General features: G+C 40.7%; 4 protein-coding genes and 4 long non-coding RNA genes across 16 annotated transcripts; 4 read left to right on the top strand and 4 right to left on the bottom strand.

The window, feature by feature from the left end:
• The first annotated feature begins 58257 nt into the window (after positions 1-58257).
• LOC124183742 lies at positions 58258-59550 on the top strand. The gene has a single exon (XM_046572663.1). It carries the CDS (start codon positions 58258-58260, stop codon positions 59548-59550), a length of 1293 nt encoding a protein of 430 aa, XP_046428619.1.
• Positions 59551-71931: 12381 nt separating this feature from the next.
• On the bottom strand, positions 71932-79777 carry LOC124182152. The gene is made up of 3 exons (XR_006870701.1): positions 79590-79777; positions 72023-72027; positions 71932-71942 (listed from the first exon to the last, which is right to left on the bottom strand). It is a non-coding gene; the product is annotated as an uncharacterized LOC124182152 (long non-coding RNA).
• A 9944-nt stretch (positions 79778-89721) lies between these two features.
• LOC124183740 lies at positions 89722-92884 on the top strand. The gene is made up of 3 exons (XM_046572652.1): positions 89722-89931; positions 91575-92788; positions 92830-92884. The coding sequence occupies exons 2-3, from the start codon at positions 91611-91613 to the stop codon at positions 92882-92884; spliced, it is 1233 nt and encodes a 410-aa protein (XP_046428608.1). The 5' UTR covers positions 89722-89931; positions 91575-91610.
• Positions 92885-93806: 922 nt separating this feature from the next.
• Positions 93807-102359, top strand: LOC124182770. 7 transcript variants are annotated; one of them, XM_046570422.1, is made up of 12 exons: positions 93807-94057; positions 94573-94793; positions 95935-95970; positions 96250-96516; positions 96632-96694; positions 97655-97759; positions 97929-98003; positions 98316-98420; positions 98674-98706; positions 98794-99017; positions 100000-100159; positions 100847-102359. In XM_046570422.1, the coding sequence occupies exons 2-12, from the start codon at positions 94577-94579 to the stop codon at positions 100969-100971; spliced, it is 1410 nt and encodes a 469-aa protein (XP_046426378.1). In that variant the 5' UTR covers positions 93807-94057; positions 94573-94576; the 3' UTR covers positions 100972-102359. The 7 variants fall into 7 exon arrangements, with proteins under 7 accessions (XP_046426378.1, XP_046426381.1, XP_046426379.1 ...); XM_046570425.1 differs by having other exon boundaries at positions 100828-102359; XM_046570423.1 differs by lacking the exon at positions 95935-95970.
• A 5043-nt stretch (positions 102360-107402) lies between these two features.
• On the bottom strand, positions 107403-109457 carry LOC124182831. The gene is made up of 4 exons (XM_046570580.1): positions 109301-109457; positions 108650-109115; positions 108056-108340; positions 107403-107534 (listed from the first exon to the last, which is right to left on the bottom strand). Exons 1-4 carry the CDS (start codon positions 109435-109437, stop codon positions 107523-107525), a joined length of 900 nt encoding a protein of 299 aa, XP_046426536.1. The 5' UTR covers positions 109438-109457; the 3' UTR covers positions 107403-107522.
• A 5132-nt stretch (positions 109458-114589) lies between these two features.
• LOC124182832 lies at positions 114590-116619 on the bottom strand. Of its 3 annotated transcripts, XR_006870869.1 has the most exons (5): positions 116060-116619; positions 115353-115466; positions 115116-115236; positions 114914-115052; positions 114590-114679 (listed from the first exon to the last, which is right to left on the bottom strand). It is a non-coding gene; the product is annotated as an uncharacterized LOC124182832 (long non-coding RNA). The 3 variants fall into 3 exon arrangements; XR_006870870.1 differs by having other exon boundaries at positions 114590-115031; positions 116060-116615; XR_006870868.1 differs by having other exon boundaries at positions 114590-115052; positions 116060-116613.
• Positions 116620-121361: 4742 nt separating this feature from the next.
• On the top strand, positions 121362-121687 carry LOC124182830. The gene is made up of 2 exons (XR_006870867.1): positions 121362-121463; positions 121547-121687. It is a non-coding gene; the product is annotated as an uncharacterized LOC124182830 (long non-coding RNA).
• A 1759-nt stretch (positions 121688-123446) lies between these two features.
• Positions 123447-142757, bottom strand: LOC124182143. Its single transcript, XR_006870700.1, has 4 exons — positions 142579-142757; positions 141582-141588; positions 131593-131595; positions 123447-123458 (listed from the first exon to the last, which is right to left on the bottom strand). It is a non-coding gene; the product is annotated as an uncharacterized LOC124182143 (long non-coding RNA).
• Positions 142758-144179: the final 1422 nt, after the last annotated feature.

Raw genomic sequence — 144179 nt, 5'->3', positions numbered from 1 at the left:
AAGTTTTTCGAGGATTCTGTGTGGGAGGAATACGGCTACAAAAGTCTGAATTTCAGGTGAGAAAGATAGTCTTGCATCTTCAGTCCGACGTTTGATGCGATGTTAAAGTGTACCGACATCGAGCTCGAGCTCCTCACCGACATGCATATAAAGCAGAACTAAAACAGCGAATCGATCTGTTCTTAAAAAATATTCACGACTTGAAAACCATTGTAAATCAGAAGTCAGAACTAAACAAAGTGACAAAAAAGTTCGCAAATCTAAATTCATCAAGAAACACATAACTACTGAACATTAAAAAAAAAGAATGGATTTCACAAAACTCAACAAAGTTGCAAGTATGAACGAATTTCTGTCGACGAAGAAATTGAGGGAGCTGGAAATTTTTTCAAAATCTATGTCTAAAGTCACCAACATTCGACGAGTTCAAACGAGGTTCGGGCAGCGTTTCGTCACAGACCTGAACACCGGATTCAGCGTGTTCTTACCGGCACGGATTGTGCGACTGCTGAACGAGACCCAATATCAGAAATTGATGCAGACGATGGAGGAGGAGCGGTTGTTCTTGCAGTATCTGGACTTTCGGTACGGTCAAATTGAATTCAAAGATGCGTCGACTCTCGCTTAATTTGTACACCGTACCTGGACAACGTGTGCAGCGTCTCCAATTATTCTACGTTGCATAACCTTTAAGAAAATTGTATACATTGTTTGACAAAGCTTCTTTATTTTATATCACTTCATTTTATACCATTTAATGGTACGACGTTCTGTATTGAATAAAAAAATTCATGTATTTATCACTCAGCGCTAAACCATCCTGTCTACCTTAATCTCAACAAATTGTTGGTAACAGCAATTCGGACTTTTTGTTTTATACCATTTAATAGTACGACGTTCAATATTGAATAAAAAAATATATGTATTTATCACTCAACGCAAAACCATCCTGTCCACCTTAAACTCGACAAATTGTTGGTAACAGCAATTCGAATCGACTTTTACAATCTGAGAAAGTGCTATTTTGAACACCGTTGAGCAAAGACGAAGGTTTTCTAAGCTACGTTTTGAACCTCGTAACTGTAACGTGAACAGTACGATGAGATTTCAGCGGACTCAGTCAAGGATAGAGTGCAAGGTCGACCAACATCTGATTTAGCGTACGTTTAAAGCCGCAGGTCCTACGGAGATGGGTTACTATCGCTCTTGGAATGCAAAACATGATGACGTTGGTGTACAGATTAGTCCAGAATGAGATGCAAGGTTGAGGCGCAGTTGAGATTTCGTTTGACAAGTTTTTATTAATTTTATAAAAAAAGTATTAAATATAATATATATATATATTGTGACGTGGACTTTTCTGCACCTCGGTCACTTGCAGAAAATGACCGAGAACTTACCGCGTGCATAATAATTTGGCGTCCACGATGTCCCCTGAACCTGCAATAAGACCGCGAAATTTTTTGGGCGCCTGGCGTGGTCAACACACCTCGAAATCGGTAATACGATATACCGCGACCATATGCGAGGTAGCTCAGTACCGCGGAGAGGGGAGGGGTAATCTTTGGGTAGAGAGAGATACGCCACACGTACGTTGACAAGTTATTTCACAAAGCAGCGAGAAAATTAAACAGTATATTTGAAAATAGTGATAATACAAAAAAAAATTAAAAATAATAACAATACTGCGGAAGCTTGTCCTCGCGATCCCAAACGCAAGCGCTTAGCTTACAAAAAAAAAAGAAGAACGAGCAAACAAAATAAAAAGAGAAAACAAAAATATGAAGGGATCCTGAAGACCTCTACGGCCTACGTGCGCTAGTCACTATACTCCTCGTGACCGCTAATTTACACACTAAAAGAAACCAAAAGCAAAATCGGACGCGACGCGCTGCTCGCGATCGTCCTCTACAAAACGGCGCTAATCGCCAACTTAATACTAACTGATTATGCCAAAAAAAAACTAAACTGAGGCGAGGCTCGTCGCGGCACCCACGATCCTCCTCTAGGAACGAATATTTTTATTAGCGCGCACCCGAGCTTCACTTTCTCTGCCATGGCGGGACGCAGTCGCGAATTCGAATGCTCCCCGTGAGACTCCTCGCGACCTACACGAGAACGGAGGGTGTATCGGACGAAGTAAAATGACCCCGTGTAACGGATTTCGGTTACACTCAAACTTGAGGCAATAATGTCTCGGCTCAACCCGTAACTCGACTCGATTTCCTGGATCCCCCGAAATTAACGCTACTCCCTTACGCGCAACTCAGGCTACGGTCACCAAGCAAATGTATCGGCTAAAGAATCTCGAGCACAGTTGCTAACGCCAATCCTCACTGGCTATCCGTCCTCGGCAAGCCTTTACTAATGATCTCTCGAGATTCTCTCGCAAGAAGGTTAACAGCGCTTACCGCTCCAAATCCACGAGACGAACGGGCCCACTCCCTCGTGATCTCTGGCTGCCATTCCTCGCAAATTCGTCACAATAAAGAAAAGCAACAACGCACACTCGATTATCTCACCCGCTCTCTATAGACGCCAGAACTTGAGTGCTCTCGGATGGTCGCAACGCCGATCTCGTCACGCTAATTTTTCGTGACGTCATCACCCTAAGAATGTGCAACAATCGATCGGTCATCGATTTTGGGGATTGCGCAACTTGCCGCGCACCTGTCGTCTCTACGCGGCGCAGAACTTAAGGCTGGATCGCGATGTCGTCTCCCGCGCAGCTCTACGTAGTCCTGGGGTTGGGCGGGGTGGTGCTCCCTCGTCGCTAGCTGGTCTCTCGCGGTTGCCTTGGTTGGGCGTAGGCGGGGTGAGCGGGGAGGCTGCGGCGCGCCGGCCGCCAGCGGGAATCGCGTCCGCCTTGGATTTCCGCGCTGCAGGGATCTGCGTTGCCTCCCCCTCCGCAGCCTCGGTGTCTTCCCGCGAGATCTCCGTGGTTTCGCCTTGCCTCGAAAGATGTTCGGCGTCGGAGCTGGTCGCTGGAGGGTAGCCGGTGCACTAAAAAAAAAAAAATAAAAAAAAAAAAGCCTGAAATATCTTGGTCGCAATGCGCTAGTTTGTCCCTGTCGAAGCTCGGGTGCGTGACTCCAGTTCTGGCGCTCTCTAGGATTATTTCGCGACTCGATTTTCTAAACCCTGATTCCGGGATCTCGCCCAGGGTTCAGGGAGTCTCTTGCAACGGACAGGCCTAACCGAACTGCCACGTTACAATATATATATATATATATATACATACATTCGGTTTCTCAACAAAAATATTGCGAAAGGCTTCAACGATTGGAGAAAAGATGAGAATTATCACAACGATCGGACTCTTGAAAGCGCTCGCGGAAAAATTCAAACGTCTTCAGAAAACGGATGGAGGTACGCGGTCGACGAAAATAATACTTGGAATCGTCGAGTTTCGACTTGAGGGTGAGTGGCCTGCGGACAACGGATTACGGTGCGACGTCAAATTCTGGAAGTTTCTGAAATTCGGAATTAAAAACGGTCGGTATTGATAATAAAAAAAAAAAAATTATTTTATCGGAAAAAAGTTAAGGTAGTGAGTACGAGAGAGAATCAAAATACGATGTCGTTGAAGAATCTGTTCTATGCGACGTTGAATTCTGGAAGTTTCTGAAATAAACTCTTAACTAACAGGATGAAGGTTCTGAATTAAAAACGGATCGTGAAACAATGACTATAAGATCTGGTATTTATTTATTTAATGAAATTAAAAATCTGTTTAGTAACTTAAATTTATTAAAATATTGTCGAAGACAAAAAAGGTTTGTACGTTGTGTGACTATAATGATCTGGTACTTATCTAAAGAAATTAAAAATCTGTTTCGTAACTTAAATGTATTAAAATATTATCGAAGGCAAAAAAGGTCTGTACATTGCGAACTACAGCATCAAGTCGTGAAGCAAAGACTATATGATCTGGTACTTATTTATTTAACGAAATTAAAAAATCTGTTTCGTGGAGCGAGATATCCCCTGATTCGTCGTAACTTAAATGTGTTAAAATAATAATAACTAACACAAAAAACGTCTGCACGCCGTGAACTACAGCATCAAGTCGTGAAACTATGACTAGATGCGCACAGTTTGAATTAGTATCTGACATTTTGTTCAATTTCTACCACGACGGTGAACCGAAATCCATCAAATCAATGACTTCAACTTTTTCACTCAGAATTTTCCAAAATTTAAAAAAATTTTTTTTAAAAAAACCCCGTTTATCCCACTACTGTGACATTATTCGTATATTACTGTATGATACACTACTACTACTATTAAACTGTCTGTCGTTGGTTGATCATTAAAGAGATTTGAAACAAAGAAAAGACGTATTTAATGTACTTTCTAAAAAAAATTTAAGAAACCTAGAATCGTGAAAATTTACAAATTGTATATTTACAAGCTCTCATGGACGCGAGTTACGTAAGACATCATCTGGGTAATGGACCACCACAGTCCGCCGTTGGGTTCATCTTCAGACTTGCTCTTTATCGGTATAGCCCACGCATACTTTGAAAAAATATCAATGACTGTGAGCATGTACTCGTAGCTTTTGTTTTGTCCAGCGTACGACGTCATATCAACAAGATCCACACGCCAGGTCTCGTCGATGCAGCGCACGCCGACGCGGGTAATTCCGGCGTGCAGGCTTATGCAGTTCCTCGTTCATATTCCAACGCTCTTACTCTAGTACCAAAGAAAACACATGTTTAATGATATTTCTAAAAAAATTTAAGAAACCTAGAATTATGAAAATTTACAAATTGTACGTTTACATGCTCTCATGAACGCGAGTTACGTAAGACATCGTCTGGGTAATATACCACCACTGTCTGCCGTTGGTCGAGTCTTAAGGAGATCTGAAACAAAGAAAACACACATATTTGATGTACTTTTTAATAAATTTGAGAAACTTAGAATTCTGAAAATTTACAAATTGCATATTTACATGCTCTCAAGTAGTCGAGTTGCGTAAGACATCTTCTGGGTAGTAAACCATCTTTTCCTTCTCACAGTACAATTCCAGAAGATGTCTGCAGAGGCCACATCGATGCGTTTGCAATTCTCCTTGGACGCGACGACATCGCACGCAGGATGGTAGACTCTCGATGCGAGAGAACGGTATTCTTTCATGTTTCGACAACGATGCTCTCTCATCGAGACCCTCCTCCCGCGCGCAGTTTACGCAATACACACCCTGTGGCCCCCTCGAGTACAAGACCCTACGGCAGACAGTGGTGGCATAGAACCGATTTCGGATGTCGCGTTCACGATCCGCCCAGTGGATCCGTAGCGGAACCACCGATCCAGCAATCCGGATGATGTCAAAAATTGCTGGATCGGTGTTATTAAACAAACCAGCCATGCAAGCTGAAAAAAATTATTTTCTGAGCTACGTGATCTGATATACACATATATAGTATTTTCAAAAAAATAATCAATCTTACTTCCATTCAATATTCCGCCATTACGATGATCACTCTGTGTTGTTTTTTTTGCGTTAAAATTTCTGAAAACAAAGCGCACGCATTAAAATTATTTCTATTCACTCATGTAAAATCGAAAATTGTTGTACACTCAAGGTAAAAATAATTTATGAGAGCACTGATTTCAATCACCCACCTTGACAGTTTGAAATCTCAACTGCTAGTGAATTCATGAGACGGACGGAGCACCCCACTCTTCGTACAGCTTCTTCATAGGTTTTAGGTTCACAATTGAACTAATACCAAATCATGAAGTGGTTGACACTTGTCAGTTACGTTTGCAGGATATATCTTTCTCACTCTAGCCTCCTGCACTAGTGCGTAGACCTCGAAATCCACTTGGCGGTTACCTTTGCAGGATATATCCTTCTCACTCTGTCCTCCTGCACTAGTGCGTAGGCCTCGAAATCGTGAAACCGACACCGTGGGTAAAGTAAAACATCCCCGTAACGTCCCTGGAGAACGATATCTACTAAGCCTATCACAGTTCCATGTATAACTCTAGCGATTAGTTCACTCTCACAGCTCTCTCTCTCTCGTACATGAGGCGTGCGAAACTTCTTCGCCAAGTTCCAAGAACTGCCTCGCCATCTTACACGCGCTGCAGGTTCGTTCGAGAAATATCTAGAAATTTCTATCAAAGAATATTGCATACGGTTGTCCACAAAAGGGACCGTGTCAGCGTAGAGCAGTTTATCTAAAGCAAATCTTACATCGATAGCTTTGTCAAGTATGTGCGATTGAAAGAAGAAAAACAAATAAGGATTCTGAAAATTGCGTGAAAATTAATAAAAATCATGGAGACGGCGCTCAAGATTTTATCTAAGAAATCTTCACCGACAGTAATTCAAAAATGGTTTCGATTTGGAACTCAAAATACCAGAAGTATTGTCCAAAGTGGTGAATTTCCAAGAAAAGGACTCTGGTTGACCGTTGATCGAAATAATCATTTTGATTGTGAATATTAACAAGTACATATTAGTACGAGGCGGTGTGTTCACATGCATACCATTCCCTAAGGATATTCAAGATAAGAAGGCTGTCGTCAACATCCGTAACAACGACTCTTACTGCTTTCTTTGATCGGTCACCGCAGCTCTGTGCCCAGCCGACAACAACCATCCTAACGCGATCAGCTCGTACTCGCATTTCAGCTCAGTGCTACGGTACGATGGTATGAAGTTTCCTATGTCTCTAGATCAAAACTCCCAAATATCGGGGGCGGTGAAGTGGTATATTAAACTATCCGCATCGGTATACATTAATTTTGTCTGATGTTCAAATACCGTTTGAACGTAATTATAACGGAAATTGTGAATAAAGGATTTTGAAAGATCTTAAACGGAGAAGCCTACATACATTGGTTTGTTGAGTTTGACTTTCATCTTACTCGTTTCAACGATAATTATATCTTTGTCGAAAACGGTGCAGCTGTGAAAATTGGGTTTGGCTATAGTAGCTCTAGCACCGTATCTTCCATCCCATTTCGTGATCCGCCTGACATCTCTATACTTTCTAACATTTTCCATTGTTTTTCCAAAAACTGCGTTGTTCATCAGTTTGTAAAAATTTTTCTCGAATTCGTTGTGAGATTTTTTGCGCAAATCGGTATTCAAATCTATGTATTTTTCAAGCCACGCTGTTTGTCTGAACTTGAGAACTCGATGAATTTTGACCAATTTTAAACCTAACTTTAAACATTGTTTTAAAACGCGATAATGAATAACGTAGTTTTGCTTGGTAAGTAATTTGACCGTCAATTTAGGTTCCAATGCTTTAGTCAGAAAATGCGAATCGTAACCTGACCGATTATGGAATATCGGAAAGTATGTGAGTTCTGATCTGAAAGTGAGTCAAACATCTATCATACAACCAAGTACGACCGTTACCGAAAATTTTGTTCAGAAGCCGAATATTTTGACTTCCGACTTTTATCCATTTTTGAATTTCTGCTGTTAATAATGATGATTTGTCCAACAAGCGAGACTGTACGGGTGCGTGGAGCGGTATGCACTAGAACAATTACATGAATCGAGATAACGACATTCGGTGAACATGGGGACCACCCTACGATATCACATTTTTACATTTGCAAAACATAAACACTAGGGTTCATTATATAAGACGGCAAGTCCTGGACCAGCTTATTGGCAGTCAAACTCAAGTGGTGTAAAGTGTCTTCGACTATATGTATACTTTGTCAGAAAAGAAACGATAAGTCCTTATACCAATTGTAAATTTACCTACTACCTACCTAACGTAAATTTTTTCAATTTATTACACTCATTCACTTCTTTTGTTCGAAAAAAAAATTAAATATATTTCAAACTACTTGGGAAACTTAAAGTGATTTTGAAAACATATTCAACTACTCATAAATCTCCAAACTCAGCTTAACCCTTCAGCACTATCGCTATGAGATTTTCTCTCACGCTCACAAATAGCTCGAATTTTTTTTTAAATTTCAAATGTAATGACTACTTGATTTTTTTTCTATCTGTTAGAAGATTAATATTATTTCAGTTTTCAAAATTGTTATTTCAACAGTCTGAAACGTAATTGAAAAAAAAATTTTTTTATTACCTCTGTGAGATTTTTTCTCATCGCGATACGAAAGTGGGGTGTTAGAATTTTAAAACTCGAACCTGATCGGCATAGTTCGGATGTTTCCGTAAAAACTTTATTTGTGTTGGTAGATGTATGTGTGGAGTGTACCGGACAAACAGCTGTATGGAGTTAACCTCAATCTAGTTTTTTCACGATATAAATTTTCTTAGATTATTAGTTTAATTTATTATTAAAAAATAGAAATAAAATCAGTAAAATTACTATTACGTTACTTTGATCAATATTAATTATTGAAGTGCTTAGAACGGTAAGTTATTATCATTCATTGAAAAAAAAACAGATTATAAAAAATTGACCTGATACTATAAGAGAAAATAAGTTTGTAAAGTTAATAATGAATTTACTAATTTTAATTATTGTAGAATGGAGAGACCAAGGAGGAGTTGTAGGAACAAAACTGCTCCGCCAGAATGGTTTAACGACGACCATAACGAGTATGATAAATGTGATGACAATGCATCAGATACCGACGCATCTGAACTTCCTAACATCGAATCAGAGTCCGATTCTAATTATGGCGAAGATAGTGAAAGTGTCAACAGTGATGCTAGTGATGTTAATAACAATAATGATGCGGAGAATATGAATGACGACTATCTATATGGAAAAGACAAAACTACAACATGGTTTTCTCAAGTTCCTTCTCAAAAGAAGAAAACTGCGAGACATTATATTGTCTTAAAGACTCCTGGGGTCAAGAAATGTGCTAAACAAGCAAAAATTCCTATGGATAGTTGGAAATTATTTTTTAAGGATGATATAGTAAGGAACATTGTAAAATTTACAAATGCTCAACTGGATAAAGTGAGACTATCTTATAAAAATCCATTGAATGTTCTTCCAACTGATATGGACGAAATGTACGCATTCTTTGGACTGCATTATTATCTTGGTATATTTAATGCATCACATGTCAACTTGAAAGAGATGTGGGCCACCGACGGCTCGGCACCTGATTTATTCAGAGCGACTATGTCCCTCAACAGATTTTATCTATTTTCAAGTTCATTACGATTCGATGACGGCACCAGTCGGGAGAAACGTAAAAAAAATGATAATTTGGCTCCTGTAAGAGACTTTTCGGATCAATTCATCCAACAATGTAATGAAAACTATACAGTTGGTGCGTATACAACTGTAGACGAAATTTTGGAATCATTTAGAGGCCGTTGCAAGTTCCGCCAATATATAGCTAACAAACCGGCAAAATATGGCATCAAAATTTATGCACTAGTTGATTCCAAATCATTCTATACCCTTAATTTAGAAATTTATTGCGGAAAACAGCCTTTTGGACCTTATCAAAAATCAAATGCAGTTGTAGATCTCATGAATCGTCTTTGTACGCCAATTTTAGATACGGGCCGCAATATCACTTGCGACAATTATTTTACATCCGTCCCGTTGGCTGAAGATTTTGTGAAGAATCGTCTTACTACTCTTGTAGGGACGATAAGGAAAAATAAAAAAGAATTGCCTCCACAATTTGTCAACTGTAAAGATCGCAATATTTGTAGTAGCAAGTTCCTATTTAATGATAACTGTACGCTTGTTTCATATGTCCCAAAGAAAAAAAAGAACGTTCTTTTATTGTCGACTCTCCATTCTTTTGATAAAATCGACACTGATACCCGGGCAAAGATGAAACCAGAGATTTTAACGTTTTATAATCACACAAAAGTTGGCGTTGATGTAGTAGATCAATTAAAAGGTAATTACTCGGTTGCCAGAGAAACGCATCGGTGGCCAATGGTGATTTTTTATTCTTTTATGAATATTGCTGGGATAAACTCACAAATTATTTGGAGTGAAAACACTAAAAATGAAACGAGTCGCCGATTTTATTTACGACAATTAGGTCAGCAATTGATAAAGGCGCATCTAATTACTCGTAGCAAAATACCTGGTTCATCCGTCGAACTGAAAAACAAGATCAAAAAAGTTGGGGAAATTTTATCTGAGCGTGTTGAAAAAAAAGAAACTACTGGAATTTGTGGTTGGTGTCCACGTAGGTCCAACAAATACACAAAAAAAGTTTGTTCGGCTTATTCAAATTCAATTTGCCCTACTCATTCTACGTTACTTTGTCCAGATTGCAAAAATTATATACGTATTGTTGAGCAATAACTGATTGATTGTGATAAAATTTTTGAATTATACTAGTCTGCTATATCAGTGATATTATAGCTATAATTTTAAAAACAAGTACTGATTGTTAATAATTTGAAAATTTTATGATAATAATAGCCTTTAATTCTTTTAATTTTAAGACGATAATTTAGTCAAAGACTGTCTTACTACTTGTATTAATATTCAAATTATAATTTCGCATACTCTTAAAGTATATAAGTATAAAGTATACTTAGGGAGCACGCGAAGTAGACCGCGGCTCATTTCGAAAAAGAGCGCCAGGACAATAGTCTCGCATCCGAGACTCTAAGAGGGGACCATCGCCGGTTTAGCGAATAAGACTTTTCGGGATTTTTGTCTATTTTTTTTTTGGGTGGCGAGTAAATGCGGCTTCGGACAGGGTATCGGCAGCAAATTCGAACGATGTTACTGGATGGCAATCGCGGCGGATCGCGACGAAAGGAGGGCCTCGCACGAGGCTACGGAGAGAGCGTCAACGGAGAGCTCTGCCGCGAGGGAATCCAAGGCGGACGAGATTCCCGTTGGTGGCCGGCGAGCCGTAGCCCCCCCCCCCTCCGTCGCCCAACTGACGACAGGTGCCCTCGCGAAGTCATCACCCCGCCACTGCCAAGCTACGGGGTACACGAGACTGGTCAGCCAATCAACACCCCGCGACAGCGGAATCCAACGATAGCGATACGCTAGATTGTAAGAATTGCGTAACGAGAACCCCAACGCGAGCGTGAAAATTTTGACTAGGGATGACGCCTATGTTCGGGGCATGTTCGAATTGCGGCTCCGATTTGCAGGACCCGGCACTTGAGTCCTGGCGACCGATAGCGTTAGTGGCGTGGCGAGAAAGTGTTGAAAAAGTAAAGATTATTGTGTTTGGGATGGCTGAGACAGGCGTAGGGGAGTTTCTGGTGTGGCTGAGGAGCGGTAAGCGCTTATAATTCTTTGCGGGCATATTTCGAGCGCAAGTTAAATTGGCACACCGATAAACGGTCGGCCCACGCAATTTTAGAGTTAGAGTAGCGCTCGAAATCTGTTTGCCGATCTCCTTGAGGATGACCGTAGCCTGAGTTTTCGCGATAACGCGTAGAGTCACGGTTTCGCGTGGGGAACAATTTCGGAGTGAAATTGAGTGTGGCCAAATTCCGCTGCACAGGGTCTCGTCGAGTCTGCGTACGTTAAAAGGGGTGGTGAACTTAGAGGGAATAGAGACTTCGACTTGAGCTCGGATGCGTCATAATACGCTATACACTCGCGCGATTAGAAAAGCTTTCTAGAGCGATTAATTTGGTCGCGATTAGCGCGTCGAGGCACGTCCTTTTTGATTTAGTTTATGAATTATTGTGCATCAGCAAAGTGGCGACTAGCGCCCGTAGAAATAAGATACCAGCTAGATTTAATCAGAACTGCGATTAGCGCGTCGAGTACGATCTAGATTACGTTTTTGTTCAGCAGTTTATAATTAAGTGACGATTAGCGTCGTAGTTGAGGCTGATCGCGGGCAGCGCGTCGAGTCCGATTTTGTTTTTGGTTTTTGCGAGTTAAGGTATTGTTAAGACGGCGACTAGCGCAAGAAGGCCGTAGAGGTCTCCTAGATTTATTCATTTTTTTTTAATTTTTTTTATTTGGTTTGTTTCTCCCTTTCTTATTTCTTTTGGATTAAATTTAACCCGTTGTATTTGGAATCGCGAAGGACGACTTGCGCAGTCGTATGATTATTTTTATTTTTAATTTTTTTTTGTACCATCGCTAACGAGAAATATATTATTGGAATTTTATAGTGATTTGGCCAAACCACGCATTGGCTTATTTGTGTTACATCTCTCTCTACCCAAAATTTACCCCTCCCCTCTCCGCGGTACTGAGCTATCGAGTATATGGTCGCGATATTTCGCATCACCGATTTCGAGGCGTGTTAATCATGCCAGGCGCCCAACAAATCTCGCGGTATTGTTTTAGGTCCAGGGTACATCGTGGACGCCGATTTATTGTGTACGAGGTAAGTTCTCGGTCATTTTTCTCCGAGTGATCGAGGTGCAGAAAAATCCACGTCACAACTTATACTGCAATATTATTAAAAAAATAATAAGATATTGAAAAGAAATACTTGAAATTGTTCAACTAAAAATAATAATCTTAAAGTTAGAACCGAAATAAAGTTTTTAACCAAAATTTACTGTTGTATAATTTTATATATTTATCAATTTGATATTTTTTTTTTAATATTCATAGTTATATTTATAAACAAAGTGAACTTTTGGATAAATAAATTTGTCTTGCTTTGGGCTTTTTAAATTAAAGAGGCTATACGCATGCGCGCGCATGCGCAGCGGACGTGAGACTTTTTCTCATCGCAAAAGTAATGATACTCAATCGTTTCACGATAGTGCTGAAGGGTTAATAGTTTTCGAATTTGTTTCTCACCTGAACATTTTTCAACTACTGAAACATCTTCAAATTTTCACTTCTGGACCAGCTCATTGGCAGTCAAACTCAAGTGGTGTAAAGTGTCTTGCGTCTTCGACTATATATACTTTGCCAGAAAAGAAACGGTAAGTCCTTATACCAATTGCTACCTAACGTAAATTTTTTCGATTAATTACACTCATCCACTTCTTTTGTTAGAAAACAAATTATTAACGTCAAAGTACATGAGATAAGATTCTTCGATTTCAGGATCGAATTCCTCTCCGATGTACCTGTTGTTGCGTATCTGTTCGAACACTGTGATACACCACCACGAATACCTTTTTTGATAAACATAACCATGTCTATGTCGGTGAGAAGCTCGAGTTCGATGCCTGTACATTTTAACATTGCATCAAACGACAGACCGGGCGCTGTGTAGTAATGTAACGGGTCCAGTTTGTACGTCGTCCAACAATTCTGTTGAAAATTTTGAAAAACGTCAGCTAGTAAAAACACGTCCGTCTGTAAATACAAGTCCGAATACTCTCCCAAACTTTGAACGTTAAAAGTTTGCCAAACTTTACATGCATGTGCATAGTCGTGTTCTGATATATCCTGATCATTTAATTTTGAGTAAAATTGTTATTTGGATGGTAGCCGTGTGTCCTCGATCTTCTCCCAACTGTCTATGTATTCGTACGGGAACACTCCTTTTCTGGTAAATAACTGAAATTTATCTTAGCTACGATAAAATTTTCGTGTGATTGATTTCTGATCATCACCGAGATACGTTGCTAATTTCTCAAGACTACTGGGCATGAAACGGTACGAATCTACGAATCTAAGCTTTATATCTGTCCCCTCGACATATTTTGTAAAAGAAATGTACTTTTCTTTGTTAACGGGTAGAAGCTCAATTGTACCCTCGAACGATGTAGCCTGTGCTTTGATCAGAAAATGTGAATCGTAACCCGACAGATTGTGGAATATCATGAATAAGAATTCTCGACCTCGTATGTAATATATTGTAGTATTGGTGATCGGTCAATTAAGAAAACGTAATTTTAGTTAACGTTTCGACCCGGATATGGGCCCTCCTCAGAACGATTTATTAAAAAACTGTCAAAAAAACAAACAAAAGGAAAATAGGACTTAATCAAATAAAATTGGTACTAATAGTAATCGGACACAAATATTGCAGATGTAACATTCTCAGAGACAATAACATTGTTGATAGTAAGACCTTATGAATGTAAGTTTGCGGCCTGTTTACCCAAACTTATCTCTGAAAAACAACAAACACGCTGAACGGGTTACGGAAAGGATAACCAAGAGTGACCATCGCGGAATCATCGCCTCGGGAGAGAGGGGAGTGATTGACAGGCGCTCGAGACATCCACTAGTGTTATAGTGGATACTCAGTAAAATATATTGTAAATTACATTGTAAATTTATTCTTTTCATTGTCAACTAAGCCTATAATCCCGATCGTCAAAACCGACATTGTTATTGATTTAGGTGACTATAAGTGTTATAATTATTTTATTTATTATTTATGTAATTGTTTGTAATTGGTGTTAATATAATGTTCTAGTATCGTTTCTACATCAACCCAAGTCGTTGAGACTCAGGAATTATTATTTCCGCAACCCTTTTTAAGTTATAAGAGTCACGCTTATAACTTAAAAATCAACAACAAAATAGAGAAGGTCAAGGTCAAATTCCAGTTCGCCGCAGAAGCCTGGGATGCCAAGACGACCGTCATCAGGGTTAAATCCATCCAAGTATTGGAACAGGATCAAATTTTTTCTTTTGAACAAAAAGATCAACCGATTTCGAATCATGCTGAGCTGGCCAAATTACCAGTGGTCAAAGGAATTATCAAGAGTCTGGATAAAAGAGGGAAGCAGAGAAAAGCTATCGTCTCACTGGATGCGCATCTGCAAAGGTTATACTTCGATGAAGAGGGTAACGTAGTATTCAACGATTATTACCTGGAGGAAATAGAAACCCCCCAACCCACTCCAAACTCATCCAGTTTATCAGTTCCGGCACGTGAAACCCCGATCCAATTGATTTCGAAGGGCATTTTATTAGAAAAATTTTCGAACAAAAATCAGAACGCAAAATCATGGCTCACTTTATTTGTTCTTGAATGTGAAAGATTTAAAGTGGAAGAAAATCAATTCCCCGAGGTTCTGAAACTAGTTTTAGAAGGACCAGCCGTAGACTGGTTTACATCAATTTTCAAAACTTATGGTATGACGAAACCTTGGAGCTTTTGGGAAAGTTCCTTTCTGGAAACATTCGGGGAAAAATCGTGGTCAGAGGTCGAATACGCTTACTCTTTTCGTTGGATAAGTGGACCATATTTAGATTTTGCATTAAAAAAGAGAAACCTATTAATAGATGCAGATCCAGAATTAGGCGTCAGTTCACAAATAAATTTTATCGTTATTGCCCTGCCAAAATTTGTTCAATCACACCTTCATAAACGTGAATTGAAAACAATAGAAAATTTAATGTCTAGTCTGAGTCAACTTCAACCAACATCAAACAATAACAGCTCACGTATAGAAATAAATAAGCAAAATCGAAAGTTCGATCCATGTCGTATTTGCGAGAAAGCCGGTTATAAAAATAGATTCCATCCAGAGGAAATGTGCAGAAATGCAAGATCAGCGATTATCAAATCCGCCGAATCAAAAAACTAGATAGCCTCCCACTTATAAGACTACATGTTACCGTAAATTGTAATGAAAAGGCAGTTGCTCTTTACGATTCAGGAGCCAATGTGTCCTTGATTAATTATACATTTTACAAAAAATTAAAAATGAATATTCCTATGAGTGGGGGCTCAACAATAAGAACAATGGGCGGCGTAGCAAGTACGAATGGAAGGGTATTTTTGAAATTAAAGATATTTGAAATAGAAAAAGTAGCGCCATTCCTAATAATGAAAAATGATTTATTTGAAGAAGATCTGTTGCTTGGCTTGGATTGTATAAAATCATTCCGATTGCGTCAAAACGAAAAACTTGAAATTTCTCAAAATATAAGTTCGAACCAAAGTTTTGATTGCGTTAAAATAAACTATGCTTCGAACAATAACGAAGATAGTCTGAATGGTGTGTTAAATAAATACGATTCAGTCTTCGCCAAGGAAAAGTTCGATATAGGTACAGTCAGAAACTTCGAAGCAAGAATAAAATTAACGGAAAATAAGTACATATCGAGAAAACCATATAAGTGCTCTATTCCCGATAAATTAGAAATAGAATTTCAAATAAAGAAATTATTGGAATTAGGATTGATCGAGGAGTCGTATAGTCCATATGCCTCACCAGTGACCTTAGTACACAAGAAAGATGAAGACAAAAAATCGCGACTATGTATTGATTATCGCGAACTAAATAAACTCATAGTACCAGAAGGTTACCCCTTTCCTAGAATTGATGATCTGATTGCTCGTGTTGGGAGGTGTGTTTACTTCTCGAAGTTAGATATCAACTCAGCGTTCTGGTCAATACCATTACGTGCGAAAGATAAATATAAAACGGCTTTCGTCACACACCACGGTCACTGGCAATGGGCGTGCCTTCCTTTTGGTTTACAATCGGCTCCAGCAATATTCCAACGAATACTTTCAACCATAATTAGAAACAACAATTGAGACACCTTTGCAATTAATTATATCGATGATATTCTGATATTTTCGAAAAATTACGATGAACACGTACAACATATTTAACAAACATTGGAAGTTTTACATGAGCAAGGCTTGAAATTAAAAACGAATAAATGCAGTTTTGCTAAAAAAGAAGTTACGTATCTAGGACACACAATATCAAACAATAGTGTAAAACCGATTAATGACAATTTAATAGCGATCAAAAACTTTCCGATTCCGAAAACAAAAAAACAAGTTAGACAATTCCTAGGGAAAGTAAATTTTTATCTGAAATATATTCCTAGATCCTCAATTATCTTGGATCCATTGCACAATCTCTTGCGAAAAAATGTGCAGTTCGATTGGTCAGCTAGATGTCAAAACAGTTTTGATAAGGTTAAGGGTTGTTTATGTGAAGCACCAATTCTAGCAATATTCGACCCCACTAAACCAATTTTCATATATACAGATGCTAGTTTAGAAGGCGTGGGTGCAATACTAAAACAACCTCAAGAAGATAACACACTTAAACCGGTCTTTTATTTTTCGCGAAAGTTGTCAGAATCACAAAAAATAAAAAGAGCTATATTTATTGAATGTTTGGCAATCAAAGAGGCGATTCTATATTGGCAATATCACTTAATAGGACAAAAATTTAAAATATTCACAGATCATGAACCTTTACGTAATTTCAACATAAAAAATTGCAAAGATACAGAACTTTTACACATATTAAATTACATTTCACAATTTACATTTGATATCGAATATAATCCCGGCATAAATAATTCAGAGGCTGATTGCTTATCAAGAAACCCGGTTCTATCAGAAAACAAAAATGATGAAGGTTCTAAAATACAAATCGTCAACTTCATAACTATGCAAAACATCTTACAGAACCAAAAAGAATTAAAGTGGGACAAACACTGTAGTGAAGAAAATGATATTATATACAAAACCTTGAACAGAAGGAAAAAGATCTGGTTAACAGAAGAATATGGTATTGCAGCCCTTGAAAACTTACATAGGTCACAAGGTCACATTGGAACTAAACAGATGACACTTACGATTACACCAATATTTTATTTTAAAAATATGCACAAACATATTAAAATGATCTGCAGATCATGCGAAACTTGTATCAAAAATAAAACAAGATTTGGAAACTTTAAGGCGCCATTGTCGCAGTTGGGTCCTGCGTCCAAGCCGTTAGAAATAGTTTCATTAGATACAATAGGCGGTTTCACGGGAAATAAATCTCAAAAAAAGTACATGCACTTAATGGTAGATCAATTAACTCGATATGCATTTATCTCCACTTCAAAAACACAAATAGCAAAAGATTTTATAAACCTAGTCCAAATAATAGAAAAGAGAGGTAAAATTCAAACACTTCTGACAGACCAATATCCTGGGATAAATTCCAAAGAATTCAAGAAATATTTGAAAGAAAAAAATATAACACTGATTTTCACAGCGGTAGATTGTCCGTTTTCCAATGGACAAAACGAGCGTACAAATCAAACATTAGTGAACAGAATTCGCTGTAAACTTTACGAAAACCAAAATAAATCATGGACAACAATTGCCGAACAATGCATAAGTGAATATAACAATACAGTACATAGCTCTACAGGTTTTTCACCAAACTATTTGCTCTCGGGAATGGACAGGTCAATAATTCCAAAGGAATTAAATGAAAACACAAAAGAAAATTTAGATGTCAATAGAGCAAAAGCATTAGAAAATTCCATAAAATCGCATAACAGGAATAAATTATACTACGACACTCACACAAATGCAATAGAATATAACGAAAATGACTTAGTGTATATACAAATTGGGAATAAATTAAATAGAAAAAAATTAGATCCCGTCCGAACTGGACCATTCAAAATTACAAAAAAAATATCTAAATCCATTTATGAAATTGATATCGGTACAAGAAAAAAAGATGTAAATATTTTTCACAAAAGCAAAATGGTCCCATATTCACAACCCGTCCCAGAGTCCTAACCAATCCTCTCCGGGAAGGGGGGATGTAAGTTTGCGGCCTGTTTACCCAAACTTATCTCTGAAAAACAACAAACACGCTGAACGGGTTACGGAAAGGATAACCAAGAGTGACCATCGCGGAATCATCGCCTCGGGAGAGAGGGGAGTGATTGACAGGCGCTCGAGACATCCACTAGTGTTATAGTGGATACTCAGTAAAATATATTGTAAATTATATTGTAAACTTATTCTTTTCATTGTCAACTAAGCCTATGATCCCGATCGTCAAAACCGACATTGTTGTTGATTTAGGTGACTATAAGTGTTATAATTATTTTTGTTATTATTTATGTAATTATTTGTAATTGGTGTTAATATAATGTTCTAGTATCGTTTCTACATCAACCCAAGTCGTTGAGACTCAGGAATTATTATTTCCGCAACCCTTTTTAAGTTATAAGAGTCACGCTTATAACTTGAATGAATAATTGTGATAAGGATGTTTTTTGGTGTTATTTACCTTTTAAGTTAAGTAAGTGTAATAAGATGTAGTCGATTTCACCATTACAATTGGCGGAAACAATGTTCTTTTTAGTGACGGTAGACGATGTCACTCTTCCAGTAGTTTTTTTAGTAGGAGTTAAAGGTTGGTAGTCATTTATTTAAAAAAATTAAAGAACTATGTTTTTTCACAGTCAATATGTCATAGTGTTAAAGGTTATTAAAGAAGGTCAATTAGCCATGAAATTAATTCACAGGTGTCAATTAAGTGGAGGTAAGCTCTTTATAATTAAATTCTACATGTCTAACGAAATATTGTTGGTTGAACCAATTGGGACAACCGGTGAATAACGACTGATGGGGGAAAACACAATAATCCAGAGTGAAGGTGAACATATTATAAACATTATACAGAAAAAACAATAAATATTTGGTACGAAAGGTTATGTAGAAAGAACTGTAAATGGAGACTAAATAATAATTTTTTTTAAAAAAATAAAAAAATTAGTTTAGGTTAAACAATATTTGTTGTGTGGGCAGAGATTAGAGGTTTGTAAATATTGCTTAAATGTTCAACGTCTTGTCTGAGATTTACCGTATTGGTATGACCTACAATGTTGCACATTTCTAATAGCAATCTTCTGTAATAATTTTGTTCTTCACAAAGGATGTTTGTGTTGTCAAAATTGAAAGTGTGTTGTTTATCAATCCTATGTTTCGTTAGAGCTGTGTGCCGTTCATCTGTCTCATGTATATTACGTTGGTGTTCCCTAATTCTGGTGTTGAGATGTCGACCCGTTTGACCTATGTAGACTTGATTACAGTCCTTACACGGTATTTTATACACTACATTTGAACGTTTGCCTATGGGGATCTTGTCCTTACCGGTATCAAAAACAAGTTTTAGGTCTTTTGAATTTTTACCAACAAACTTTACGTTATATTTATCGAATAAACGATTGAGTGACTCGAATAGCCCGGCTACATATGGAATGGGGATATATGTAGTAGCAGGTCTATTGTTATCTTCGACAGGAGCAGAGTCAATATTATGGTCAAGTATGTTGTTGATGTAGGAGCGTCTCTTATTAATTTGTTTTTGTAATAGTCCATGAGGGTAATCATTAGATCTTAGTACATTGTATATGAGCGCCAAGTTTTTTTCCTGGAACTCTGTACTAGCAAGTTTTATAGCTCTATCAACAAGGCTAATGATGGTGCCTATTTTGTAGGACAAAGGATGGTGAGAGTTGAAATTCAAGTATCTTTTTGACCATGTTTTTTTGTGAAACCAATCTGTCTTTATATTATTATTGCTGTGTATCAACAAAACGTCTAAGAAACTGATGGTATTGTTCTCTTCTGTTTCAATAGTGAATTGTATTCTAGGATGATACCCGTTAAAAATATTAAGAATGTCATGTATTTTTTCATTTGGAACGGCAGTGAGAATATCATCCACATATCGAAAGTAGAACGGCAAATTAAAACCTAGATCGTTTATGCAAGAGGTTTCAAGGTCTTCCATGACGAGGTCTGACAAGATTGGGGAAAGGGGAGATCCCATAGGTAAACCAAATTGTTGTGCATAGGTCTCGTTATTAAATTTAAAAATTGCGGAGTCAAAACAAATTTTTAAGGCTTTTTCTAGTTCAATCCGAGGGATTGGGATCTTATTTTCTAGAGTAGCCCAACGGTTGTTTATTGCACGTAGTGCGAGAACTGTAGGAACATTTGTAAACAAAGAAATTACATCTAAAGATATTAAAGTGTAATTGTCCGGGATAATCGATGTCTTAATTTTATCGACTAATAAAAAACTATCTTTTACTCTCGAGATGGGAGGTTTAATATTAGTGGTGAGCCATGAATTGATAGTTTTGGCTAAGGTATATGTCGGGCTATTAACAAAAGAGACAATTAATCTTAGAGGGACATCCTCTTTGTGAATTTTTGGAAGCCCATATGCGCGTGGAGGGACACTATTGTACGTGGAAATGTTTCGATGTAGATTTTTTGTTATAAGTTTAGAGGTAAACCAATTATAGCTGAGCTTATTCACCCTGTTTTGTAGGGAATTACACAGATCATATCTAGAAACTCTATACGTAGTGGTGTCAGAAAGCTGTTGTCTCATTTTTTCATTATACATGTCTTTGTACATAGCAACGGACGTATTACCTTTGTCGGCTTTTAAATATTTTTCGTACCAAATATTTATTGTTTTTTCTGTATAATGTTTATAATATGTTCACCTTCACTCTGGATTATTGTGTTTTCCCCCATCAGTCGTTATTCACCGGTTGTCCCAATTGGTTCAACCAACAATATTTCGTTAGACATGTAGAATTTAATTATAAAGAGCTTACCTCCACTTAATTGACACCTGTGAATTAATTTCATGGCTAATTGACCTTCTTTAATAACCTTTTAACACTATGACATATTGACTGTGAAAAAACATAGTTCTTTAATTTTTTTAAATAAATGACTACCAACCTTTAACTCCTACTAAAAAAACTACTGGAAGAGTGACATCGTCTACCGTCACTAAAAAGAACATTGTTTCCGCCAATTGTAATGGTGAAATCGACTACATCTTATTACACTTACTTAATTTAAAAGGTAAATAACACCAAAAAACATCCTTATCACAATTATTCATAAGGTCTTACTATCAACAATGTTATTGTCTCTGAGAATGTTACATCTGCAATATTTGTGTCCGATTACTATTAGTACCAATTTTATTTGATTAAGTCCTATTTTCCTTTTGTTTGTTTTTTTGACAGTTTTTTAATAAATCGTTCTGAGGAGGGCCCATATCCGGGTCGAAACGTTAACTAAAATTACGTTTTCTTAATTGACCGATCACCAATACTACAATATATTGTGGAATATCACTGGGATAGTGTGCGAATTTTGGTAATTCAGATTGCAACCTCGATGAGCAGCACCACGGTACTTTCCCGTGAAATGGCAGTGATCACGATGTTTCACGTCTGTGAGTGTAAACGGTTTTTCACAAATGTGACACACTGTTGTTGAGTGAAATTAGTTGATTTGATTGAAATTGAGCGGTTCAATCGGTACAACAGTTTGCCAATTCCGCTGACTCGTTCACAAACCATTGAACGCAAGTCTCTCACCGAATAATTTTGAATTTTGAAAGCGAATCGTCAAACGCACAATGTAGATAGTAAGCTATACTATACGGAAGATGCTTCTGATAAATTGTTCTTGTACCCATCTTTTTGAGCGTAGGTTCCAGTAAACATTCGAGATCCGCGTGATTGCAGAATGGAACGGTTTCTTTGTGCTTGAAATTTTTGAATTTCAGTATCTTTTCCTCCTCTGTAGGTAGAATAACTTTGGTTTTGTTTAAATTCATGCAATCTACATTGTGCTTTGTCAAACATCTTTCAGATTGAAAGTGTAATAGACACCTATCGCACAACCAAGTACGACATTTATGTTTAGAAATTTGAGATCTTGTTAATCGAGACAGATTTCGAATACAAATAAAATGAAAGATTCTATTTTTTTCACAATTTTCCATATCTACATCATCATCGTCATCGTCAGTGATTTCAGTTTCTATCACTAAAAGATGAATCACAGATTTATCAGACTCATTTTGACTCAGGTGAATCGGTACTATTTCACTTTTTTTCCGATCACCTTGGTCTATACCATAAACGTTAATTGAAAGGCCGTTAAGCTTCTCAAATTTTGAAACGGTGTTTTTGTCTAGAGACATAGGAAACTTTATACCATCATACCGTAGCACTGAGCTGAAATGCGGGTACGAGCTGATCGCGTTAGGATGGTTGTTCTCGGCTGGGAACAGAGCTGTGGTGACCGACCAATGAAAGCAGTGAGAGTCGTTGTTTCTGATGTTTACCACAGCGTTCTTATCACGGATATACTTAGGTGACGGGGTGTATATGAAGACACCGCCTCGTAGTGGCACGTACTTGTTGATATTCACAGTCAAATTGATTATTTCAGTCAGCGACCAGCCTGAATCCTTTTCCTGTAAATCTTCCACCTTTTTCAACAAACGCTCCGTCGCGATTTCGATGAACCATTCGTTGATATCCGTTGTCTGGAGGATGATTTCATTTCTCGTATTGAAAAATTTGATCTCTTCCACCGTGCAATCATCTTTTCTAACTTCAAATTTACAAGCCAGGATAACGTTGGCTTTCAAGCTCCTGTCTTTCTCCAAAGCGTTTTTCAGTCTCGTCACAGCTAGTACCTTTGCGTCTTCTAGAAATCTCTCCACATCTTCATGCTTCAAATTGACGATGGATCCAGTTCGAATTCTCCTTTCGGAAGCTGATTCCAAATCTTCCCACTGTACTCGATCGCTTCTTCGTCGGCTTCGTAATCCGTCACCCACTTTTTGAAATTGTTGAAATTTGACTGTCAACGATTTCAGAATTCCAATTGTAGTCAAAATTCTTGTCTTCTCCCCGATCGTTGAGGCGTTGTTGCGTAAGATTTTATTCAAAAGCCTGATATTTTGGGTTTCGAATCGAATCCATTTTGCAATTTCTGCCGGCAACGATTTTTCAGAAAAAATCTTGAACGACGATTCCATAATATCGATCAACCTCAAACACTTTGCGGATTCTATCTTGTGTCCCGAGCGGACGACCTCTGATAGTCGCGCTGTAGTTGAGCTAGTCTCAAACTTACATATATGCATTGTAACGTGGCAGTTCGGCTAGGCCTGCCCGTTACAAGAGACTCCCTGAACCCTGGGCGAGATCCCGGAATCAGGGTCTAGAAAATCGAGTCGCGGAATAATCTCAGAGAGCGCCAGAACTGGAGTCACGCACCCGAGCTTCGACAGGGACGAAATAGAGCATTGCGACCCAGATATTTCAGGCTTTTGTTTTTAATTTTTTTTCGAGTGCACCGGCTACCCTCCAGTGACCAACTCCAACACCGAACATCTTTCGAGGCAAGGCGAAACCACGACGATCTCGCGGGAAGGACACCGAGGCTGCAGAGGGGGAGGCAACGCAGATCCCTGCAGCGAGGGAATCCAAGGCGGACGCGATTCCCGCTGGCGGCCGGCGCGCCGCAGCCTCCCCGCTCACCCCGCTTACGCCCAACCAAGGCAACCGCGAGGTACCAGCTAGCGACGAGGGAGCACCACCCCGCCCAACCCCAGGACTACGTACAGCTGCGCGGGGGACGACATCGCGATCTAGCCTTAAGTTCTGCGCCGTGTAGAGACGACAGGTGCGCGGCAAGTTGCGCAATCCCCAAGATCGATGACCGATCGATTGTTGCGCATTCTTAGGGTGATGACGTCACGAAGAATTAGCGCGACGAGATCGGCGTTGCGACCATCCTAGATCACTCTAGTTCTGGCGAGGAGACGATACAGTCGTTTTTCTTTTGCGTTAGTAATTGGTGCCCGTTTAGAGATTTTTTTTTGTGGTCAGTTGCGAGGAAGAATGAGCCGTCACGAGGGAGTCGGCCACTTCGTCCAGTGGATGTGGAGCGGTAAGCGTTGTTAACATTCTCGCGATCGAATTTCGAGGGTAATTGAGTCAAGGCTGATCCGATAAAGGGTAGCCGTTTTCTTTTGTTAGTTTGTGTGTCGAAAAGTACTCGAAATTCGTTTGCCGATTCTTTTGCTTGCTGACCGTAGCCTGAGTTGCGCGTGAGAGAGTAACGTTAACTTCGGGGGATCCAGAAAATCGAGTCGAGCCACGGGTTGAGCCGAGACGTTATTGTCTCGAGCTTGAGTGTGACCGAAGTCCGTTACACGGGGTCATTTTACGTCATCCGGCACATTCTCGATTCTCGCATAGGTCGCGAGCAATCACGGGGAGCATTCGAATTCGCGACTGCGTCCCGCCGTCGCCGAGGAAGTGAAGCTCGGGTGCGTGCTGATAAGAGTATGCGTTTTTAGAGGAGGATCGCGGGTGTCGCGACGAGCCTCGCATCACTTTAGTTATTTAATATTCTTTTTTTTCTTTCTTTCTTCTTTTTTTTTGTTTGCATTATCAGTTAGTATTAAGTTGGCGATCAGCGCCATTTTGTAAAGGACGTTCGCGGGCAGCGCATCGAGTCCGATTTTGTTTTTGGTTTTTTTTTTTTTGGAAGTAGGGTATTGTTAAGACGGCGACTAGCGCACGTAGGCCGTAGAGGTCTCCTAGATTTATTCACCTTTTTTTTTTGTGTTATTATTTTTTTTTATTGTTATTTTATTTGGCGTATTTCTACCTTTCTTATTTAGTTTAGATAAAAGTGACATTGTAGTTGGAATCGCGAAGGACGACTTGCGTGGTCGTATTATCATTCTTTTTATTTTTTTTATTTACTTTTATTTCTTTTTTTTTGTATTATCGCTGATGAGAAATATATCATTGGGATTTTATAGTAATTTAGCCACATCACGTGTTGGCGTACCTGTGTTGCAATTCTCTCGACCCAAACTTTACCCCTCCCCTCACCGCGGTACTGAGCTACCGAGCATATAGTCGCGGTGTGTCGTATCATCGATTTCGAGGCGTGTTGATCACGCCAGGCGCCCAACAAACTTCGCGACATTGTTTCAGATCAAGGATACCTCGCCGGACGCCAAATTATTGTGCACGCGGTAAGTTCCCGGTTATTTGCTCCGAGTAACCGAGGTGCAGAATAATCCACGTCACAAATTGGCGCCCAACGTGGGGCCTTCGCGAAATTTCCGCTGTAAATTTCCGAGAAAGATAATAGCGTTGCGCGCTTCGGAAATTTTGACTTAGTAACGGATTGCGCTCGCGTAACCAAAACAACAGCGGTCGGAGAAAAGGGGAGAGAGAGGTCGCGCGACACTTCGGATAAGCGTGTTGACGTTTGCAGTACAGCGAGACAATTTTGAATACAGAGGACGAGAATAAAATTGGATACAAAGGGTGGCGAATAACACCGAAACTGGCGATTTACGACTCAGGCTACGATTTGACAAATATATCGGGTGGCGAAAAAGTACCCCGTATATATTCACACTGTATATTTCTAATACTAGGGATAAGATCGCCTGCTTTTACCGCCAATCTCTTGCTTGTGTCATTTTATTTTCTTTTGTTATCGCTTTTGGATTTCTGCTTCCCTTTTGGTTTTCTTTTGTTTTCTTATGTTTTCTGCGATTTCGAAATATTTTTTTTTGTTTTTGTTTTTTTTTTGTGTGTTTCGAAGACGGAGTTCAGCATCGCGGTTGAAAATTTTTTTTTTGGTTTTGTTGCTGGTGCGACAACATATTTTTTTTTCTTTCAGCCCGTCTTTTGTCTTTTTTTTTTGTTCTGTTTTATTTTGTTTACGGTATTTCTTTTGTTGGCGCTTTTATTCGCAATTTTGATATCGTTAAGGTAATAGAGGTGATTACACCAATACGAGGAAACATCTCTCTCACGTTCTGTTGGTGCTGGTGGAAAATAGCGAATTAATTCAACAAGTTTCGCGGAAGTATCCATACTGGGTATCATTGCTTGCGCTCAGACTCTACCTACGGCTTTTGTCTTTCGGTGCGAATAGTGGTTGTGCGTGCTTTCACTTTCATCACTTCTCATTTCTTTTGCGTGCTTTTACCTTCATTCCTGCTCTTCAATTTGGCGGGTAAAGTCAACATGGCGGAAGTACCCATTGGCGCGTGGTTGTATGACATGACGAGCGATGAGCTCGAGTTGGCGTTAGTGACCGCGAGGGTAAATTCCACCGGTAGCCTACTGGTGCGTCGTGACCGGTACGTACGACACCTCTTGCGTGAGCGCGGGGATTTGACGGTCACCTGGGAACCAGAGGACGAGGATGTCTTCGCGGGGTTGGCCGAATTAGCGACCGTTACGGAACCGGTGAGGGAACACCCCCGAAGGGCTAGCGATTCGCGGCTATTAGAGCCCGTGAATATTACCATCGCGACCCGGCTAACCACGGTAGCGACGACGAGTACGGTGGTGAGCGTAGCCGTCGCCTCGGCGGCTATCACCACCTCGGCGGTGTATGGTAGCACCTCGCGACCGACCGCGTACCAGGTTCCGACGCGAATACCCTTCCACTCGATTCCGTTTTCAATGGCTAGCGGAGCCCAGGGCCACTGGGGAGAGGCCTCCCCGATCCAGGGGCACCGACACGGGCTCGAAGAACCCATCGTGGATTCTACCCGGCTAGTCGCGGGGCCACCAGCTTCGCGGGTCGAATTCCGGTCGTTACCGGTCGATCCCGCAACAATTCCTCGCGGTGTGGCGACCGCTGCCCGGCCGACCTGTACCCGGGATTCAAATATCGAATCGCGTACCCGGGAAACAATACGTGACATCCCGAGGGCCCTGCGAGGGTGGAACCTCAAGTTCTCTGGGATTGGCGAGCCGAGTGTCGAGGATTTCTTGACGCGATTGGAAGAGTGGCGTAGTTTGTCGGAATTGAGCGAGAACAAAGTGTTGAGTTCGCTCACGATGATCTTCTCGGGCGTAGCCTTGGAATGGTTGCGTTGCGAACGGGACAGCTGGGTCACGTACGATGAGTTTCGCGCGGCATTACGTTTGTGGTTCGGGGACGGGACAGTCGGAAGTCGCGTGGAGGACCAGGGTAGGTCACGAACTCAGGGACCAGTAGAGTCAGTTACAGAATATCTTTTCTGTGTTCGAGGGTTGTTGAGACGGATGCCGCGTCCGTACACGATGGAACAGCAACTAGACCTGGCTTTTAAGAACATGCGTCCCGAAATTCGCGAAGTCCTCCGTCGAAGGGAAATTCGTACGTGGAGCGAATTGATCTATCACGCCACGGAGCGGGAACGGAACCTCGCGTTATCTCGCGAATACCGCCCCCCGCCCACGCCGAAAGAGTCCTTTATTAGCGAGTTAGCGTGTCGGACCAAAACCGCGGCGGCTCGAGGCGAACCTGGATTAGCCGCGATTACCGAAGCAGGGGTCGAGTCAACCGTAGCGCAGACGATCGAGAAGCTGCTCGCGGCCCAGGTGAAAGGGCTCGAGGAGAAATTGTTGAAGGCGATGGCGGTGGCGACCCAGAGGGGTAAATCTAACGGCGCACAGCCAAGTGGCGGAAGTCCGGCTCCAACGAGGCCGACCTCGCCGAAGCGACCCGCGCGAGGACCAAGGAGGGGAGCGGCCCCCTCGGTTAACCAGCCGGCCCCTGGCGGGTCCCGGGCCGACCAATTTCGTGGCGACAAGGTGTGGGACGAAAAATTATGTATGAATTGTCATCGTCCCGGTCACCGATTCAGCCGCTGCCCGGACCCCTTGCGAACCTTTTGCTACCATTGCGGGTACGACGGCGTCTATTCGACGAATTGTCCGCGGTGTTCGGGAAACCAGGGAGGGCAGCCTCGCTAAGTGTCGGCGCGGCGCCCCGAGTGGAAGACACCACGGCATTGCGTGGCGTCGAGGGGGATATCGCGACGTGTTTTCCGATGCAAACCATGGAGTTCGGTCAACGCTGGTTTTTGCGGGTGTGCATCGGGGGCACATGGGTCAGGGCGTTGTTAGACACCGGCTCATCGCGAACATTTCTCGGTACGATCGGACACCGAATTGCGTTAGAGTACGGTCGACCGGTAAAATCACCCAGCTGTTCGAGTGTCGTATTGGCGAATGGATCGGTGGAGTCAATCACCGGAGAAGTAGAGCTGCCGATAACGTTGCTGGGTGTCGCGCATAAGTTTTCGTTGCGGATTATCCGCACCTTAGTTGGAGATTGCGTTCTGGGCATGGATTTCGTGCGAAAATTTGGCTTTTCGATTGACGGCGCGCGCGAATCATGGAGAATCGCGAATATTCCGGGATACGAGGGAAAATTTGAGGAGGGTCGCCCGATCCCCGTTACCGAGGTGTCAAGTTGTAGCGGTATCGTAGAGCTAGGGGATACCGAGAATCGCGAATTACAGGAATTCTTAGCGAAGGAATTACCGAAAGTCTCGGGAGACTTGGGTCTCACTCATCTCGCGGAGCACAAAATAGACGTGCAGGGAAGCGCCCCGATCAAGCAGCGGTACTATCTCGTATCCCCGAAAGTGCAGGAAGCTATTAACGAGGAGGTAGACCGTATGCTCGCGGATGGAGTGATCGAACCCTCCCAAAGTTCGTGGTCGACGCCAATCGTGATGGTCAAGAAGCCAAACGGGAAATATCGGTTCTGTTTGTATTTTAGAAAAGTAAATAGCGTTTCGAAAAAGGATGCGTACCCGATCCCGTTTATGAACGGGATATTGGATAAATTGCGGTCAGCCAAGTACATCTCGACTATAGACTTGAGTCAAGCTTACCACCAGATTCCCTTGACACGCGAGAGTCGCGAAATAACGGCGTTTACGGTCCCAGGTCGCGGATTATTTCAGTTTGTGCGGATGCCATACGGGCTTACCGGAGCCCCGGCCACCTTTCAGCGGTTAATAGACAAATTAATTACTTCTGAGATGGAGCCGCATGCCTTCGCGTATCTCGACGACATTATTGTAGTGACCACCGATTTTCGTTCGCACTTAAAATGGCTATCCCGCGTTATCGAACGGATAGTGTTGGCCGGGCTTACCATCAACCCGGAAAAGTGTGAGTTTTGTCGTAGCGAAGTCCGGTACCTCGGGTTCAAAGTGAACCAGGACGGCCTACAGGTCGATGCCGACAAGGTGGAACCGATTCTCGAATATCCCGCGCCGAAAAACCTGCGGCAATTGAGGCGATTATTGGGTATGGCGTCGTGGTATCGAAAATTCATCCTCGGGTTCGCGAGCGTGGCGGAACCCCTTACCCGGCTATTGCGTAAGGATAAGAGATGGGACTGGGGTAGCGAACAGGAAGCGGCGTTCAAACGCATAAAAGCCGCGTTAACGTCGGCTCCGGTTTTAACGTGTCCCGATTTTGAGCACGAGTTCGTAGTACAGACCGATGCGAGTAGCTTTGGCATTGGCGCAGTCTTGACACAGACTATTGGCGGTATTGAGCGTGTGATCGCGTACGCGAGCCGGACAATGTCGGATGCGGAACGGAAGTATTCCACAACCGAACAGGAGTGTCTCGCGGTGATTTGGGCCGTTAAAAAGTTTCGAGCATACCTAGAAGGATACCACTTCACGGTGATAACCGACCACGCGAGTTTAAAGTGGTTGCGGGAATTGCGGAATCCGACGGGTCGGTTAGCTAGGTGGGCGCTCAACTTACTCGAGTATGATTGCGAAATTAGACACCGAAAAGGGGCGATGCACCATGTGCCCGATGCCCTATCGCGGATGTACGAGGGCGAAAACGAGGGGACGGAGCAGCTAGCCGCCCTCGACGTGGCGGGGGACGGCAGACCAGGTACGGAGCGTAAAGCCGTCTGGGATGTCGTCGTCGACCCCTGGTACCAGCATCGCGTAAAGGACGTCCTGGATTACCCACACAAGTTCCGAACTTGGTCGGTGGTCGAGGGGCGTCTATACTATCTCCGTGCGGACCCCTTAGTCGAGCCAATACTAGCGGACTTGGCGCCGTGGAAATTGGTGCTCCCGAGGGAGCAGCGATCGCGGATTTTTGCGGAAGTCCACGAGGACCCCCAGGCAGGGCATCTTGGCGTCGAAAAGACCTACGCGCGAGCGAGGGCCGACTACTACTGGCCCGGAATGTATCGCGATATAGTTTTGATGGTCCGAGCGTGCGAGCGTTGCCAGGAGTGTAAGGTACAGCAGGTGCCACCAGCGGGCCTTATGGGTCGACGGGTCGTCGACACGCCATGGACTGTGGTCGCGGCGGACGTCATGGGTCCATTTCCCCGAAGTCGCGCCGGGTTCGAGTATTTGTTGGTTTTTGAAGATCTGTTTACCCGGTGGGTGGAGGTAGCGCCGTTGCGAAAATCAAACGCGAAAAACATTCTTGCCGCGCTGGAAGATCTCGTGCTGTCCCGATGGGGTACCCCAGAGGTGCTCCTGACGGATAACGGCACGGAATTTGCGAATAAGGCCGTCGACGAACTGTGCGCTGCGTACCATATTACCCACGCGAAAGTACCGCCGTACCACGCGCAAGCTAACCCCGTGGAGAGGGTGAATCGCGTATTAAAAACCATGATCGTGGCCTACATCGAGGCAGATCACCGGGATTGGGATGTGCACCTTCACGAATTTCGATTTGCGTATAATACCGCTGTGCATAGCTCACTGAGAGTCAGTCCCGCGTTTTTAAACTTGGGTCGCGATCCCAAACCACGGATGCAGTTGCGACGACTCGCGGAAAGTCCCGCGGAAATCCCCGTTCCCCGTCCCGAAGTATGGGGGGACCGAATGGCGAAATTAGGTGAGCTGCGTGACTTAGTGACGAAACATCTCGAGGAAGCCCACGAGCGACAGGCACGCTATTATAACCAAGGGCACCGGGATATCCGTTTCGAAGTAGGGGAGTGGGTATGGAAGCGAAACCGAGTTTTGTCCTCGGCTACCCAACAGGTCGCTGCGAAGCTAGCTCCCAAGTTTGCCGGTCCATTTCGCGTTGCGCAGGTAATCTCACCCGTCGTCTACGAATTAGAGGATAGCGAAGGAGGGGGTCGCGGTAGACACCACATAAAGGATTTGAAGCGGTACGTGGAGTCTGAGGCAAGTGCGCATAGAAACGGGGAGGAACCGTGAGGGGGAATTAGGCTTCTCGGGGAGAGGAAAGGGGTAACAGACGATAACTATGATCCTGACTGACTCTTCCCCTTAGTTGACGGAAGGATCGCGAGGACGGAGGACGACGTCCGGGCAATAAGGGACCTTCTAGTCCTGGCGAAGGTCCCTCTCCCCCCGGCGACCATCAGCTGGGGGAGAGCCGCCCCAGCAGGCCCCGAGTGGCGACAGTGGCTGCCAGCGGGCGGCTGCTGGAATTGCTGGCGGGGTTACCATCCCTACCATGACTGCCCTTGGGTACTCGGGCTATTCTGCAGACGGTGCGGATGGTCCGGGTACCCGAAGACGAGGTGTCCCGCCTGCCACAACCAGGCAAGCCGCCCCAGTAGGGGGGGCGTTCGCGAGGGGACCGGGCCAGCAGCCAGCCTTCCCTCCTTAATGGCGAGGGAGATTTCCCCCCTCCCCGGGGTACTCCTCCAGGGCAGCCCCAACGTCCCCGATAGCGAGGGAAGCCACCCCCCATACCCCCGTTGCGAGGGGAGTAGAGGACACTAGCGAGGAGGTCGAGATGCTCCGTCGGCGGATCGTGGCATCCGCAACCGGTCGGGGCCGGGATAGAGGCCGGCCGGGGCGGCGTGGCTAGGCCAACCACCACAAAATTTTTTTTTTCTCCTTCTTTCTTTTTCTCCTTGTAGTCGTTCTTTCTTTTTTTTGTTTTTTTATTTTTCGACCTACAACGGCATCAGGCAAGAAGTCGACACCGAATTCGAGGAAAGTGCGAAGTGGCGGACTAGCGACAATTGCGAAGGAAGGATGTCGAGGCTGCGGAGGGGGAGCCGACGCAGATCCCTGCATCGCGGGAATCCAAGGTGAACGCGATTCCCGCTGGCGGCCGGCGCGCCGCAGCCTCTTCCCCTTCGCCCCGCCAACAATTGACCTGCGAACTTACGACGGACCGACTAGCGACGAGGGAGCACCACGCTCACCGCCAAGACGTCATGGAGCTGCGCGGAGGACGAGATTGCGAGCTAGCTTTAAATTGCGCAGCGATGCTATCAAAGGTGCGCGTCGAGTTGCGCGATCGACGAAATCGATGACGGATCGATTATTGCGTATTCTTGGGGGTATGACGTCACGTGTGGGATGGCGTATCGAGATCCGTGTTGCGGCAGGTGGTAGGTTTTTGAAACCACTCTAGTTCTGGCGGTCGTGATTAGTAGTCACGTTTTGGGGGGAGTTCCGCGAAGCAAAGGAGTCGCCCAAAAATCGCGATGGGAATGGAGAGGGGGTGGCAAGGATGTAGAAGGTAAGCGTTGCTTCTATCCCCGCGATTGAATTTCGAGCATAATTGCGAAAAGGCTTGCCGAGTAACGAATAGCCGTTTTGGATTTGCGTTGTAGAAAAGTACTCGAAATTCTTTTGCCGATTCTCCTGCTTGATGACCGTAGCCTGAGTACGCGAGTTAGAGTAAAATAAATTCTGAGTTTCTGAAAAAGTTGAGTAGAGTCACGGGTTTCAGTTGAATCTTTCTCGTTAGTGAAATCAAGTATAGCCGAATTTCGCCGTACCGGGTCGAGCCACGTTATCGTTTTTTTTTAGTGTCACCTCTCGAGTAGGTCGGGAAGTGCCGAATTGGAGTGCTCGGATTAGCGGGTAACGTTTTGGGGGATTTTGAACAGAATTAAGTTCGGATGCGTTGCGATTGCGTATAGTTTAGGTTACGTTCAGTTGCGCCTGCATTGAGTCCGTACCCGTTATTTGCGATAATGTAGTTCGAGTTGCGTTACTTTGAGCTTGTGTTTAGTTGACGTTAAATGTAGTGGTGCTTGCGCTTAGTTAAGTTTACGTTTAGTTAAGGTAGTGTTTAGTCGAGGTTAGGTGATGTATAGTCGAAATTGCCGTTGCGTTGCGCAGCAGTTGAGACGAGAAGTTTGAGCATTGTGTTTTAGTTGCGTTTAAAATATAGTAGTGTTTACGCATTCGTTTAGATTTAGGACAGCTCGCGGTAACGTCGAAGCTCCGAGTCGGGTGAGATCTCGAGTGAGATTGAGGACGCCGTCTGTTCGGTAGCCCGACGGCGCACCGTCGAATAATTAGTTTTAGTTTCGTTTCGAACAATAATCGCCATGGAGAACAAATGGCGAATTTGCAAATTGAGAATTGCGTATGAGGATTTTGTGATCGTCAAGGGACGTTTTAGTTAGGGAGCCGCGAGCTCATTAGAGTAAGAAATAGAGTAGGTTACGTGTGATTTTCTGTTTAGTTTTAGACTCGCGATGAGCGATTTTTGAATTATATTTTTTTTTTGTTTTGTATCACCGCTATTGTGAAATATAAGATTTTATTTTACTTTTGTTAAATAGCGTGTGTATTTCGAGTGTCTCTCTCTCTCTCCAAAAATTACCCCTCCCCTCTCCGCGGTACTGAGCTATCGAGCATATGCTCGAGGAATAGCGTAATAATGATTTCGAGGCGTGTTAATCACGCCAGGCGCCCAACAAAAACTATGCGATATTGTCCTAGATCCAGGGTACATCGTGGACGCCAAATTTTTGTGCACGCGGTAAGTTCTCGGTCATTTTCTCCGAGTGACCGAGGTGCGGAAAAATCCACGTCACAATATATGTATATATATATATATATGTATTATGTATGTATATGTATTGTGATATATATATATGTATTGTGACGTGGACTTTTTCCGCTCCTCGGTCACTCGGAGAAAATGACCGAAAACTTACCGCGTGCACAATAATTTGGCGTCCACGACGTACCCTGGATCTAAAACAATATGGCAAAGTTCTTTCGGGCGCCTGGCGTGATTAACACGCCTCGAAATCATTAATACGCTATTCCTCGGGCACATGCCCGATAGCTCAGTACCGCGGAGAGGGAAGGGGTAATTTTTGGAGAGAGAAAGAGACACTCGAAATACACACGCTATTTAACAAAAGTAAAATAAAATCTTATATTTTACAATAGCGGTGATACAAACAAAAAAAAATATAATCCAAAAATCGCTCATCGCGAGTCTAAAACTAAACAGAAAATTACACGTAACCTACTCTATTTCTCACTCTAATGAGTTCGCGGCTCCCTAACTAAAACGTCACTCACCGATCACTCGAGATCTCACCCGACTCGGAGCTTCGACGTTACCGCGAGCTGCCCTAAATCTAAACGAATCCGCAAACGTTACTATATTTTAAACGCAACTAAAACTGTATGCTCAACCTTCTCGTCTCAACTGCTGCTCAACGCAACGGCAATTTTGACTATGCATCACCTCAACTCGACTAAACACTATCTGAACTAAACGTAAACTTAACTAAGCGCAAGCATCACTACATTTCACTTCAACTAAACACAAGCTCAAGGTAACGCAACTCAATCTACATTATCTTGAATAAAGGGTACGGAACTCAATGCAGGCGCAACTAAACGTAACCTAAACTATACGCAATCGCAACGCATCCGAACTTAAATCTTTTCAAAATCCTCCAAAACGTTACCCGATAATCCGAGAACTCCAATTCGGCACTTTCCGACCTACTCGAGAAGTGACACTTAAAAAAAAAACCGATAACGCGGCTCGACCCGTACAGCAAAATTCGGTTATACTTAATTTCACTAACGAGAAAGACTCAACTAAAACCCGTGACTCTACTCAACTTCCTCAGGAACTCAAAATTTACTCTACTCTAACACGCGTACTCAAGCTACGGTCATCAAGCAAAAGAATCGGCAAAAGAATTTCGAGTACTTCTCTACAACGCAAATCCAAAACGGCTATCCGGTACTCGGCAAGCCTTTTCGCAATTATGCTGGAAATTCAATCGCGGGGATAGAAGCAGCGCTTACCTTCTACATCCTTGTAACCCCCTTTCCATTCCCCTCGCGATTTTTTCGCGACTCCATCACTTCGCGAAACTCCCCCAAAACGTGACTACTTATCACGACCGCCAGAAGTAGAGTGGTTTCAAAAACCTACTACCTGCCGTAACACGGAGCTCGATACACCATCCCACACGTGACGTCATACCCACAAGAATACGCAATAATCGATCCGTCATCGATTTCGTCGATCGCGCAACTCGACGCGCACCTTCAATAGTATCGCTGCGCAGAACTTAAAGCTAGATCGCAATCTCGTCCTCCGCGCAGCTCCATGACGTCTTGGCGGTGAGCGTGGTGCTCCCTCGTCGCTAGTCGGTCCGTCGCAAGTTCGCTGGTCAATTGGAGGCGGGGTGAAGGGGGGAGGCTGCGGCGCGCCGGCCGCCAGCGGGAATTGCGTCCACCTTGGATTCCCGCGAAGCGGGGATATGCATCGACTCGCCCTCCGCAGCCTCGACATCCTTCCTTCGCAATTGTCGCTAGTCCGCCACTTCGCAATTTCCTCGATTTCGGTGTCGACTTCTTGCCTTATGCCGTTGTAGCTCTAAAAATAAAAAAAACCTGAAAAAAAAACCTGAAATATCTTACGCTTGTAACAGTTGAATTTAGCCGCCAGAGAGACTACGGAACTCAGTGATAGGTAGGTCCGTAGGGAGGGGGGCTTTCACCTAAGCGGTGATCGAGAAGTGTCAGCGAGAGACGACAGGGGAATCGATCGAGAAGTGGAAGAGAGAGGACGGTTTCGAATCGATCGAGCGGGAAGTGGGAGCTGACGGATGAGGGGATCGTCAGCAGAGTGCGCTCGCAATAAAGAGTCATCACGAAAGAAGAAAGACAACCGACGAAACAAAAAACGCATTCGGATTCCCGATCGAGGAAATCCCACCAAGAATGACGGACGAGGGAATTCGAATTGGCCGGACACGGAATTAAGGATCTGAAGAATATCCCCAATAACGCTAATGATAAGTTTTATCTACGTTCTGACCTGTCCTATTTTATTTGTAATTTTATGAGTATGACTTTTATGAAATTGTAGTCGTCCTAGATGTCCGCCGTCCCCATTTTATTTATACATTTATTTATTCTTTTCGTTGATATTTATTCGCTTCTCGTATTCGATTCTAATTTTATCCATACATGTCATTGAGTCATACCAACGTCCGAAATTTCGTTTGAAATAAAAACAATAAAACACCATAAAAGAAAATTGTTACGGAAGATTTTCGTTAATTGCGAGGGGCTCCGCAATTGGAGTGAATCCTAGTCTACAAAAACCGCGAGAACGAAAAGACCGTTACACGCTATTCGCTAAGGTGCCCCCTCTCGTAGTTTTGGATGCCTGACTCTAGTCGTGCCGCTCTTTTGCAAAAACTTCGCGACTCAATTTCGGAAATTCCTAAATTTTGGTTCCGCCAAGGGTTCAAGGAGCCCCTTGTAACGGGCATCAAAAATGCCACGTTACAGTATGTATGTATTGTAACGTGACATTTTTACTGCGCGTTCCACACGGCTCCCCGAACTCTAGACGGACCACAGACTTAGGGAGCACGCGGAGCAGACCGCGGCTCATTTCAAAAAAGAGCGCCAGGACAACAGTCACACATCCGAGACTCTAAGAGGGGACCATCGCCGGTTTAGCGAATAAGACTTTTCAGGATTTTTGTTTATTTTTTTTTTGGGTGGCGAGTAAATGCGGCTTCAGACAGGGGATCGGCAGCAAATCCGAACGACGTTACTGGATGGCAATCGCAGCGGATTGCGACGAAAGGAGGGCCTCGCACGAGGCTACGGAGAGAGCGTCAACGGAGAGCTCTGCCGCGAGGGAATCCAAGGCGGACGAGATTCCCGTTGGTGGCCGGCGAGCCGTAGCCCCCCCCTCCGTCGCCCAACTGACGACAGGTACCCTTGCGAAGTCATCACCACGCCACTGCCAAGCTACGGGGTACCCGAGACTGGCCAGCGAATCAACACCCCGCGACAGCGGAATTCAACGATAGCGATACGCTAGATTGTAAGACTTGCGTAACGAGAACCCCAATGCGATAGGGAAAATTTTGACTATGGATGGCGCCTATGTTCGGGGCATGTTCGAATTGCGGCTCCGATTTGCAGGACTCGTCACTTGAGTCCTGGCGACAGTTCGCGACAGTTGAGTAGAGTATTAATTCAAAAAAAAAAAACCTGTCTCAAGTGTGTGTGCCATGGCCGAAACAGGAGTTGGCGCGTTCTTGGTGTGGTTGCAAAGCGGTAAGCGCTATTCATTCTTTGCGAACGCATTTCGAGTGCAAGTAGATCGGCGCACCGACACCCGGTTGGCCTAGCCCTTGTTGAGTTAGAGTAGTACTCGAAATTCGTTTACCGATCTCCTTGATGTTGGCCGTAGCCTGAGTTTCGCGATAACGCGTAGAGTCAAGTGGATCCCTGTAAAGTCTCGCGTAAAGTCACGGTTTCGAGTGGGGAACAATTTCGGAGTGAAATTGAGTGCGGCCAAATTCCGCTGCACAGGGTCTCGTCGAGTCTGCGTACGTAAAAAGGGTGGTGAACTTTGGGGAAATAGGGACTACGACTGGGGCTCGGATGCGTCATAATACGCTATACACTCGCACGATCAAAAAAGCTTCCTAGAGTGATTAATTTGGTCGCGATTAGCGCGTCGAGTCACGTATTTTGATTTAGTTTACGAATGCTTGTGCAGATAATAATAAGATATTAGCTAGATTCAATCACGATTGCGATTAGCGCGTCGAGTATGATCTAGATCACGTTTTTGTTTAGCGGTGTATAATTAAGTGACGAGTAGCGTCGTAGTCGAGGCCGATCGCGGGCAGCGCATCGAGTCCGATTTTGTTTTTGGTTTTTGCGAGTTAGGGTATTATTAAGACGGCGACTAGCGTACGTAGGCCGTAGAGGTCTCCTAGATTCATTCATTTTTTTTTCTTATTATTTGGTCTGTTTCTCCCTTTCTTATTTCTTTTGGATTAAATTTAAACCTGTGTATTTGGAATCACGAAGGACGACTTGCGCAGTCGTATGATTATTTTTATTTTTATTTTTTTTTTTTGTAATATCGCTGACGAGAAATATATTATTGGAATTTTATAGTGATTTGGCCACACCACGCGTTGGCTTACTTGTGTTACATCTCTCTCTACCCAAAAATTACCCCTTCCCTCTCCGCGGTACTGAGCTATCGAGTATATGGTCGCGGTATTTCGCATTACCGATTTCGAGGCGTGTTAATCACGCCAGGCGCCCAACAAATTTCGCGATATTGTTTTAGGTCCAGGGTACGTCGTGGACGCCGATTTATTGTGTACGAGGTAAGTTCTCGGTCATTTTCTCCGAGTGACCGAAGAGCGGTAAAAATCCACGTCACAAATTGGCGCCCAACGTGGGGCCTTCGCGACATTTCCGCTGTAAATTTCCGAGAAAGATAGTAGCATTGCGCGTTTCGGAATTTTCGACTTAGCAACGGCTAGCGCGCGCGGAACCAAACAACAGCGTTCGGAGAATTGGGGGGAGAGAGGTCGCAAGAGGGTCTATTTTTTGAGTAACATAATTTTTATCCAAAACTAATAATCTTCCTCAAAATATTTTGTGAACTGAACAAATAAAGTTACTTTCGCAAATTCTTATATTTGTGGGATTTGTGGAAAATTTCTTAACGATGGCAATTTCTTGTGGCTAGTCTATCAGGTCATATATTATACTTTTTTTCTCGTATCTATACATATACCGTAAACCATGTACTATTATTCATTATTGATTGAAATATATGTACGAATCTTATTATGCACTAATCACGTCCGCACAAAGTACAGAATTTGACAAAAATATTACGTGAACGAGATTCCACAAGCTTTAGAAAAAATACTTTTGTTTGGTTTGAAATTATCCGTACTTTTTACTTGGATTGTATAATTTTCTCAGTTAAATATACATGCGGTCAAGCTTGCGTGAAATTCACACACGTATTGTATGAAATCTACTTTCTACAAAGAGATGCCGCCTTTGTCGGCACTGGCATGGGCAAAATTCAAAACTATAAACAGAGGCATCGTAGGCGCTGCTATCTCGCGGCTTTGTAACGTTTTACTGAGCAGTACCATTTGGTGACCTGTGGCAGTAGGTATTATAAGTGATCGGCTGAGAGCTTGACTAAATATTATCTCGACCTGTTACATTATTTATTGAATCAAATTATCATGACTCCAACGCGAGGTCCCGGTAAGCCTCGTAGTGTTTGTAAAGAAAATGTAAAAAATGCAGTATTGAAACATAAAAATGACATTCTGCTCGAAAATGCAAAGATCGCCTCGGCAAAAGCAAATGTGTGGGTAAACCTATCGATTGAATTAGGTATAAAGCCTACCAGCCTATACTCATACGTCGTTAATGATCGATACGATTTAAAAAAAGTTTTATTGGGTGAAATACTCAACGACTCCTTGCAAAATTCGACAATAAATACAACTGCATCTACTGTCGACACAAATTCAATAGCGAACACAAGTTTAGATTGTCTCGATTGTTTTACCTTTGCGATACCTAAGACACAAATTCAGGATCTGATCACTGAAGTAGTACACAAAACTACTACAAAGAAGGGGAAAAAAATCAAACGCATTCGAACAGTACTGCGACCTAAAGTATGGGCGGAAAAGATATCGGCGCATTTATGGAATTCGTTACAACTGAAGCATGGATTTCAGTTTGCGAACCATCATTTGACCAGATCAGCTAAGTCAGGAAATGTGGAAGGTAAAATATTATAAGTTTTAAATTATTGATTCAAATAATTTCATGATAATTTTCTTTTTATATTTTCAATTGAAAAGGTTGTGTGACGAAAGCTCAAGTTTTCATTTTTTAATAATGTCAACATTTTCACAGTGCTTTGAAGAAGTTTTCTGGAAGTTTTCAGCTTCTTAGCTCTCATTGTTCAAGAGCCTAATTTTTCTTCGAGCGCGTGTCACGCTCGCGTTCTGGTGCGCGCTGCTAAATGCTCAAACGGCTGAAACGTAAGAAAGAAACATGTAGGATGTTTCCAATAGTTATGTCATTTACAAAATGATTGTAAATGATATTACTGTTTTAATGATATCTTAATAATAGCGTTTATCACGGTTGAATAAATTATATAAATATTTAAATTATCGACTCCTGTTCACAACAACGTAAACACAACTCGTTGGTCGCGCGCCTTCCAGTTCACGCGAGGCAACCAGCCTCGCGTGCTTTCTAATCACGCGACCCAAAAGAAAGTGTGACGTCACGCACGCCGCTCACGCCACCCACGCAGCTGAGCGCGTTGCGTAAGCGCCAAACGCGGTCTCCCGCTATCAAGGATCCACCAAGGCTGGAATAAGAGACGGCCGATCAGACCGATCGGCAGGACACTTCGAGTTCTACACCTTGACGCTTCCAACCGACTCCGAACGACACTGCTACATCTCATCATCACGACAACGACTGACTGACCAAGCTGACTGACTTTACAACAGACTTGACGACGCAACGTTATATCACTGACGCCTCCTTCCCATTGCATTGTAACTAAAACTGCACCATGCATCACTTGGCAGCCATGTAAATAATTGGATATATTGTAAATAAAATAAATAAATAGCATTATACAAATTAAACACCACAACTCACCACACCTTCCAAGCGGCTCGGTCGAAATACAAGCTCCCAAAGAGCGAACAACTCCAAATGTTTATTTACAAAAAATTGGAATATTTTAGAGCTTGCAATAAGTATCATTTACAAAATTTTAACGAGTAACAATATATTGTTTATTGATCAAAATGCAGCCATCCTTCTCTATGCATCAAAACGTTTCTGTTTTTTGCTACTCGAAAAAAAATCGATAAATTCAGAAAAGGTTCATTTATACACTGAGAAAAAAAAGTTGCTGGATTTAATAAAATTTGCTTAAACTAATATCAAAACCTGTCTTATGAAACAAATTCTTGTTTCAACATATTACACATTTCTTTGATCATGGATATCATTGATTATGTCGGAGACTCATCACATTGAGCCAAATTTGCTTTTCGGCAATAACGTTAACATTTCAGCAAGCGTAGGATTATTATTTCCAATGTCTCGATGCTTTTTCTTCCACGAATTAAATGAGGTTTGTTGATTTAGGCGAAATTTTTCTTTCGAAATTTCCAGTTTAATCCTACGAAATAAATATGTACGTATTTGAAATACATTAAACTCGCAAGCATGTAGAATTCAAATCAATGCATCAATACTTTTGTTTCAACTAAAAAGTGGTTGTTCTGAGTGAGGAATTGTTCGAACCAAATAAACTCAAAAAAAATAGTTGTTTGGTTCGATAACTTTTTTTTCTCATTGTATGAGAAGGCCTTATATTCGCATTTCAATACTTGAAAGCTGACACTTATGTTAGAACGTTACAAAAATGCCAGTAAAGTACATTACACACTGATAAAATTAATCCGAATTAACGGTCTTCATAAGATTAGCCAATTATGATGTATATTGAGTTGAAAAAATAATCATTCGATTAAACTCGAAATTTATACTATCAGTTGAAAGTCGAAAATATCATTGTATCAAAAATTAACAAAATACTTGTATACTCATTTTTATAATACAATAACACATGAAAAGCGTAAACAAAACAATGTGACCGATTGAAAATTTTTACTTGAGTCAAAATGCCCGATAATTACATTAGCAGAATAATTTTAAAAAAAAACCTGAACACGTAAAAATAGTGCAATAGAAAAAAAGCGATTTTTGACTAATAATATGAGCCATTCCAGAAAAGCGTCAGTGTCGAATTTAATCTTGAAATTCGTCATGTTACTTTGCTATTCCAAGGCTGTGGTGTTACTATTGTACAAGCCGAAAGAACAAATCGATGGCTCGTAGGTAGGAAATCGTTTCTGCCAGCTTTACTCTATAAAGTCTTATCTTGTAAAATCAAAATATCAAGTGGTAAAATTGCAGAACATAAAGTCATTGTACTTTCAAAAATTTAATTGTAAAACCGTATTTCTATTGAAAATCGAAATCAGTAAAATGAATTTTGTCTATGTCAGACGATTTAGAGCCAGGGTGTCTAACCCGTGCTCATCGCAAGTATACTTGTGTTCCTGAGCCTATTACCCGTCTAGTGATAAAAGATTAAATTTTGGCTACCTGGGACTGCGGAGTGGATCGGGATTGCATAGAACAGTAGTTTCTTCTCCTACCCACCCAATTATGTGCTACTCCTACGGGATCTTGTGCTCGAAAAATATCGAACTTGGCCGCCCCTGCTTTAGATGTAATTTATCAATAAAGCTATACTCTTTCTCATAAGTTTGTAGGAAATCCAATTTTCCAATCCAAACGTATCCGTCATGAAAAAATTTAACAAAATAGGATACGATTTTTTATCTACGAGCTATCGAATTGTGCTATATCTTTGTCATGTTGTATATTACTTCTTTTGGTTAAAAATATTTTAAGTATAAAATTATTGTATTTTTTCAACTGTTATTCTTTTTCTTCAAGGTTTTTCCAAGTGTGGTGCTGTAATAAAATGTACGATTGATAATGAGTCGGACGATCTGAATACAAAATTTGAGTGTCGTATAATCAAAGCAGGAGAGGGCAAAGACTGTGGCAAGCGTCAGCTTCGTGGTATAAAAAGGCGAAAAATAGCTGCTGAGCTTTGTCATAAGTCGGTCGATGTATTTAGATCAGAGCAAAGAAGAAAATTACAACGACATGGAGAGCCAGATCCACCGCTTTTATATTCATATTCAGTGCTTAGAACAGCCAAACACCAGTATACTGCATCCCAGTATTTACACAAATACCCCAGAGACGCCCTGAAAATAATGAAGAGAACAGTAGTTGGAAAAAATGTAATTCAGAGTATAGGAAACGATCCGTTTTTTATTCATATTTTTTCCAACCATCAATTACGATTGTGGAATCAATATTCGGAAAAAGTGCCTCTTATAATTGATGCGACCTCAGGAATAGCATCCAAGATTCTACACACTCCTGAAGAAAAGTCGCATTCACTTTTTTTACATCTAGCTGTAATAAACTGCGGGTTGGAGCAGTTTTCCATATTTGAAGCTATCACAGAGCGGCAAGACTCGGTTACGATTGAACATTGGCTAAAAAGAATTATTCAGTCAGGGGCCAATTATCCGAAACAAGTGGTGCGTAAATGCATTTCAGCCATGTTTTTAAATACCTCAAGTAATGTACCATACGTAACATATATATTACTATAGTCACGAGTGATCTACATTGTTTCAAAAATCTGAGCGTGTAAATAAATAAATAATTTAGTTTTGGATAACGTACTACATTAACGCAGAACTGTTATCATATCGGCACCGGAGCAAAATATCATCCTGTTTCAAATCGCGAATAAAAACTATCCTATCTCAAAATGCCTTTGGAATCTATCTTATCTCGAATTTTGATTGCAAGGTATTTTATAACAAAATACGTTTGCAAATGATTTGTTTGCTCCGAAATCAAGTTGGCAGCACTACGACGCTCTTTGCATGTAGATTAAAAAATTTGTATATGCACTGAAACTTCGATGATACGAACCTGCAATGAATAATTTTTTTCTTCTTTTGCGATTCTTTCCCTGAAATACAATTACGTCTCCTAATGTCGAAAGTATTCGATGATTCTAATGCATGGTAATTCTAAGCCTTTTTTCATCTCCTCAGATTTCGAATTATCGAATTCTTGTTGAGCTGTCATACGCTAAAAACCATCAAGGAAATCGGGAGGTTCTTCAAAAAAAAAAAAAAAATATTGGAGTATCTTGATTATAGAGTTGTATATACAGGGAGGTTAATTTTTCACTATTAAAATTGATACAAATTTTGTATCCAAATTAATATGAGTATATAAATATAGAGACCGCCGCGCCGTAGTGGTATCAACTTTCAATTTCGGAGAAAACAAATGTATTGTGGATATAGGATCTTTTTCAAACACGTAATAATATAGTTCTCACTTACAATTTGAGACAGGATGATACTGTGCTCAGGCATCGCTATGTTGCACAAATTTATTATATCAGTTTATTGAAAAAATATAGGTTCAACTATTGGAGCATTCAAAAATTTGATGCAAATAATAGATAGATGTTGCAATATGACAAAGTCATAACGTACATTAGTAGTATAGCAAGGAGAGTTCTGCGTAGAAACACCTTCTTTACCGACCAAGCCGACCAGTCCGCCTATACATTCTCCCCAGACTCAAACCCTTTTCCGCTCCGCGCAACCCAGACGCAAACCCTTGAAAGTTACTCCCACTCTCGCAAGATAAAATGTGCTCTGCCGACCGTTCGTCGGTAAGAAAATCTCCCAAATGACCATGATTGTCGGTGAAAAATCCTCCAAATGACCATGATTGTCGGTAAAAAATCCTCCAAATGACCATGATCGTCGGTAAAAAATGCCTGAAATTGCGGTGGTGTTACCCCTTGTGGGATAAGTTGTGTTCTTTGTCAGTAAAGAAAACCATGCTCATCGAGCGGGATCGATAACTGCATTACCGAGCGCACTCCGTGAATCCTCAGGCGTTCGAGCGGTCCCCGTGGATCCTCGAACGTACGACCGGGAATCCTGGCGTGTGTCAGGTTTTGAGAGCTTCCAGAAGGTTCGAGAAGATTCTCACGGCCTTTAACGAATTTTAGACAAACAATGCGTTCGGCAAGTTTCGACTCGACGGCGAGCGGCATGCGGTCAAAGGATTTCGGTGCGACGTTGAATTTTGGACAAACAATTCTCGGAATCGTCCGACAAAAACAATACTCGGAATCGTCCGACGAGTTTTGACTTGACGGCGAGCGGCCTGCAGACAACGGATTGCAGTGCGACGTTGAGTTCGTGAGCCCTGTGAAGAAGCCGCCTCGGTGTGTGTGAGTCACGTCGGTGTTTACCCATAAAAGGGAATATGTCAGCGTAGAGCGATCATTCTAGAGCAAGCTTTGCAACTATATCTTTGTCAAGTGTGTGATCGGAAGAAGAAGAAGAAATATGGATTCCGAAAAATGTTTAAAATTAATACAAATTATGGAAACGGCGTTTAAGATTTTATCTGAAAAATCGTTGCCGGCAGAGATTGCAAAATGGATTCGACTCGGAACCTAAAATATCAGGCTTTTGAATGAAATCTTACGCATCAACGCCTCAACGATCGGAGAGAAGACAAAAATTTTGACCACAATTGGAATTCTGAAATCGTTGACAGTCAAATTTCAACAATTTCAAAAAGTGGGTGACGGATTACGAAGCCGACGAAGAAGCGATCGAGTACGGTGGGAAGATTTGGAGACAGCTTTCGAGAGTCGAATTCGAACGGGAGCCATTATCAATCTGCGGCTTAAAGATTTGAACAGGTTTTTGGAAGATGCGAAACACCTCGTCGTTGCAAGACTGAAGAAAATGCTACGAAAAGTGGAAAGTTTAAAAGCAAACTGTGTCTTGTGTTGTAAATTCAATATAACGAAAAACGCTGAACTTGTTGAGAAAATGAAATATTTTAACACCAGAATCCAGATCATCCTCCAGCCAGCTGACATACACGGGTGGTAAATATCAACAAGTACGTGCCACTGCGAGGCGGTGTGTTCACATACACACCACTACCCAAAGATATTCAAGATAAGAAGGCTGTCGTCAACATCCGCAACAGAGACGCGTATTGCTTCCTCTGGTCGGTCACCGCAGCCCACTTTCCAGCCAACAACAAAAATCCCAATGAAATTACTTCGTACCCACATTTCAGCTCAGTGCTACGATACGACGGTTTGCATTTTCCAATGTCTTTAGACCAGATTCCAAAATTTGAGAAACTTAACAAACTTTCAGTTAACGTTTATGGTATAGATAGTGCCGAAAAACAAAAGCGCAGTGAAATTGTACCCATTTATTTAAGCCGGAACAAATAACCTACAATCCATCTTTCAGTAATAGAGTCTAAAAACGACGATGACGATGATAGTATGGAAAATATTGAAAAGAATGTAACACATCATTTTGCATGGATTCGAAATTTATCGCGGTTGACAAGTTCCCAAATTTCTAAACTTGATGGTCGTACTTGGTTGTGCGATAAGTGTCTATCACACTTCCAATCTGAAAGGTGTTTGTTCAAGCACAATGTAGATTGCATGAAATTGAACAAAACCAAAGTTATTCTACCTACAGATGAGAAAAAAATACTGAAATTCAAAAATTTCAAGCACAAAGAAACCGTTCCATTCTGCATTTACGCGGATCTCGAATGTTTACTGGAACCTACGCTCAAAAAGATGGGTACAAGAACAATTTATCAAAAGCATCTTCCGTATAGTATAGCTTACTATCTACATTGTGCGTTTGACGATTCGCTTTCAAAATTCAAAATTATTCGTGGAGAGACTTGTATTCAATGGTTTGTGAATAAGTTAGCGGAATTGGCACATTCGTTAGAAGTTTATTTCAAAACTGTTGTACCGATGGAACCGCTCAATTTCAATCAAATCAACGAATTTCACTCAACAACAGTGTGTCACATTTGTGAAAAACCGTTTACACTCACAGACGTAAAACATCGTGATCACTGCCATTTCACGGGAAAGTACCGTGGTGCTGCTCGCCGAGGTTGCAATCTAAATTACCAAAATTCATACACTATCCCAGTGATATTCCACAATCTGTCGGGTTACTATTCACATTTTCTGATCAAAGTACTGGCTACATCGTTCGAGGGCAGAATTGAGCTTCTACCCGTCAACAAAGAAATGTACATTTCTTTTACAAAATATGTCGAGGGGACAGATATAAAGTTTAGATTCGTAGATTCGTACCGTTTCATGCCCAGTAGTCTTAAGAAAATAGCAACGTATCTCGGTGATGATCAAAAATCAATCACACGTGAATTTTATCGTAGCTCAAATAAATTTCAGTTATTGACCAGAAAAGGAGTGTTCCAGTACGAATACATAGACAGTTGAGAGAAGCTCGAGGACACACGGCTACCATCCAAACAACAATTTTACTCAAAATTAAATGATCGGGATATATCAGACGTCGACTATGCACATGCATGTGAAGTTTGCCAAATTTTCAACATTCAAACTTTGGGAGAGTATTCGGACTTGTATTTACAGACGGACGTGTTTTTACTAGCCGACGTTTTTCAAAACTTTCGACAGAGCTGTTGGGCAACAGACAACCTGGACCCGTTAAATTATTACACCGCGCCCGATCTGTCGTTTGATGCGATGTTAAAGTGTACAGGCATCGAGCTCGAGCTTCTCACCGACACAGACATGGTTATGTTTATCGAAAAGGGTATTCGAGGTGGTGTGTCACAGGGTTCGAACAGATACGCAAAGGCTAACAACAAGTACATGGGAGAGGAATTCGATCCTGAGATCGAAGAATCTTATCTCATGTAATGTTGACGTTAATAATTCGTACGGTGCTGCTATGAGCTTTGCTCTGCCATACAGTTCCTTCAAATGGTTATCATACTTAGGACAATGCGACGTTCTTACCATCTTGGACGATGCGGAGTTTGGTTACATACTGGAGGTGGATTTGGAATATCCTGATGAACTGCATGAAATTCATAAGGATTTATCACTGTGTCCGGAGCACCATAACCTCCGATCTCGAATAGTAAGCAACCGAAATTGATGCCCACGCTACTTTCCAAGAAAAACTACTTTGTTCACTATAGGGTTTTGAAAGAATGGTTACAATTAGGCTTAAAATTACTCAAAATTCACAGAGTTCTCAAATTCAGACAATCCCGTGTCTTAAAAAATACATAGATTTGAATACCGATTTGCGCAAAAAATCTCACAACGAATTCAAGAAAAATTTTTACAAACTGATGAACAATGCAGTTTTTGGTAAAACAATGGAAAATGTTAGGAAGTATAGAGATGTCAGGCGGATCACGAAATGGGATGGAAGATACGGTGCTAGAGCTACTATAGCCAAACCCCATTTTCACAGCTGCACCGTTTCCGACAAAGATATAATTATCGTCGAAATGAGTAAGACGAAAGTCAAGTTGAATAAACCATTGTATGCAGGTTTCTCCATCATGGATCTGGCTAAAACATATGTCTACGATTTTCATTATAATTATATTAAGCAGAAATTCAGCAACCGAGCAAAATTAATGTATACGGATACCGACAGTTTGATTTACAATTTTACCGTCCCCGACATATACGACCATATGAAGGAGGACTTGCATAAATTCGATACGTCTGATTATCCGCTTGACAACGTTTATGAAATGCCTCTAGCGAACAAAAAAGTTCTCGGCTTGATGAAAGATGAGAATAACGGGAAAATAATGCTGGAATTTGTAGGATTGAGAGCTAAACTGTACGCATTCCGAGTCTTGGGAGATGAGAAAGACAATAAACGTGCCAAAGGTGTCAAAGCATCAGTGTTGAGAAAAATAACTTTCAACGATTATTTGAAATGTGTTTTGAACCGTGAAAATTGGTCTACAAATCAGCATTTGATATTGAGTCGAAAGCACGAGGTATACACCGTAGAACAGCAGAAAGTGGCACTGAGCTGGAATGATGACAAGCGGATCGTGTTTCAAAATACAACCGACACGCTTCCGTGGGGCTACAAGCCTACACTTTAGCTTTGTAATTTGTTACTGTAACATGATGTATAAAATATTATTATCATGTAGGATAGTGAATAAGAACGCTCCGAAATATAAGAAATTGTGCAACGATGCATATGTCTTTTGATTGTCTGAAAAATGAAGACGCATACTTGTTGTGTGTCGGATATAAAATAAAGAGACACATACGTTTTTACAAAAAAAAACTCATTTATTTAAAAGTTACATGTCCGATTCGTTTATCCAACTGTTGTGTGTATTGTCAAAACCTAACCATTTAACGTATGTTTTTCTTCCACGCTTCTTGAGCACCTTCTCCGCATGTTGAACCTTGACGAGCTCTTGTTCGTAGATACCACCAGCGGTGGTCCAGTCCAGTCTCGGTAGTCTTTGAGCTTGCACGCCACAGGATGAGTATTTTCCACTCGACTCATTGTGAATATTTCACTCGTCCAATTGGGAGTGTAACCTTTCTCGAAGACATTTTTGAATTTGCTGATTCGAACTTTGTCGCCGGATTTGAACTTTGCCGATATGGTAGATATCGCTCGAAGCCCTTCGTACGCTGGACGTAATAACAGCCTCTCGTTTGCAACGGTGACATCCGACGGTTTCATTCTTATGGTTCGGTGTTTGACGTTGTTGTAAGCCGAAACCAAATTAGATAAGATATCGAGCCACTTGTAGCTTCCTTGCATGCTGAACCGTTTCCACATTTCACCCATCAGCGTCCGATTGAAACGTTCACAGATCGAAGCCTTCATATTACTGTACGTGGAGTAAAGTTTGATTCCGTAACGTGTCACAAGCGATTCAAATTTCGAGTTGTAAAATTCCGTTCCTCTGTCGACGTGTAAATTTTTCGGCACCCGTCCTTGAACAAGCACATATTCCATTACCTTCGTAACATCATATCCAGACTTGCTCTTCATCGGTACAGCCCACGCATACTTTGAAAAAATATCAATGACTGTTAGCATGTACTTGTAACCTTCGTTTTCTCCAGCGTATGACGTCATATCAACAAGATCCGCCCGCCAGGTCTCGTCGATTCCGCGCACGTCTACACGTCGACGCGGGTAATTCCGGCGTGCAGGCTCATGCAGTTCCGTCACCTGTGCTTGCTTTTCCTCGTTCATATTCCATCGCTCTTAGTCGGGTGTCCAATTGAGAAATGTTATCAGCGTTACGAATCGACAGGTCTCTGCCTGTTTTAGAGTCTGTATAAAAGGTATCCAAGGCTTTCTTCGTGGTGAGCTCTAAAGCTTTGATCATTTGATCGAGATGCTCCATTTGTTTTTGCAGCACGTTGAATTTTCGTCTCAAGATTTTTGAAGTTACAGCATTGTTCGACTCTGCGGGATCTGCGACATCGCACAGTCTCTTGTTCCGTATATTACGCTTCGACTGCCATGACTTTGACGTTGATATAAGTTGAACTTTGTACAAGTTTTTTGACTTGCACGTATCGTGTAAGACTGGCGAGTCTGCATCGGATGCGTTGAGCTCATATATATACTCGTATATTGTTACAAAGGGTGAAATCACCCGTTTTGCCCCCTCTTTAATGATCTAGTAGTCAGCATAGATAAAAGACGTTTATAAACCTCTTATGTCTTTAAAAAGAATAAGGTTGCTGCGCCAACCGACATTATTGTAAAAACAGTCTTGTTTCAGACTTTAAATGAGAAACACGTATCTGGCATTAAAAGCATTTATCACGATATTTTTATTCACGCTCTTGATTTCTTTTGATTTGATAATAAGTAAACTCGCGGATCCATATTTTATTAACGTAACGCCTAAAACGTTACATTGATGTCAGAAGTGGGATCTTGAGTTCTTATTAATCGAGTTGATTCAGTGCATGAAATACGTGATATAAACTATGAGTAGCGGTCATTTAACACGCTCTCGTCGTCGGGAAAGTGGCGGTGAAGAACATTCTATCACCGAAAATCCGCGGCTTCCCGAATCTATTTGTGCACCTTCAGTGGACTCTTTACCTGTCCCTACGATGGTCTCAGTTTCACAAATCGACCTACTAAAAATTATGAGCCAACAACAAGAAGCCGCCGAACGTTATCAACGGCAGCTTCTGGATACGGCTAGTCAACAACAACAACAACTTGTCCAGTTGCTTCAAGAGCAACGAGAACAGCGGAGGCTAGACAGAGAAGCTCAAGAGCGTTCCGAGACTAGTCTTCACGAACTACTCCGGACAACTGTGGCGGCTCTTCAGTCCGTTCATCAAATGAGTGGCACTGGAGGACCAGTTGTTACACCGCAGGGTTCCAGAGTTGTTACTCCGCTTCCCTCTCCTGTTCCCTCTCCTGTACCCGTTCCTACTGTTCAGGAGATCCGACATCCAGGACGAATCCAGGATGTTCGAGATTCAAGGTCTGTGCCTTTTACTAGGGGAGTAGTTGAATCCCCAGTTTGTAGAAATAGAGTAAACAATGAGGTTGATTTTTCCGAGCCTCTGTCTCAGGTTCGGCCTCAATACTCTCATTTGAGTCAATTAAATAATTCGAGACTTCCTGAGGTTGCTCCTCAGACTAACGAGAAACCTCTTTATCTTTTAAAACCGCCAATTTTTGACGGAAAGATTCCATGGGCAGAGTATGAACGTCAATTTAATACTATTGCTAAACATAATCAGTGGGACTCCGCCATGAGGGCCCACAGTCTTGCCTCTTGTCTTCGAACGCCGGCTTTGAATGTTTTAACGGCATTGTCTGAGGAAGAAATTTCCGATTATGAGAAACTCAGTTCTGCACTCAAATTGAGATATGGAAATGACCACTTGACAAAACTGTATACGGCACAATTACAGACAAGAAGACAGGGACGAGACGAAGACCTCGCGTCTCTAAGTCAAGATATTGAACGGCTTTCTCGTATAGCTTTGCCAGATCACGAGCCGTCTCGTAATTTATTAGCAACACAAGCTTTCTTGAATGCGATCAATGATCCAGAGATTAAAATGGCCGTTGGAACGTCGGGCCTCACTTCTCTGCGGGAGGCAACGGCCAAAGCCCTCGAGGTGGAGGCAATGAGAAAACAATATTTTGGCTTGAACCGGTTTCGTCGGATTGAGGTGTCCAAAAGCACCTCAGAAAGACAAGGTTTTGAACACTCGGAGGAGTCAAAGCCTCAATATTACAGAAATAAAAATAATAACAAGTATTATAATCGTGTAAATCGTGGTTCTCTTCAGAATCAGAGTAACAAACACGAAATTAGAGGCGCAGTTAAGACAGATCAAAATGTAGTAACGTGTTCATTTTGTCATAAAATAGGACATGATGCTAATCATTGCTTTTTACTTAAAAAGAACAGTAGGGAAATGATACAAAACTCGCATCTAGATTCCTATAATTGGCTAAGAAGAGATAAAGAGGTTGGGGAAGAAAATCCTCAATCCTCAAACTAACTCTTCTTCTGAGGCTGGTTTGAGGAACTAGTTTCAGATGTTTTTATATAAAATTATCATTGGAGTTGACCTCTTTCTTTGAATTATTTTGGTTATGCGTGACAGGCATCCCAAGCTATTTTATTGCCTGTCAGGGAAATGAAGCTCGTCGAGGGTTAGGTAATTTTCGCGACTTCAAATCTCATTTATTGATGAAAAATTTTGATCTTCTTATTCGCTCGTCTGAGCTCAGAGTAGATTTGATTGTTTATTTGCGAGTTTTCCCAGAAACTTCTTTTGCTCGAGTTAGTTCCCGTTCTCGTGAGGAGGAATCGAGTATTTCTTTAGAGCTACTCAGAACTATTCATGAGGTTCATGAGGATTGGCTAGTAAATCAAACCTTTTCTTCTTCATCGGCTGCCGTTTTGGTTATAATTGTAGAAACTACAGCCGACCAAGTTTTTCTGAAACCTTTTTCTTCAGAATCGAGTTTTGTGTCGGATAGGCTTAGGTTTATTAATGTGAAAAGAGCCACGATTATTTTTCGAGGTCGATGAGCGATTGCTTGATTTTCACATTTTATTAACCTTAAGTGTCAGTTTTTGTGAGCACTTTTTCAGGTTATTTGACACAGCCTTTTCCTTTCAATCTTCCCCGATTCCTGAGGATGACTGGTGGTCTTATTTTGAAGAAGGACGCAGAAATAATTCAGATAAGATCGTTTCTTTTCTTTTCAATACATATTCGATTTATTTTATTCAAGTATTCTCCCAAACTCACTTAGTGAATTTGAATTGTTATACCATCACTCACATTTGTCCTTACAAAACTCTAGGGTGAACTATTTCTAAAGAAGTCACCCCACGATTTCCTCATTTCCTATGAAGAGAAGTTTGTTTTCATCTTATTTGGTCCTGGAATTGTCGGTTCCCGCTTCGATGTTTTCATCCGAACCTGTTTCGGAGGGATCCTTCATGAAGAAGATTGAATTTCTTCCCGACGTCAATCTGGGCCGTTGCGGATAACTTTGAATTCATGAAGCCACATAACACTCAATAACACTAACCTTTATAAAACATGGCACATAAATTTTTGAGATTATTTAACGCTCAACTATCTGCTCAAGGTTTTCTGTGGTTTACCTTGAGACTGTGGGCAAATGCCAGATAGTAAAAAAGGGAGGGAGTTCTTAAATTTTTAGAACCACAGCTCCAACTCACCTTTGAGCACTGACTACTAGACTATTCTTATAATTGTTCTATCTTTCCCGAGTCGGGACGACTCTTTTCCTCGGGGGGGAGTAGTGTTACAAAGGGTGAAATCACCCGTTTTGCCCCCTCTTTAATGATCTAGTAGTCAGCATAGATAAAAGACGTTTATAAACCTCTTATGTCTTTAAAAAGAATAAGGTTGCTGCGCCAACCGACATTATTGTAAAAACAGTCTTGTTTCAGACTTCAATTGAGAAACACGTATCTTGCATTAAAAGCATTTATCACGATATTTTTATTCACGCTCTTGATTTCTTTTGATTTGATAATAAGTAAACTCGCGGATCCATATTTTATTAACGTAACGCCTAAAACGTTACAATATATATATATATATATATATATAGTGTTTAGGATTCTTCTTAGCGTTCGGAGTTCATTCGAGATGGTGGCACATACTGGCCGTCGCCTCGCTCGGACTTCGAACCCGACGAACAACCACCCCCCCCCCCCCCCTGTTTTTGACTTTTCGACTTGAGGCTCCGCCGCCATCTTCTTCGACCGGCATTCTTCGAAAAGCCCCGATACGTTCAACTCGTGCTCTTCAGTTTTCCAACACTTTATTTTACTAAAACATCCCTGGCTCACTTCGTTAAATTAAATCAACGAACTCTCGCGATTTACGCCCGCGATTCGTTTCGCGATATTGTTTCGTTTTTCGGTCTCTTCAGTTTATAAATATTCGTTGAGCTCTTCCAGACAAAAAAAAACGCGGGTGCGCGAAAGGCTTCGTCATCGTTCGCGGGACCTCAGTTACCCAATTTTATGTATTTAAAATTAATCCAAAACCAAGGGAGAATAAATCTCAATTATATTTCTTTGTCAATTTCTGTGTGCGGACTCTTCGATTTATTTCCGGCCTCTTCATCTTTTCCATCCTCAATTTTCCTCACGATCACTCTTCACCAGAATTCGCGGTCTCTTCCAAACATTACTGGTCCTTCGAGCCGGATCCGAGTGAACAGTGAGCGATTTTTGAGTGTTTGCTGAAGAAAGGGAAGGAAATTTCGTGTGTATTTCGGGTTTATTTCATACAGTGTGCGAGAGAACCGGCGTTTCTTCGTCGCGAACACGCGTTCGTCACGCCGGCTTGAGCTATCGGTCTTCTCTTTGTGCGGCCATTCGTAAACAAGTCGCTCTTCGCTCGTTCAGCTATGTGTGTGGATAGGACACTTCGAACAATAGTTCGTGCTCTCTCGCTCTCGTTGCTGAGATCGATCTTCCTCGCGACTCTCGCGCTATATACACACGCGCTTGTGCTCTTCAGTATAGTGCTTCGACAAATATAACGGTTTTTCGCCTTACGCATTATAGGCTCAGCTGTGTGTGTGGATAGGACACTTCGGACAATAGTGCGTGCTCTCTCGCTCTCGTTGCTGAGATCGACCTCCCTCGCGACTCTCGCGTTATACACACACGCGCTCGTGCTCTTCGGTACACTGCTGCATCATACGCCTCGTATTCAGTAGAGGCTTAGTGCAGGTGAACTTGAACACTTCGAACGGTGACACGCGCTCTCTCGCACTCGCGAATGAGATCAAGCGCTCACGTGACTCGCGTTCGCGACAACCGCGTCCTTCGGGCGCTTCGGTTTTTTTTTTCTTCGACCGTGCGGTTGTTCGATACTTCGGGTGATATTTTCGGGACAAATCGCGAGTGTATTACGTGACCTTGTGACATTTCGGGTTTTTCGGGCTACGGTTCGTTCGCGATTTTTTTTGGACGATTTTGCCTCGATTCGCGTTCTGATTCGCCGGTCCCTTCGACTTGAGTACTTTGAGTGACCTTCCGTGAATTTTCAAACACAGTATCTGCTCGAGTCTGTGCGTGGTTCGCGTCTGACAATTTCGTGCCGCAACTCGTTCGAGCTCCTCGGTCACTTCGCGTTCCTTCAAGATCCGGATACTTCCGTGATGACGAGCAACATCGCCAAGATGGAGCGTCGCATCGCCGGGCTCATCAGCACCTTTCAGTGCATCAAGGCCCTCGCGAACAAGACGATTGCGTCAACCCCGCAGAATACCAATAAAACGTTGGCAACAACACGCCTATCGTTGTTGGAAACCAACTGGGAAAGGTTTCAACGGGAGCACGCCATTCTTCTCGATATGAACTGCGAGAACTTGGCGGAGACGGAATACTTCAAGGATTGCCTCGAAGCCCAATGCCAGTAGTCGTACGAGGATGCCAAGGTGGCTTTGCTTACCATCAAGGAGCACTACGAGCAGGTCGAGCCCACGGGGACTAACCTCGCTGATCTTTCGGCCGTTCCGGGATCTTCGCACATGCGAAGTGCACTTCCAAAGATCAAGATTCCAGATTTCGATGGAGAATTTCATTCGTGGAGGTCGTTTCATGATCTCTTCGTCTCCCTTGTCGGCCAGAACCCGGATATCACTTCGGTCGAGAAGATGCATTATCTTCGGCTCTCCCTGAAAGGCAATGCCGCCCAGCTCATCGCCAATCTACCGGTCTCTTCAGAATCGCTTATTACTGCTTCGGATCTCCTGGACGCTCGGTACGAAAACAAGCGCCTCTTGGTCACTTCCCAATTGGACTGCTTCTTCGGAATCCCAACCATCACACCAAAATCGTACAAGTCCCTCAACGCGCTCATCAACACTACGAGTGCGGTTCTAAACGCGTTGAGGTCTCTGGAAATGCCGGTGGACGAATGGGGCACAATACTGGTTCACTTCATCGTCTCTCGCCTTGACCATCACCTACGAGAACAGTGGGAGTTGAGATTGGGCTCTTCAACGGAACCGGCGACACTTCCGCAGCTACGAGAGTTTCTGACAACCCGAGTTCGAGCCCTCGAGAGTATCGACATCGGAAAAGCCTCCTCGCCACGGCCAACTTCCTTGGGCACTTCAAATACACCACAGAAACGGTCGTCTTCTTCGGTCAAGGCGTTTACGTCGCAAACGACCAATCCGCAGGCCAACCAAGTGGACGGCAGAAGCCGGAATATCGACACAGCGGCAGCGGTCGCAGCGACAGCCCCTCTGAATCCAGCCGGCAACGCGACAGTGTTGTCACTTCTGTCTCGGGTCTCACTTCATAACAAAGTGCGGCCTCTTCAAACAAAAGAGCCCTCAGGAGCGCCGCCTCGTCGCTGAACAACGGCGGCTCTGCTTCAACTGCCTCGGACCGCATTCGGCCGCGAATTGCCGCGTCACAAGGAGATGCTTCGAATGCAACGGGAAACATCATACGATGATCTACCTCCCGTCTTCTACCCAACCGGCCGCTTTAACCTTATGGCAGTCAACTTCAAAGGACACTTCGAGCAACCGACCACCGACGTCGGAGCCAGTGGCCACTTCGTCACCGAATGAGCCTAAGGCTTGACTCAGCGACAGTCACTCATGCGACGCGATTACTGGCTCGCTCGACACCCCGACACGACTTCTGACTTCGGTCGCTTCTGACTCTTTCGACCCTTCCGCAACTTCAAGGGACCTTTCAACGACACGGGTTTTTCGGCCATCAGTCTTACTAGCAACGAGCCAAGCAGTTCTGACGTCACCTTCCGGCAACTCGCATCGAGTCCGATTACTGATTGATCCCGGTGCTGAACTTTCGTTTATTTCAGAACGCACGGTACCACTTCTCCGATTAAAACGGATGGCCGCTTCGATTAATATTCTTGGAATCGGGAGTTCGTCTGCGGGCCGTACGCGGGGAGCTGCCACCGTCACCCTATCTTCAATCTATGATTCAACTTCAAACTTCAAAGTGACTGCGTTTGTTCTCAACATTCTCACTCCAACGCTCCCCTCGTTCACGACTTCAATCCAATGGGAACATCTTCGAGGACTTCTTCTAGCCGATCCAGACTTCTCAAGACCAGGACCAATCGACGTCATCATCGGAGCTGTGTCGTATGGTCTCTTGGTCGAGCCGGAAATTATCAGGGGTCGAGCCACTGAACCTGTCGCCCAACGAACACTTCTTGGATGGATCGTACTCGGTCCGGTCAACGATTCTTCTTCAAGTTCGGTTCGCGTTCAGCACACTTCAATCGACGACAAGATCGATTTGTTGCTCACGAAGTTCCGGGAACAAGAGGAACTTCCTTCGGATTCGGCCCCTACACCCGAACCGGAAGAGGCGTCTTGCACTTCACGGACACGTATACGAGAGACAACAACGGTCGTTACGTGGTTCGGCTTCCCTTTAAGGCACCTCCGTCTTCTCTCGGAGATTCGTTTGCTGGCGCAAAACGTTGCCTTCATCAACTTCTTCGGCGGCTCTCGACGAACGATTCGTATCGCGAGCTCTACAACGAATTCCTTAAACAATACGAAACGCTATCGCACATGGCTCGCGCGACCAACACGGACTCTTCAAGATCATGATTCTACCTTCCGCATCACGGCGTCTTTCGCGCCCACAGCACCACAACGAAATTTAGCGTCGTCTTCAATGGATCCTTCAAAACGACAAGCGGCGTGTCGATCAACGATATTCTTCACACCGGGGCCAAACTTCAACAAGACACCGCCGACGTTCTTCTATGGATTAGACGCCATCGCTTAATCTTCACGACGGACGTAACAAAGATGTTTCGACAAATCGCAGTCCACCCGGACGTCTGGGCTCTTCAACAAATCCTATGGGTCGACCCCAATAATCAAGTCGTTCCATATTATTTGACAACGGTGACTTACGAACTGAGCTGCGCTCCCTTCCTCGCCATCCGGGTCATGCTTCAACTCGTCGAAGACGAGGGTCACGACTTCCCGTTGGCTATCTCGCCCTTGACCAAGGGAAGATATGTCGATGATATCTTCGGGGGCGCTGAGACCCTTCAAGAGCTTCAAGAGACTGCAAGGCAACTTCAAGAAATCTGTCAGCGCGGCTGCTTTCCACTTCAAAAGTGGTCAGCCAACGTAAAGGACGCCCTTCGATACGTCACTTCAGAGTCCCGAACGGACACGGTCTCGATCAATTCGGAAGATCCCAACCTCAAATTTCTCGGCCTCGAGTGGAATTCGACCGAGGACAACTTCAAGTTTACACTTCAGACATCTTTCCATCAAGACGTTACAAAAAGGACCGTTCTTTCGGAGACGGCGTCGTTATTCGACCCGTTGGGCTTCATTTCACCGATCACAGTCAAAGCGAAGGCTTTTCTGCAAGAACTGTGGTTGGCAAAGCTTCATTGGGATGACAAACTGCCGGTGCAACTTCAGGAAAAATGGCTTCGATTTCAAGCGAGTTTGAGTGACCTCTCACTCATCTCTCTTCCCCGGTGGCTTCATCTTTCATCAACATCCAAGGTGGAACTTCACGGATTCTCAGATGCTTCGATGCTCGCTATAGCAGCAGCGGTTTATCTTCGATCGACGTCGGCCGATGGGACAACAACCGTCACCCTCGTCTGTTCGAAGACCAAGGTCACACCTCTCAAGCGACTCACGATACCGAAACTTGAGTTGTCGGCAGCCCTTCTACTGGCAAAATTGATGTCAGGCGTCCAGAGAACGCTGGAATTGTCGGAGGTTCCGGTTTCCCTCTGGACGGACGCTGAAGTCGCCCTGACATGGATGACTTCGCATCCTTCACGATGGAAAGACTTCGTCCGCAATCGGGTTGCCACGATTCAAGAGCTCACTTCGAAGGCAACCTGGCGATACGTCGCAAGAAAACAAAACCCAGCGGACTGCGCGACGCGCGGGATGACTCCTCGGCAACTTTCAAAGCATCGACTATGGTGGGACGGGCCTGAGTGGCTCTTCCTTCCACGAAGAACGTGGCCCAACGCTCCGCTGGACCCTTCCTCGGATGCGGACCTCGAAGTAAGACCGGGGCTCGGTTTGATCGCTACTTCCGACCCTGACCGACAGATTTAGGACCTTCTCGGACGTTATTCTTCACTGAGAAAACTCCTTTGAATCACGGCAGTGTGTAAACGAGCTGTCGCGCGCTTCAGACGCCTTCTTCGCACCTCAATGAGCTACCCGCTCACACCTGGGGACGTGGATGAGGTAAGACACTTCTGGATAGGTCTCGTGCAACAAACATACTTCGCGGCTGAGTTGAAAATACTTTCGAAAGGATCTCATCATAAGAGTAACCCTCTCGCCAACCTTACCCCCGGTGGGTGGCCGACTCAAGCATTCACTTCTGCAGCCCTAAGCAAAACACCCCCTGATCTTACCAAGAACGTCGCGAGTAACGGCGTTGGTCATTTCTGACGCTCATTCCCGGACCCTTCACGGTGGCACGCAATCGACCTTAAGCTATCTTCGACAGTCGTACTGGATTTTGGGCGGCCAAGCTCCGGTTCGCGCCCACATTCTTCGATGCGTCACCTGTGCAAGACTTCGCGGACTTTAAGCTCAGCAGCTTATGGGACAACTTCCGCCCGCCCGAGTCACGCCTTCACAAGCCTTTCTTTACTCCGGTCTCGATTACGCAGGTCCCTTCACCATAAAGACTTGGCGCGGACGAGCAGCAAAAACCTACAAGGGCAACCTCGCCGTCTTCGTTTGATTCGCTACTTCTGCAGTCTACTTCGAACTCGTCACCGACTACACTTCAGAAGCCTTCATTGCCGCATATCGGCGGTTTTCAGGACGGCGAGGCGTCTGCCACACATTGTACAGCGACTGTGGCACTAACTTCATCGGAGCTGACGCGGAACTCGAGCTCTCTTCAAAGCTGGCTCAGCAGAAATGAACTCTACAATCATTTCTCTGACCAACCTCGGAACAACGTGGTCCTTCAATCCTCCGGCCGCACCTCACATGGGTGGAAAGTGGGAGGCCGCGGTAAAATCTGCAAAATTTCATCTTTGTCGGGTTATCGGGGACGTTTCGCTCACGTATGAAGAATTTACGACTCTTCTTACGCAAGTCGAGGCGATTCTCAATTCAAGGCCACTTTGTCCATTGTCGGAAGACCCTAAGGACACTTCGCCTCTTACACCAGGCCACTTCACGACCGGAGAGGCGCTGACAACTGTGCCAGAACCATCGCTGATTACAATTCCGAAATCTCGACTTTCGAGATGGCAATTTCTTCAAGCCACACTTCAACATTTCTGGCAGCGATGGTCAACGGAGCCTTTCAATTTCGAAATGGCGTCATCCTTCGCACGAAATCCAACTCGGCTCACTCGTGCTAATTACGGATGAACGACTTCCGCCTTCAAGATGGCCGCTTGCTCGAGTGATCGAGCTTCAATCCGGATCCGATGGCCTCACCCGAATAGTGACACTTCGTACGGCTACTTCAACCTTCAAGAGACCAACTTCGAAACTGGCAGTGCTTCCAGTGGACTCTTCGACGACAACGGTCGCCGAAGGCGGGGAGAATGTTCAGGATTCTTCTTGGCGTTCGGAGTTCACTCGAGATGGCGGCACCTATTGGCCGTCGCCTCGCTCGGATTTCGAACCCGACGACCAACCCCCCCCCCCCCCCCCCCCCCCGCCCTTTGACTTCTCGACATGAGGCTCCGCCGCCATCTTCTTTTGACCGGTATTCTTCGAAAAGCCACGATACGTTCAACTCGTGCTCTTCAGTTTTCCAACAGTTTTTTTACCAAAACATCCCTGGCTCACTTCGTCAAATTAAATCAACAAACTCTCGCGATTTACGCCCGCGATTCGTTTCGCGATATTGTTTCGTTTTTCGGTCTCTTCAGTTTATGAATATTCGTTGAGCTCTTCCAGCCAAAGAACGCGTGTTCGCGAAAGGCTTCGCCATCGTTCGCGCGACCTCAGTTACCCATTTTGTATATTTAAAATTAATACAAACCCAAGGGAGAATAAATCTCAATTATATTTCTTTGTTAATTTTCTCTGTGCGGACTGTTCAATTTATTTCTGGCCTCTTCATCATTTCCATCCTCAATTTTCCTCACGATCACTCTTCACCAGAATTCGCGGTCTCTTCCAAACACGCACTGGTAAACGGTCGGCCCACTTGCTTATTGAGTTAGAGTAGCGCGCGAAATTTGTTTGCCGATCTCGTTGATGATGACCGTAGCCTGAGTTTTCGCGATAACGCATAGAGTCAATTTGATCCCTGTAAAGTCTCGCGTAGAGTCACGGTTTCGAGTGGGGAATAATTTCGGTTCGAAATTGAGTGTGACCAAATTCCGTTGCACAGGGTCTCGTCGAGTCTGCGTATGTAAAAAGTGTCACCTCTCGTGTGGGTCGCGTATCACTGTGCGTAGACGCTTGGTTTAGCGGGACGGGTTGCGAACTTTTTAAAAATAGCGACTACGACTAGAGCTCGGACGCGTCATAATACGCTACACACAAGCAAGAAAAGAGAAGCTTCCTAGATTTATGAATTTGGTCGCGATTAGCGCGTCAAGTGATGTCCTTTTGGTTTAGTTTATGAATTATTGTGTATCAGTAAGATGGTGACTAGCGCACGTAGGGATAAGACATCACCTAGATTTAATAACGATCGCGGTTAGCGCGTCGATTATGATCTCGTTTACGTTTTTGTCTAGCGGTTTATGGTTAAGTGACGATTAGCGTCGTAGTTAGTAGAGGACGATCGCGGGCAGCGCATCGAGTCAAAATTTTGTTTTTGGTTTTTGTGAGTTAGGGTATTATTAAGACAGCGACTAGCGCACGTAGGCAACAGAAGTCTTCTAGATCTATTACCTTTTTTTTGTTCGTTCTCTTTTTTTTTCCTAACCCTCAGTTTTTAATTTTGGTTCACGCCTAGCGACTTACGAGTTATCATGTCGCTGTATTTATATTGGACTCGCGAAGAACGACTTTCGCGGTATTATTATTTTTATTTCTGTATTATCGCTGGCTAGAAATATATTATTGGAATTGTATATTAACTAGGCCAAACCACGTGTTGGCGTACGTGTGCTGTATCTCTCCACCCAAAAATTACCGCTCCCCTCTCCACGGAACCGAGCTATCGAGTATATGATCGCGGTATATCGCATTACCGATTTCGAGGCGTGTTGATCCCGCCAGGTACCCAACCAATTTCGCGATATTGTTTCAGGTCCAGGGTAGATCGTGGACGCCGATTCATTGTGCGCGCGGTAAGTTCTCGGTCCTTTTCTCCGAGTGACCGAGGAGCGGGAAACATCCACGTCACAAATTATATTCAGCAGAAATTTGGCAACCGAGCAAAATTAATGTATACGGATACCGACAGTTTGATTTACAATTTTACCGTCCCCGACATATACGACCATATGAAGGAGGACTTGCATAAATTCGAAACGTCTGATTATCCGGTTGATAACGTTTATGGAATGCCTCGAGCAAAAAAAAAAGTTCTCGGCTTGATGAAAGACGAAAATAACGGAAAAATGATGTTGGAATTTGTAGGATTAAGAGCTAAATTGTACGCATTCCGAGTCTTGGGAGATGAGAAACACAATAAACGTGCTGAAGGTGTCAAAGGATCAGCGTTGAAAAAAATAACTTCCGACGATTGTCTGGAATGTGCGTTGAAACCTGAAGATTTGTCCGCAAATCAGCATTTGATATCAAGTCGAAAGCACGAGGTATACACCGTAGAACAGCAGAAAGTGGCACTGAGCTGGAATGACGACAAGCGGATCATGTTTCAAAACACAACCGACACGCTTCCATGGGGCTACAAGCCTGCACACTTTAGCTTTGTGATTTATAACTGTACAATGATGTATAAAATATTGTAACGTTTTAGGCGTTACGTTAATAAAATATGGATCCGCGAGTTTACTTATTATCGAATCAAAGGCGTGAACAAAAATATCGTGATAAATGCTTTTATTGCAATATACGTGTTTCTTGTTTAAAGTCTGAAACAAGACTGTTTTTACAATAATGTTGGTTGACGCAGCAACCTTATTCTTTTTAAAGACATAAGAGGTTTATAAACGTCTTTTATCTATGCCGACTACTAGATCATTAAAGAGGGGCAAAGGGGTGATTTCACCCTTTGTAACACTACTCCCCCCCGAGGAAAAGAGTCGTCCCGACTCGGGAAAGTTAAAACAATTATAAGGGTGATCCAGTAGTCAGTGCTCAAAGGTGAGTTGGAGCTGTGGCTCTAAAAATTTAAGAACTCCCTTTTTTTACTATCTGGCATTTGCCCACAGTCTCAAGGTAAACCACAGAAAACCTTGAGCAGATAGTTGAGCGTTAAATAATCTCAAAAATTTATGTGCCATGTTTTATAAAGGTTAGTGTTATTAAGTGTTATGTGGCTTCATGAATACAAAGTTTTCCGCAACGGCCCAGATTGACGTCGGGAAGAAATTCGATTTTCTTCATGAAGGATCCCTCCGAAACAGGTTCGGATGAAAACACCGAAACGGGAACCGACAATTCCAGGTCCAAATAAGACGAAAACAGACTTCTCTTCATATAAAATAAGGAAATCGTGGGGTGACTTCTTTAGAAATAGTTCACCCTAGAGTTTTGGAAGGACAAATGTGAGTGATGGTATAACAATTCAAATTCACTAAGTGAATTTGGGAGAATACTTGAATAAAATAAATTGAATATGTATTCAAAAGAAAAGAAACGATCTTATCTGAATTATTTCTGCGTCCTTCTTCAAAATAAAACCACCAGTCATCCTCAGGAATCGGGGAAGATTGGAAGGAAAGGGCTGTGTCAAATAACCTGAAAAAGTGCTTACAAAAACTGACACTTAAGGTTAATAAAATGTGAAAATCAAGCAATCGCTCATCGACCTCGAAAAATAATCGTGGCTCATTTCACATTATTCCTTAAACCAAAGCCTATCCGACACAAAACTCGATTCCAGAGAAGAAGTTTCTAGAAAGAAACAATTGAAGAAAACAAATTTCAAATTGATTAGCAACGCAGAAATAACAAATCATTATAAGAAAAGTAGTCGTTAAAGACAGACAAGACATGGATGCAAAAGAACATACTTCGACGAATGCAGCTATGCCGCTAAAAGTATTCTCTTTCGAAAATTCGGACGATCTTAGTGAAATGGAAAGGTCTAACTGTTTTAACTCTCTTTGGAGGGAGATGTCTTGCGGCCAGCTGAATGCCGTTTCCGTAAAAGGAAGAAGCGGCTTGCTTTGCCTAAGCTGCTTTGAGTCACAGTGAGTACATCATATCGAATAACATAAATAAATTATAAGAAAATAATTTCTTTTTTTTTTTTTTGTTTCAATCATTTCTTTTTAGTTCTAGACCCGAATTTCTCCTTCAAGAGGTCTCTCTCCATGTGACCTTTTTGAAAGAAAAAGTGCTTTGTCGCTCTTGTAAACAGAGTCTATTCGATATAGTAAAGAAAACGGAAGGGTGCGAGGGATGCGAAAATGTCAAAGGAGAAATTAAGAAGATTTTAAACATTTCTCGCCTTTTCCCCTTAATATAGTTTAATGTAGTTTTTTTTTTTTTTTTTTTTTAACCAAATTTTTTAAGAATAAAATTCTTTCAATATTAAATTCAAAGGTTTAACTTTGTCCGTGTATCATTGCAAGACAAAAATTAGAATAAACTTGGTCGGCTGTGGATTCTGCATTGATAACCAAAACAGGAGCCGATAAAGAAGAAAAGGTTTGTTTTACTAACCAATCTTCATGAACCTCATGGATAGTTCTGAGTAGCTCTAAAGAAATACTCGATTCTTCCTCACGAGAACGGGAACTGACTCGAGCGAAAGAAGTTTCTGGGGAAACTCGCAAATAAACAATCAAATCTACTCTGAGCTCAGACGAGCGAATGAGAAGATCAAAATTTTTTGTCAATAAATGAGATTCGAAGTCGCGAAAATTACCTAACCTTCGACGAGCTTCTACAAAACAATTGCTACTGAATATCGATCTTTCCATCACCTTTACAGGCAATGAAGTCGTCTGCAGATGTCTATCTAACATAACCATTTGAGCGAAATGTTGAAAATAATAGCAATAACGATCTGGGTTCTGATACATCAAATCTAAAAGATTAATTCCGACTACATTTCGATATTCTTCAAGAGGTTCTAAAAGTGTACAGACCTGACGATCTGCTAAAAACCTCTTGGTGAAAGTTGTTTTTTCGCATCCGATATTTCCTTCTATAATAATCGTAAGCGGTCGAGTTTTACTCAAATGAATTCCGAAAGGTAAATTCTTCTCCCAATCGATGACCGACTGTAAAGAAGGTCAAGTCGATCATAGTCGTCAAGGGTGTTCGTTTGGAGATCTAACCTTGAAGGATGTCCCTGGTCTTGGAGAGACTGTTCCAGGTTGATCCTCTTCAAAAGGAGCAAGACGATCCAAGTGAACCACTTTCTGACGCGAATGAGGAGATCTTCGGATTCTATAAACAACATCATTTATCCGGTTAACCACTAAGTAAGGGCCTTCCCAATTTCTTTGTAGCTTTGGACATTGTCCTTTCTGTCTTCGAGGTTGAAAAAGCCAAACAGAATCTCCAGGATCAAATTTTAAATCTCTGGCTCGAATATCATAACGAGTTTTTAATTTATCTGAAGCCATAGAAATTCTATTCCTAGCAAAGTGATGAATTTCTTCTAAACGTTGTTGTAATAAAAAGGCATAATCTGTTTGATGCTGTCTTTGCACAGGAACAGGGCCTTTCTCTAAATCTGACGGAAGTCGAAGATTTCTTCCAGTAAGCATGAGGGCTGGCGTCTGTTTCGTCGTCTCGTGAATCGCAGATCTGTAAGATAAGAGGAAGAAAGGGATCCAGGAGTCCCAGTCTCTCTGATTCTGCTCTACGAAGGACGACAAATATTGTAGTAAAGTCCGATTCAGACGCTCTATCATGCCGTCAGATTGCGGATGCAAAGGAGTTGTACGAGTTTTTCTAACCCCTAAAATTTGAGTAACCTCTTTCATTAAGGTTGACTCAAAATTTCGGCCTTGATCAGTATGAAGTTCTAGAGGAACTCCGTGTCTACAAATAAATTCTTTAACGAATGCCTGCGCTACAGTAGAGGCTTCTTGATCAGCGAGAGGAACCACTTCAGGCCACTTAGTAAAATAATCAGCAATAACCAAAGCATATTTATTTCCAGAATGGGTTATCGGAAGAGGTCCGAGAATATCCATTGCTATCCTTTCAAATGGAGCTCCCACGTTGTAAATCTGAAGAGAGCTTTGTCCCTTCGCTCGAGGTCCTTTCTTTGCCGTGCAGATTCGACATCGTCGACACCAATCTTCAACGTCCATCCGGCAACGGGGCCAAAAGTAGAAGTTGCGAATTCTGCCCAGAGTTTTATTCGAAGCGAAGTGTCCGCCTGCAGGAGAATCATGATAAAGAGCAAGAATCTCTGGAACTCGTGACCTGGGAACCAAAAGTTGCCACCTGATTTCTTTCAAGTCTGCAGATTCCCATTTTCGGTATAAAATTCCATCAATTAAAAGAATAGAGTCCCATTGAGCCCAATAAATTTTCAAATCTGGCTCGGCTAAAGATATATCCTGCCAGTCCGGGCGAGTTTCTGCTTCTTTCCAGGACTTCACTTGATTCAAAGTGTCGTCCTCTTGTTGCGATTTTCTCCATTCCTCCTGGTTATTTTCGAAAGAAATCTTCCGTATTATAAGAGAGGGGTCACGATTTTTCTCTAATCGTGCACACTGTTTACACTCTGGCATTTCCTCGCAGGGTCTTCGAGAGAGAGCATCGGCGTTTCCATGATGAATTCCTGCTCGATGACGAATATCAAAATCGTACTGACCGAGCCTTTCTAACCATCTAGCTACCTGACCTTCGGGAGATTTAAACGAAAGTAACCACCTGAGAGAAGCATGATCTGTACGTATCAAAAATCTCCTGCCGTACAAATAATGATGAAAATGTATTACGGTTTTAACAACAGCTAAAAGCTCTCTACGAGTGACACAATAATTCCTCTCGGTTTTACTCAAAACTCTGCTGAATTAGCTTATCACTCTCTCCTGACCTCCCTGAATTTGTGACAGAACCCCGCCTATTCCTGAAAGAGATGCATCCGTATCTAAAATAAAAGGAATTTCGACCTCTGGATAAGCTAAAATTGGCGAAGAAATAAGATTTTCTTTTAATTTCTTGAAAGCCTCTTCGCATTCCGGGGTCCAGTCAAAAGGAATCTTGTTTCCGGTCAAATGATGGAGAGGTTTAGCTATACTAGCGAAACCTTTTACAAATCTTCTGTAATACGTACAAAGGCCTAAAAAGCTTTGAACTTGTTCTTTATTCTTAGGTGTCGGCCAAGAAGAAACCTTCTCTATTTTGGATGGGTCGGTCTTCACACCTTGTGCTGAAACGATATGTCCGAGGAAGCCTACTTCTTTCTGGAACAGATGGCATTTCTTCGGGCTCATTTTCAGACCTGCTTGCTTCAACCTAGCGAAAACTTGTCTGAGATTTTCAACTTCTTCTTCAAAGTTCTTGCCAAAAACGATTATATCGTCTAAATAAACGAGGCATATTTTGCCCGTGAGCCCATGGAGAACAGCCTCCATCATTCGTTCAAAGGTAGCCGGGGCATTACTCAAACCAAACGGCATAACCTTGAACTGCCATAATCCTCCTAAACCCGTAACAAAAGCTGTTTTTTCTTTATCTAGAGGATCCATTTCGACCTGCCAGTATCCGCTCTGAAGATCTATGGTGCTGAACCAAGTTGCACCAGCTATCAGGTCGAGTGTCTCGTCGATTCTGGGTAGAGGGTAAGAATCTTTCTTCGTTATATCGTTCAGCTTTCTGTAATCGATACAAAATCGTTTGGATCCGTCCTTTTTGTTAACAAGGACGATTGGTGAGGCCCAGGGACTAGACGATGGTTCAATAACATCGTTCTTTAACATGTCTTCCACCAGCTTCTTCACCTCTTCTCGGGCGTTGAGAGCAAGTCTTCGAGGAGCTTGTTTAATTGGCGAACTCTCTTCGACATCGATCTTGTGCTTGACAGAAGTACATCGGCCCTTATCACTACTATCTTTCGCAAAAGAATCTTTAAATTCTAGTAAAAGAGATTTAAACGATTCTTCCTGAGCTAAATTTAACGAAATCGAAGATTTCTCAACGAGGCTCCGTAAATGAAGAGGAAAATGTTGTTGCAAATCATCTTCCGACAGTTCTATTTCTCGAATTCTAGGAGGAGTCCAATAAATTCCATTCCTATTTGTACAAAGAGTTATTTCGCGATTGTTTGAAGCTAGTGAATTTCTCTTAGTCGAGATAACACAGTTATGAGCTGTAAGAAAGTCTATTCCCAAAATACCTTCATCCTCTATATCTGCTATAAAAACCTTATGTGGAGAGTCAATACACCCAAAAAGGTTAATTTGGACAGTAGCCTGTCTCAAAACCGGGGTCGTCTCTCCAGTGGCTGTTCGCAGAGAAAAAGAGGGAACAATCTGGTCATCGGATTTAAAGAGATCCGATCGAACTACGGTTACTTCCGCGCCCGTGTCTATTACCCATAGACAATCGACGCCATTTACAGTACCGCGCGCGTAAAGACCAGACTGTCGTAGACTTCTAATTAAAAACTGTTCTCTAAGAGGGCTTTCACAACTAACAATCTGCGATGATTTTCGCCCCGACAAATCATCTAGAATTAGTTTTTTGGGTGAGTTCCTGTTGAAGAACTCGATTGAGGATCTGCTTCCCCCATTTCTATATTTTTCTTACGCCAATTATAAGAATTTGGATTCGAACCTTGCATCGGTTTTCCACTAATTTTTTTAATTAGAAAACAATGATTGGCGTCGTGACCTGTTTTTTTACAAAATATACAAGTCAGGCTAGTTTGACTTGTCACGACCACATTTTTATTTATACGCTCGTTTCGTTGGTTTTGAAAAGAACCTCGATTTCTTGATTTAAAATTGTTACTGTTATTTCTATTTTTATAATTTTGAGGTTTTGACTCCTCCGAGTATTCAAAACTTCGCCTTTTTGAGGCGTTTTCAGACACCTCAATCCGACGAAGTTTGCTTAACCCAAAATATTGCTTTCTCATTGCCTCCACCTCGAGGGCTTTGGCGGTTGCCTCCCGCAGAGAAGTGAGGCCCGACGTTCCAACGGCCATTTTAATTTCCGGATCATTAATCGCATTCAAAAAAGCTTGCGTTGCTAATAAGTTACGAGACGGCTCGTGATCCGGCAAAGCTATACGAGAAAGCCGTTCAATGTCCTGACTAAGAGACGCAAGGTCTTCGTCTCGTCCTTGTCTTCTCGTCTGTAATTGTGCTGTGTACAGTTTTGTTAAGTGGTCATTTCCGTACCTCAACTTTAATGCAGAACTAAGTTATCCATAATCAGAAATTTCTTCCTCAGACAACGCCGTTAAAACATTCAAAGCCGGCGTTCGAAGACAGGAGGCAAGACTGTGGGCCCTCATGGCGGAGTCCCACTGATTATGTTTAGCAATTGTATTAAACTGGCGTTCATAGTCTGCCCATGGAATTTTTCCGTCAAAAATTGGCGGTTTTAAAGGATAAAGAGGTTTCTCATTAATCTGAGAAGCAACCTCAGGAAATCTCGAATTATTTAATTGATTAAAATGAGAACATTGAGGCCGAACTTGAGTCAAAGACTCGGAAAAACCAGCCTCATTATTTACTCTCATTCTACTAATTGGAGATTCATCTACTCTCCTAATAAAAGGCACAGACCTTGATTCAGGAACATCCTGGAATCGACCTGGATGTTGAATCTCTTGAACAACGGGAACAGGAACAGGCGAGGGAACAGGAGAAGGAACAGGAGTAGCGACTCTAGAACCCTGTGGTGTTACAGCCGGTTCTCCAGTGCCACTCATTTGATGAACGGACTGAAGAGCTGCCACAGTCGTCCGAAGAAGGTCTTGAAGATTATTTTCTGAACGCTCTCGAGCCTCTCCAGTCGTCCGAAGAAGGTCCTGAAGATTAGCTTCTGAACGCTCTCGAGCCTCCGCTTCTCGCCTCCGATGTTCTTGTTGTTCTTGAAGCAGCTGGATTAGTTGTTGTTGATGTTGAGTAGCAGCTTCTTGTTGTTGTCTTGCCGCTTCTTGTTGTTGTGTTAAGATCTTTAACAGATCAATTTGAGAGATTGTCGAAGGACTTGAAAGAGGGTCCACTGAAGGTGATGGAATCGTTTCAGGGACCCGCGGATTCTCCATAACGAAAGGTTCTTCTCCGCTACTTTCTCTTCGACGTGAGCGCGTCAAACGACTGCTACTCATAATTAAAGTTCCCGCACTGAATTGACTCAATTAATAAGAACTCAAGATCCCGCTTCTGACACCAATGTAACGTTTTAGGCGTTACGTTAATAAAATATGGATCCGCGAGTTTACTTATTATCGAATCAAAGGCGTGAACAAAAATATCGTGATAAATGCTTTTAATGCAATATACGGGTTTCTTGTTTAAAGTCTGAAACAAGACTGTTTTTACAATAATGTTGGTTGACGCAGCAACCTTATTCTTTTTAAAGACATAAGAGGTTTATAAACGTCTTTTATCTATGCCGACTACTAGATCATTAAAGAGGGGCAAAGGGGTGATTTCACCCTTTGTAACAATATTATTATGTAGTGAATAAGAACGCTCTGAATTATAAAAAATTGTACATGGATGCATATGTCTTTCGATTGTCTAAAAAATAAAGACGCATACTTGTTGTGTGTCGTATATAAAATAAAGAGGTACAATCGTTTTTACAAAAAATTCATTTATTCAAATGTTACATGTCCGATTTGTTTATCCGACTGTTGTGTGTATTGTCAAAACCTAACCATTTAACGCATATTTTTTTTCCACGCTTCTTGAGCACCTTCTCCACCAGATAGATATCCGGATGTTTAACCTTGAGGAGCTCTTGTTCGTAGAAACGACCAGCAGTTGATCCCGGTAGTTTTTGAGCTTGTACGTCACAGGATGAGTATTTTCCACTCGACTCATCGTGAATATTTCAGTCGTCCAATTGGGAGTGTAACCTTTCTCAAAGACATTTGCTGATTCGAACTTTGTCGCCGGATTTGAATTTTGCCGATGAAGTAGGTACCGCGCGAAGCCCCTCGTACGCCTGACGTAATAACAGCCTCTCGTTTGCAACGGTGACATCCGACGGTCTCATTCTTATGGTTCGGTGTTTGACGTTGTTGTAAGCCGAAACCAAATCAGATGAGATATCGAGCCACTTGTAGCTTCCTTGCATGCTAAACCGTTTCCACATTTTACTTTTCAGCTTGCGATTGAAACTTTCACAGATCGAAGCCTTCAAATTACTGTACGTGGAGTAAAGTTTGAATCCGTAACATGTGATAAGCGATTCAAATTTTGAGTTGTGAAATTCCGTTCCTCTGTTGACGTGTGAATTTTTCGGCACCCGTGCTTGAACAAGCACAGATTCCATTGCCTTTGTAACATCATCTTCAGACTTGCTCTCTCTCGGTACAGCCCACGCATACTTTGAAAAAATATTGTAACGTACTTTGACGTTACGGAAAATAAATATGGATCCGCGAGTTTAATTATTAAGTCAAAAGAAATCAAGAGCGTGAATAAAATGTTGCAAAAATGCTTTAATGCAAGATATGTGTTTCTCGTTTAAAGTCTGAAACAAGACTGTTTTTGCAATAATGTTGGTTGACGCAGCAGCCTTATTCTTTTGAAAGACATAAGAGGTTTATAAACGTCTTTTATCTCTGCTGACTACTAGATCATTAAAGAGGGGGCAAAACGGGTGATTTCACCCTTTGTAACAATATCAATGACTGTGAGTATGTACTTGTAGCCTTTGTTTTGTCCAGCGTATGACGTTATATCAAAAAGATCCACCTGTCAGGTCTCGTCGATGCCGCGCACGTCTACACGTCGACGAGGGTAATTCCGGCGTGCAGGCTCATGCAGTTCCGTCACCAGTGCTTGCTTTTCCTCGTTCATAATCCAACGATCGTAGTCGGGTGTTCAATTGAGAAACGTTATCAGCGTTCCGAATCGACAGGTCTCTGCCCGTTTTGAAGTCTGTGTAAAAGGTATCCAAGGCTTTCTCCGTGGTAAGCTCTGAAGCTATGATCATTTGATAGAGGTTGTCGATTTGTTTTTGCAACACGTTGAATTTGCGTCTCAAGATTTTTAAAGTTACAGCATTGTCCAGCTCTGCGGGATCTGCGACACTGCACAGTCTCTTGTTCCGTATGTCATAATGCCCGTCCGCTGTTATTTGAAATCCGACACCCGGAGGACCGCGACCGCTCGCGGCCGTGTTTTCATACAGATGCCGTCCAATCACGTCGACGCTCATCTCGGTAATGAATGCAAAAACAATGGGATCTGCTTGATAAATGATTCCTGCTGTGCGTAGCTCTTCGATAATGGAGATTATTTCGTTATTGTGACTCGAATTTCCCGCTACCTGAGATGCCTGGAGTAAACGAAGACACTCCACTAACTCTTTTGGACCATCCCAAAAAACGTATTCCGTTTCAACACCTTGTCGAGTGATCATAGCTTGCGGAAGTAGACCTTTACCCTTTCAGCGAGATGATGGGGATAATCCATGAATTCGGCAATGACATTTTTGAATTTGTAACTGTTGTCGTTTCGAACAGCCCCATCGGATGAGTAATACTTGTTATGCGCGTTCGTTGGGAGGATTATGTTTTTAAAATTTTCCCGATATCCGGCGCTCACAGAAGAACCGTCAGGCTTCTTTTTGAACACAAGTTCCAGCAAACCCTTCGTTTTCGGGTAACGCGTATCGCCGATACGAATGTAGTCACTCTTAAAAGATATCAACGAATCACCAATCATTAGTTTGTTTCAGAGGTTGCTTACACCGTGAACGTTGTACAATTCACCTTTTGTCTTCGCATCTCTCATCAGTGTAAAATACTCATCCTCGATTTTCTCGACCGGTGTTTCTACGATTGTTTCATCTCCTGCCGAAGCAAAGAAATTGTCCATTTCCGAGACAGTTTCATTTTTTGTTTAATTTTTTTTCTGCGTTATTTCTTCTTTAATTTCTTCCACCTCTTGTTTTACAGGTTCAGTATCTTTTGTAACATTCACCAGTTCTTGCAACCGAGTCACTACTGGTTTAAAAGCGTCACTCAATTTCTGAGTCGTAGATTCCTTGCCTGACTTGAGCAATCTGTGTTTTCGACGGATCGCAGCACTTGCTTGAGCGATCTGATGTAAGACATCTTTTTGCTTGGAAATTTCAGAGTTCTGCATGTTGACGCAACTGAGTCTACAACGCAACTGAGTCTACACGGAAAAAAAAATTCTGTTCGGCGAGCTGTATTCTACAGCTCCAGTAACTATACGCACTCTACGGTCTATCTTGTAGTTACAGCAACTATATATTAGTCAGCTCTGATAGCTGCAAGTTGTTCAGCTCTCACAGCTGAATGGTTTTGCTCTAAGAGCTGTAAGTTGCGCTGTGCTCTGGTGCGTTGACATATTTCATAACCTTCAAATTTCATGAGTATGATTTAAATACAGTTGATAGATAATTGTTTAAATAGTCCATTCAAATATGTAAATGACACTGAATAAATAATGATAATAATGATGAAAAATAATACTAATAGCAATATAATTGTACTATTTAATAATAAGCGCTGTGAGCGGAGCCGAAAAATTCTGGTCTAGCTCTTCGAACGAAGCTGTTTAGCTGAGAGAGCTGAACAACGTACAGCTATGACAGCTGACTAACAGTCAGTTATACGAACCATGCAGTGCTCTTCCAATAACAGAACGTTTAGTTCGACGAACTGTTTACAAGTAACTATCTAATATTTAGTTCCACGAGCTGAATTTTTTTTTCCGTGTACAACGCTACTTCGTCTCTCGCTCAAAAACGTTAGATTTTATTTCTTTTCCAGGCTAACAAAAGAATGGAATCCCCTCCTGTATCATCCTTCGTTGAGCTCACTGTCTTTGTTGATCACCAGAAACCCGTACTTCTCACTATTCCAGCATGAAGAGCACACACTTTTAAACTCTGTGTAAGACATATCGGTGTTTACATGGTCGTTGTATACGTGTCTCAGATTCATATCGTCTTGTTTGAATAACACGAGTAAGTTTACGTTGTCGCGCACGACATGTTTGGGAATACGCGCGTACGTCTGACAGAGGTAGAAACAGTCAACGTCGTGATGTCTACCCATGCACAAGTAGGCTCCAACATTGTCCTGCTTCTCGCACGCTACATCGTCAAATATGATTATTGAGTTGGGCCGTGCTTCTTCCGGTGTAATCACTTGCTCACGCTCGGTAAACGCAAAATACTCCGTATTCTCAACATGGTCCAACAATTGCTTCAACAATTGGTATTCAGGTTGGTTGAGAGATTTCGAGTAGATGTAGATATTTTCGAATCTGAGTCCGTTGGGATGGGTTATAAGTGTGAGCAACGCATTAGTTTTACCACATGTGGCGGACGCCCGCCACTGGCGAAAGAAGCCGTTAAAATATTTCCATTTCCAACTAGCCTTCGAGTGTCCAGGCCTCGCCTCGCTAGCCAAGGGCTAAGGGTTTGACCGCACCGGAAATTTCCATACATGTGGCATTTTTGACGCGACGCGACCCTTGGCCTCGACTCGGGGGCGAGCCTGCACTTTTTCTTTACCCCAGTCTTCGCCGCGCTCTTGGCACATAAAGTACTAACCTACCGACAGCCCCACAATTTGTCTTTTACAGCTCCATGTTATATCCACTCTTTGTATTAATTGTTTCACCCCTCTGAAGTGATTGTAAGGTACATTGTATTAAATAAAAACACTACAAATTGGTGACCCTGATGTGATCTGGCGCGATCCCTACTCTTTCTCGTGTCAGGCTGTGTTAAATTTTTATTGTGAGTGCTAGTGTTAGTGAACTCATATTTTAGCTGTGAAATTTGAGTGGTATTGGTGACCGTATATAGACCCCAGATCGTGTAAGATGCCGGCAGACGCTGTAACCGACGTACGAGCTGCGCTTGACCGAGTCGCTGTGCGTATTCCGCCGTTTTGGCCCGCAGACCCGGAGATGTGGTTCACACAAGTCGAGAGTCAGTTCACGTTAGCGGGGGTGGTCGGAGACGAAACAAAATTTATCTACGTCGCAGGCAATTTAGACGCGAAATACGCCGCGGAAGTGCGGGACATTCTTATGCGGCCGCCCGCGAGCGGAAAGTATAAAAAATTAAAAACGGAACTAATCCGTCGTCTCAGCGCGTCGCAGGAACAGAAGACGCGGCGATTACTCGAGCACGAGGAGATGGGTGACCGCAAGCCCTCGCAATTTCTGCGGCATCTTCAGGCGCTAGCAGGCGTCGTTGTACCGGAGAGCCTCGTGCGCTCGCTGTGGCTCGGCAGGCTACCCTCGTCGATGCAGGCTATCCTTGCTACGCAAACGACCGCGAACCTCGATACGGTTGCCGAGCTAGCCGATGCCATCGCCGACGCAACTCCGCGCCACCAGGTCGCCGAGTACGCGAGGAGTACGGGTAGGCTCGAAGCCTTGGTCGAGAAACTAACGGCAAGCCTGGCTACCGTCGTGGCCATGCAGAAACAGCACCAGCAGGACATCACGGCAATCCAGCGGAAGGTGGACGACCAGCCGAGCCGATCACGCACACGTTCCCGGCAGCGTTCGCAGACCAGGGATCGTCAGCGAGACCGAAGCCGCAACGGTGAGTGTTGGTACCACGCGCGATTCGGAGCCAACGCTACAAACGGCACAATACCGTGCACCTACCGGTCGGGAAACGCGACGGGGGGGCGTTAGAAGCGGTAAACGACCCCTGCCCAAAATCGCGCCGCTTATACGTATTGGATCGGGCAACGAAGACGCGATTTCTTGTAGATACCGGGGCCGATTTGTGCGTGTTTCCGCGAACTCAGGTACGCGGCCCGCGCGCCAAAACGTCCTACGAACTTTACGCGGCAAACGATACAACGATCGCAACATACGGATTCGTTACGCTCAACCTGAACTTCGGACTCCGTCGGGAGCTCACTTGGCGTTTCGTCGTCGCTGACGTCACGAAGCCGATTATCGGCGCGGATGTTCTCAGCCATTTCGGGCTACTCGTCGACATCCGCAATCAACGGCTCGTAGACGGGGTCACTTCTTTTAAGACACCCGGCAAGATCGCGGAGGACGGCCCTAGTATTAAAGTCATTTCCGGGGAACCGCAATACCATGCACTCCTCGCTACGTTTCCGGAGATTACGTGGCCAGCGGAGGCACACGTTGAGCCTAAGCACTCAACCTGCCACCACATCCGCACGACGCCCGGACCTCCAGTGACCAGTAGACCACGCCGTTTGGCACCCGAAAAACTACAGCTCGCGAAGAGAGAATTTAGAAATCTCCTGCAACTGGGAGTCGCTTGCCCTTCGGAGAGCAGTTGGGCATCACCGCTGCACATGGTACCCAAGAAAGGAGACGAGTGGCGACCTTGCGGAGATTACCGTGCTCTCAACGATCGGACCGTTCCGGATCGCTATCCGGTTCCGCACATCGAGGATTTCTCCCAGAGCCTCCAGGGAAACAACATATTCTCCACAATAGAGCTGGTGTGAGCGTATAACCAAATCCCCGTAGCACAAGAAGACGTTCCGAAAACAGCTATCACGACTCCATTTGGCCTGTACGAATTCCCATTCATGTCTTTCGGCCTACGCAACGCAGCACAGACGTTTCAACGTTTCATGGACAAGGTACTCCGCGGCTTGGAATTTTGCTACGTGTACATCGACGATATCCTCGTAGCCTCACGGACAGAAGAGGAGCATCTGCAACATCTGGGGGAACTCTTCAGGCGGTTGAAAAGCTACGGAGTGCTGGTAAATCCAGCAAAATTCATTTTCGGGGCAGTAGAAGTAAGATTCCTGGGCTATAGCGTGTCCGGCGAGGGCACTCGGCCGCTGGCGGAAAAGGTTCAAACCATCCGCACCTACCCAAAGCCCGTAACTAGAAAACAGCTACGACAATCACACATCGATCTGGTAGGTCCTCTGCCGGCGTCGCAAGGGTTCAGGTACTGTCTCACCTGCGTGGACCGTTTTACGCGCTGGCCTGAGGTATTTCCGGTCGAAGACATCGATGCTGCCACCGTCGCTCGTACCCTTTTCGCGGGTTGGATCGCACGGTTTGGCACCCCGCTGAGGGTGACGACTGATCAAGGACGGCAATTCGAGTCGCAGCTGTTCAAACAACTAGCAGTTTTGGCAGGCGCGACCCACCTGAGGACAACCGCGTATCATCCAGCAGCCAATGGACTCGTGGAACGTTTCCACCGCCAGCTGAAAGCAGCAATTCTATGCCACACGACAGAGCGATGGACGGAGATCTTGCCTACGATCTTGTTAGGAATCAGGTCTGCATGGCGCGAGGACCTTGGGGCAACAGCAGCGGAATTAGTGTACGGTGAACCATTGCGTTTACCCGGCGAATTCCTCGTATCACGGCGTTCTTCAAGCTGCGAGGACGCTGCCGAGTACATCAAGGAGCTCAGGCAACACTTCGCGGAGCTGCGCCCCATACCGGGAACACGGCATGGCGAAATGCGAACCTTCGTTTCGAAGGACCTAGCGACGGCCAGCCATGTGTTCGTACGAGTGGACACGCAAAAAAGTTCCCTGCAGCAACCGTACGAGGGGCCTTTCCGAAGGGTCAGCAGGGGCGCCGGACACAAGACCTGCGTGGTCGAAGTCCGGGGGAAGCACGTCACGGCTTCAATCGACCGGGAAAAACCGGCATACGTAATCTCCCCGGAGGAGAGGCCAACAGAGGGAGCAGCCGAGGACGATGACATCAACCTGGCTCGGGACGAGCCAGCCAGAGACAACCCCAACCCACGGAACACCACGCGATCGGGCAGACGCGTCCGATTTTCCGATCGCCTGCAAGGCGGCTTTGCGTGACTCCATCACTAGCAGGGGGGTGATGTGGCGGACACCCGCCACTGGCGAAAAAAACCGTTAAAATATTTCCATTTCCAACTAGCCTTCGAGTATCCAGGCCTCGCCTCGCTAGCCGAGGGATAAGGGTTTGACCGCACCGGAAATTTCCATACATGTGGCATTTTTGGCGCGACGCGACCCTTGGCCTCGACTCGGGGGCGAGCCTGCACTTTTTCTTTACCCCAGTCTTCGCCGCGCTCTTGGCACATAAAGTACTAACCTACCGACAGCCCCACAATTTGTCTTTTACAGCTCCATGTTATATCCACTCTTTGTATTAATTGTTTCACCCCTCTGAAGTGATTGTAAGGTACATTGTATTAAATAAAAACACTACACCACAATTCGACGGTCCACAGAATATTACACGTACACTATTCGGGAGTAATTCACGGTGCCGTTTGTGCCTTTTGACGTTTTGCTCCGAAAGTTTGTCAAAATTCATCACGGGAAGCTTAGTTGGTTGTTTCTCGAACCGCATCTCGGACATGACTGATCGGATTTGCTATAAATAATCCGTTTGAAGGCACTTTTCTTCAGTCAACGCACGAACATGATCGCGTACAGAGGTAAACCAAGAAGCAGGCGGCAACATCGTGGCAAGGATCTGGTGAATAAAATCATCAACAGCCTTCTAGTCGAATTGCATGTACCTGATTATGAGTACTGTGGGCCCGGTACAAAATTAACAAAGCGACTTGCACGGGGTGATCCGGGAATCAATCTTCTCGACGCAGCTTGCAAGGACCACGACATTGCTTACTCGCAGAATCGTGAAAATCTTGAAGTTAGAAACGAGGCTGATAGGGTGTTGGCTGAAAAAGCTTGGAAACGGGTTCTCGCAAAGGACGCAAATTTGGGTGAGAAGGCAGCCGCTTGGGCAATAGCTAATACGATAAAAGTAAAATCAAAACTCGGAATGGGAATTCGAAAGTCAAGAAATGTGACCTTGAGAAAAATTATAAATGCTGCAAAACGTTCTATGGTTCCAAGCAACGATGCGAAAGTAGCTATCGAATCCGCGCTGAAGGGAGCTGAGAACGCCGTTAAGGTAGTTCTGGAGGTACACGTATCAGCGAAAAGTTTCGACCGCAGCGTACAGTAAAACCCAAGTCTTATATGATGCCGTCGGTTAAGAACTTTTGACAGAGCTAGTACACTCTGTGTGTCCTACACAATCACACCTCATGCATGGATAGGTCCCCTACACACATAGAGCGCGGCGCTGTAATCGTGGCAACAGCGCAATGCTCTTATATATTTGTAGCTTCCACCGTGTATCAGTGTTTTACGAAATATTTTTAACAAAAGAGTGTGAAAATGTTATTACGAGTGAGATTCAAGGGTCGGTTTTCGACGAAAAAACGTCGTGATAAAGAATTGCGAGCTGTGGCGGCTATGAGTCGAGCAAATGCTGCTAAACACGATCAAAAAGTCCATAACCTAAATCAGCAACAAAATTTTCCTGTCGAAGGACGAAGGATCGTCGATTTACAATATCTTTACGAGAATCTACAGTGCACTAGGTGTAAAAAAGATATTTTATTAAGGAACGCAATGGAAGAAACACGAATGGGATTAAACTCCATCTTACATATTTCGTGTAAAGAGTGCTCTACTATAACCCAAGTACGCACAGGCAAAACCCACATCACAGCCAAGAATAGTAGACATTCTGATGTTAATACCAAAGCTGTATTCGGTAAGTTATTTTGACATTACGGAATATACATAAATGAATTTGAAAAACGTTGAGTGTAGCATGAGCATGATATCAAAATGAATTTTTCAGGTGCGGTTCATTCTGGCTTTGGAGAAACTGCTCTCAACAAATTGTTGAGCTGTTTAAATATTCCGACTCTTGACTCTCATATTTATAAAAAATATGAGCGGGAAGTTGGTCCAGCATTGGAAGCTGTGGCAAAAGATTCATGCCGGAGAGCTGCTGAAGAAGAAAGGACATTAGTTATAGAGAATATGGAAAAGTTATGTGAGGAATTGTAAGTTTCAAAATTGAGAAAAATCATCGGTACATCTAATTACATCTACCATTACTTTTCTGAATAGCCAACTTTACCGTGTCAGTCACAGTAAAAATTGTTATCATGTTCCTTTACACAGTAGCAAATTTCTTAATGATTTTTGCTATTATGTTAGGCGACATAATAAATATCCACTGTTATCGTAGTGACATGATACATTTTCACTGCTATGAATTTGTCATGTCCCTGCGATCAACTTCTCATTGTGGTTAAAATGTATCATCTCACTGTGATAAGCTTTTCATCGCAGAGAAAATTCTTCGTAGCGACAAAAATTGATCATGACGCTACAATGAATTGTTCATCGCAGTGAAAATTTATTATAGCGACAAAAAATTATCATGTCACTGCGATGACAGATGTGCTGATTTTTATTGTAATGGTATATTTCTGGGAAATCGCACCCATTTTGTAAATTGATAGATTGAAAAAAAAAATGGCGATAATTGTAAATGTTGTTAAGAATTTATATTTTTACACTTCCGTTATGAAGTGGAAAATTGTACATAATTTTTAACTGAGAAAACTATGTTTCATAGGTGACACAATAGTTTCAACGATTTAGTACCAACTTATAATTTTTTTATCTAATTTGAACCGAAATTTTTTAAAATGAATATGTACAATTTCTCAATCATGATCAATAAAAAATATATTGGAATCACATTGAACTTCATCAGTTATTAACACTATGTTTGCCGTTCCTTCCATTATTAGGCCACAAGACATAGTCGAAGAGATTTATCCTTTCATGCGGACCCTTCATCCTTCCACTAATATTAATCTTCACGATGGTGCTGTAGAAGACGATGTAAATAGGAGAGAGACATTTGATACAGCAATAGGAAACATCATTAACATTATCGTTTCGTATGATATGGGGTGGAGCAAGAGGGGCAACGGAAGAAGTTATAATAGTTTGAATGGCTATGGTACGATTGTCGGATTTTTGAGTGGAAAAGTGCTCGATTTTGCAGCTCGAAATCGGAGATGCAAGCTTTGCATGAATGGTCACTGTAAATCCGATCACGATTGCAGACAGAACTTCTCCGGCAGTGCAAAGGCAATGGAGCCTGATGTAGGTGCTGCATTAGTCAACGAAAGTACTATTTTGAAAGAAGTTGGGCTCAGCGTTAGAGTTTTGATAGGTGACGAAGATAGCTCGACGATTGCAGCGGTACGTCAGGGAAATCTCGAAACGATTCATAAGTTAGCAGACAGCAATGATTTGAAGAAAAATTTTGCGAACGCTTTATATGATCTGCGAAAAGATTACAAAGAAATGCGGGACAAGGAAGTTATTCCTCACTTGAAAAAATGTTTTTCCTACGCATTGGTGCAAAATAAAGGACTTACCGTTAATCTGGCTAACAGTATTCGCAATATTCCTGATCACGTCTTTGGTAAACATGAAAATTGTGGAGCTTGGTGTAAAGACAGTCATAAGATCACACTAAAAAATCAACAACTATATGATAAGTCATCAGCGATATTTGGAAAATATGCTGATAATGCGCCTAAATTTTCTATTGTTGCCTCGAGTCAAGTGAATGAAAGCATTAATAATATAATGGCTCACAAAGCGCCCAAGAACTGCTGCTACAGTCTCAGTGAATCTGCAGATAACAGATTAGCCAGTACTGTTTGCGCTAAAAACGAAGGGGAAAAACATGTTTTGGACGTAAATACACAAATGAATGTTTCACCGGGGAAGCACACTGCATCGTTTGCTGAGCAAGTTGATATGAAGAGGAAAAAACGAGCGGCCAAATCAAAATTGCCATCCAGTAAAGCTCGTAGAAATTTACTAGCGCGAAATAAGGAAGCCTCCAGGAAATATATGGAGCAATCTGAAGGGATCCAATATCAAACCAACTGTGGTATCGACTCAAGTGTAGATAACACCACAGTTGTTGATTTTCAAAATCTTTCAGACAAAATACCAGACGTTTTGCTATCTGTGGAAACCTGCAATGTAATTTTTTTCGATTTGGAAACTTCTGGGTTTTCGAAAGACTCAGAAATTTTACAAATAGCAGCGAAATTTGAAAAATATAAATTCAGTATTTATCTCCATCCTTCTAAGCCGATTAATGCTGATGCCTCCAGGGTTACAGGGTTAAAATATGTTGGAGGAAAACTATTTTTCCATGGCAAAGAAGTACTGTCGATTCCTCCTCGTGCGGCTCTACTTTTTTTCCAAGAGTTTCTCCAAATTTCATCGAAGCCATGCATTCTTGTCGCTCATAATGCATCATTCGATTCCTCTCACTTACTACAATATTCAATTGACAGTTTTCAAAATATCGCAGGATTTTCAGATAGCTTGATTGTACTCAAAAAAGTCTTACTGGAACGAAAAAAAGAGAAAAAAAGTTTCAGCTTACAAACTTTAGCCCGGGACTTATTGAACTTGGAATCGTCCAGTCAATTCCATGAAGCTCTATTTGATGTTGAGACTTTAGAGAAGTTGTGCGATGCTTTTACCAAAAAAGAAGATTTTGTTGAAGTTTGTAAGCCTTATAAACAATTATGAATGGTAAAGACTTTACTACCAACTTTAAAAGATTTGAAAGGCGTGATTTCCAACGAGATGATTAAAAAAATAGCAGGAGCCGGAATCCACTATGAAATTCTAAAAGAGACATATTTAAAAAAACGGCGAAGTGGGAATAAAAAAATTATTATCCGAGAAAACGATCTCAAACAAACCAAAGGTTACACAAACCACAAAAATTATCGACAAGGTTGTTGAGCACCTGAAAAATAAGCTTTGATTTTAATATAACTTGTTTATTTATTTTTAAAAAATATATTGTTGTTGTTTTAAATATTTTTCATCACTTGTTAGACACTCTATACATATTTGATTTATTGATGCATTTTATTTTATAAAGACACACAAATGTCGACCAAACATGGTTGTCAAATGTCGTGTATATATATATACGTATGAATGAATGAAATAAATTTCATTTGTTGAGAGAAAACATTTATTTCAACTCCTTTCCGCAATTATTGAAACTCAGAAAAAAACACATTTCAAATTCCCGGAATATACCGCGCGCCCACCAGATCGCCGCAGCGAACACTGTTGCCATTTCATCACAGCTGATTGTGTTTTCGTGGCGTGAATTCCGTGACGAATAAAATTAATACTTTTCGAGTGTCAATATCTCCGAAACTGAGTAGTGGAAAATTACCATTTTTTTTTGTAAAGAATCGCACAATAGTACTGCATACACGTGCATTTTTATTCGAAAACGGTAAGTGGCGTTTAGCGCCTATAATAAAAAATCTGAGCAAAGTCTATCCGTTCACGTGTTAGGTATAGGCATCGCGTACAAAATAACCGATTTTTAATTGCAATTATCTCACAAACTACGTAGTGGATTGATTTAAAAATTTAGGAATCGCTTCATTAAGGTTGTTTCTACACCATATTGAAATTTCATGCAATCCGTAAGTCGATGAAAGAACTCCAGAACTACCTTAAAAAAGCGGGTGGTAAATGTAAAGTGCGAACAACTCGCGTCCTACCAGTACCTTCAGAAGTCGGTGGTTTTCTACCATTTCTGATTTCTATTTTTGCTGGACTTAGTGCTACAGGCGCGTAAGCCGGTCGTGCGGCAGGTATAGCAAAAGCTGTGAACGATGCAAGTGCTGCTAGACGAGAACTGGGAGAGAGCAAACGACACAACAAAACTATGGAAGCTATCGTGTTGGGCAAAGGGCTTCATATGAAACCGTACATGACAGGTCTTGGTCTCCATTTTTCAAAAGACTAGATGCGATGCTACCACGTCGAGCGTTGACTGATTGGGACTTGTTGAAATATGCAAAAATCTTTAAGGTTCCGCAATTCCGCGGTGTTTTCATGTGAAACGAAATGCCCGAAAACGGTCCACGAAAAAACGAGTCAGCTATAATTAACTTTGACGACAAAGACAGTCCGGGAACACACTGGGTTGCATACAAGAAACGCGACAATAATATCGATTTCTTTGACAGTTTCGGCAACCTTCAACCACCCTCAGACCTCATGAAGTACCTCGGCGTTGGTAGCGTTGAATACAATCATAAAAGGTACCAGGATTATGATACATTTGAATGCGGACACTTGTGTCTGAAATTTCTGAGTGGTGAGCTATATAAACATAGTGCATGATTTATCAAAGTCAGTCTACCACTCGCAGTCATGGATGATTCCTTAACGTTCACGATATCGGGAACCTCTTTCACTCTCGATGCACAATATTTCCCACCGATCGAACTTGCTTGTGATAAGAGTTATACTCTTGGCTTGGTAGAATTGTTAACCTTTAATTTGATTCCCAACGTTGATGTTGTCTACAACAAAAATTGACGTAGCTGATAAAGTGATCACCATACCTACCGGCAGCTACGAGATCGAGGACATAGAGAAGTATCTCCAAAACGCGTCAAGAAATACAGATATCAGGCTCGCCATCAAACCCAACAATAATACATTACGCAGCGAAATCACATGCAACCATACGATTAACTTTGAACCGAATGATTCCATTGCTCAACTTTTGGGATTCACACCACATGTATTGGAGGTTGATAAAACTCACGAGTCAGACGTGCCTGTAACTATACTCAAGGTCAACGCGTTGCGAGTTAAGTGTAGTATTACAACGGGCGCCTTCGTCGATGGACACAAAGTACACACTATTTACGAGTTTTTCCCGACTGTCCCACCAGGATATAAGATCGTGGAAGAACCGTCGCACGTCATTTACCTTCCGATCACCGTCAAGACCATAGATCACGTTCAGCTCCAGTGAGTGGATCAAGACGGAGACCTGGTTAATTTTCGTGGAGAAGTTATTACTGCGAGACTACATATCGAATCGCAATGAACGATGGGAATTGTATATAACAGACTCTCAAAGAGTAAGTATATCAGTAAGTCGGCATGCCCCAATCAAGTCAGTCATCGATCGATTCTCGAACCGTTAACACCTCGAAACGTGGAGTTCCTGATAGCTCTGGGTCTGAAACTGACCTCTTTTGGAAGAGGAATTTCCGACAACTAAAAATCCGATTTTGCTGTTTTATCATCTGCTACATACTATGGAGGAAGAAATCTTAAACATTCAAACGCCAGTCGTTTCTGACGAATTCGTTGCGCGTTACGAGATTCACGCTCACAAACCTTACGCCCTGTCAAATTTGAACAACAGCAATGAAATTCGAATCACCGTCCAGCATCAGGATTTATGCATATTACCCAGCAAAAGTTCGCTACATATTCATGGACGACTCCTCAAACCTGAAGGTACAGCTTCTGTGAACACTCAGCTCGTAAACAACGCGATCTGTCATTTGTTTGAAGAAATTCGCTACAAAATTAATGCAGTTGAGATTGATAGAAGCAAGAACGTTGGCTTGACAAGTCTCATTAAGGGTTACGCTTCCCTGCATCCTGGTCAGACTTGGCTGATGGAGAACGCTGGATGGCTCGATGTAGAAGAGAAGAAAAAATTAACCGATGCCAAGGGTAATTATGACGTACTGATACCGCTCAGCACGATATTGGGTTTCGCCGAAGACTACCGCAAGATCGTTGTCAACGCTAAACATGAGTTGATTTTGACGAGATCAAAAACCGACGTCAAAGCAATTATGCCGACTTAAGAGGAGAAATTTAAAATCACGATCAATGCAGTGGAATGGCTAATACCGTATTTGAAACTCGCGGATCATAAAAAAGATGACCTACTCAATTTCATTCAGAAAGATCCGCCTATTTCGATGATCTTCTGCAGTAGGGAATTGTACGAATATCCCTTGCTTCCCACAACATCCAAACACGTTTGGACGGTGAAAACTTCGACTCAGCTTGAAAAACATGGGTACGTCATTTTGGGTTTCCAAACAAGTCGAAAGAACAAGACCGGCAAGAATGCAAGTCATTTCGATCATTGCAATATGACGGACGTCAAGATATTTTTTTTTAACTCCCATCTCGAAATTTTGTGGTAGGAAATACCTGAAAAAAAATTCCCTCAAAATTTGAGCCCTTAATATTAATATTAATTATTAATTTTTTTCTGTAAAATATCTACAGTTCAAAGGCATTTTATCGTATAGTCTAGGACACCAGTAGGTCTTCTTCACAATGAAATGCTCTACAAAAGTGCTCATTGCGGTGAAGTCGTAACTCACACCGGGGGGGCGTACGGGCCACCCAAACCCAATTTTTTCATGAAATTCTTGTTTTTTTGCCTGTATCTCGTAAATGACAAGAGCTACAAAAAAAAATGTGGAACAAATTTGTAGGAAATTTAATTTCCTACAAAAAAGTTTCAGAGAACCAAATTGCTAACATCGATATTTATTGAGATATTGGGCTTTTAAGGTGAGGAAGTATGGAATTTTCATGAATTATTGAGTTAAATTGTCGAATTATTGATTTTTTGGTTTTTAATGTCACACAAATTATCAATAATTTATTTGCTAAGTTGCGAATGATTAAAAAGTTGAATAACTAAAAATTTTGAGACTGAAATTCGAAAAACCATTCGAAAAGGGACCCAGGCAGCACACTTGCTTCATTCACGTAGCTGCCTGATCACAATGAAAAAGTCAATGATACATCTGGTTTTTTACATAACTGATATGTCATATGTGCCCTACAAGGTACGTTGACCTCACTGTAACGTAACTGCTACGTGAAAATTTGATGTAAAATCCACAGAACAGATGTTACGTAACATTTAGGTCTCTAAGCATTCGTCTTTGTGTGGTCCAAAGAATTGATATATCTGTTACGTAATGACGTGTACATAAATAAAATATATCGCCGTTAACATTACCGATATGTATCAACGGATCTATTCTAGTGTGTTTCAAAGTATTTGTATCCTCGTTACATAATTCGTTTTATGTAACGATTATAGACCATTGCGAACGTATTTCATATGTTCCAGCGGATCTTTTTTTGTGTGTTTCATAGAATTGATATCCTTATTACATAATTATGTTTACGTGAGCAAAATCTGCAACGTAATTATATATATGTATATATGCGCATGGTAGTAGTCTGAATGAAATTTCATACAGTCGGTAAACACTGACTACATAGGTATAACGCCTTTTAAGGTAGCTAAAAGGGAATCGCCTGTGGACACCGAGAACTATAACAGCATTCAGCATTCGAAAATTTTTGATTCCTGCTTGAATTTCGAGAGTTTCTGTCATACTGCGGCGTGCCTATCGAATCGCAATCTAAGGATGAAGAATGCAAAACAGTGACTGCAGTATTCGAAACCGTATACATATCGACGGGCCCTAATGAAAAAGAGCCAACTCGCTAGGCCGGTTAGAAAAGAGCCAACTCGCCGGGCTGGTTAGAAAACCTCGCCAGGCTGGTTAGAAAAGAGCCAACATTTCGGCGAGATAGCTATTTTCCAACCGCCCGACGAGTTGGCTCTTTTCTAACCAGCCCGGCGAGTTGGCTCTTTTTCATTAGGACCCGTCACCGGCGATACGTACGAGTATACCGGTGGTCCTAAAATGGTGTATAGTATAGTAAGTCCATAGCGGTGCGCTGTACATAAAAAATTGGACTGGAAAAGTACAAGTGAAATTGTCAGACGCATGGGAACGAAGTTGTAATGTAATATGAGGCCCCACCTTTATTTTTTACTTTACGTTATTTTTCATTGCTTTATTTTTATCACATTAGATTACAACTGCGTTATATGACTTCGTCCCTATATGTGTCTGAGAACAATTCCACTTGTTGCTTTCTATCCCAGCTTTTCGTGTGGAACACCGCTACGGGTTTACTATACTGTAATCGTATTTTTTACCACTCTAACCTCAAAATCGCGACTTCGTCTCGATCTCTATAATAGGCTTTCGTGATAAAACATACGAGTCGAAAGTCGTATGGATAAAGTTTTTTGACTCGTGCGTTACAGCACTCGCCTTCGGTTCGTGCCGAAAACCTCACGTCTCGTCAAACCCTACTGAAAATCGAATCTCGGCATGGGATCTAATGTGCGATTTTATATGAGATATCATACGAACCTAAATAAGATCTCATATTGTCTCACATAAGATCTCAATAACGAATTTGAACACAGGAACTGAGTGAGATCTCATATGAAATGTCGTGTGAATTTTATATCAGATATTCTCATATCACATCTCACCGTACGAAAAAAACCTATGTAATGTAAACCTGTGTATAATTGTCAAAGAAATTAATAAAAAAGGGGGTTATTGTATGGAGAATGTCAACTTTCTTGGCTTTCATGCTATTCTTGAAATGTAAAATTGGATCTGCTATGAAAGTTAGTCGTTCATTTACACAACCACACCGATTTAATTTATTTTTAATCCTCAGCAGCAATCATCCAGTATGTACGTAAAATAACACATATCATACAAGCAGTGCCATAGCTGAGTGGCTAGGTAACAGATTGTGGAACTAGACGGCCCTGGGTTCAATTCCCGTGCGTGTGTAAATTTTTTTTTTTCAGCAAAATTGGGTGCAATCATGCATTACGTAGCACATAGTGAGGTCATTTTCTCCATATTTGACAATTATACGTAGGTTTATATTACACAGGTTTTTTCCGTACCGTGAGATGTGATATGAGATCTGATACAAAACTCACACGACGTTTCATCAGATTTCATTCGGTTCCTGTGTTCAAATTCGTTATTGAGATCTTATAAGAGCTGATATGAGATCTCATTTAAGCCAATATGAGGTCTTATGTGAGCTCGTATGATATCTCATATAAAATCGCACATTAGATCCCATGCCGAGATTTTCAGTAGGGAAAAGACTTATGCATACTCGTTATGTACTAATACGATAATATAATATTTGATATTGCGCGCCAAGCGGATATCGGAACCGAACGTAAGGATGAGAATGCAAAACAGTGACTGTATTAATATATGTAATCGTAATATATATCCGAGTATTTTTATTCTAGCAAAATTCTCGATGTAATATTTGGTCGCACATTTTCATACAGTGTTTCACCTATCAAACGAAACACAGGCATAGTATAATTAATAATACTAAAGCCATTATTGTATATAGTCGTAGTCAATAAGTGTGACTTCCGCTTCCGACAGCCATATTGTCATCATCAACTCGGCTTGCAGCATGGCTTGCAGGCATCATGGGAGACGTCTTCCCCGCGCCCGCCTTAGACGGTGTGATCCGCGGCCATCTGATGTCGTATCAAAATATAATTAACTAAATATGTATTATTCCACCCAGTGTCATACAAGTAACAACATACAAGTGAAGTAGTGTTATGTGTACAAGACTTGAGCCAGTATCAGGTAAGTGCACATTTTACCCAAATTCATTCAAACTTCTGCTGCGCGTCTTTGGCATGACTTGTTGCGTCACTGCCGTGCGAACTTCTTTACGAAACTGGTAGCCCGTGCATTGAACTTCTCCTGAGTAAGATAAAAAATGCAATTCTTTCCACAAAATTTGCTCTCGATTATTTTCTTTCGCCACCTCATGATTATCAGTGTAGCACGTTTCATTGCCAACTCCCGCTGCCCACTGCTACATTCGGTTTCATCATCCTAGCATCCAGCTATTCGATAAGGAGTTTTATGACCAGCCACGCAAATAGCTACCAACCAAAATAGAACAGTAACGGTAAAACAGTAAACATTTAAAAAAAATAGAGGTGACTAATATACTCATTTAGTTATTTTCGAATTTCTGGAAACAAGCACCCTCATTGAAACTCTAACACTTTGCCCTTGTCTTCACTTATCTGAATGACATGGCCAGCAAGTTTACATGAAGCTGAAGTTAGCGGCCACTTCTTTTGAAGAGAATAATACGGTACAGTTAAATATGTTTACGGTACTAGAAAAGTGTTAAATTTTCTTGAGATTTGCCTGGAAACCCCCTTGCGTAGGGGATTGGCGAATGGCGTGCACTACTTTCCACGCGGTAGTGGAATGACTGCGAGTTAGTGCATAGATATAATCTGCATGGCGTAGCGTCAACAGTTTTGAATCTAGTTGCAAATCGTCCTGTGAGTCAATGGCGTTGCAAGGCAACTGTCTTGAAGTAAGATAAAAACTGACGATGAGAATTATAGTGGAAATACACCAGCTTCCAGAGAGGGTTTAGTAATCAACATTAGTGCACTTGGTGGACTAACTTGGGCTACTAGCTTCAGCTTCATCAAGTTTACAAAGGTGCAAATTAAAAAAGGCTTTGCTTCTTTGGTTTATTGAGATCTGATTTATATTTAATGAAATATTTGTGCTTTCTCGATCCGAATATTTTGTACAAATAAGATAACAATTTTTGTTGCCACATTGCTGTGAATGCAAGGTATATTTGTGAACCATGGACTATGTCTGATCCACTAACTGCCTCTTATTTCCTTGATACGTAAATAAAAAGGATAAGGATTGCGAACTCAGGGTGTCTAGTGCTCAGGGAGTCTAGTGCTCAGGGAACATCTTTAAACAAGAAATTGATAGGCAATTTCATGTTCATGGAGGTTTCAGGAAATTCCCAGAAATTCGAGTTATTTCTGGAATTTCGGATTTTTTTCTCTATCTAATATGATTTTTTACCCTGGTTTTGTCAACACCATATAATGCAAACATTTAATTTTGATAGTATTTTATTTAGCCACTGTGGCAAATCTGCTCTTCTTAACTGATGGCATTATTGAATACAGTGCTATATTTGTGCGCCATGTGAGTTCGATTTACTCATCTACATTACACAATCTAGTCATTTAAGTAGTAGAAGTGGTGTTTTTATTCAGAAAAAACCCTTATAAATCAGTGAAAAATTTGGAATTTTCAGAGAATTTTATATTTCTCAGTCACTGGACACCCTGTACACTGGACCAGAGTCCTTAGTTCACAAGTATAACCTTAATAAATTGACCGATAGTAATGCCTGAATGTCACAAAGAACCCTTATCTTTTATTTACAGATTATATGTGTGTGTATATTGTATATACTCATTGAGATGCCTAAGGTATTGAAAGATTCTCGGTATGTGACGAGAAGGCAACGAAGACGTCAAATTAAAGAAGAGTATCGGAAACTCTGTAATACCAATGACAATTCATCGATTCCTCGCCATATCCCAGCAACAGTTTGTACTTGTACAGATACAAAGTCTAATACAGCTGAGTTCAACAATGGTGGCATTACTGCAGACGTACAGCTTGATCCAATAGATTCCAACAATATTGCCTTAAGTGAACCTATTCACGAAAACCTCAATGATAATGTCAACTTTAGTGACAGTAGTGGTGGTAGCTTGCCTCAAAAATGCAAGCCGGACCCTAACATTGATAAATCAGACTTACGGAATGATCTTCGAAACTGGGTTGTTAATTGTTGCATCAATCATAGCAATGTTAATGCTTTATTGAAAATTTTAGTTAAACATGGACACGACGTACCTCTAGATGCAAGAACTTTACTTCAAACTCCTCGAAAGCTGGAAATTATTGATATGAGTCCTGGGCATTATTATCATTTTGGTCTAGCGCAAGGTTTAGTAAGAAGTGTTGCCAAGTATTATTCAACTGAAAATTGTCCGAAAGAATTACAAATCAACATTAATGTCGATGGACTTCCCTTGACAAAAAGTTCAGGCAGCCAATTTTGGCCTATACTAGCATCTATCGAAACAGATTTTTACACCGAACCCTTCATCGTCGGTCTATATCATGGTAATGAGAAGCCTCATGATAGTAATGAATTTATGAAGTACTTCACCGAAGAGTGTGATAGGATCATTGATGCAGGTTTGAGTATAGGTAATAAAACAGTTCCCATTAAAATTAATGCATTTGTTTCCGATACACCTGCGAAATGTTTCATTACTGGAACCAAAGGGCATAACGCTTATTTTGGCTGTGGGAAATGTGTGCAGGAAGGAGAATTCATTGATAATCGAGTGACATACCCTGAGACAACAGCAAGATTACGAACTAACGAATCATTTAGACTGAAAACCAATGAAGAGCATCACAAAAAAACATCTATCCTTGAAAACTTATTTATCGACATGATATCAGATTTTCCAATAGATTATATGCACTTGGTCTGTTTAGGTGTAATGAAAAAACTGTTACAGTTTTGGATCAAAGGAAACAAAGATGTTAGAATGACAAATTTTCACCGTAAACGAGCGTCAGATCTATTACTATCATTAAATAAATCCATATCAAAAGAATTTTCGAGAAAGGCAAGACCTTTGGAGGAAGTAGATCGGTTCAAGGCTACTGAACTACGACAGTTGTTATTATATACTGGACCAATAGTATTTCTCGATAATTTGCCGAGTGACAAATACAATCATTTCCTATGCTTGAGCGTTGCGATTCGAATTTTAGCGAGCCCTGAATACCACATAAAATTGAACGATTATGCCAGACAACTGCTACAGTATTTTGTTGAATCTTTTCCATTACTCTATGGTCACCAGCATGTGTCATACAACGTGCATAATTTGATACACCTTTGTAATGATGTAAAGTTGAAAGGGCCTCTAGATAAATTTAGTGCGTTTAAATTTGAAAATTATATGCAAAAAATTAAAAAGTTATTAATAACATCCAGCAAGCCTTTAGCACAACTTATAAAACGTCATCAAGAAGAATGTAAAATCAACGTCCAATCTGAAAAATTTGAATATCCAATCATAAAATATGCAAACATTGAAGAGACCAGTAATGGCAAAAAAAACATTCAATCTATTCGGTATCGTGATTTTTTTATAAGTACAAAAATTCCTGACAATTGCTGTTGCTTAAAAGATGGTGCAATTATCGAAGTATCGAGAATTCATCTCGAAAATAAAATAATATATCTAACAGGTCAGAAATTTTTAAACCCGAAATCATTCTTCAAAATACCATGTGAATCTTCAAAAATTGGAATACAACTTGTTGATAGACAGCATCAACTTGTGAAAGTTTGCATTTCCAACATTAAATTGAAATGTCTAAAATTCAAATTAACCGATAGTGAAAATGTGGTCACTCCATTGTTGCATCATTCATAACACGTAAAGTAATTATAAATATCATAGTAAAAACACAACGTCATTCTTAAATTCACGATTTGTCTATTTTAAATTTCCCGCTTAGTCCCGCGTGTCACAAATGTTCGCGCTCTCGCTTTTTCTACAGTTTTCCGGGCTGGCTGGTGGCCATATTGTTTTATTACGCATTTCGGTCGTAGCTCCCACGTGTCCAAGTATTGAAGTTTCGCATTAAATAATTTAATTACTTGAAATACATAGATCGATTGATCTCGATTAGTGTTATTGCGTCCAGTGCAGTCAGTGCAGTTAGTGTTGTACGCAGTCATTACGTCATTCTCACGATATATTCGGACTTCAATAATCAACCGACTGATCAGAATTGGTTCTGCCGGTTACATCTACACAATCTATAGGTAATTTTATTTGAATATTTTCCTATATAAATCGAATATCTTTTTTCATCGATGCGTCTATTTACACGGTTCCGTGATCCTATTTAAGTCACGTAAACGGGCACGTAACCTAAGTAGAGTTACGCTAAATCTAACCTAAAAATTCACAAGTTATGCTTTGCGGGTGACAGACACCGGCATCGTGGCTTCTATCGCGCGCGCGTGTATTTTCGACATCAAAGATTTCGAACTCATTTTAACCTCTTCTGCATGATATTTTACTCAGATGTAAAACTTACACGTGAATTGCGCGACTGATTGTGAGTGTCCCTCAACCATGTGGATAGCCGCCTCGTTTTGGGATGCTCGAAATTTACGTATACAAATTTTTGCAATTCTGTACATAACCGTCCAACATGCGATAGCCAGACACAAGCCGCAAAATATACGTAGTTGGTGATCGCTTTATCGCTGTTAATTATGATTAGACGAACACGCTATGATAATTCATCAACTGTCCTCTTTTTCCATTCAAGAAACATGCCGTTGCCCTACGCTGTTGTATCTTTTTTAAATGATGATTCTGACGATGAACAAGTGACATCTGAGGTCCCGAGTTGTTGGTTAACTCCCAACAATACAAAATGCTGGTGGCCTAAGACAAAAAACATAAGTGCATTCATGGTTAAAAAAGTATTGCCCGATACTGAAGATCCTAAGTGGGAATTGTACGACGTCATATTCGAAAACTATTTTGGTAAAGTTTCTATTTATTTATTGTCTTGAGCAATGATCAAGATAGGCAAAAATCTGTCGATTAATTATATCACAGTCGATGTTTTAAATTATATCATCGTAAACTTGCTCGATTTAACAGTATTGTTGCGAATACAAGTCAAGGTTTTTTCATGGTGGATGTGCTCGAAAAACTTCTACTTTACTTATATGCTGGTTTTCTTTAGAAGGTATATACAGAAAATAGTTGCTTAAATGAAGCCTTGTATTCACAAAAATACAGATGATTATCAGGTCATGCGTAGTTGGGTAATAGTTAGAAAAATTTCCTGAATACCATACCAATAAACATTAATATTAATTTTAATGTATTATGTGTTTAGTATTTGCATTATTAGTACATATTTCCGATACCGTAGTTGTTTTACTACCTGAAGTTCTGAATCTTCATTTGAACGAAAATTTAAAGAATTTACCATGTTATTTTGTCAGCCAAAATTCGGGAAAAATTGAAACCTGATTTCAACAGTAGAGTTTAATTTTTTGACACTTCAAGTTTCAATTTATGGAAAATTTTAGTAAAAACCAGCCTAGTATATAAACCTGTTGCAATTTTCGTTTTAATAAAGGTTTGGAATTTCAGGCATGTAGCTTTTATTCCATGAGAGTATTAATATTGTATATTATTAGTCCAATGAATCTGAAGATATTGCCTTCAGGTCACACATTTGATTGGGTGAAGAGCTACAGCTTGTTAATTATAAACAGCAGGTGTCTATAAGACCTGGAAATCTGGAAAAGCTGGAAATGTCAGGGAATTTGTACTGTCTGGAAAACTCAGGGAATCTTGTCTCATTTCACTAAGTCGGGAATTTTTTTCGAGTCTTCCAACCTTTTAAATCTCAAATTCAACGCCTCAAACATCAAAATTTGTTATCACGCTTCCCAATGCATGTCTTCACAGTCATGGGAAATTGATAATATTATTATAAAAGTACAGCACTATTTTCAGATAGGTCTCTAACTGAAGTAGCACTGTCATGATCTACTAATACTTTCGATTGCCTGTGACTAAACAAATGTTACATGCAAAACAATGGTCAGGGAAAAAAATTAATTTGGTACTGAAACACCTAGAAAAGTCAGGCAATTTCTGATTTCAGATTTGATGGCAACCCTGATTAACAGCAGAGATAGTGGTATTTACATGATCAGATAAAGTAAACAAACATATAATTATTTGGACATTTACCAATAGCTTGAGAGTCCCAATAACCATATGTTTTTTATCAACTGGATTGGTCAAAAACGTCAAGTTACTAGGACTGTCCAGCATTAGGTTCATGTCTAATGATTGGTTCATTTACCTTATTTGCCGTGATTTTCAGACTCGTTTCTTTAAAGAGAATTAATGACCAATATATTTTCAATTTTCGTTTTGTTCTCAATTTATGAATATATTTTTTGTTTACATGCAGAGAGTTTGGAAAAAGCCAGAAAAAAAGCTGAGAGTATTTCATCAAGTGATGAACAAAATATACCAGATAGAAAACGGATTCAAAGAAAAAAGAAATCTATGTCACAAAAAAAAATTATTGGAAATTCAGACAGCGAACAAGAAATGTCATGCAGAAACATGCTTAAAAAAATTCCTGATCTACCACATAATTACGTCACTAACAACAGCATGCAGTTCGATATTGAAAATATTCCTGTTATTTATGAAGAGACCGATGAACCAAAAGGTATATAAATCCAAAGTCATGCAGACAAATATTCATCTTCGTACATACAATGAACACATGATCAGGACTAGTGTAATTTGTCCCATTCTACATTTGTTTTTCTAATCCATTTCAGGTTATCCATTAACACAAACTAACATGACTTTTGACTGTCAGGCACCCACATCAAAGAAATCAGGTACACATTTTTGTATACAACAATTATTCAACACGACTGTGGTCTATGAATGACGTGACAAACACGTAGAAAATGATCAAAATTTGGAGTGTTCTAAATAAAATCGCCACTTGTAATTTATAATGATCATTATATTGGTAGAAATTATTCTCATGTGCTTTTGAGCCTTTGATGATGTTCATGGGTACTCTACATTGAAATAGGCGAACCCATAATTTTGTCATTGAAAGATTTTGTTGCGTAAATCAGTTTTGAAGCTAAAAAGTTATATGAAAATTTATGTGCTGTTATATTAAAAGTCACAAACTGAAAGTCACGAGTTTTTTGTATTTTGATAATTATATACGTAGTTTATTATAACATCTTGTATTAATTTGCTCACAATGTTCAAAAAATTAATTCATAAGAAAAAAAGAATCTACATTTTTTTTTCTCATCATCTTTTCTGTGTCCTTCAATCTTTGTATAACAAAAATTTGAATAATTTATTGAAATTTGAAACTTTCCGGAATTGATTATTGCCCGCGAGAATATATGTTTATATGAGATATGTTTTCCAATAAAAATTTCCTGAATCAGAAGATACATAGCTAAAGTATCCAGCATCTTGGAAGCTCGAGAGCCCATGACTTTGATGCCTGAAATAGATTAGTCTCCTGGTATTTATATTTCGAAAATTACTAGTAAATGAGTATTCCAGAAATGGCTTTCTTAAATGAGCTAAGACCTGGTACACTATTGCATTTGAAAAGTGAACATACTGTTTAAACAGCAATTAATTAAAATCAAGATTGTACAAGTTTCTGGTAATAGTATAGCCCCCCCAGTGCACTTCCAATTTTTGGCATTATCATCTATCATATTACTGCAGTTTTACTATAATTAATGTAACTTGATGAGTAATCAAAATACTTCTGAGATACGTGTAGTGATTAAGTTGACTGATGACTTTCATTCTAGACTCCATTTCAATTAGAACACTGAATTGCAGTCCAGTAAAGACGTTTTGTGCGTTTACAATGACATCATCAACCGATAAGCCTCACGAAACATTAACACAAAATGGTAATTTCTTTCATTCTACTTACAATTATAGTGTTCGTTATCGATTTTGTAGAAGCAATAAGTTACGTATCAAGCTCAGTTGTGAGCAAATAATCGTGCATACACAATGCACTTTATACGTCTCTCACACTTGCGTATTCTCATGTTCATATATACTCTTTATTGTCAGATTCACTTAAAACCACACGCAACGTCCCAAAAGTGTTATCGCAGCAAGTACTTACCAAAGCTCCAATTGAAACAGGTGATGTCAACTACATAATATCATGGCATGATATTTCTTGGTCTAAAACACCTTTAAAAAAATCCCTGTAGTCTGTATTAGTTTGTCAATTCGAAAAAGTTTTTGGGGGTTCGAGGCATTTTGCGTTTATATAGTTAGATTGTACCTGTTGGGTACTTTTCAGGTCCTTTTCCTTCTCTTTACTTGGAACACGCCTAGAAGCCGTAGGCCTTGAATCACACAAAAACTTTTTCTTGCCCTTTTACGAAAATACTGCCTTTGTAGCATGTATTTCATAAAACTGCATAAAAATATCGATATTTTTATCTACAGAGCAGAGATTACTTGTAGCACCAAGTTCATCACTACCAGTATATGATGCAATAACTACCTCTTTGCCATTGTACACATCTAACAGATCAGATGCGTATACACAAGGTACCTACATTTGTGACCATCTCATTGTCAGTATAGCACCGAGACTGTAACTACAAAAGAAGAATTAATGTAGTTGTAAACTGTATGTGTATACGACTGTCAGTGCCACCAAACTTGTGATTCAGAACTAGTTTTGGAAAATTGGCATATCTGTTAACAATAACATGAGGTTGATTTCCCTGTAGTTAAATCTCGGTGCCATCATTCTGACATTTCTAAATTTGTTCTAATATTTCATTATGGTATTTTATAGATAGGTCCGAGTCTTTGGTACGAATTATTGAAGGTTTGTATTATCCTCTACGTAATGAATTAGTGGTCAGATATGACAGTCTTATTGAGTAGCAGAATAATCAATCGTATTTTCCTACAGATAATTTTAATAAATTATTCAAAAAAGTTGCTGAAATAGCAGTAGAGGTAAAATCTTTGACAGCAAGTTTGAATAAATTACAAACAAGATTTCATGATGACACCGACACCCCTGCAAGTGCTGAACTGCTCATGATCACAGATTCGTTACCATTTCCTACAATTGATAAACTGAAGGACTTTGAATACCAATTGGAAATAAATGCTACCCTAAAATCTAGTGTGGTGAGTACTTGAATAGTGTTACTCTTGTTAGCTCGAAAATTTGATATTGGAATGACAGTAGAACCCTTGAGTTTATGGTAGCTCAAATCGAGAACGATTCTTTAGGAAGGTCTTAGATTAGAAGACTCAATGTTTGAGAGAAACAATGTCAAGAAGCTAACCGTTTCTATTATGTATTAAATTTGTACAAACGTTATCAATGTGGTAGCAGTTATAAATCCCACTGGATTTAAGAACTCGCAGCCCATTACCCAAGAAACACAGAATAATATCAACTCATAAAGTGAAAGTCAGTACACAGCTTCAGCTGAACGAAAACGTTGTGAAGCCACAGACCGGACGTGAAATATCTGTCTGAAGTTTTGATGGATCGAACTTGATCCGCAATTCAAATTTTCGTTGACTTAAAATACCAAAAACAAACAGCTAATTCAGATTAATTGTTAATCCCAAGTCCACGGTTTCATTCCTGCAAACAATTGTCTAAATTAAGTTCTTTGCTTTTCGACATTTTGCATTAGCGAGAATTTGAGAATAATAAGTTTGATCGACCAAAATTTCGGAAACATGGTGAAATCATTTTTGCCTCCTAATTAGGTAATTGAAACAGCTCTTATTTGATTAAATCAATTGGCTTCTTGAAATTTTCTTACTGTATATTTTGATTTTCAATTTTCAGAAGAAAGCAACTATTATGACAAAGTACGGCCATTTTGGATCATGCTATGTATAAAATTACGTGTTATATGTATTCGTTGCACTTTTTGCTATTGATTTTCTCCCTACATTGAAGCGTAAAACAATTTGAGAAATTTCATGATAATTTCTTACGTCTGTTTAGAGGTTTTTTTTCTCAGAATATATGCGAAAATGAAATCCCAAAATTATATAAGTATGAAGAATGTACGAACTAATTTATTCTTCAATTTTCTTGAATTTTATGTCATAGAATTGATTTGTTGACCATTTTGAATAACCGTAGGGATCATATTTCAAACGAATTGGAGGTAGCGGAGCAAAAGATACTACATTGCGTATTCTTCGAAGAGTTTTCTCAAATGCAGTGGCTCAGAATTGTTCCTGGTTGGGCCTACGTGATAATTTTTCAGTCCAAAATTTGGCTATAATAAAGATCACCAAAGGTATTAATTATCAACAATCAAGTAATAATCAATTCATATGATAAGAATCTTAAGATTGAACCTCAGGCAATTTTTTTTGCCACTCATGTACACACATACAATTGAATTTTACGGACAGCATTCTTAGTTATTAGAACTTACATCAAAGTGAAGTACTCATAATCTTGTTGTAATGTTGCTGTGCATGAAGTAGCACTGGATAGCTAGTGAGTGCCGAAAATTATCACAGAGATGAAACGATATTACAAGTGTGTCAATAGCGGCCAATTGCACATTGCACTAGTTTTCAGATTTTTATGTCTCTATAAACAAATTTTTCTTTACATTCAGCAAGGTTAGAGATTGTGTTACGTTATTTCATTTCAATGCGATCTGGGAAGTAATTTCTGCACAAAAAATTCGGTAGAGAATTTAGTTCGCTAAATTACGTATATTGGGATAGTGGCAAGGGGCGAGAAAAAAATCGCATGATGTTGAGTCTTAATTATGTATGTAAGTACAATATATGCTAGCAATAGTTATTGCTATTGCAATTAATCTTTGCGATACCACTAAAGTCTTCTTCACTTTGTAATGCCATTGCAGAAAAATTTCACCGCGAAGTGGATTTATCCAATGTAATTCATCTGATTCAGACTCGGAATGTTCCTTTCCCTTATAAAAATTAGATCTATTTTTATTTCCTAGATGCAGTAATGGTGAATTATAACATGACGGACAAAGAATTTGAAGAAACTTGCAGTGAGTGGTTCCGTCAAGGAAAACAAAGATTTATCAGAGAAGAGAAGGCGAAGGCCAAAGCACGAGCATAGAGGAAGCACGAGCAATCGCACAAGTTCATACTGTAAATTAACCACAGTTCAACGAATTGGAGTCAATCTTATATTTAATTTCAATTTATTCTTGTTTTACAACTTACATCTGTACTGGCTCAAGTTAATTCATGATACTCACCTACAAACTGCAATTCATATAGATTTTTAAGTTCATTTGATAGCTTTCATACCTTCATATATCTTAATCTTAAATAGTTTGAAGCTAATTTCATACCTCGAATGTTTACGGTGCAGTAGTTTCACATCAAAACCACAATTGTATCATGTTTACCATGTACTTTGTGGTTTTGTAGTAAAACTCCATACTAACAGTATAAATATTGTCCCACTTTCCGGTGATGTGAGCAACATATTCGACATGGAGTTGGATAGAAAAATTATAAACAAACTACACGGAAAAATGATATAACGGTAGTTACCTTGCGAAGCCACTATATATAGCCTATACGTTCATTTTGAATTTACGTATTTTTGAAAGGATTCCAATTCTTGTTTTATCGCGAAATATAATACCATATAATACAGCCACAAGTTACATTACAGGTACATCAGTGTTGACTTGATTCCACATAGGTTATCTATGTACCTAAGTAATTTTTTGTTTAGTTCCGTATACGTTTCATAACGTAAAAGTCAGATACTGGTTGTAGTATTACTCTTTTTAAATGTTCATTATCATATGATATGTAAAGTACAAAATACCCTGGTGGGAATTTCTACGAATTTCTAGGGAAATTGGAACAGTTTTCATTGAAAATTATTGTTTTTTTTTTTTTGTAGTTTATCAACAAATTGTAGATCCCGTTGTTCATTTGAAAAATTGTAGATTTTTGTAGTGATTCAGAAAACCTCGTTTTTGTCAATCAAATTGGAAAGAACTATAATTTTTTTTATAAAAACCTAAACTTTAATTTTCCTTGAAATTCGGACTGATTAAATTTTCAGTTACGTTCTTATGGCAATTTTTTTATTTACTTTTTCCTATGGGCCGTTCGAGTCCTCAGCGCTTATTATAGATTGTGATTGATATCTACTATAGTACCTAAATATTGTTACTTATGTGATACTACGGGTGAAATTGTGAGATTCTTATGATCTCCAAGAACCATGTTAAGTAGTGTGTACTTATTTCTCGCTGTAACACGTTGAATTTTGATATTCTATTACCTGTATTATATTAAGCAAAATACGTATAACGGTATTGTATACCCGTTTCCCTATTGTCACTTGTATGACACTACATCTTGATTTTCTAGATTCTAGTACCTTTGTTATTTTGTTATATTACTCATTTCTAGCTGGTTACTTTTATGACACATGGTATTTCGATATTCTGGGTGGTAATAAATAATCTTTTCCATATATATCCTCGTATTTATGTGCTTTTTTTAAGCAGCGTGCACGTGCGCATAAAATGAATCGCCGGATGTTACACGGAGTAACAGATACGTATTAAGTACGTTTATTCAATGGCTCTGATTTGGATGTATTACGCAGCAGTTATGAATCTGAACTGTCACTACTATATACAACTGCGCTGGATGCAAAAAATAAGAACATAAATGATACATAACGGACTTGCAAGGGCATGAATCTCATCCATATCTGTGATATCTTTGATACGTATCTCTGTTCTGTACCTGTTACGTAGCTGCCATAATGGTTTGTGGCGGACATAATAGAGTACATGTACGGTACATGTAGAGCACATGTGATGTAGCTGTGATTTCGGAAGGAACAAGATTCAAGTATTTGTTACGTTACTGGTATATGAATGTGCTGCCTGGGGATGTTTTTAAAAAATTTTTTTTATTTCTTTATGAATTTTTAATTTAATTTTCCTCCTAATAATTTTGATTTATTTATTAATAACTCAATACCTTTAAAACTCTAGTTAAAGATAAGATGTACATGAACAAGACAAAGAATATATGAAGTATATATTTTTACTACTTTGTATTATGATAGAAATCACTGATTAGTAATCCGTTTTTGTTTACGTAAACTACTACGGAACTGTACGCTTTGACTTGACCTTGAATGAGTTCGACTAATTTCCCGCTTAATTGCAGCGCTTTCTTTGTTTTCGCGTACTAGAGAACAAGAAGAACGATAATGGTTAGTTTTAAAATTACAATATTTTTTTTACAATTATAAATTCTAGAATTTAATCATCAACAATTTTTCTGTAATTAAGAGCATTTTAGTGTGATTCAGATAGATTTTTGTTTTGTTTATTTGTCAAATTTTCTTTGCACGAAAATTGTTCTTAACCTCATACTCACAAAATTAAGTTCAACAATATTTCTTATTAATTATTTGAATGTCTGTTTCAGATTGATAATACTTTTAATTACTTTCTTATCATTAATTTATCATTTTGAGTGAATTTGATATTAGCTAAATCCGTGTATAAATTTAGAGATTGAAAAATGATCTAATCGTAACAATAATTTTAACTTATAAGTAGAGAGCTTGCTTAATATTTTTTGGAGTCAGATATTTTTGCGAATAATAAAATGTCCGTGCGATCAAAAAATTACTTCCTACCATATTTTCATTGAATTACATATGCTGGAAACGAAATCAAAATCATACCTGAATTTGTTATATCCATTAATTTAACTCTAAAATTACTTTATTTCAGGCTTAAAACTATCTCAACACTCGGTGTCATCAAGTTTTTGCAGTCTAACATCACATTCCAGTGGGTTGAAACAAACTTGTTCGGATTTTGAGAGTGAACTCCCTGTACCTCCTAAAATGAAGAAAATCAACATTTTAACTCCAGAACTAGTATCAGCCCTAGATCGCACTCAAACTAGTGATAGGAATGCGATGTTCATTATTTCAGCAGTTCTCTTGAGTTTAGGGCTAGATATTGATAGATATAACGTAAGTTATTCTTCCATTCGTAATGCCCGCATTTCCAAGAGAGAAGAAATTGTTGATTCAATTAAAAAGGAAGAAATTATAGAATCTTGTATTGTTCACTGGGATGGGAAAATGCTCCCTACAGGACAAGGAGTATCAAAAGCCGAACGGCTTTCAATACTCGTTTCAGTGACAAATACTGAAAAATTATTGCAAGCTCCACTTCTTTCTGACGGCATGGGTATGAGTCAAGCTTCAGCAGTTTTTGAAACTTTGACGGAATGGAACCTTTGCGATAAAGTTAAAGCAATGTGTTTTGATACAACGACTACAAATACTGGTAAATTATTATATTGTTAAAATGAATTTTTGATTTTATGTTATTATTATCTATTTATTTTGATTAAAACATGAAATTTTTTAAGGTGAGAATAGCGGTGATTGTACTTTACTAGAAAAAAAACTTGGTCGTGATTTATTATATCTTGCTCGTCGTCATCATACGTCAGAGTTAATGCTACGGAATGTCGCAGAAGTCGCTTGGCCAGTCACAAGTGGCCCAAATGTACCTATTTTTAAACGGTTTAGAGATGATTGGAATAAAATAGATACTTCCGTTTACGAAATCGGTACAAACGATGTAAAAATTGCCGATATTTTGAACGACCAGAAAAAAGATATTCTTGATTTTATTGAGAATCAATTGAAGGTATGAATAATTTCGATTTTATATGAACAATTGAACACTTACCTTCAAACAGTTATAAGCTAGTGGTTAACACCGTTTTGCGTAGATTAAGAACATATACGAAATAATAACTTTCTAATTTTCTAACCCATTCAATTTACATATTATAGATCTATTTTTTCTCTGATATTTTGTAAATTTTATTTCGTTTTTAAAATTATTGAAAAATTTATTAACTAATGAGAGTATTCTGCATACATCTCTATTACTGCGCAAATAACATTGACTGCCGAAAATAATTATGTACCATTTTCTCACTTTCTTATTTCTTTTTCTGTTTTTCAATTAAAATCATCATCCAAGGGACGACTATAAAGAATTTTTAACGCTAAGCAGTATCTTTTTGGGTGGTAGTAACAGTCGATATGTAAAATTTAAAGCTCCTGTTGCTTGTCACCATGCAAGATGGCTCTCAAAAGCTCTTTATTGTTTGAAAATATATTTATTTCGCAAGCAGTTCAAAGTATCAGCAACGGTACTGGATATTCTGCGTAAAATATGTGTTTTTATTGTGTTATTTTACGTAAAAATTTGGTTCTGTGCTCCAAACGCGATAAAAGCACCAAATTCGGATATACAATTAATAAAAGATCTCATCGAGTATCGAAAAATCCATCCAGACATTGCCAATGCAGCACTTGAGAAACTATCTGGACATCTATGGTATTTGCACGAACAGCTAGCTTGCTTGGCTCTCTTCGATGACACGGTGTTACCGGAAGAAAAATTAAAAATTGTTGAAAAAATGAACAGCAACGAAATTTTCAAGAATCCAAATAAGCGTTATTCAGTGCCTTATAATCTAATTTCTTCTCTTGCCGATAAAAATATCAGTGGTTTTGTGACTCCAAATTCATCGTTCATTTTCCAACAGTTTAATCTTCCTTATGAATTTTTAAATACTGAACTACACACATGGGAAACGAATCCTGATTACCAAAAATGTCTTGGCACATTTAAAAAGTTAAAAGTTGTGAATGATATTGCTGAACGAGGGGTCGCTCTTACTCAAAAATTAATGAAGCTTTAACTTATAATGAAGATCGAAGGCAGAACATTTTTCAAACAGTACAACATCATCGTTCGCAGTATCCATTGTGTACAAAATCAACTTACTCGGAGAAAAAAATCTCCTAAACTGCTTTATTTGTATTTTTAGAAAATACATTTACTGTAATTCAATCTTTTGTTATTCATTACATCTTTATAATTTATTAAAACCACCATTAAATAAATTGTTCTTTTTTTAAGATGAAAATTGTACTCAGGCATACATATTTTTTTAACAGCCATTCATTTTCACGCAAAAAAGTTCAAAATTCAAAATATAAAATCAATAATTGGACAATTCAATTCAATAATTCATGAAAATTCCATACTTCCTCACCTTAAAAGCCCAATATCTCAATAAATATCGATGTTAGCAATTTTAGTCTAAGAGCCAGCTTAAATCTGACAACACATTCTTTACGGTATCTGAAATTTCGTCCAGTGAGACTTCTATACCCAGTAAACAAGCAATGGGTACTAGCTAAGCCCGGCCGCGGTAGGTTTGGGGTGCCTCAGGTGAGTCAGGTATGAAAATTAAGTAAATTTTTAAAGTATTTTACGGCGTCTGCCGTTTTAATATGTCATAATATACCTCTAGAAAAATTGAAAAATAAATATGGCTGCTGATTTTGAAGGTTGCAACATCCTGGCAGCCACTTTTCAAAATTCGGAAAAAAAAAAAATTTTTAAGTATTTTACGGCGTCAGCCATTTTAATATATTATTTATTGAACTATTTTAAGCCAATATTAAAAATGGCTGACATTTTTTCCGGTTGTAACTATCCGGTTTACAGCGAAACATTACCTGCAGTCTATGCTTAGAAAACATGTACAGTAAGAGTAGTAGTTTATGCTCTCTCTCTCTATCTCTTTAGTCAAACATTTTCTCCTTTTATGTTAGGGCTGAGTGGTGGGGATTTAGTTCCTTTTACGAACACAAAGGCACACCAGGCCCAACGGTTTACGGACAAATATATTTTAGTCACACTGTAAAAAATTTTGAGGGTAAATTTACCCGTGTGGGTGGTGCAACGCCTTGTTACCTAGTCTAGGTAGAGAAATATGCCTACCCATGGGTATGTAGTTTTATTTTTTTTTTGGGTCGATAAATTTACGTAGTATGTGGGGACATAAATCAAGATTATCCTCGTTGAAGGGTAAAAATAACTCCGAGGTGAACAGAGTGGATTTTACAACCCGTGTAGGTAAATTCAATCTGCGTGATAGGTGATTTGAACTACCCGCATCAACAAATTTATGGCATTAGAAATGAATTAGTGATAGCAAATGATACATTTATTTCAAACTTATGATATTTTTCTTCGGTAGTGTTTAGGTACAGATTTACATGCTTAACCTAGGACGTAAACTATATGAATGCTATATTTATTTGGTAGTTGTTGAGTATATACATTTATATGCTCAAAATACCCTATAATCTAAATACCCCACAAGCTCCGATAATTATCAAAATCCCGCATTAACGTTTTGAATTGTGGAGAAATCATTGGTGGATTTTTGAACAACACTCCTTTTGCTGACTTTCTTCTTTCCACCCTGCTACTACTCTTTGTAGTTTCATCTCCCTTGATGTCGTAGATAGCCCTATTCATAGAGGATATACAATTTTGAATCTGACAATCTTCTTGATGGGAATTTTCCTGTCGAATGACCGAATAAAAATGAAAATCTCTGACCTTTGGAAGAATTCAAGCAGGCCACCAACTTCTTGTGGGTAGGTGATTTTGAATACAAAGTAAGCCATGAAAGTCAGCATGAGAGCTTTGAATGGGGAGATCTTTTCAGGGCTGATACATCTCTTTTCGACGACGACATAGCACTTCGGGTTGTTCATCAGATCAGATCCTTGAAAAGAGAAAGTTTTCAATACTTCCAAGGAATATTTCCGATATCCCTTGCTATGAAATGTACTGTAGATATTATTTGAAGAGAAACAGCTGAAAGTACATAATTGTAGAAGGTGAAGCATAGTCGAAGTAAAATTACCAAGGACGGCTACTATAGGCTTTCCGCTATCAGGCAATTTCGATGAAGCCTGGATTTCATCAAAGCTAGTAGTTTCCTGTCCAACAAAGTACCATTGTGAAAATCAAAGTACCAATACCAATCTTTTTGAGAATTAACCCTACATTTTCATGTGCGCAGTATTTTATCAGAGAAAGTAAACAAAGACTTATGTCAATGAACATCATATTTTCTTGGCAGAAGATGCTCTAAAAGCGTAACAAAGTACTGTATATCGAAGATACAAGATACTCTTGCAGCAAAGCTCACAACTGCACACAAAATTTGCATAGGTATTACAGAAAAGAGTTGTTTTTATTACATACTTTATCAAAAACTGTTGGGAGCAGTTCTGTACGTACCTCGAAGAAAATAAAAATCTTGGTCATGTCTTGCTGCATCCTTTCACCAAGACACATAGTCATAGCAATTCGTTGCAAATTTGTAGTAGGCTGCTGCTTATCAAAGCGCTTCAGAATTTCGAGTATATTGTTTGTAGCAATACCCAATTTGCCCTTCCTTGTTTTGCTACTGTCTGCCCTCAAAAATTGCAACATTTTTGAAACGATTTCGTTCAAGTTATCTCCAACCTTCACCTGTTCAATCTCTGGGATAAGAGTAAAGAAATGTTGTTTCAAAACGGCGAACTGTAATCAAAGGACAAAAAAAATACTACTCTGAAATTTACAAACAAAAATTGGGTAAGAACCGTGAAAAGTGTAATAGTATTTCAAATTCTACATGATATGTACATAGTTTCAGTAATAAATAACATGCAAAGCAGATTCTTATTCTAGAACCCAATCAAAAGTTTGCCACACGTGACAGAATGCGTTTTTCCACCATACTCGGTTGGTCTAAAACACTTTCTCTGTTATGTTTGCTGATATTTATCTACAGAACATTAGCATTGATCATGTAAGCTACAACTTCAGTAGTATCTTGAAAAAACTTACATAGCCAATAAACGGCCAGAGTTTGATGATATCCTCCATGTTGAGACCTTGGGCGATGGAAGCACGTTGCGAGGGATATGTCTTAATCATGAATTGTATCACGAGTCGCATATCAATTTCCCCAGTTTCAGCCATTTGTTGCATCCGTTTTTGTTTTTCTTTCTGGCTATCCACAGTTTCATCCTCCGGCAGTTCATTGGGCAGGTCCATATCTTTATTGATACCGAAATTTTCTCGAACTGAAAATCTCTTTCGGCTTGCCTTCTTTTCTGCAGGATCATCTGGATCATCCTCCACAAGGCTTTTTCTTTTATTATCAAGCTTTTTCATGTACGATGCGTGTGCATGAATTTGCGTGGCCAAGGAGTCAACCCCTACTTCATCATGCTTCAAAAAATCTAAAGCTCCTTCATAGTTTTTAATCAAGCCCGCTGCGATCCTTATGCACGTGTGTTTTGTTACAGGCCTATAAAATAAGCCAATAATTAGCAATCAACGATTCGGAGGTTGAAAAGTTGAATCATAGGAGATACCTGGAGACGGTAAGAAAATGAGAATGCACGGTTTACATAATTTATAAAAATTTGAGCATACATATGGCAATTTACGGGTGGATTGACTGCAAGCATTAAAAAAGGGTCAAAGTCTTACCGCATATTATCATATACTTCGTCCCCCACTCTCCTAACAAATTTTAGTCGATCAGAATTGCTTAATCTCTGTGATCCTGTTAATTTTTCCATAAACTGTTTTGAGAAAAGCTTGTTTGCATCAATAACTCGGCACATAGATACATTCTGAGTGCCAGATTCACTCGAATCTGCATCCTCTAAAGACGAAATACTATAATATAAACCTTACCGTAAACATTGCGAGCAAGTGGAATCTCGCAATTTGTAAGACTTGTGATAAATTGGACCAAAAACTAACACAGGGCTCAGAATATTTCAATCATAGTCAACATATGTACCTTTTAACAGTTCAGCTTTCAGACGGCGACATTGAATGGGTTTTATTACCCCAGAAAAATCTTTCTCCATATTTGTGACGAATTTTAGGTCTGACAGAGTTTTAATACCTAAGGTGAAGAGTCTTTCTAAAAGCACTGTTTTGTCTTCTGCAGTTTGCAGGTATGGAGTGAGCTTCTCAAGTATCATCTTCATGCTTGCATCTACTTGCATGGTATTATCATTATTTCCACTGTGGTTACGATCATTAATCTCGGTCCTACTGGTTGATGCACTATTTGACTTCTCAGTCGTTGCGTGGCCTAGGTCATTACTAAATTTCTCAACTCCATTTTGCTCATTTATTGGTCGATCATCATTTGTGCTGTACTCATCGACATCGCTATCCAGATCACTGGTGGTATTGTCAATGTTATCGACGGCACTCATCTAAACATAAAGAGACGATGAAAATTTGTCGAAAATGATAACATGCTGCTCTCTTAGCGAATGGTTAAGCTCAATATTCTACAGTACTACATGAAGCGTAAAGTGAAATAATCTACTGCGACTACGTGAACCATGAATACAAATATTTGCGTATACCACGTATGTAAAAGTGCAAAAAGAGTACTGTATATATATAGAATACATTATAGGTATATCGTTGTTTAGGTAGCCCTTCCAGATGATGCAGTCTCAGATTTGCCGAGAAAAAATAAGTGTTTCAACACAATCACACGATTCGTTCCTCTTCGGTAGATTGAATAGGGGACGTAATCTGCGATCTCAGACAGAGATACAAGAATATAAGTACCAGTGTATTTCAGCTGATATAATTGAAGGTCTGGGTCTAGTAAGCCCTCATATTTCTTGCCTGCAAAAAAATATAGGTATACGTATGAAATCATATAAGACCATGCACACATAGATTCAAAGCACAAGGTATATACTCACCGACAGCGTATACAGCTTTCCCCCGTGTAAGAAATAGTATGATTTTACACAAATCAAGAACAGGGTGATCTTTAGTGTTGGCAACTAGAATCTTGCCCTTTTCGTATGCCGTGCCATGATAGGATAGCTTTTCACTGGCCGACATGGAGTTAGCGAACTCTTGGCCAAATGCATTCAAAACACACTGTAAAGCTCCATCCTCAAGAACGCATTGCCGAAAGGGCAAATCATCTTTTAACACTGGGTAATTATTGAACAGATTATTGATTGAGAGAGAACTTTGCAGCAGTTGATGTGACAAGGTAAGGGATTTTGTGATATTCTTGAAATTTTTCTGACTTCGTACAGCAGGTTTGAAAAATGTATGTTTTGATTCAAATCTGAGAGTAGAGAGTCTCATAAGTGGTCCGAAAATTGAGATGAGTTTGGGATAATGCTCCAAAAAATGATGTTTTGGTCGCAGTTTCATGCTTGGAAAATTGATCTTCCTCAGATGTAGATATTGTTGAATTTGATTATGAAGATCGGGCAGTATATTTGACGATATCTTAGGTGAAGTAATCATTTGCAAGATTTCTATGAGCAAAAGAACCATCCTCCACACAGGATCTTTCTTATTTGTAACTGCGTTACCGATCAGCATGGGCAAAAACCTGATAAGCACCCAGTTTTGCACTGCTTGTCCTCCTAATGTTTTACTTCTTTCACCAATCTTTGAAGGTCTATCACGACTCTCGTCTCCAACGAATGAAAAAGACGCAATTTTACGATTGAGTGATTCAATGGTGAATTTGTATTTTTTGGATAGATAGGTCACGGCTAATTTTGCGTCATGTGCACCCAAACCCTCCAATATATCATGTGGAAGACAAGGTGGTGTCGCTCCGACAACATGATAATGTATGAGTTTGTTGAATTGAGAGTCAGCAACGATACCTTTTACACCCTCTGGTCGATTCACAAGCCCTGCGACGCACATATTATAAGCTTCTTTTGTACGCATAGGTGCTACAAATGGCAGCTCCCGATCTTCTTCTTCGACATCATTTTCAATATTTCTTATACTTCTTTCTTCCACTTCTTCTTCTTCGCTCAAATCACAATCGACAGGGCGAGGCACTCTTTGAGTTTCATCATTTTCAGAACCTTCTTCCTCTGTAGAACTGGTATAACAACTGATTTCACTTTCACTACTGCTGGCCTCACTTTCAACATCAGATTGCGGATTATTAGAATTACCTGCACTCACTCGATTCATTCTTGAGAACCACTCATCACGACTTTCTTCACAATATCTGCAAAAATATTTTGCGGTACTAAAGTTTTCAACGAAGCCACTGACTGTGTGAGTGCCAAGATTATCACCCAACAGTACAAGGATATTGACTTTCAAATTTTGCCCTCGTATTTCAAGACCATGGTCTTCAAGTTTTTTCAATTCATCAATTAGAGGTTTCAGTACACGTGGCAAACCAAAGTAGGCCACATCAGTTTCTCTGCAGAGCAAAATCAGCTGCAGCGGGTCAACGGACGACCGACTCCAGGGATGCAGATTGGCCAATGTATAATAATAAGCGGTGAGTTTGTAAACACCTTTTCCAGATCCTAGTGGGTTCACTATTTCCATGTCATCTTGGTATATAATTAATTGAATACTGCTTGGATCGGAGGAAAACACTGGATGAGTCTGAAAAAGGGAGCCATCCTCGATATCCGTTAGCACATGTGATCGTGTCACTTCCTTATTCTTCCTTTCAGTGTACTGTTCATAAACTGATGTATCATCGAAGAAAGCTTTCAAGGTTTTTTCAATCGATACATAATGATATTTTCTCTGTACATTATTTTGATTCAGACCTAGATTATACGATATGGGATTCACAAACTCAAATAATTTCGTATACTGCTGACGCCTCATATATCGAGAGCGCATTGGACCATCAGCACTATGTAATCGAATCAAAGTATCTTCGGAAAAAATACTTTCTATCAGAGGCTTCAGTGGATCACAGTCAATTCCAAACGATGTAAGTTTTGAAAGTAACTTTGTACTTAATAATCCCAATGAATGTTTTAGCAGCAAATGGTAATCGTTGATGATATAATCAAGAGTTGAATCAGGAATATGGAACTTGGATGTCAAAGTAAGATAAATGTGCACAAATTTATTGAAAAGTATTTCTTCTGAGTTGAAATCAGCTTCAATACCGCCGCCATCATTTGGAACTTGAGTGTCCTGGGCTTCAATTCCCTGAGAGTAAAAACTAAGTGCACCACTGCAGGGTTCTTGATGCGTGTATTGAGATAGATCATTATCAGTAGTTGCAGTAGGATTTGCAGAAGTTTCAGGAAGAGTGGCTGATTTATGATATCTGAACCGATGTGATCGTAGAGTACTTTTGGAAGTGCATTTATAAGAACATGATGGATGGGGGCACTGAATGAGCAATTCGGAATCTGAAGGATCTTGAGAGGACAGTTGCTGATGCTCCGTTGCAGCTACAGGGTTGTTCGTTCGCTCTACGTTGAGTTGAGTTATAGGTCTAGTGTGGTTTATATTGATGTGTTGAATATAACGCTCCAAAGAGTGGAATTGTGCGTAACAGTCCATGGCACCACACATCATTAACGAATGAGCTGATACTTTATGGCACAGGTTGAAATGTGCTCCAAAATTCTGTGCCATTGACGTTTTGAAGGAGCATAGTTTACACGTTAAGTCCATCGTTGCACCATTCAGGTAACTGCGAAAGAAAAACTTCGCGTTAAATTATTATTCTCTGCTTCAGTATTCTCACAACCAGACCTAACCTTACTAAACACTATCATCAAATAAAGTCTTTTCACATGGCAGTGATTGAAACAATAAAAAATGGTGAAAATGGTAACGCTAGAACTGTATGACTGCATCTCCTGTTTGGGGTATAGTAAACTAAATAAGCTCCCTGTGTAAAAATGGTTTACATATGATTAAATGCAAAACATATACAGTTATATACACCTACATATAATATATAACTTTATATAGGTCTATACAATCGCATCATGTAATTGTATAGATCTATATAAAGTCATATATTATATGTAGTTGTGTACAATAATTATACATGATCCACATATAGTTATATATAGTTAAATAAAGTTGTATATAGTTGTATATGATGGTAGATGTTTTTATATATATACCAGGAGTAACACTGGATGCGGGCCGATCCGTTTACCAAAGATGGCGGCGGCGTGGCCGTAGACTGCCAGTGATTCCCAGTTTTCTGACCCGCACAGAGAGGATTTTCAACCATGTTTCATTCAAGCTACAGAAGAAACAGAGAAAGATGGCATTCTTCGTCGAAGAGTCGACGGAGAGTTCTTAGCCTCAAGTCTACGGAGACTAGATTCTTCGCCTCAAGTCTACAGAGAGGAAATTCTCTGACGACGCCTCAATTCTTTGTGAAAGAGTTGCCGGAGAATTTCCTCTTGGTAAACTTGAGGCGAAGAATCTAGTCTCCGTAGACTTGAGGCGTAGACAGAGAATTTCCTCTCCGTAGACTTGAGGCGTCGACAGAGAATTTCCTCTCCATAGACTTGACGTGGAGAATCTCATCTCTGTAGACTTGAGGCTAAGAACTCTCCGTCGACTCTTCCACAAAGAATTCCATCTTTCTCTGTTTCTTCTGTAGCTTGAATGAGGCATGGTTGAAACCCCTCTCTGTGCGGGTCTGAAAACTGGGAACTACTGGCAGTTTACGGCCACGCAGCCGCCATCTTTGGTGAACGGATCGGCCCTGATCCAGTGTTACTCACGGTAAAGTCATATATAAAGCATTTTTACCTGAATCCGTAAGTTTAAAAATATCTGGTCAACATAGAGATTATTTCTAAGCCGAAGGCATGGGCTGCTGAGGGCTATTTCAATATGGCGAAAGGTTTTTCCAAGTTCACTGGAGGCTAAAGAGCTCGTCAAACAATTTTTACCTGATACTATGAGCATGATTGAGTATTAAGATTCTATTTGGGATTTCATTAAGTGCTCTGATTTGCTATTTTACCATTCTCTTGCACTTTCATTATTTTGACTATCGCATAGCCTTCGATAATGTATTTTGGTTATCATACAGGTATTCTATACCTGTGAAATGTAATTTTTTAGCATGCTCACTCTTATTTCAATTATGTGATACCATAATAGCAGAATATAATGACAGACTCAATCCCAAAAAGGAGTATAAAGTATTGTCGCCCCTGCCAAATGTTCATTCATCTGCCGCTTCATAATACTATAACTTGAGGCTCGCTGGGAGTACCAAGGCCCATTATAATGTATATGGTATAACTGACTGCAAGTTGTAGCCTGGGAGATTACCTCATAAAAGTCCTGTTCAAATTGATGAGCCGGAGAGATGGTACGTGCTTGTGAGTCATTCAAGCAGAAGATGAGTTGTGGCTTAGCATAGTTAGCTTAAGTCTGATCGAAACAGAAGCTTTCAGAAAATCATGGATATCTAAATAGACCATTGGGATGAATGTCATATTATTAATTTTTTAGTTTGGAGCTTAGTACTTACTTGGCTTAAACGAAGGCGTGGTTTGAAAGATAAGAGTCAATGGTCAGCGCAGTAAGCTGGAACGGTTCAAAGGAAGTGCAACGTGCAAGATTACGAATCATTGTCGGCATAGCATGGCAACCTAGGGAATATTTAGAAACTCAGAGTCAAGCGTTTTAATGCAAACTATGAAAATCTGCCGAAACCTTTGGTTAGGGAGACAGACGAATAACGCATCTGCCTGGTCTATGTACTTACTAAGGTCCTTCAATAAATCATAGTAAAATGATTTCACTCAATCAGAGGGTGCGGTCCGATGAGACAATCGCAAAACTCATTTCGCCAGATGGATCCGTATTCTTGCCCACGAACCTTTGTCCATGAAATTATTTGGATTTGCAAAATTTAAAATACGTATAAATTTATACTACATATTATTATTTGTCTCTATCACTTCTTAGTTCATTTGAATCTACAATATAAATTATGGAGAAAATCATGTTGAAAAAAAAACAAGTAATTATTTGAAGAGATTAGTCCAGTTCTGATCTGAAGGTTATAAGATAATCGCAGTAATTTAATAAATCAATTGATGGGTTGGGTGAAATTATATACTGAAAAGTGACAACGAACAAGCGTAAAAGTTGATAAATATATTTACAAAAAAATGGCAACAAAACAATTTGACAATCAATAACAAAACACAGTCATCAATCAATGAGTAAATATTATACTTGATAGCTGTAACTTGGAAACAATACTCTGATCAGTATAAAAGAAAAAAAATTTGAAAAAAGAGAAGAACTCGACGATCAGGCTGAAGCAAGTACCTTCGAACCTAACCTTAAAAAGTTAGTTTGAGAACTACATACGTGAAATAGAAGCAAACTCCACCATCTACACCAAAACATGCGTTGCTACTCGTACCCCAAACCCCAAACGCAATGTCAATTGATATCACATACCTTTATTCTCTGATGAAAAATGCAAAAAATTCCACTTGATCCACTCCACCTACTTAACCGCACACACAACGCGGAAGCGTGTCTAAACGCTTCTTGCGTATCTCCCGTCTGCGATGGAAGCGCCATCTCAGACTACGCAAAACTCAGCATAACTTGGGTGGTCACAGAAAATTTTTCACATTCTCACTTGAAACTAAACTTGAATCTGAATTATTATGTTGCCAGAATACAACTGCTGTAAATTTCGTAACGAAAATCACATCCATTTAATTTATCTACCGAAAAGATCGTTCGCGAACGCCTAAGTTTTGCCGAATTTCAGTCGGTATGCGCGTCGCACACATTATTTTATCGGTGATGCAGATAGATAATTTTACCACTTTGGGTACGTTTAGCCAAAACGCATACCCAAATGCTGAATTTACAGTTCGGCACCAAAATTTATCTGTCTGTATGCGAAAATTACGTATAACTTGGGTAGTAAAAAATGTCTGTATGGGTAGACGATCGATTGTAAAAGACCAGTGGGGAGGTAAAACTGATTTACAGTTGAATGATGAAAAATTACCTACCCATGTGACGGTTAAATTAACCCTTATTTTTTACAGTGCAGTTGCATGTTGAAAGTATAGAGACATAATACTGTGAATAGTTTTTATTGCATTTATTGATTGTTAATTTATTTTCCACTACTTTTTCAATATGGCTGATAATTTAAAGTGTGTGATTTGTGCCTCGGAAAAAGACGAAAAAGTGCTTTTATTTTCTGAAGAAACTTTAAAAAGGTGTCAGCGTATTCTAGACTTACGAAAACATCATAACCTAAAATACAAAGATGTAATTTTACCTTCAGATCTTTATGACTGTGGATATCATCGCAGTTGTTATCGGATTTTCACAGCTTTAAAGACGAAGTTTTATGAAAAGAAAGATACAAAAATAAAAGATGTTGCGCCTTCAACATCTCAATCTAATACGTTATCAACGGAATCACTATCTGCTCAGCAGCCGTCAACGTCAACAGACAATTCTATGATTGCCGAAACTGTGACTCAAAATGTTGATTCATCTATAGATTCCTCTGTACTAGACGAAGTTGTAATAGAGGGTAATGATTCTCAACTGGATACATCGTTGGAAGCAGGCTTCGTTAAAGATTCTGATTTATTAAATTCACCAACGGATATTTTAACGGCAGAAAATGAAAGTCCAATCGTAAAAGGTTATATTTGTTTTTTTTGTGAGAAAAAAAATAAAAAATTTCATGGTAAAATAGAAAATTTGCGCAGTTGTAATAAACACCAGTTTGAAGAAAGTATTATGAAGAATCTTAAAATTAATTCAGACTATTACAATGAAATGTTGGATAAGCTGCAGAATATTACGAGTAATAAAATATATTACCATGAAAAGTGCCGAACAGACACCAGAAACAAAAAAAAATTATAAAAAAGTCCTGTTAAAACATCGTGGCATATTTCCCGTGAATATCACCAAACTGTTTTTCAGGAAATATGCACTTTGATCGAAGAAAATGTAATTAAAAAAGGACGTTGTTATTTTCTTTCATTTCTGCATAGGCAATATATCGATTATTTCAGCGAGTTAAGTAATGATATGGGACATACCTTAAGTTCAGTAATTTCATCACAATATTTAGAAGAACAAATTCGTGTTCAATTTGCTGGGAATATTCAAATACTACAATCAGGTCATAAAAAAGTAATTGCACCGAAAGACATCACTTCTATAGATGAATCTTTATTTGCTCATTTAAAAGAAAGAGACATTTTACAAGCAGCAGCCTCGATTTTACATAAAGAAATAATGAACATTGAAAAATCGAAACTCCCAGATAATTTAAATAGTCAAAAATTGATCCAAGGTGAATGTTCAGTCCCATCAAACTTATCAGATTTTGTGGCTTCAGTTATTGGAAGTTATTTTCGCAAACGACAACAAAGTGAGAGTTTCAAACGTCATGTCAATTCTGTGAGCCAAGACTTAATTTACATGACTCACAATGGAAATCTTAAAACTCCCAAACATATATGTTTAAGTATGACTTTGAAAAGTCTCACTAGCAGCCGTAAGGTAGTTGATATCATCAACCGCTACGGACATTGCATTAGCTACAATGCAATTGAAGAACTTGAGACTGAAGCAACATATACATCGACTTCTCGAGCTGGACTGTGTCCAGAAATCATCAATAGAACTGATAATTTGTCGGTGGATATTGTATATGATAATTTTGATAGATTTGTTGATACGAAAACCGGCAAAGATACTCTTCATGATACAGTAGGGATAATATATCAAAACATCGATCCTACCCTTGAAAATGTTGAAGAAATCGAAGATGTAGATGATTTGCGAGTAATCCATTCTAAAAGACGTCGAAGACGATCTTTTGAAGCAATTGATCCGGAATTACCGTTCTTTCCTAAAAAAAGTAAAATGAGCAGTGGTTTTCAACCTGAAGTTTCTGAAAGAGAAGAAAAAAATATTGTCATCCATGAAGATCTGTACAATCGTATCGATACTGTTTGGATGCTTAGCCATGCTGTACATTTACCAGATATCCCAATGTGGGCAGGTTTTAACAGTGCTGTAACAAAAGATGACAGTCCTCAGCAATTAATTTCTTATCTGACTCCAATTAATGCATCTCCAACAGCTCACCCAGTAGTTTTAGAAACAATGGAGCAATGTATGAAAATTTTAGAAGAAATCAACCAACCTTACATGCAAGTAACATACGACTTGGCTATAGCAAAAATTGCTTTTCAAATTGAAGCCACTCAGACAAGTCCAAAATTTTCCAAGTTATTTATACATTTGGGTTCTTTTCACATCATGCAATCTTATTTTAAAGTTATTGGGAAATTCATTGATGGTTGTGGACTGTCAACAATTATGGTTGAGAGTGAGTTGCTTGCGAGTGGGTCTGTAGCAAGTTTTTTAGATGGCAAACATTTTAACCGGTGTAAGAGGTTACATCCTATGATGGCCTTAGGATTGCAAATTCTTCATTTCCGATCTTTCTTGGAACAGGAAAAAATTGAAATAACTGATGATATATTTCAAGAATTGCAAAGATTAAAATCTTGCCAAACACCAATATTTTTTATTCACGACGAAAAACTCAAAGAATTGTGTGCAAATTATGCTAAATTTGAGGAACAAACTCTCCATGGTGATTTTGGTAAAACTGCTCAGTTTTATATGGTGTACGTAAAGCTTGTACATTATTATTCAACTCTTAGCAGAAGTATTCGTTTGGGAGATTTTGAGTTATTCAAAAATATTTTACCTAAAATTACAAACTTATTTTTTTTATTTAATCACCAAAATTATGCAAGATGGACGGTTACGTATCATTACAACCTTATGAAAGTTGCTTCAACTCATCCAGGGCTATAAGAAGATTTTAAAAAAGGGTTGTTTGGAATTAAATGTACGGGAAAACCATTTTCGAGGCAGCCGATTGACTTAACTCTAGAGCAAACGATCAATGCGGATGCTGCTAGGCGACTAACTGGAATCACTCATTTGACAGATTCCATCGCAGCTCGTCAACGTTGGGCTCGTAGTCATGATATTCGATCAACTATTATCATCCACGTTTTGGAAGAGATAGGCATTAATAAAAAACAAGATATTTCAGCAGAGTTACAGCCATCGAACATCAAAAAAAATTGCGAGCAACTGGAAAAGTTTGTAAAATCTTTTGATCAATACATCAATCCATTTAGTGCCCAGTTACCTCCGAATCAATTGTTTAACATATCATCTGGTAAAGCTGCTTCAACTCAAGTAGAAGACTTTCTTCTGAACGTTGAAAAGATTGGTGATGATCTTCGCAAAGCATTCATTTCTGAATGTTCATCAGATATTAACCGGTTTGATAAAGCAATCAAGAAAATACCAATTCACAATTTTTCAAGTCAGATAGAAAAAAAAACCGTGAAAGTTGGAGGAAAAAATCAAGAAATCAAAATACAGCGGGATTTATTTGGACGCATGTTAGGGCTATCAATGGACTATAAGATCGATGTCCTCAGAATTTTATCATATCTGATAACTCCTGTGCCTCTTTCTCTATGCCATTTGGACGGAGGAATTCACAAAACAGATAAGTCAGCGCTTGCTAAATCTCTTGAGGCAAAAATCGACCATGATCCACCAAGTCACGCTGATGTATATTTGATTGACGGTTTCTTTATTCTACATGCTATGAAAGAAGTACCCAGGACTTTTGGTAATATTTCAAAGAAATTTTTGCAAATGATTACTAAATTTTCAGCATCCAGAATAGATGTTATCTTTGATCAATATTGGTACCCTTCCATCAAAGACAACGAACGGAGTCTTCGACATGAAGCACCACTAATTGATTACTCGATTTATGGACCAGACCAAATCAGATCAAGTGACTTTACGAAAGAAATGCGAAATACCAAATTCAAGGAAGCTCTTATTGAATTTTTCACTATACATTGGGCAACGGATGATGTTGCGCCGTTTATTGGAAATAAATTGATCCATTTGAATTTCAAAAATTGTTATTCATATAGATCCAATGACGGCAAAGTCGAGTCAAGTATCGTTGAAGATTTGTGTTGTAAATCTCATGAAGAAGCAGACAGTAAAATTATTTTCCATGCTTGTAGCATTATTGATCAGTCTAATATTGTTATTAGAGGTTCAGATACTGATATTTTAATAATCATGCTGGGCAACATGGTTAACTTGAAAAATCCTTCTTCTCACATTTGGATGCTAACCGGGACAGGAAACAACGAAAGGTTTATTGATGTCAGCATAATATACACAGAACTTGGTCCACTTTTAGCTAAAAGCTTAATTGGCTTCCACGCTTTCACTGGTTGTGATTTCAATCCAGCTTTTTATAATCGGGGCAAAAAAAAACCTTTCACGTTACTAAAAAATAACGTTGAATTTCAAAAAGCATTCGCTGCTTTCGGTGACATTGGCCTGACTGAGGATACCATACGTGAACTGTTTAATGTTATCCAGAAGTACACTTGCAGTATGTACAATGCTAAAAAATCCATCGATGTTGATGATGGGAGATTTCAGCTGTTCGTTAATTCCTACAAGGCTGTAGATATGAACGAAAATTTTAATAAAAAAGTCCGGAGCTTTGATGCAAGTTTGATCCCTCCGTGTAAATCTGAACTGTACCAACAAGTTTTGAGGACGCATTATATTTCCAGCATTTGGAAAAATGCTCATGCGAATGAGCCCACATCACTGAATCCCCAAGATTGGGGAATTGAATACGGCTGGATGGAGATGGAAAACCGTTACGTATTTAAGTGGTTCGAAGGAGACCAACTTCCTTGCTTTGTCAGCGACTTCATTCTAAATCCTGAAGGTAATGACAGCATTGTAACATTTATTGTAACAGCATTTTAATTATCATAAGCTTATTTAAAAATTTGTATTTTATTTTTACAGAATCTGACTTGGAGGATGAAGATGACTTGTCACTTTCTGAAGACGATTCCGATGATGAAAATTAATTATAAAATATTTCATGATTATTTCATTGTTATAAATTATTTCCAAAAATAAATATATTCTGATATGAATAATGAATATATCTAATTAATGTTTGATTTTTTTTTTCCATCTTTATAATAATTTTATATTTGTTAAAGCCTTATAATGAACCTTTTTTTCTTTATTATACACATTTAAAGTAGTAGATCGTTCGTTTCATTGTGTATTTATAAATTTTTTTACATTGACTAATATAATTTTAATGTTATATAAACTTGACGAATGTGAAAATTACAACTGTGAACATACATATGCACGGACTACAGGTAATGTTTCGCTGTAAGCCGGATAGTTACAACCGGAAAAAATGTCAGCCATTTTTAATATTGGCTTAAAATAGTTCAATAAATAATATATTAAAATGGCTGACGCCGTAAAATACTTAAAAATTTTTTTTTTTCCGAATTTTGAAAAGTGGCTGCCAGGATGTTGCAACCTTCAAAATCAGCAGCCATATTTATTTTTCAATTTTTCTAGAGGTATATTATGACATATTAAAACGGCAGACGCCGTAAAATACTTTAAAAATTTACTTAATTTTCATACCTGACTCACCTGAGGCACCCCAAACCTACCGCGGCCGGGCTTAGCTAGTACCCATTGCTTGTTTACTGGGTATAGAAGTCTCACTGGACGAAATTTCAGATACCGTAAAGAATGTGTTGTCAGATTTAAGCTGGCTCTTAGACTATTTGGTTCTCTGGAACTTTTTTGTAGGAAATTAAATTTCCTACAAATTTGTTCGACATTTTTTTTTTGTAGCTCTTGTCATTTACGAGATAGAGGCAAAAAAACAAGAATTTCATGAAAAAATTGGGTTTGGGTGGCCCGTACGACCCCGCCGGTGTGAGTTACGACTTCACCGCAATGAGCACTTTTGTAGAGCATTTCATTGTGAAGAAGACCTACTGATGTCCTAGACTATACGATAAAATGCCTTTGAACTGTAGATGTTTTACAGGAAAAAATTGAAGTTTACGTGTATTTTAAGCGGGAAATTTTTACATGCCTCGGGGGAGCACTTAATATTAATATTAAGGGCTGAAATTTTGAGGGAATTTTTTTTCAGGTATTTTCCACAAAATTTCGCGATGGGAGTGAAAAAAAAATAGTCGAAAAAAAAGCACCCTACTGTACGCGCTCCTGTACGAGATGTACGCAAATTTCCAAGCTACCTACCACGACGAGAACCCCGAGCCGTTGTTGACAAAGAGCGAATTCCTTCGAGACGTCCCCTTATTCGTTGTCGACTGTTCAAATCAAAACGAATCTTTGAAGTACGGACCTGTCGACATCCGTCTTGAATTTGAAGCTAAAGCCAACTTTTCCGCTGAAACATCGGCGTACTGCTTGATTGTTCACGATCGTATTGTCGAATACCCCGCTCAGTGGTGGGGTGAAAAAGTTGGTATAAAAGCTGATCCGTTCCCACTATCTCGCAAAGTTCAAAGATGGAGCGTATCGTTGACATACAATGCTTCCGTAGACGTTTCAACAATACCTTCACATTGAAAGAATTGGCTATAATTTCAATCTACTCGGACGCATCTCCATAAATGTTTTTCTTCAAGCCACCTTACGAATGGGATTGTCTGGACGTCAAATACAAAAGCCAAAATTCTTGGTTAGAACGCGAATTTCACAGTTTACCTTGGAGCTGTGAAACCATACCGTTTGAGGAACTTGAGTGGACCATTGAAGGCAGGCTGTGCAAAGCTGAAATCGTGTACGTGAAATGAGAACTAAAACGAGAGTGGTTGCTCAAAATTGTCCCCAAAGTTCAAATCATCGATATGCTGGACTTGGACTGTCCGTCGCTTCAAACCTTGCTAGAAACTTTAGCTGTGTCTCTAAGATGTGACGTGCATACAATACCCAATGCAATCTGTGCAGCACAAAACGTTTTGACACTTCAAAATTGGCTACAAAATCATCATACTGTTCGAATGGCGAGGGTGTACGATTTGTGTTCCTGCGCAGAAGCGTCTACAAGAACGTTCCCGCATTTCTGGCAAATATATCATCCTGGTTATAATACTGTTGAATAAAATTATTGTACTATCGTTGTGAAGTAACTGTCAACTGTACCCTAAAAATTGTACTTAATATAACTGTTTTTTGAGGATTATTCGTGAATTAGTTTCACACCTTTGCCTTAGCTCTTGAGAGAGAATTTGTATCAATAAAAAGCCTATGTGACATTCAACCTTGCTCTCCATCCTTGACCGAGCTGTACTCAAACCGAGTTATGTTTTGCATTCCTAGAGCGATAGTAACCCAACACCGCCGATCCTTGGCTATGAATGTATACTACCGCACCTATCGGTCGACCTTGCACTCTAGTCTTGACTGAAACCGTTCAAAATTCATCGTAGAGTTCACATTACAGTTACAAGACGCAAACGCAGCTCGAAACCCTCCATCGTTGCTTGGTGGTGTTCGAAGTAGCATTTTCTTAGATTCTAAGACTTAATTCTGGATATAATTACAAGGTACAAAACGTACGTAGGATTAAAGGTATACAAGATGGTTAGACGATAAACGAAAAAATATTCATACTTTCAATCTTTTTTTTTCTGTTCATTGAACGTGAGACTTCCACAGGACAGTGAATATTTGAATGTGATACTCAGATTATACGTATACGAATTCAAGATGACCGTACGGTCCGCCAAGATAGCGTAGATGCAACCATCTCTCGTTACTGGTTGTCGTCACCTTCTGGAACAAATCTTCATCTTCTTGGAGGGCCTTGGTCAGTCGGTTCGGTAGAAAAATCGTAAAAGAGTCCTCCAAGTTCAGAACGATTTTATCACCAAATTTTGTTTTAACCCGACGAACGCCACTGACTCGGTATTCGAAGTATACTTCGAGGTCCTAAAGCTATTTCAAGGGCAGAAGTGTTTCCAGGCGAGCGCCTTCGTTCAATTTTGAAAAGTCGATGATCGGTACTGTCGGGTTGTATGTGCTCAAAATCTTTTGTGAGTTGATTGAGGTCAGATCTGATTTTCAGCAGATGTTTTACTTCTCTGCTATTCTTGATGAGCAGTTCCAGTCGTTTCTTCAATTCACGTTGTTGTTCTAAAGCACTTCTCATTCGCAAGAAGAAGAACAGCTTCAGACTGACGATGAAGTTTTCACTTTTGACTTGTATAATGTCCCCCCACCATATAATTTGAAATTTGGTGGAGGGTAAGGAATGTCACGTGGTTGATGTCAAATACGTATGTTTGTGTATTCGCGCGCACCTTTTAGCATTCTTAGAGCGATAGTAACCCAACACCGCAGATCCATAGCTCTGAATGTACCGCGACTATCGGTCGACCTTGGATATCAAACCGACATCCGAGTAAGTGAAAAACAATTCTCGTAACCATTAATTTTGGAATGTCACGTGGTTGATAACGTGGAAAAGGAATGTGAGATGGTTGATGTTACACATCAGCGACATCCGAGTGGATAAAAAACAATTCTCGGAACTATTAATTTTGGAATGTCACGTGGTTAATAACGTGCGAAAAGAATGTGGGGGTGGTTGATGTTACACATCAGCAGTCCTACCGTGGGAAAGGAATTCGGAGTGGTTAATGTTGCACATCAGCAGTCCTATCGTGGAAAAAGAATGCGGGACGGTGAAAAAGTTCTCGCCCCCGCTGCGCCCTCTACCTTTGGCAGGCGAGCACTACAGACTTTGACCTTCGGTAGGTAAGATTGTCGGTAAAACAGCATCACTTCGACCTTCTACCGATAAGAATTGCCGGCAAAGCAGTGCGATTTTTACCGTCGACTGATACAACTGTCGGTAAGGTTGCACGTTTTTGACCTCAAGTCAGTACAGCAGAGCACGTTTTATCTGACGAGAGTGGGGGTAACCTTCAAGGATTTGCGTCGGGGATGTGCGGAGCGGTTCGGTCGGTGAAGAAGGTGTTTGTACTCAGAACTCTCCTTGCTATACTACTTATGTGCCTTGGTTTGTAAAGGTAAGTGTTGTCTAGTGTTATGTATCTTTATGAATTCAAAGGTATCGAAATCATCCGGATCTTGTCGAAAAGGAAATTCATTCCTCTTCAAGGAAAACAGTCCAGTGCATTGAACACAGATTAGTACAACGAGGCGGGAAACCATAACCGAAAAAACTCTGGGTCCTAGGCAAGTTAAAGGCTGACTTTCTCTGAGAACCGGCACAGGAAACAGAAAAAAGGAATGGGTGACTGAATACACGACTTCTTCAGAAAAAAGCACACCCTAGAGTTTGGAGGACAAATGTGAGTGATGGTATAACAATCCAAATTCATCAAGTGAATTTGGGGAAATGCACAAATAAGATGAATTGAATATTTATTGAAAAGAAAAGGAACGTTTTTATTTGATTTATTTCGTGTCATTCTTCAAATCGAAGGCCACCAGTCATTCTTAGGATTCGGGAAAGGTCGGAAGAAAAAGGCTGTATCGAATAACCTGAAAAGTGCTTACAAAAACTGACACTTGAGGTTGATAACATGTGAAGATCAAGCAATCGCTCATCGACCTCGAAAAATAATCGTGGCTCTATTCATATTACAAAAGAAACCAAAGCCTATCCGACACAAAACTCGATTCCAGAGAAGAAGTTTCTAGAAAGATATAACCGAAAAAAACGAATTTCAAGTTAATTAGCAACTTAGAAATAACGAATCATTACAAGAAAGCCTTCTATCAAAGACAGTCCTTGTCCAACTCTTGGACTACCAAAATGAATTCACAGGAACATACTTCATTAAACGCAGCGGCATTAACGAAAAAATTCCTCACATACAACCTTGAAAAACTCTCTGCAAAAGAAACCTCTAATTTTTTAAACTCCAAGTGGAAAGAAATGTCATGTGGACAATTGAATGGGATTTTAGAAAGAGGCAAAACGGGCTACCTTTGTCAAAGTTGCTTCGATTTCCAGTAAGTATACCACAGTGAGAAACACAAATAATTTAGAAGAAAATAAGAATACATCATATTTTTTTTAGCTCAAAACCCGAATTATTTAAACACAAAGTCTCCTTCCACATCACTTTCCATAAAGAGGAAGCAACATGCTACCTCTGTGGACAAAGTCTGTGCGTTACAATAAGAAAGGCGAATGGATGTGACGAATGTGAACTGATCAAAGAAGAAATGAGGAAAATTCTGAATATTACCCGTTATTTCTCTCTTTGATGATGAAAACAAAAATCGAATTAAATTAATAGAGTTTCTTATTAAATAAACTTTTTTTTAGAACAAAATATACCTTAACCTTGTCCGAGTGACATAGCGAGACAGAAACTAGAATAAACTTGGTCGGCTGTGGATTCTGCATTGATAACTCAGACAAGAGCCGATAAATAAGAAAAGGTTTGTTTGACTAGCCAATCTTCATGAAGCTCATGAATAGTTCTGAGTAGCTCTAAAGAAATGCTCAATTCCTCCTCACGAGAACAGAAACTAACTCGAGCAAGAGAAGTTTCTGGGAAAACTCGCAAATGAACAATCAAATCTACTCTGAGCTCAAACGAGCGAATGAGAAGATCGAAATTTTTCCTTAATAAATGAGATTCAAAGCTGCGAAAATTTCCTAACCTTCAATAAGCTTCCACGAAACAATTGCTACTGAATATCGATCTTTCCATCACCTTTACGGGTAATGAAGTCGTCTGAAGACGCCGTGCTAACATAACCATCTGAGCAGAATGCTGAAAAGGATAACAATATCGATCTGGGTCTTGATATATTAAATCTAAAAGATTAATTCCAGCGACGTCTCGATATTCTTCAAGAGGTTCTAAAAGCGTAGAGACCTGGCGATATGGTAAAAACCTCTTGGTGAAAGTTGTTTTTCCGCATCCGATATTCCATTCAATAATGATCGTGAGCGGTCGAGTTTTACTTAAATGAATTCCAAAAGGCAGATTCTTCTCCCAATCGTTATCCGACTGTGAAGAAGGTCAAGTCGATCACAGTTGTCAAGAGTGTACGTCTGAAGATCTAACCTCGAAGGATTGTCCAGGTCTCGGAGAGACTGTTGCAGGTTGATCTTCCTGAAATGGAGAAAGACGGTCCAGGTATACCACTTTTTGACGTGAATGAGGAGATTTTTGGATTCTATAAACATCATTTATCCAGTTAACCACTAAGTAAGAGCCTTCCCAATTTCTTTGTAGTTCTCGACATCGTCTTTTTTGTCTTCGGGGTTGAAAGAGCCAGACCGAATCTCTGGGATTGAATTTTGAAACCCTGATTCGAATATCGTAACGATTTTTTTATTTGTCCGAAGCCATAGAAATTCTACTTCTAGCAAAGCTATGAATTTCTTCTAATCGTTGTTGCAAAAGAGAAGCATAATCTGTTTGATGCTGTCTTTGCACAGGAACAGGGCCTTTCTCTAAATCTGACGGAAGTCGAAGATTTCTTCCAGTAAGCATGAGGGCTGGAGTCTGTTTCGTCGTCTCATGAATCGCAGATCTGTAAGATAGGAGGAAGAAAGGGATCCAGGAGTCCCGGTCTCTCTGATTCTGTTCTACAAAGGACGACAAATATTGTAGTAACGTTCGATTCAGACGCTCTATCATACCGTCAGACTGTGGATGCAAAGGAGTCGTATGAGTCGTTCTAACCCCTAAAATCTGAGTAACCTCTTTCATTGAGGTTGACTCAAAATATTAGCCTTGATCAGTATGAAGTTCCAGAGAAACTCCGTGTCTGCAGATAAACTCTTTAACGAACGCTCGAGCTAAAGTAGAAGCTTCTTGATTAGCCAGAGGGACCACTTCAGGCCACTTGGTAAAATAATCGGCAATAACCAGAGCATATTTATTTCCAGAATAGGTTGTAGGGAGAGGTCCGAGAATGTCCATCGCTATTCTCTCAAAAGGAGCTCCCACGTTGTAAACTTGAAGAGAGCTTTGTCCTTTGCCTCAAGGTCCTTTCTTTGCCGTGCAGATTCGATGTCTTCGGCACCAATCTTCAACGTCCGACCGGCAACGAAGCCAAAAATAGAAGTTGCTTGTTCAGCCGAGAGTTTTATTTAAAGCAGTGTCCACTATGATGAAAAGCAAGAATCTCTAGAACTCGAGTCCTAGGAACCAAAAGTTGCCACCTGATTTCCTTCAAGTCTGCATATTCCCATTGACGGTATAAAATTCCGTCAATTGAAAGGATAGAGTCCCATTGAGCCCAATAAATTTTCAAATCTGGCCCGACTGGAGATATATCCTGCCAGTCCGGGCGAGTCTCCGCTTCTTTCCAAGACTTCACTTGAGTCAAAGTGTCATCCTCTTGTTGCGATTTTCTCCATTCCTCCTGGTTATTTTCAAGAGAAATCTTCGTATTATAAGAGAGGGGTCACGGTTTTCCTCTAATCGTGCACACTGTTTACACACTGGCATTTCCTCGCAGGGTCTTCGAGAGAGAGCATCAGCATTTCCATGATGAATTCCCGCTTGAAGACGAATGTCAAAATCGTACTGTCCAAGCCTTTCTAACCATCTAGCTACCTGACCTTCGGGGGATATGAACGAACGTAACCACCTAAGAGAAGCATGATCTGTTCGTAACAAAAATCTCCTGCCGTATGGATAATGATGAAAATGAACCACGGTCTTAACAACAGCTAAAAGTTCTCTACGAGTGACACAATAATTCCTGTCGGTTTTACTCAGAACTCTACTGAAACAACTTATCACTCTCTCCTGACCTCCCTTAGTTTGTACCAGAACCCCACCTATTCCTGAAAGAGAGGCATTCGTATCCAAAATAAAAGGAAGTTCGACCTCTGGATAAACTGAAATCGGCGAAGGAATAAGATTTTCTTTGAATTTCTTGAAAGCTTTTTCGCATTCCTCGGTCCAGTCAAAAGGAATCTTGATTCCGGTTAAGTGATGGAGAGGTTTAGCTATACTAGCGAAACCATTCACAAATCTTCAGTAATAAGTACAATGGCCTAGAAAGCTTTGAATTTGTTCTTTATTCTTAGGTGTCAGCCAAGAAGAAACCTTCTCGATTTTGGATGGGTCGGTCTTCACACCTTGAGCTGAGACGATGTGTCCGAGGAAGCCTACTTCTCTCTGGAATAAACAGCATTTTTTCGGGCTCATTTTTAGGCCTGCCTGCTTCAGCCTGGCTAAAACTTGTTTGAGATTTTGAACTTCTTCAAAGTTCTTGCCAAAGACGATTATGTCATTTAAATAAACAAGGCATATTTTGCCAGTGGACCTATCGAGAACGGCCTCCATCATTCGTTTAAAGGTAGCCGGGGCATTGCTTAAGCCGAAAGGCGTGACCTTGAACTGCCATAATCCTCTTGAACCCGGAACAAACGCTGTTTTTTCTTTGGCTAGAGGATCCATTTCGATCTGCCAGTATCCACTCTGAAGATCTATGGTGCTGAACCAAGTTGCATCAGCTATCAGGTCAAGTGTCTCGTCGATTCTGGGTAGAGGGTAAGAATCTTTCTTCGTTATATCGTTCAGCTTCCTGTAATCGATACAAAATCGTCTGGACCCGTCCTTTTTGTTGACAAGGACGATTGGTGAGACCCAGGGGCTGGACGATGGTTCGATCACGTCGTTCGTTAGCATGTCTTCCACGAGCTTCTTCACCCGTTTTCGGGTGTTGAGAGCGAGTCTTCGAGGAGCTTGTTTTATTGGTGAACTCTCTCCGACATCGATCTTGTGCTTGACGGAAGTACATCGCCCCTTATCACTACTATTCTTGGCAAAAGAATCTAGAAACTCTAATAAAAGAGGTCTAAATGATTCAACTGAGCTGGTTTTAACGAAATCGAAGATTTCTCTACAAGGCTCTGTAAATGTGAAGGAAAGTGATGTCGAAAATCGTCTTCAAAAAGTTCTATTTCTTGAATTCTAGGAGGAGTCCAATAAATTCCATTCCTGTTTGTACAAAGAGCTACTTCGCGATTGATTGAAGCTAGTGAATTTCTCTCAGTCGAGATAACACAGTTATGTGCTGCAAGAAAGTCTATTCCCAAAATACCTTCATCCTTTATATCTCCTATAAAAACCTTATGTGGAGAGTCGATACACCCAAAAAAGTTAATTTGGATATTTACCTGTCTTAAAACCGGAGTCGTCTCTCCAGTGGCTGTTCGCAGGGATAAAGAGGGAACAATCTGATCATCGGATTCAAAGAGATCCGATCCAACTACGGTCACTTCCGCGCCGGTGTCTATTACCCAAAGACAATCGACGCCATTTACAGTACCGCGCGCGTAAAGAGCAGCCTGTCGTACACTTTCAATTAAATACTGTTTTCAAGAGGGCTTTCACTTTCAACAATCCGCGATGATTTTCGCCCTGACAAATCATGCGAAATTAGTTTTTTACACCAGTTTCTGCTGAAGATTCTAACGATTATTATTTGAAGATAATAATGTAGCTGGTTATTATTAATAGCACTTGATATTACCTGTTTCAGGTTGAATCAGGGCCGAACTTGATTTAATTAAAGAAAACGGAATGGCATAAAAATGTCTATTCGCGAAATAATGAGATTTAGTGAAGCACAGTTAAGATGGAAACGTGGAAGATCGTGAGTCTTTTGCAACTAACAGAATAACTGAATGCTCGAATTTGACGAATTAGCGCGAGACTTTCGGGCAGTCACAATAAAAAATTTCCAACGCTACTCTTGCTCGAGAGGGCTGATCCGGATAGACGCCTACGCACTTCGCGACTTGACAGACGAAAGACGTGGCTGCTTGGGCCTGAGGGTCCAAGAAGCTGCAGTTGCAATAATTTCCAACGGTAATTAGCCAATGAGGTGCGAGGGCGACCTCCCGGTGCCCAAATCCACACGGTCAGCGTTACTTCATGCTCTTCGACGGTGTTCCGACGATTCTCAATCTCGTCAGTGACATATTAAAAGTATGAACAAGAGATATTTACATACAATGTTCACACATTCATCCATACATCCTAATAGGTAATCTATTTTAAATGAGTTCACAGTGGATGAATAGTTTATGCTAAATATTATTGATAATTTTGCCTTAAAAAGAGAGGTATTATTAGGCTGAGCCCCGCTGTTACTAGCTCAGCAGTCTCTTATCTCAGTTTTTGGTACCAGTTATAAGAAACAAATTTGAACCTTATACTAGGGATCATTGTTAGTCTCTACGTGACTTTTGCCAGAAGGGGTGAAACTCACCGTTATCAGAATATGAGGTTTTGATGAAATAATATCTTTGCATTGAAGAAATCAAAGAAATGAAATGAAATTTGAATAACTCGACCCTCGTCGACTCGTCATGTATGCCACACACTAATTGGTCGCGCAGAGCTACCTTCAAGTCCGAAAAATTACAATTCAGTCACAATTTTCGTAGTCGCGCTGCAAATTGGGCGAATGATTTGTTCGTCCCTTGTTTGGTACTGTAAAACGTGCATCTCTGCATTACCTCCGATGGCTTAGCGTTGAGGTGTTCTGTTATTATTTTAACTATGTCGACGAATTTCTCCGTACCTGACTTTTCTAGCGCACACAAACTTCCAATGAGTATGTACGCCTTTTCATCAAAATGCGTCAATAACGTAGCCACTTGCATTTATCCTCGTCAAGTTTTTTTACGACAAAATAAAGCTCCATTCTCTCTATAAATGCTTCCCAGTCATCTGTCTTCAAATGCAAAAATAATTTCGTACTTTCCGTCATGATATTTTCGTCGTTCGTGTTCACCTTGTTGTTATTATCCACTACGTGACTGATACTTGCCTTGTTTACATTGGACTGCTCTGACCGTGTCGAAAGTCGCTCTGTTATTGTTCCTTCCTCATTCTCTGCACGTACTAGATCGACCAGTTGCTTTCGCAGTATATCCCGGCTCGTATTCTCATCTACTTCAAGACCTCTTTTCTTTAGCTCAGAAATAATATCACGTTTCAATAACTGACGTGCTTGCTAAGCGTTAATGGCTCCTTAGAATCAACGTATTCATTTTCGGAGTCCGACTCGGATATTGGCGTACCTCACACTTTCGCAACTTATCGCACTGGGCTTATCACCACGTTCTCAAATCACTTTATATGAAACCACGCACGAATTATTTCCTACGCACGTAGACTGTATGTATATATATAGGCGTTTGTAATGACTCTCGCGTTCACGCACTATTTCGAATTACTAAATCACGCACGAATTACTTCTTACGCCCGTACAAAATGTATGTAAGCGTTAGTCATGTGCCCGAATCCTCGCCGCCAATTGCTATGTACGCTAGGGCCGTGGGTATAGGGTATAATAATAACACAGTGATACACATTATCCAATTTTCCATAATAAAAGTATTTTCAGAATGGTTTTCTGCAAGATATGATTTTGATCGCCATCCATTTCGCACCCCGGCGACGAGAGTGACACACTCAAAAATAGTCATTTTTCAGGCGAAGCAAATAACTGAATAAAAGCATGGTATATTACTTATGGAAGTTACCTGTTGTTCTGTGCTCGATGACGACTAATTATTCGACCACAAAAATGTCACTTAAAGACAAGTTTATAGATTTAAATTTGGCAAATCCAAATATGGTCTTGACTGACAAATGCCAATTGTTGAGTTATGTCACTCTCGTCTTCAAGGTACGATTTTCATCTTCCATAACGATCGGACCGAAACCGGGGATTTATTTTAATAGAATCTATACACCTAAGGGTCCGTAAAACTCAGTAAAGAAGTTTTGAATGTGATGTTGAAATACCTATTACATTTTAATCATAAAACCGCAGGTTTAATTTTACTTGCAATAAGTGATGTATCGCAATGAACTATAAACATTGTGACGTGGTATTTCGTACCCCGTCACTTTGTTTAATTATCGCATTCCCCTAGGTGCAGATATCGCTAAAAATAACGAAAGCACGTCTGAGGCCAATACTCCAAAAATGAACGACTAATTATCTTTAAGTTGAATTCTCTTTACTAAGCTAATTGTATGCTATTTTCTGATTCTGTAATGCTCTTCGAGAACCATCTGCGAGACCTTCGCGTCAAGATACCAGGACACTGCCTGACAGGGGTCACGTACCAGCTCAACATCAACACCACCGACTACAGACGAACGAATATCGCTGAAACCACTCCCGATGGATGCCTATCTAGTTGTCGAAAAGGGTCGTGCGTGATGCACAAACAGCACCTCCAACTATTTGAGACTTATCGGCCAGGAGCCGAACCACGGACGAATGCTTCTACCGCTCGGATGTATCGTCAGGCGGCGTACAGGGCTGTGCGTTAAAAACACAACAAAGCCTCCCGTCGACGATACTTATCAGCCTGGAGCTGAACCGACCCTAACATCTACTAAGTCGTTGACTATCCAATAGAAGACGGTTTTCTCGTCACGAACCGTCTTATCGAAGGACTGCGGCGTGGAATAGGCTAATGATATGCTGACCACGTGGATCTGGTGGATCTAGTGTGGGGATCCGGGTTGAGGGCCATCACCACCAGATCGTTCCGGCATGAGGGCTTCGATGAGCGAGGGCCGGGATGCAGCGCCGACGAAATAGCTACAACGGGGAGTACCAGTAAAGCAAGGAGTGAGTTACAGTCTGTCGCAAGTCCAGGAGACCGGTGACATAACATTGCCGCACACCTCAATATCGCAATACCTGAGCAGTACGACCCCCCCCCCCCCCCCTCTCGCCAGCGATACCGCATAGCTGAAGGAAAACATCTCTAACCACCTTCCGACGTCCCGATACCTCGATACCTGTCGTCGAGGGAAAAGAAAAACAAGCGGCGAGGGATTATCGCCGCCTATCCGTGGACCAGGCCACGCGACCTGCTGGTCCAATTAAAATACCGCAAATTTTAGGAAGAATCACGTGACAGCAGCTCGACGAAAATCAGGATCATCGCTCATCTCGTCACACTACGTTCAGTTCTCGTGTCATACCGACGCGACGTGCTATCGTAATCTTCTGTGTCTTATCGCTACCTTATCGCATTCTCTCGCACCTGTTATATCTTCTTTTACGTAAGTGAGGTTCCTTTTCTATTTTGTGAAGCCACGAGATTACTTGCAATATATCGTACCTTTACCTTTATCTCTTTCTCTCTTTACCTTGCAGTTGGTCTGCTTGAGCCAATTGGGCTCGTATCTTTTCTCTTTATCTTGCAGTTGGTCTGCTTGAGCCACCTGGGCTCGTACCTTATTCTCTCTTATCTCTTATCTTGTCCCTCTCTCTGTCTTATTGCAAGTAACTTCGCGACTAGTTGACTATTACTTACGCATTGTAGTGACTATTGTTTATCTTATTATCTTTCTCTTCTGGAATATTTGACTGTCTAATATCGCTGTCTAGCAACGCGTTCCGTTGAAGGATCAATTTTTATCTTAGCTATTGAGCATTGCTATTTTGTTATATTTTTCTCTGATTAGTTATATCTGTCTCTTTACCTATTACCGTTGATTATCGTATCTTAGTGAGTGTACCGCGGGAGCGATCTTACATCGCTGCGCGGTCCCGCTCGTCGTTCATTTGACATTGGAGTATTGTGCCGTATCGCATAACATCTTTTTCACTATTTTCTTCGCTCATATCGCTGATCGTAGTTGTCCGTAGTCTATTTGGTTTGCCGTACGTTGCCTATTAATTATCTTGAATATTGTTTGTCTTATCTTAAATTGCCTTTTATCGTACCGAATATTATCTATCTTTCTCTAGCACTTACCGCAAACTATAGACTACTTATTATCTTTTAATCTCTATATTTTATGATAATTTTCTATTTGACCTGTCGCTTGAATCTACCTCGTACTTCATAATTCCCTGTCTGCCTATTTCTGATTATTCTGGTAATGTGATAACTATTACAATTGTTGTATTTCGCATGTGTTTATAATCGCTTCTCATATTTTATGATTTATTTGCTTACCGCTTAATTTAAGTACAGTATATCTTTTCTGTTCTGTCTATCTATCTTAAAACCGTGTTACTCATTACCTTTTAGTATCGCGAGCTTGCGCATATTTCCCGCTTATTCGGAAAACGTTCCGTTAATTGTTAACTCTCTCGCTTAACCTTTCTCTGGCTGTAACTATTGTTAATTATCGCATTTAGCGTACTTGTATCGCAAAATCTTCAGCTACTTGCTTGTCAGTAAACTTATCGCTTCTTGTTTAATATATTTGATATTATTCCTGCTTCACCTGTTTCTTATTTTATCTATTGGATTCGACTCCGCCCCTCAACCATTATCTTGTCTCTCTGAGCGAACTGTGCAAAACCGTCGTAGAACCTGACCTTACCTTATCTATTACCTTTACCTTTACCTTTGTCTTTTTCTCTAATTATCTATTTTTGACGCAGGTGCGTCTGGCGCCCAACAATTGTACCTTTCTCCCTTAGTATCTCTCTCTATCTAATTATTTAGGTTAGCGACTGCGCCGTAGGGTAACCAATTATCGTTATATCGTTTTACCCTCAAATATATAAAAATATTTGGTTACAACATGTACAGTAGGGTGTTGATTCAAAAAGAAAAAAAACACCCCAAATTACATATCGTTATGTTACTATTTAGGAGCTTATGTGCAATAAAACAGAATATAATTAGATTAAGATACGAATAAATTGTGTGTGTGTGTGTATACGCGTGCGTACATGCATGCGTGCGTGCGTGCGTGTGCGTGCGTGTGTGTGTGTGTGTGTGCGCGGGCGCGCGCGTGCGTGCGTGCGTGTGTGTAATACAATACTGATGTATACGTGTATACGATAGATCTAGAAATACGTACTTAGTACACCGATATCACTGCAGTTATATGTAGCTGATATGTTGATCACATGCATCACCTACCTTCATCATTACGTATCAATCACATCAGTAATATGTGTCTGATCTATTAGCAATACGGATCGGTAGGTCATGGTAACATCTCTGAGATGTCGATGATACATATTTGTTACATCACTGATACATTCCCATGATGCTGACATATAGCTATATCAGTAAGATACTTTCTCATATGATTGTTACATAATGTGTAACATTCGTTATATACCATTTACGTGTATGATACATATTTTAGTTTGCTGGGTGGAGGCTACCCTGAACGACGCGGTGAACAGAACAGTGGAGTGGCTGAGGAACGAGGGCCTAGACCTCACTGAAACAAAAACCGAGGTAGTGATTTTCACAAGAAGAAGAGTACTGCATCCGCCGCTCGTGACGATCAAGGGCCACGGTATGGTGCCGAGCGCGAGAGCCAGGTATTTGGGCGTGGAGCCTGACCGTAAACTGAACTTTGGTGGTCACGTGAGGCAGGCGACGAAGAAGGCCTTAACAACGGCGACAGCCTTATGTCGACTAATGCCGAACACCCGAAGACCGAAGCAGAGAAAAAGTATGCTGCTTCCGAGCGTAGTAAACTTCATTCTGCTGTACGGCGCACCGATGTGGGCGGGCGCTCAAAAGATAGGTAGGAACCGCAACGCAATGACGTCAGTTCTACGGATGTGTGCGGTATGAGTTGTATGCGCGTACCGCACAGTAGCAACGAGTGCAGTCCTCCTACTGGCGGGAATGATCCCAGTCCATCTGATCGCGGCGGAAAGAAAAAGAATGCACGATGGAGCCGGGACGCGAAATGACACCAGGGTAGCCGAGCAGAGGCGGACGGAATGGACGAGGATGCTTCGGGAATGGCAGCGCGAGTGGGAGGCGGACCCAAAAGCCTCCAGGACACACGAGGCGATCGGGGACGTGAGGCTGTGGGCAGAGAGGAAGGCCGGCGCCATGGATTTTCATCTCACGCAGTTGTTGACAGGACACGGGTGCTTCGGCACATATCTGTGCAGGATCGTGAAAGAGCCGCTTCGCAGATGTCACCACTGTGAGGCCATAGAGGATGATGCCCGTCACACGCTGCTAGCGTGCCCAGCGTGGGATGAGGAAAGGCGCTGTCTGGAGTCGGCGACCAGAGAGTTCCGCAACATCAGCGACCTCACGGAAGCAATCCTGCGTGGCCCAGCAGAGTGGGAGGCAGCAAGGCTATTTGCCGGACAGGTACTGCGGAGGAACGAAGAAGCCGAGCGCGCCAGGCGCCCAACCGATGCTCGAGGGCCAAGGCGATAGGAGGCGTGGAGTCAAGACAAGCTAAACCGCCAGTATAAACGAGACAGGGCGAAGTAATGCTAATGCGGTCCCACCCTGTCTCGGGAAAATGGAGGAGGAGTGTTTAGTCGGTACAAACCCGACACTATCCATGAATAGCAGGATGTCTTAATGAAGATTAAAACCTTCTCCAGTGAATAAAAAAAAAAAAAAAAACAAAGGTTGGGTTGGGTCGGTAACACACCGACTACATGCTTCTTCATCTCGTCCGCCATCTTGCAGGCTAGTCAGGCATCTTGCAGGTCAGTTAGCCATCTTGCATGTCAGTCAGCCATCTTGCATGTTAGTCAGCTATCTTGCTGTTTACATTGGTTGAGTTAGGTTAGCTTGGGCCGGTAAAAAACCGACTACAGGCGAGGCGCGTCCTACAGCACTATATGAGGTTGATAAGTCAGTTTGAGCCAGAAGCCCCCCTATGCCGAGACATGCTCTAGAAACTATACAGTCAATGCGCATGCGCGAGTTTTATCGGCTGCTCGGGTAGGCTGGCCACTCCGAGTTTCAGCTGTCAAACTCTGTTTCTGGTGGCGATGTAGTTCGTACGAATATTTAAGGTTAGAATTTCAAACAGTTGAGGTAGTGACTCGGAAAGTTGATTCTTCGAAGAACGGTTGAAACTTGATGATAATGCTCTTTGAAAATTGGCTTTATTCGACGGGAATGAGAAATCTGTTTGAATGTTGGGTGCATGGAAGGAACGCAACACGTAGGTGGGAACACGGTATTTGATTACTTTTATTATTTCGTACATTAGAAATAACAATGAAATTTTTTTCCATCAACAGGTGATACGGCCAAAATAATTTTATCTCTAATATTTACTGTTATCTGCCTATTCAATTTATCACACGTACAAAAATCAACGCCACTTTCAAGCAACTAAGCAACGGTCTCACTCTCTTGTGATGGCGGTAATATTGAATTTTGTCACTTTTGAAAATGAGACATTAAACCGAGCGTTCATGAAATTTAAATATCTCACTATCTGTAATGGTACTGTGAATTTTTTTTTTCTCGAAAATAGTTTAACAAAATTTACCAATAGTCGGTAGTCAATGTATTTTTTCCGAACAATAAATTATTGCTACTAACATTAAAAATTTTCCAATGATTATCAGAGTTCATTTCGCAAATTTTCAATGATGTTCGATTGAATAAATGAAGGGAACCTAATACTCAAATTGAAAATTCAAGTAATATTATATTTATTAAAATCATTTCTGTATTTCATGTTAGTGCGGTTCGAAACAAAGAAAATCTAACCGGAAGCGTAGAACTCAGGACCGTAGATCATATCCTGTGACACAAGTTGAAAATCAACCTGCTCAAAATGCGCCTTCACGTCACAATTAGCTTCAAGGAAAATCATGTTTTAGAGTAATGTCAGAACATTAATATGAGTATATTGACTTATCGGATTCAAGATTGTGTCCCTTGTTACATCAAAATAAATGAATATCTGATATTCAACGAAGTTCATGAAGATTTTTATCCAAATAATGTAATCCGATACAATATCTTGTTCATAGTCCTCCGAACATCACCTTGTAACAAGGATATTTGGAACGAGTCCCTGTGTTGAAGAAACCATTATAAAATTCTTGGTTTTCAATTCATGCCACTGAATAATTTCTGCGTTTCAGGTTCTATTTGCAATCTCAGGATGACATTTTTTTTGTTCCAGACAATGCTAACATGAGATGGAGAAATAATTGCGGTGAATGGAGATTCACTAACTTTCAGTCTTTGCGTAGGACCCTGTAAAGAGTGTAAAATTGAATTTGGTTTTGAGCTATCGATAAATTGCATTGTAATAAGAAAGTTCGCGAGTAAGTAAATCCTATAGCAGACTAAGTGATTAATTACAAAGCAACGTGTACTCGTAAGCGAATGCATTCTTTACACTTTACTGGGGTTCCACGAGACCGACGCACGGCTGATAAGTGCAACTAGCTAGCTAGATGACACCGTCAACTAAGATTAACTTTAAATACATTTTGAACTGAAGTTATTCAACATTTCTAGATTTGGATTGGTTCAGTTTGCCTAGCAAAATTCAACCCTACAATCTAATTGAGGACTTGAAAGACTATTTATCTGAATTTAATGCCAAAGAGAGTAAAAGTAAGCTTCAGAATAAGGTACCAAATTAAATGGTATAAAATTTGATAAATAATGATGGTCAATGATAATGCTTGAATTACAATGGTGCACAGAGTGATTCCTCGGTAGAATGAACTGGCAAAAACGGTTTAATAACAAATTTATCAGTATTGGCTCGATCAAAGCAAAATGATGGGATATTCAGCCACTATGATCTGTAGTGTATCCCGCTCTTCAATTTGCCTCAACTGATGTTAAGAAGGTGGCGATGGCCTGATGAAAATCACTCCGACACCTGATGTCTGACGGACCAACCAGGTGTGATGGTCCTAACGATTGCACTGCTCGAGAAACCAGGATTCATGCCACCGAAACGTTCTGACCATCGGGCAAAGCATAATTTTCCTGTTGTTAATCAAAGTTTAAACTTCGAGCCTGCTGAAAGAAAAAAAAACTAATTTACTTACATGCTTCCATGGCTGACAACTTTAATCCCGCTTTGACGATAAATTATTTCATACTTGAAAATCTTAGAAGCTATTATTATCAGACAAGAGCTTTTGATAGTTTTGGATACAACTACTTTCCAATAAAATGCACAAAACAAATCGTGAATGAAACGCATTTTCAATTTCATATAAATAAAGAATCTGTTCACAATAAACGGTGTTTTTGCTTACCTACCTCTGTTTGTCTAGACTCCCACTTGTTAACAACATTTCACATTGAATTTCAGATTTTTTCTTTCAATAAATAACACCCAATTTCTGTATCATTTGATATTTGCTTTTCCGTTGAATTTTTGATTGCGTCGGTTGAATATCTTTCGATATCGATCACGGTATAGCTGAACGATACTATTTTTCTTGGACAATTCACGCTACGTAAAAATAAACAGCAACATAACCTCAATCCGCGGTTTCATGCGCGAGAGATTTACAGCTCTTTAGTCTTGTCTTATTTTGTGTACGTTGGCCCTCTGCTCAGCAGACGAAATGATCGCCGCGGGGCGATTTCACCGTACAATGAGATTGAATTATTTGGCGCATGCGCATTGACTGTACGGTTTCGAAAGATTGTCCTGGTATAACTACTGTAAGGCTTCAGGCGGTCGATGCAATAGTGGACCAATGGGATGCACTACAATTGCATTTCAAAATGACGGAGAGAAATAAGGAGCGCTGTTACACAGCTTGCCAACTGTACGGCATGTACCCTACACCCGAAAACAAGTTGTACTTGCGTTTCCTCGGCACAACGCTAAGAGGCATCATGGCACAAAAACATAATAGGTTTTTGGCAACAGGGGGGTCAAGCCGATTGTTCCAATCTGATTCCGTCGATCCAGTCAAACTCTTCGAAGATTTGAACAACGCAATATATTCAATTCTACAACAGCTCGTTGTCCTATATAACTTATTATCATTCAAAAACATAATAGGTCATGTCGACTGGCTTAGCATCGTGCAAAGTGCAAGTGCTTGGCCACCAGATATGTTGAAATTTGTTGTTAACCAAAAGGTAAAGGTGCGTACATTTTCTAGGCTTTCTTGAAATTTCCTTTTTGTGCGTGAAATATAGTCGTGGTTGATTTCATTGATCGCCGTTTTCACGATGTGAAATTATTACTGAGTCTTCACAATAACCTTGTGAAGTCAACTTGTCGGTCGCGTGCCTTATAACTCACGCACTGCAACAAGCGTTTCACGCTTTCTAGTCGCGCGCCATAGAAGAAAGCGTTGCGTCACACGCGCCGCTCACGCCACCCACGCAGCCGAGCGCGTCGCTCAATCAGCCAACGTGGTTTCCCGCTGCTGAAGACCAACCGAGGCTGCGATAAGAAACCACCGATCTCACCGGTCGGCAGAACACTTCGGTCTCGCCGAAACTGACCAGACGAACTAACTGCTACGCTACGCTACGATCACAGACCAGCACGCAGAGTTTTGACAACTGCATGACGGACTCTGTTCAACTGGCAACAGCCAGCCTAACCAAAAGGACAAGTTCCCACAACCCAGCAGCTCCGTGGGTGCTTCAACGTGTGGACCTCCCATCAAGGCCTCTGACTAGGCCACCAGCAATCCTGCTTTCGCTGTGGGATGTCAGACGAGCGAGAGTAACGTCTCCAAGCTACTACGGCGGCATCCCGGCAGCGGTCTCTCCGTTCGCAGAGTCTCAACCCACCTACGTGTCAACGGCCACTCAGACGACACCGTCTGACTGCGAGTGGGAGTCTCCACAACAAGCGACCGAACTGGAGAATCGCCGCCCTCCAACACCGCCTAGCTCTCCGGAAAGCCGATACACGCCGCCACCAAGGACCGCACCAATTCATCGTTGCACTTCATCGCTGCAGCCTCCACCGCGGTGCAACAGGACTACGACTATCCCTTCCCTCGCGACTCTTGGATGAAAATTGAAATAATTAGTTTGAACTTCATCCAAAATTGAAATAATTAGTTTGAAACGCGACTGGAATTGAACCAGATTATGTGTCCCTTGGTTTAATTTCAGTCACGTTTCGAATCCCTCGATTTCTGTGACATTAGCATAAACTCGGTACCAGTGTTGCCAGATAGTCCATGCGTCGTACCCCTAGACGGATCTCCTTTTCCCCTAAAAATACCCTAGATCCCTTCTGTTCAATTTAAATTGTGGTTAGGGGAATCAAGACTACCTGATTGGGGGGATGTTCCGATATGCACTGCGAGCACTGCACAGTGCTCTCACTGTAGAAAAATTGGTTCCGATATGGACTGCAGTATACGGCCGCAGTACCCTAGGGAAATATATGACGTCATGAATAACCACCATATTTCTACTGCGAACACTGGAGGTTTCGAGGTAAGGTACTCGCAGTGCTTTGATCACGTGATTAGTCAAAACCACGTGCCCAACGGTTAATAAACAGTGCTACAGTTTGATACCAAAATATAGTTTGAAAATATAGAAGTGTTAATAATTTTTCAAGTTTTTATAAATTTGTTGGAACAATTAAAAAAAAATGGAGAAGTTAGTACGATTAGAATTATTAGATTGCATACACAATCTTTTGTACGTGGTTAAAGTTACAAAAGAAATTTTTGATCTTGCGACAGAAGGTAAATTTATCATCGTATTTATTTATTTACATATTCCAAAAGTAGATACATAACCTTATTTTGCTTTTACAATAATTTATCGTTATTTTTCAGATACGACGTTCGCGACTAAGCTTTTGAATCAGTGTATTAAGGAAGGTAAAAATATAATAATGATCATTATATGATAAATTTTTAATATTTCAATTAATTCTTACATATAGAATGTTATGTCTTTGATGGTCCTCTGGAGACTTATAATTCGTCAGAAATTGAGGATGAAAATCAATTTCCGCCAGATACCGGCGAGTCAGAAGCTGACCCAAGTTTTGCGAAAACCTCAACATCTTTTGAAGAAAATTCGGCTGGAACATCCTTTAAACCATCGAAGGCGAAGAAATTACTGGGCAAAAGTAAAACCAGTAAAGATCATAACAAAAGTACTGGTAAGTCATGGTGGAAGCCAAAAAATTCGTATAATTCTTACTCATCACTTTATTATGTATTTGCATTAAATCAATTTTAACAATGTGATCATCAAATTAAAGATATCAAAAACTGGAGCAGAAATGAGACTTTACTTCTGATTGCGGCGTATAAGGAACATCAACTTGACTTTCTGGACTCAAATGTCTCAAAGGATGACACTTGGACCAAAATTGCCAACGAAGTCAACGAATCCCTAGCTCTCGAGGATTTGCCGCCTATCGGTGAGGACAAGTGCCGAACAAAATGGGACACTCTCAAACGTCATTACAAACGTTTGAAAGATACTAGTAAAAAATCGGGAAGTGCACCAATAACCTGGGCTTACTATGACGTAATAATCTAAATTAAATAACTTTCCCATACTCAAAAATTACCCATCAAAATTTTAATTAAATTAATGAATAGGAAATGGAGGAAGTATTTGGTGAGCAACCATGGGTTAAACCTCTCTCTACTGCCGGCTCAAATACTGCCAACAAAATGGGTACTTATATTGTTAACTAGTTTTTACTGTTATGTGAAATTTAGAAAAAATTGAATTCAATCTTCGTATATTTCATAAATTCGCAACAGAATCGATAAATATGAACTTTTTTGGTATTTTTTAGATCCTGAAATGATCGAGCCACCGCGAAAGCGTCAAAAAAATTTGACGAACTACTGTGAAGAATTACTTGCAGCTAAAAAAGAAAATTGTGAAACTCGCAAA

This window comes from Neodiprion fabricii, chromosome 5 (genome assembly GCF_021155785.1).
Source record: "Neodiprion fabricii isolate iyNeoFabr1 chromosome 5, iyNeoFabr1.1, whole genome shotgun sequence".
Taxonomy (NCBI): domain Eukaryota; kingdom Metazoa; phylum Arthropoda; class Insecta; order Hymenoptera; family Diprionidae; genus Neodiprion; species Neodiprion fabricii.
This window is presented reverse-complemented; position numbering and strand designations above follow the sequence as displayed.

Coding starts and splice junctions, on each gene's coding strand:
- LOC124183740 (XM_046572652.1), top strand. CDS start 91,611: ATGCCTAAGGTATTGAAAGATTCTCGGTATGTGACGAGAAGGCAACGA. Junction 92,789..92,829: donor AATTTTCACCGTAAACGAGC/GTCAGATCTATT, acceptor CCATATCAAAAG/AATTTTCGAGAAAGGCAAGA.
- LOC124182770 (XM_046570422.1), top strand. CDS start 94,577: ATGCCGTTGCCCTACGCTGTTGTATCTTTTTTAAATGATGATTCTGAC. Junction 94,794..95,934: donor CATATTCGAAAACTATTTTG/GTAAAGTTTCTA, acceptor TTCTGATTTCAG/ATTTGATGGCAACCCTGATT. Junction 96,695..97,654: donor ACCCACATCAAAGAAATCAG/GTACACATTTTT, acceptor CTTTCATTCTAG/ACTCCATTTCAATTAGAACA.
- LOC124182831 (XM_046570580.1), bottom strand. CDS start 109,437: ATGTGCCGAGTTATTGATGCAAACAAGCTTTTCTCAAAACAGTTTATG. Junction 109,116..109,300: donor GAAGTATATGATAATATGCG/GTAAGACTTTGA, acceptor CTTATTTTATAG/GCCTGTAACAAAACACACGT. Junction 108,341..108,649: donor TCTGGCCGTTTATTGGCTAT/GTAAGTTTTTTC, acceptor CTTTGATTACAG/TTCGCCGTTTTGAAACAACA.
- LOC124183742 (XM_046572663.1), top strand. CDS start 58,258: ATGTTTCGACAAATCGCAGTCCACCCGGACGTCTGGGCTCTTCAACAA.